This window comes from Lepisma saccharinum, chromosome 12 (assembly GCF_977018435.1).
Source record: "Lepisma saccharinum chromosome 12, izLepSacc3.1, whole genome shotgun sequence".
NCBI lineage: Eukaryota > Metazoa > Arthropoda > Insecta > Zygentoma > Lepismatidae > Lepisma > Lepisma saccharinum.
The window spans coordinates 39,471,841-39,616,019 of record NC_139240.1 but is presented as its reverse complement, the minus strand read 5'-3'; the positions used below and the strand labels follow the sequence as shown (position 1 = coordinate 39,616,019).

The 144,179-nt window shown below is 38.2% G+C and overlaps 2 protein-coding genes across 2 annotated transcripts; one reads left to right on the top strand and one right to left on the bottom strand.

Annotated features, from left to right (window-relative positions):
• The first annotated feature begins 43,847 nt into the window (after positions 1-43,847).
• LOC145996307 (transient receptor potential channel pyrexia-like) lies at positions 43,848-52,121 on the top strand. The gene is made up of 4 exons (XM_083132740.1): positions 43,848-43,883; positions 47,957-48,546; positions 48,702-49,351; positions 51,952-52,121. The coding sequence occupies exons 1-4, from the start codon at positions 43,848-43,850 to the stop codon at positions 52,119-52,121; spliced, it is 1,446 nt and encodes a 481-aa protein (XP_082988866.1).
• A 23,158-nt stretch (positions 52,122-75,279) lies between these two features.
• Positions 75,280-127,446, bottom strand: LOC145996441 (serine protease inhibitor dipetalogastin-like). Its single transcript, XM_083132924.1, has 9 exons — positions 127,342-127,446; positions 116,762-116,908; positions 105,301-105,456; positions 104,035-104,178; positions 90,627-90,785; positions 82,756-82,929; positions 79,219-79,371; positions 76,438-76,599; positions 75,280-75,510 (listed from the first exon to the last, which is right to left on the bottom strand). Exons 1-9 carry the CDS (start codon positions 127,385-127,387, stop codon positions 75,476-75,478), a joined length of 1,176 nt encoding a protein of 391 aa, XP_082989050.1. The 5' UTR covers positions 127,388-127,446; the 3' UTR covers positions 75,280-75,475.
• Positions 127,447-144,179: the final 16,733 nt, after the last annotated feature.

The following is a 144,179-nucleotide window of genomic DNA, read 5'->3' as shown; positions in this document are numbered from 1 at the left end:
TGACTCGAATTATAGTTGGCGAGTTGAATCTCTGCGAGTGAAATGTGACCAAACGCGGCTACGTAGTAGCAAAGGGGAGGAGCTATGAGCTGCCTCAGCCACTGAGCGTCATTCTCCTTCTGCTTTGCAAGAGCTGTCGACCACCCAAACGACGATTAGGTGGCAAGTACTGAAATCTCTCAGTAGTGGTATTTGTGATATTACTGGTGCAACAAATGAAGCGCTCTTATGATTAACAGACCGATTTAGCTATACTTAAAACTATGTCAAGATGCCCATATGGGTCAATTGCCCCAAGTGTGCTATGCTGTCAAATCCCAAGTACAAATGAAGAAGCCTCAACAGACCGATTTGGCTATACTTAAAACTATGTCAAGATGTCCATATGGGTCAATTGCCCCAAGTGTGCTATGCTGTCAAATCCCAAGAATCCTGAATTCTAGTGTACAAATGAAGAATTACAGTGTACAAATGAAGAAGCCTCAACAGACTGTTTTCGCCATGTATGCAAAAGCTGAATCTGTCAGTCTGTTGTCTGTAAGCCTGCAAAAGATATAGTCTTCTTGATATTGTTATGGCTACACTTAAAACTAAGCCAAAAATGCTCATAAGAGCCACCCACACTCACCCACATCCACCCATGCACACACATATTTACTTCCGGTTCACTTCCGGCCCACTTCCGGTCTACTTGACACACCTGTGGGTTTTTCTAATTTTTTCAGCACACTGCTGAACCCAACTTATATTTTGTATTAAGTATAGAATTTTGATTTGGACCACAAGAAATTTTATATAATAAACCAACAACAAAAAATACCAAAGCCAAACATATTAACACACACACACACACACACACACACACACACACACACACACACACTAAATATACAAAGCACACTGCTGAACCCAACTGATATTTTATATTAAATATAGAGTTTTGATTTGAACCCCAAGAAATTTTATATAAATAAACAATAAAAATGTCAAACTTGAAATATTGCAATCAGTGTAATAAAAATATATCTAGTTCTAATTGGACTAGGCACCGGCATAATTGTGATCCAGAAAAATGCAAAACACCCACAAAAATATGCCCAAAATGCCATAAAATATTAAGCAAAGCATATTACAATAGGCATAAGTGTACTTGTTATCTACAGCCTTCTACTTCATCACAGCCATCTACATCTGGTCTAAAAAGGAAGCTTGAAACACCTGTTAATGCTAGAGCAGCAAAGCAGCCACGCTATGCACCTATCCATAGCAGTTTTGCTGGCCAACTTAGGGATTACAGTTTTGTATCAGAGCCAAGATGTGACATTAAGAATTTTTTGAACAGTATAAATTCTGATGTGCAGGCTATTCTAAATGCACAAAATGGCTCTTATAAGCTGTCCCTCAAATTGTTTACACAATATAAGAAATCAAATGGCACAAAATTTACACAGCCCCACATAACAGAAACTGTAGCTATATATTCAAATACAAATTTAGACAATAATAAGCAGTTTGATAGAGCAATTAATTATTAAACACTCTGAATTTGCTGCAAAAGAATCAGGATGGAGTTTATGTGGAACTCCACACAAGTTATATATTAATATTTCTAAATTCAACCCATTACAAGGTTCTACATATCTGCCATTACCTGCCAATATCAAAAACAAAAAAGCCGTGGTTAACATAAAAAATAATGATGAGAAATGCTTTTTGTGGTGTATTTTAGCTGCTTTGTATCCAGTTTTAAATAATCCAGAGTTATTATAGACAACATGAACATGATTTTGATGAAGCAATGGAGGGCTTAAAATATCCAATGTCAGTTCAGAATATTAATAAATTTGAAAAAAAGGCCAGGGATATCAATGGTAGGCCATTATCTATTAATGTATTTATTTGTTCTACTGGTCGTGGCAATTGCTTGATAGAACCTCTCGGAATCAGTACACTTGATGATGATTCTGCTGTCCCGATTGATCTGCTCTTAATTGAAGAGGATGGCACACACCATTACACTCTGATACACAGTCTTGAAGCTTTAGTCAGAAAACAACAAGGCAAATCCAATACAATATTCAAGTTGTGTAGAAGATGTTTGACTTTATTTGATGGTAGAAAAATGTTGAATAGTGTTTGTGAACAGAATACAGAAATTGCTAAAAATAAGTTAGTTGAGCATCTGGAATACTGTGGCAACCATAAACCTGTTCATATGGTTATGCCTAAGCCAAATGAAAATGCCAAATTCAAAAAATTTGAAGCCTTGTTGGAACACCCAGCATATATAGTCTGTGATTTTGAATCAAACCTCAAAGCTCTTGCATTCTGCAGCCCAGATCCTGATGAATCTTCAAGTACATCATACCAGCTACATGAACCTTCTAGTTTTTATTATGTGGTTGTACAGGATGGTGTTGTTAGTAAAGAATATTTATACATGGGACCAGATGCCATCAAAGAGTTTGCACATAGAATAGAAAATGAAAGCCATTATATAGCATCTAATGTCTTATTAAAATCAAAAGCTATGTTGCCTTTAACAGAGGATCAGATTGAAGATTTCAACAATGCAGAAACATTTCCGGTATGTGATTCTGAATTTTCAGATACAAATATCAAGGTGCATCACCATTCTCATACAGATGGTAAATTCAAAATGGCCCTGTGTAATATCTGTAATATTAAGATCCAGAGACCAAAATTTGTCCCTATATTTTGCCATGGTGCATCCAATTATGATTTTCATCATCTAATCAGGTACGAGGGGTTTGACAAGCAGAATTTAAATATTTTAGCAGAAAATGATGAGAAATATATAGCTATTAGCAAGATAATTAAAGTTAATGGTGTTCCTATTCACTTAAGATTTCTTGATTCATACAGAATTCTGTCGGCTAGCTTGGCTACTCTCGCCAGTCAATTATCTGATGACCAATTCAAAATCACATGTGCTATGTTTCCAAATCAGGACCTGAAATTAATTAGGCGGAAGGGTGTATACCCATATGATTATGTTACAGATTTTTCTAAATTTGATGAGTGTGCTTTGCCATCACAACAAGAGTTCTACAGTAAACTCAGAGCATCTGGAATTACTGATGAAGATTATCACCATGCCCAGTTGATGTGGAGCAACTTAAAATGCCAGACATTTGGTGATTATCATAAGGCATATTTAAAACTTGATGTGACTCTCTTAGCCGATATACTTCAGGCATTTAGAAAATCATGGATGGAAAATTATAAGCTGGATCCAATGTATTTCTACAGTGCTCCAAGCCTAGCATGGTCTGCAATGTTTTTGAATACTAAAATGCAATTGGATCTCATTCAGGATCAGGACATGTATCTGTTTATGGAACAATGTATAAGAGGAGGCATGGTGCAATGCTGTCAGAGATATGCTAGAGCCAACAACAAATATATTCCTGATTATAATCCAGCACTGCCATCAAATTTTATACTTTATGTTGTATGTTGTATGTTTATGTTTATGTTTATGTGGATGCAAACAGCTTGTATGGTTATGCTATGATGGATAAATTGCCATATGCAGAGCTTGAGTGGGTTGAAAATTTTAGTATTGGGGATCTTCAGGATTTTGATGACATTAACTGTGGCCTGTTCTTAGAAGTTGATCTGACAATTCCTGATGATTTACACAACAAATTTTCTGATCTGCTCCCAATTCCTGAGGTTGAGTGCTCACCTGGCTCTAAACAGAAGAAGCTAATGATGACTCTAGAGCCAAAACAGGGTTATGTCATATATTACAAAAACCTCCAGTTCCTGATGCATCATGGTGTTCAAGTAACTAAGGTTGGCAAAGTCTTAAGGTTCAGGCACTCAAGATGGTTGAAGCAATACATCGATACAAACATTGAGCTTCGAACACTTGCTGTAACCCAATTTGATAAGACCTTGTTTAAATTGATGGTCAATTCAGTGTATGGCAAAACCATAGAAAATGTCAGAAAACATACTGATGTTAAATTAGTTACTGACCCCAGCCAGAGCAAAAAATTGATAGCAAAGCCTAATTTCAACTACAGAAGAATTTATGATGACAATATGGCACTCTTCAACATGAAAAAAACAAAGATTAAGTTTGATAAGTTTATTTATGTAGGGGCTGTGATATTAGAATTGGCCAAATTACACATGCTAGAGCTCTATTATGATGTGCTGAAGCCTTTTTATGGTGATTGTGTAAAACTGATGTACATGGACACAGATAGCTTTATTCTTGATATTCAGACAGAAGATGTTTATCAAGATATATCACAGCCTGTATTGCTTAAATATTTTGATACTAGTGAACATAAATTCAACCCCACAACAAAAAGGTGCCTGGCAAGTTAAAAGATGAGACACTTGGTGATGTTATTGTGGCATTTGCTGGGTTAAGGGCCAAGATGTATAGTTTTGAAACATGTAGTGGTGCTGTTGCCAAAAAAGCAAAGGGCATTGGTAGAGTAACTGTTGACAAAGAGCTCCAATTTAAAGATTATGAAGATTGTCTCAAATCACAGAGTTTAATCAGAACATCAGAATGCAGAATCCAGAGTGTGGATCACTTGTTGACTACAAATGTTGTAAGAAAAGTGGCTCTGGACCCACATGATGATAAGAGATGTATTTTGTCATGTGGCATACATACTCTACCATGGGGGCATTGTGATTTGATAAGTGGCAATCAATGCCTAATCACAGAACATGATTTGAAATAAATAAAGATGCCGATGAACTTATTTGGGTTCAAAAAACAGGCTATTATGGACCTGCCAACACCAGCACCCTCTCCTGATATACAATCTATAATATCTAAACTAAGTGCTTTGTTAATTATTCATCTGAATAGCATACTTACTGATGTTGATGATAAAACAGGTAAAACATTATACATATTTAACAATAATTTAAATCATTACCAATTACCTGTAGATGGTCAATTACAATTTATTACAACCCTCGAGGGTAATGTCAAGGTTTCAGTAGGCAAAAATATTTACAGGATTAAGCACTCAAACATGGTTCCTGGCACTGTATATACTGTTTCTGCTGGTGGCTGCTTATATATTGAGGTCCCGGGATACTATGACAAGCTTATACCTTTTTTTATAGAATTAAGAATTAGATATTTTATAACAAATAACCACTAAATCAAAAACAAAAATGCCTAATGATATATTTGGCCATACAAGGCATGAAGATCACAGTGATGAGATTCTGATGCTTGATGTCAGAGTTAAAAAATTAAGAAGTGATTTTCAAGCTTTACAAACCACACTCAATGCCAGTCTTCAACTAGAAATTACAAATTTACAATCACAATGCATGGACCCTCTTCTTAAAATTGATTCAGAACTCAAATTATTGCTTCAAAAATATACTGACTTGGCTACATTGGATAATTTTCAAAGTTTAGAGAAAGCTGTAGCAGCTCTTCAATCCAAATTTAAGACTCAGGCTACCAACTCTGAGCAATTGAAACAACAATTAGAAGAGCAGATTAATAATGTCCAGACACAGCTCCAAACAATTGTCAAAAGCATAAAGTCACAAGAAGATTTTGATCTAGTAATTTCCACTCTAAAAGAACAGATTCAATCACTACAGATACCTAATCTAGACCCCTTGAACAATGCCATAGCCGAGGTTAAAGAAAAAATTGGGACACTTGAAACTTTTATGAACAACCTACCATCTTCTGATGCTCTGAGTGCTATAACTCGTTGTGTTGCCGAACAACGCTTCCCGTTCCCGCCAGCCGCGTGGCTCGACCCAGCACTGCCTCTTGAGTAGTGTATATTGGCCGTTTCTACGCAATACTTTGTAGGTATGCATTTGTAGCCTCTTTTTTTTATCAATTGAATATCAGTTTTTGATATATTTTGACAATTTTTTGTCGCTGTTTTAGCGTTTAGCGATGTTTTAGTAAAATTTCTCCTTTTTTCCCACTCATACTTGGTAGGTATGCATTTGTAGCCTTTTTTATCAATTGAATATCAGTTTTTGACATATTTTGACAATTTTTTGTCGATGTTTTAGCGTTTAGCGATGTTTTAGTAAAATTTCCCTTTTTTCCCACTTGCATTTGTAGGTATACCACGATCTTACGTGATATAACTTAACCTATTTATTTTTTTTCGTGCTAAACTACACGAGAGCCTCTACGTGCTTTGACCTACTTTAGAGTAGACCCAAATAGACAGTTGAACGTCATCAAGTGAGGTTCACCAAAACCTCAAAAACTCACTTTCTCTCCACGTTCCGCGCCTCATTTATTGCGCTGACGATGTTTCGCAGCGAAGAAAACAGCACCAAAACATCAAAAACTCACTTTCTCTCCACGTTCCGCCTCGAAGTGAGGCTCGGTGAGGCTCGCCTTAATGGTTTTACGTGATAGAACTTAACCTATCTTACGATTTTTTTTACGATCTTCAGTGATATAACTTAACCTATTATTTTTTTTTTATTTGCGCACCGAACTAACTTACATTATATTTGGCAAAAACTGTGTTGATTTTTTTTAGTATGTGACATTTTTTTTACGATTTTTTTTTAAAAAAACTGTTCCGTCACCCTCTCGTTCGTCACGTCGTACGCGAAAGATTTCTCTGCGATCAGGATGACGCTGCACACGGTATCCTCGGGCAATGGACTGTGGAACTCGCAGACGACCTTGATGTTGGTGCGATCGTTGACCACGACCTGCTTTTTTTTTGTGAAGTTGATGACGAACATCGGCCTGTGGGTTTTGAATTCGCTGGGCGCGTAGTACACGTCCACGCTTCCCTCGGTCACGCGCTTGTAAGCCGTGTAAGCTTTGTAAAGTTTGAGGTAATCGTCTTTGGTCATGTCGAGGTTGTAATTCTCGCGCGGGAACACTTCGTTCCTACCATTCTTGAGATAAACGTTCTTGATCTTGCAGTCGTCGAATTCGCAAACAGATTTTTCCTAAGTCTTACCGTTTCCAAGATAACCCAACTTCCGGTCGCTATTTTGGATTTCAGAGCGTAGGTTCTATTGATATTTTACTTACATATAGGAGTACGTGATGAATCCGCAAACAGATTTCTCCTAAGTCTTACCGTTTCCAAGATAACCCCACTTCCGGTCGCCATTTTGGATTTCCGAGCATAGGTTCTATTCATACTTTACTTACATATAGGCGTACGTGATGAATCCGCAAACAGATTTTTCCTAAGTCTTACCGTTTCCAAGATAACCCCACTTCCGGTCGCCATTTTGGATTTCCGATCATAGCTTCTATTCATACTTTTTCTCACATATAGGTGTACATGATGAATCACCAAACAGATTTTTCCTAAGTCTTACCGTTTCCAAGATTACCCAACTTCCGGTCGCTATTTTGGATTTCCGAACATAGGTTCTATTCACATTTTACTCACGTGATGAATCCGCAAACAGATTTTTCCTAAGTCATGAATTGGAGGGTTCTATGGCAACCTATATTAATTCTCGTAAGAGAACAGAAAACACACACACAAAAAAACAATACTGTGGTTACTACAACAAATAGTCTTCTTCAACCCCTATCCAACAAACCAAAAAAATCATCATCCTAACTAGAACCATGTAACTAACATTGTGATGACTCATATTAAGCACCCCTTAATTGTATTACTTATAAGGGTATACTATTGCACAACGTTTTTGCAACAAGTTATTACGTAACATTGTGATGACTCATATCTAATGCTCTTCGTTGTATTAACTATAAGGGAGTAAACTATTACACAACATGTTGCAACAAGTTATGACGTAATGTGATGAGTCATATCTAACGTGGCGTCTTCAGATTGGTTAATTATTACAGGTGTTTTCAATACGGTCCGCGCTTTTATTATATAAGACGGCATACACTGCAGATCAGTCAGTCTCGTGAGAGCAGCCGAAGAGTACGGACGTCCTGTTGCAGCGCTCCTCGTTTTTGTAAAAAAAATAGGTGTTTAACTTTCTTTGAAGCTACATACCATCTATTATTTCAAGTTCAAAGGTGTTTCACGTGGTTTTTCATAGTAATTTCGACCAGATTGAATTTTGACGTGATCGTGTATTTTCTATTTCACCTTAAGAAATTCTATATAAATAACATACCTGAAAATTGTATCGCTATTATATACTAGACTTTTTGATTTCTGTGATTTTGGAGAAAGCATAATGGCATCCACCACCAGTTTCAATCGTAAAAATGATAAAACTGAATGTGTTACTTGTGGGAAGCTAATCTCAAGGAACAATTTATCGTTACACAGGGCACGATGTAGCGAAACAGGTTCGAGAATTAATCGTTCGTTACCTTCTAAGCCTTGTGCTCGATGCGGAAAAATGATCAGCTTTGCAAATTTAAGTAAACACCTCAAAATTTGCAAACCATCGACCGGACAAGCATCGAAAAGGAAAATCGATAATTCAGAAACGGAAGCTTCCACTTCCAAGCAAATTAAATTATCTAATAAACGCAAACTAATTAGATCTGCATTCAACGACCAACTCCAGGATTTTTCAATTAAGTCAGAACCAGGCCGTGACATCCTTAGTTTCTTGGATGAAACGAAAATATCTGTACTAAATATTTTAAAAGATAAACTTGAAAACAACTCTATAAAAGTATATGTTGTTCTGTTTTCTGAATACGAGAAAGTTGATGGGACAGCGAGTATTTTTTATCATGGTACAAAAAACCAGACACTTTATTTTGCGGACGTCGAAAATTTGGACAACTTCTATTATAAAGTTTCCAACGAGCTGGTTAAGAAACATGACGATTTCGAGGCTAAAGGGTCGGGATGGTCTCTATGTGGAAGTCCTCACACGTTAACTGTTTACGTGAACCAATTCTCGCCTCTTCGTGCATCCAGCTACGTTCCTCTTCCACCGAACATTCAACAAAAGATGGCTGTGTTAAATATACAGAACAGCGATAAAAAGTGTTTCCTTTGGTGTATATTGGCTGCACTGCATCCTGTTCATTGGTCAAATCATCCAGAACAGGTTTCTAATTACAAACAATACGAGACCGACTTTCAAAGTGTAATGTCTGACATTGAATACCCGGTGACATTGTCGGATATAACAAAGTTCGAAAATCGTGCAGGAAAACGCATCGCTATTAATGTATATTCCTTCACGTCAGATAAATATCTCGTGCATCCCGTCAGGATAAGCGATATCGACGATGACGATGCTTGTGTAATAAATCTCCTTCTCATTTCCAACGAGGATGTCTATCATTACACGCTAATTCGTTCAATGTCTCGATTACTAGGAAGCCAAACAACCAAGCATGAACATTGCATCGAAGTTTGCCCGAGATGCCTAACCACGTTCGACGATCGAAAACAACTCAATTATCGAAATTACACTGAACGTCAAATTGCTATCGAGAAACTTGCCGAACATAAAATTTATTGCGGTGACAACAGACCGGCTAGAATGTTGATGCCCGAAACGAACGAAGTCGAAGAATTCAAAATGCACAAGGCATTGTTAGAACATCCCGCAATCATCGTCGCAGATTTCGAGTCTTTCCTGAAACCACTCTCCTACTGCGAACCGGATCCTGAAATTTCCTCCACAACGCCGTACCAGCTTCATCAACCTAATAGTTTCGGCTATGTTGTTGTGCGACGTGATAAAATAAATGAAGCATATATATACCGCGGGCCAAATGTAATCGAACACTTCCTGGAAAAAATGGTTGAGGAGGTTGAGGTAATTGGTAGCGTACTGCTTACATCAAAACCGATGGCACCTTTAACTGAAAATGAACTTCAAAATTACAATTCCACTGAGGTGTGTCCGGTATGTGATCAAAGTTTCACTGATGAGAACAAAAAAATATTCCACCACGATCATTTCAGCGGAAACTACATAGGTGGAATTTGCAACACGTGCAATCTTAAAATCCAGAAACCTAAATTCATCCCCATATTCTTTCACAACGGAAGCGGATATGATTTTCACCACCTGGTGAGACATCTTGGCTACGATCCGAAACGTATAGGTGTCTTGGCCGAGAATGAAGAACGCTACATTAGTCTCAGCAAGCAAGTGTCGATTCCGGGAACGAAAAATACAATCGAGATGCGCTCCCTGGATTCGTATAGATTTCTCTCTGCAAGTCTGGATGTTTTAGCGAACAAACTCACCGACGATCAATTTAAAATAACTAGAGCTAGTTTTCCCAACGTAGACATAGAACTCGTTAGACGTAAAGGGGTTTATCCTTACGAATATGTTAGTGATGGTTCTAAATTTAACGACGACGCTCTTCCACTTCCAAGAGAATTTTACAGCAGACTCAGAGAGAAAGGAATCACGGACGAAGAATACCAACACGCGCAACTCATGTGGGAGAAATTAGAATGTAGGACACTCGGAGACTACCACGACGCATACTTAAAATTAGACGTGACGATACTCGCGGATGTTTTTCAAGCGTTCAGGAAAACGGCAACGAATATTTATAAATTAGATCCAGCGTATTTCTACAGTCTACCGGGATTAGCGTGGTCGGCAATGTTATTCCAGACAAAGGTCAAGCTGGAACTGATATCGTACGTTGACATGTTGCTATTTATCGAAAGAGGGATACGAGGTGGAATGGTGCAATGCGTACAGAGACATGCAAAAGCTAATAACGTACACATGAAAGAAGATTACGATTCAAATCGAGCATCGAATTACATCTTCTACGCCGACGTTAATAATCTCTACGGACATGCCATGGATCAGAAACTTCCTTACGGGGGATTCGAATGGTTAGATCCCACTTCGATAGACATTATTCATTTCGACGATAGCGAGTGTGGTTTCTTCGCAGAGGTAGATCTCCAATTCTCCGACCACCTGCACGACACGTTTTTGGATTTGCCTCCGACTCCCGAAATCAAATGTCCACCCGACTCGGTTCAAGACAAGCTTTTGTTAACATTGGACCCTAAACAGAGATACGTCGTCCACTACAAGAATCTCCGGTTTTTGATTGGGAAGGGTGTTCAGATAGTAAATGTTAGAAGAATACTAAAGTTTAAACATTCCACGTGGTTAAGAACTTACATAGAAACTAACACACAACATAGAACAGCTGCCACTTCCGATTTAGACAAGGACTTCTTTAAATTAATGAACAATGCGGTGTACGGAAAGACCATGGAGAATGTTAGAAAGCACGTAGACGTGAAATTAATTTCCGATAAGAATAAATGTCGGAAGTGGATAGCCGATCCTAGATTCAAGTCGAGAAAAATTTACAACGAGAATTTGGCACTTTTCAATCTAGATATAAAATTGATGAAATTCAGAAAACCAATTTACGTTGGCGCAACGGTTCTCGACTTGTCGAAATTTTACATGTTCGAATTTCATTATGACGTGATGAAACCCTTCTACAATGATAAAATATCACTTTTGTACACGGACACCGACAGCTTTATTTACAGCATACAAACACCTAACCTATACGAAGCCATAAAAAATCCTTCCATGCTTGAGTATTTCGATACTTCTGCGTATATTCAACCCTAAAGATTTGGAATTCCATCTCGTAACAAAAAAGTCATAGGTAAACTGAAAGATGAATGTAACGGTGATATTATTGTCGAGTTCGCGGGTTTGCGTTCGAAGATGTATGCCTTGAGAACAGAGAGTAGCGTCACGAAGAAAGCAAAAGGTGTGGGCAAGAATACGGTGGAGAACAAACTCACCTTCCACGATTACATCGATTGCCTTTACTCACAATCGACGATACTAAGTATAGAACAAAGAATCCAAAGTGTAGACCATGTGATTACAACAAACGAAGTTAGGAAAGTAGCATTAGATCCGCATGACGATAAAAGATGTATTTTGTCTTGTGGAATCCACACGTTGCCTTGGGGACACTATCGTTTAGAAAATAGTAAAAATTGTAGGCAATGCAAATGAAAAAAATAAACAAATAACTATAACTAAAATAAAAAAAACTTTAACTGTCTCAAATTATCACATACACAATAAATAACTAGCAAGGACAATGAATCTCTTTGGTTTCCGAAAGCAAACAATGGAGACTGTACACCGCACGGCAGATCATGAATTTTTACCTTCCATGTTATCTAAACTCAACGGCCTGTTGATCAATCAATTTTCGGAACGCTGCTCTTCTTGCTGGAACAGTGACGATTTCGGATTCGCGACGATCGACATGACGAGGAAACCCAACGACGGAAAATACAGAAACAAAATTAACGACTTTCTAAACGTTACAACGTTGTGAGAAACATTTCAGTTTTATCATTTTTACGATTGAAACTGGTGGTGGATGCCATTATGCTTTCTCCAAAATCACAGAAATCAAAAAGTCTAGTATATAATAGCGATACAATTTTCAGGTATGTTATTTATATAGAATTTCTTAAGGTGAAATAGAAAATACACGATCACGTCAAAATTCAATCTGGTCGAAATTACTATGAAAAACCACGTGAAACACCTTTGAACTTGAAATAATAGATGGTATGTAGCTTCAAAGAAAGTTAAATACCTATTTTTTTACAAAAACGAGGAGCGCTGCAACAGGACGTCCGTACTCTTCGGCTGCTCTCACGAGACTGACTGATCTGCAGTGTATGCCGTCTTATATAATAAAAGCGCGGACCGTATTGAAAACACCTGTAATAATTAACCAATCTGAAGACGCCACGTTAGATATGACTCATCACATTACGTCATAACTTGTTGCAACATGTTGTGTAATAGTTTACTCCCTTATAGTTAATACAACGAAGAGCATTAGATATGAGTCATCACAATGTTACGTAATAACTTGTTGCAAAAACGTTGTGCAATAGTATACCCTTATAAGTAATACAATTAAGGGGTGCTTAATATGAGTCATCACAATGTTAGTTACATGGTTCTAGTTAGGATGATGATTTTTTTGGTTTGTTGGATAGGGGTTGAAGAAGACTATTTGTTGTAGTGACCACAGTATTGTTTTTTTGTGTGTGTGTTTTCTGTTCTCTTACGAGAATTAATATAGGTTGCCATAGAACCCTCCAATTCATGACTTAGGAAAAATCTGTTTGCGGATTCATCACGTGAGTAAAATGTGAATAGAACCTATGTTCGGAAATCCAAAATGGCGACCGGAAGTGGGATTATCTTGGAAACGGTAAGACTTAGGAAAAATATGTTTGCTGATTCATCACGTACGTCTATATGTAAGTAAAATATGAATAGAACCTATGTTCGGAAATTCAAAATGGCGACCGGAAGTGGGGTTATCTTAGAAACGGTAAGACTTAGGAAAAATCTGTTTGGTGATTCATCATGTGCACCTATATGTGAGAAAAAGTATGAATAGAAGCTATGATCGGAAATCCAAAATGGCGACCGGAAGTGGGGTTATCTTGGAAACGGTAAGACTTAGGAAAAATCTGTTTGGTGATTCATCATGTACACCTATATGTGAGAAAAAGTATGAATAGAAGCTATGATCGGAAATCCAAAATGGCGACCGGAAGTGGGGTTATCTTGGAAACGGTAAGACTTAGGGAAAATCTGTTTGCGGATTCATCACGTACGCCTATATGTAAGTAAAATATGAATAGAACCTATGCTCGGAAATCCAAAATGGCAACCGGAGGTGGGGTTATCTTGGAAACGGTAAGACTTAGGAGAAATCTGTTTGCGGATTCATCACGTACTCCTATATGTAAGTAAAATATCAATAGAACCTATGCTCGGAAATCCAAAATAGCGACCGGAAGTGGGGTTATCTTGGAAACGGTAAGACTTAGGAAAAATCTGTTTGCGAATTCGACGACTGCAAGATCAAGAACGTTTATCTCATGAATGGTAGGAACGAAGTGTTCCCGCGCGAGAATTATAACCTCGACATGACCAAAGACGATTACCTCAAACTTTACGAAGCTTACACGGCTTACAAGCGCGTGACCGAGGGAAGCGTGGACGTGTACTACGCGCCCAGCGAATTCAAAACCCACAGGCCGATGTTCGTCATCAACACCACAAAAAAAAGCAGGTCGTGGTCAACGATCGCACCAACATCAAGGTCGTCTGCGAGTTCCACAGTCCATTGCCCGAGGATACCGTGTGCAGCGTCATCCTGATCGCAGAGAAATCTTTCGCGTACGACGTGACGAACGAGAGGGTGACGGAACAGTTTTTTTAAAAAAAATCGTAAAAAAAATGTCACATACTAAAAAAAATCAACACAGTTTTTGCCAAATATAATGTAAGTTAGTTCGGTGCGCAAATAAAAAAAAAATAATAGGTTAAGTTATATCACTGAAGATCGTAAAAAAAATCGTAAGATAGGTTAAGTTCTATCACGTAAAACCATTAAGGCGAGCCTCACCGAGCCTCACTTCGAGGCGGAACGTGGAGAGAAAGTGAGTTTTTGATGTTTTGGTGCTGTTTTCTTCGCTGCGAAACATCGTCAGCGCAATAAATGAGGCGCGGAACGTGGAGAGAAAGTGAGTTTTTGAGGTTTTGGTGAACCTCACTTGATGACGTTCAACTGTCTATTTGGGTCTACTCTAAAGTAGGTCAAAGCACGTAGAGGCTCTCGTGTAGTTTAGCACGAAAAAAAAAATAGGTTAAGTTATATCACGTAAGATCGTGGTATACCTACAAATGCAAGTGGGAAAAAAAGGGAAATTTTACTAAAACATCGCTAAACGCTAAAACATCGACAAAAAATTGTCAAAATATATCAAAAACTGATATTCAATTGATAAAAAAAAGGCTACAAATGCATACCTACCAAGTATGAGTGGGAAAAAAGGAGAAATTTTACTAAAACATCGCTAAACGCTAAAACATCGACAAAAAATTGTCAAAATATATCAAAAACTGATATTCAATTGATAAAAAAAAGAGGCTACAAATGCATACCTACAAAGTATTGCGTAGAAACGGCCAATATACACTACTCTCTTGGTTGCGGCGTTCTCCCTCCTGCTGGCAGGCGACATTCATGTGAACCCTGGTCCCCAGGCGGTTTTCCGTGAACAATGTGGTTTCCGTATATACTACCAAAATGTGCAAAGTCTAACCAAAAAGTTATCGACTCTGGAAATGTTCTATAGTGAATTTCACGAATACGACGTGATTGGTTTCAGTGAAGTGTGGTTTAATGAAACGATCGGCGATAGTGAAATACCCCTGAAGGACTTTCAGGTATTCCGCAACGATAGAGGTTCACGTGGTGGCGGAGTAATGTTACTGCTAAACAACAAGTGGCCCTGCATCAGACGTCTGGATCTGGAAACGTCATGCGAATTAATATGGACTCCGGTAAATATAGGCTCACAAAAACTTTTAATCGGCTGTTTTTATAGACCCCCAAAATCTGGCACTGCAACCTTGTCAGCATTATTAGATTCTGTGCTGAATGCTATGAACGAAACTGACATTATTCTTATGGGCGATTTCAACCTTCACATAAAATGGTCATCGTCGAACTCTGGCCTATGCACAGACAATGATGACAGGTGGTTTTTTGATCATTATATCAAAGCGATTGGACTTCATCAGTTTGTAGACTTCCCCACAAGACGCACAGAAACTCTCGACCTGTTGATGTCTTCGTTCACAAAGGTCAAGGCCAAGCCTGGTGAGCAATTCATCGCCTCCGACCACACCCCCGTCCATGCCGAAATCCGAGTCCCTGGAAAAGCCCCCAGGTCCTCCCCCCCTCCAGACCAGTCTACAACTGGAAAAGAGTCAACTGGGAGCAGCTTTCTCTTGTCACCAGCCTTGTACCGTGGACAATGATGGACCCCCTCCCAGCGGAAGAAGGAGTGGATTTTCTCGTGGACTGTGTACAAGCTATAATTAAAGATCACGTGCCCCGAAGGAAAACAAAAACATCCCGATTCCCATCGTGGTATAGTGAAGAGACGAAACTTACGCTAAAGAACAAAAAGAATGCGTGGATCCTGTGGAAACAAGTCCCAAACGTTCATACACGGAACACTTTTATTCAATTAAGAAAACATAGCAAAAACTTAATGCAAAGAGACTATAATAATTACATTCGAACTGTGACGGAAAGTGCTGCTAAAAACCCCAAAATGTTCTGGACGCTAATTAACTCACGCCGACAACACGACCGTATTCCCGCTCAAGTCTCCTGGAACGGTAAGTATGCTACAAAGAAGGAGCGCACATCACTTTTTAACTCGTATTTTCACAGCAACTTTACAAACAATACTGCTACCGCACTGCCTGAAGTCAAGCCCATCACTCCTTACAAACTCTCTCAAATCTCAACTAACTGCAATGAAGTCCACGAATTATTAAAATCTCTTTCATGTTCTAAAGCTAACGCTCCTAATGATATCCCTGGCATATTTCTACAACGGTTAGCCCATATTTTATCCAAACCAATCTGCATAATCTTTAACAAATGTTTTTCCGAGGGTGTATTTCCTCTTGCATGGAAGCAAATATAGTTCCTATACTCAAACACGGAAACAAAACTCACGTTACTTCTTATCGTCCGATTTCCTTACTTCCTGCACTTGCACTACTAGCCGAAAAAATAATTTCCAATCGTATCCTTGCGCATGCTACTCCGTTCCTCTCTCCCACTCAACACGGTTTTCTTCCTCATGCTTCATGTGACACAAACCTTGCTTGTTTGCTCACCAACGCGGTTAACTGCGTGAGTGCCAAGCAAGACATGGATGTCGTTTACTTAGATTTTTCTAAAGTCTTTGACTCTGTCCCTCATACACAACTCATCCATAAACTTTCAAACAGATTCAACATTCACGGTCCTCTTCTTAAATTACTCTCATCTTACTTGCACAATAGAAAGCAAAAGGTTATCATATCTGGTTGCTCTTCGTCATGGCTCCCTGTAGTTTCCGGTGTGCCTCAAGGAAGTTCTCTAGGGCCCCTGTGTTTCACTCTTTTCATGGACGATATTCATGAATATATTTCTCCAGAATGCTCGATTTTATTGTATGCTGATGACTGTAAGTTATTAAGAAACATCGCTTCAGTTGAAGACACTTGTTCCATGCAAGACTATCTCACACACATTGAACGCTGGTGCCAAGACTGGAATCTGAAAATAAATCCCGAGAAATCTGTTTTTATGAGGTTTACCCTCAAATCCAATTTTACAGCACCATCCTATAGATTATGCAACAAAATCATCCCGTTCTTACAACAGCACAAAGATCTTGGAGTCATTTTCGACAGCAAACTCACTTTCAGCCACCACATAGATTACATAACTTCGAGAGCCATGAAAACCCTTGGGCTAATTTACAGATTTACAGATATCACACATGTTTCTGCCCTCAAAACCTACTTTACATCGTGCGTAGTACCTATTCTTGAATATGGTTCCTGTATTTGGTCTATGGCCTGTGATAGCAATATAAAGAGAACAAACAAAGTGGTAAATTTCTTTATCAGAATAGTCAAACATAGATGCCCAGCCCTTGTAAACTTTTCCAAACATGAAATTCTGTCCACTCTTCAAATTCACGATCCTTCCCTTCGCCGTCAAGTTTCAGATCTAACATTTCTTTTCAAAATCATGAATGGACAACTTTTCACTAACGAACTCTTGCCACATCTTCACATCCGGATCCCACGTACTAACAGCAAATGCAACAACTTCTTTTACACAAAAGCCTCAAGGCTATCCCTAGAACAAAGGTCATTTCTCTATAGGCTACAAACAAGGTACAATACACTAATTGATCCTCCAGGCTTCCATCTATCTAAGCAGGCTTTCAGAAATGCGTGAATCAAGCAGCTGAAGAGTAATTAATATTTGTTATACCCTTGTTATTGTTTTATTATTATTGTTTAATTTTTATTATTTTTATTGTATTATTGTTGTTACATATGTGTGCGTGCTTCTCATTTGTTAATTTCTATTTCTCTCGCTGTTGATATCCTGATATAAAATGGATCCTCTCTGTATTAAGGATTTCTCAAATAAATAAATAAATAAAACATCAAGCTGCAACTTGAAACATATGAAGATTTTGGAAAAAATCAGAGTACCATAACCCATCTTGAGGGTACCATAGCAGCAGTACAAAGTGATCTGACAAATGTACAAGAAACTCTAGAATCCCGCTTGCCTGGTATTGTAGACACCCTTGTCAGTGTCCAGCAACATATCACCAAACTTGAAAACCTCAACACTGAATCTGAGCTATCTCATTTTCATCACTTGATCGATGATATCCAAACAAAACTTGAAATTTTACAACAATCAACACCTACTCAGGCAGACATAACCCTGTTCCAAGATGCTATGCGTAGTGTGGCTGATGCTTCTGAATTAAATGATGTGAAATTGGCACTTGAATCTTTGCAGAATACTGTATCAAATCTGCCTACATCACAGGAACTTAAAAATATTAAGAGAGCTGTGAATCGCATATTAAAATCAGAAGATATCAAGAATATCCAGACAGAGATCAAACAACTTACTCAGACAGTGGCCACTCTACCAACTAATCAACATATTAATGAACTTTATGCTTTGTTTGAGGATATCAGAAGACAAGTTCATGATCTTACAGCTCAAAATTCAAAATTGGCAGTTGTTGAAAATTTACAGCAAATTGTAGCCAACATCAAGCAACAGCTAGGGACCATGGAATCCAACCAAGCAAATGCTCTGTCTGTTTTTGCCACACAGCTTCAAGAGATTGTCCAACAATACAAGAAACTTGCTGTGGACATAAGAATCAAACCAGGCCACGATGAGATTGTTAGAACTATCAATGAGCACCTTGAATCTGTAATGAGTAGATTGCTTACAGCAGAAGAAGAAATAACTGGCCTAATCGAGAATCCTAAACATACAGTAATTCTTGAATTGTACAGTATACCCAACAAAGAATATGATTCACCATTTACACCAGGTGGCAAAATATATATGCTGTCCCCTGCACAATTTTATTACCAGTTTTTTGTTGGGGGCACACTCAGACCAATCAAGATCAAATATTGGCTACAACCACAGGCACACCACTACCCTACCTTATCAATAACCAATGCTGACAACAAACCAAAGGTCACCAGTGTAGAGTTAGAGGATTTTACAGACCCCAATACATTAGAAACATCTTATGCTGAAGATGATGGTTCTTTGGAATTTAATATACAAATAGGAGACAAATTATATTTAGAAAATCCTGTAGTATCAGCTGCTGAACATCCCATAGATGCAATATTCTTGTTTACATACTATGTCTAGACAAATTATTGTTGATGAATTACACAAACCAACCAGACATAATTATAAGAAACTGCCAGTAGTCACAAAAGGCATAGATGATTTATGGCAGTGTGACTTGGTTGAGATGGCAAGTGGACAGCTGAAAAACTTAGACAAAATCAACAAGGGCTACAAGTATCTAGTCACTGTCATATTCACATTTTCAAAATATGCCTGGGCTGTGCCACTCAAATCCAAGACTGGATCATGTGTTACAGAAGCCTTCAGGACAATCATCAATCAGAGTGGAAGATCACCGCGCTATCTACAAACAGATAATGGCAAAGAATTCTATAATTTGGTGTTCCAACAATTTATTAAAAGCCAGTCAATACAACACTACTCGAGTTACAGTGATATCAAGGCCTCTATTGTGGAAAGATTCAACAAAACCCTAAAAAATCATATGTATAAACAATTTACCCTTCAAGGTAATTATAAATGGCTCAGTATCCTACCAGAACTTCTAGATAGATATAACAACTCGGTCCATTCCACAATCAACATGAAACCCTCTGAGGTAACTTCATCTGATGAGCAAAAATTGATCAGTACTGTTTATTATCCTAGATACCAGCCAACAACAAGAAAAGCCAAATACAAGGTAGGTGATCAAGTAAGAATCAGCAAATATAAGCACATATTCAAAAGAGGCTTTACCAGAAACTGGAGCACTGAATTATTTACAGTGGTTCAAGTTAAACCTGGGACCCGTAACACATATATAATAAAATACCATCGAGGAGAAATTCTCAAAGGCAGGTTCTATTAAGAAGAACTCAACAAAACTAAACAGCCTGACACATATCTCATAGAAAAAATCATCCGCAGAAAAGGCAAAAAGATACTGGTGAAATGGCTAGGTCTCCCAGAACACAGCTGGATCGAAGCAGACAAAGTGATACTATGAACACCTGGGATGTTATAAAGAGACTACCAGAGCCTGAACAGCAGAATAAGAGAAATGGAAAGCTGCTGCCTGATAATATTAGATGTCTTATTGTTGGGCCATCGGCTTGTGGTAAAACTACACTAATGATTGATAATATTTTATTGGCACCCAACTGGTTAGACTGGAAAAACAGGCACTTGTATGTTTTCTCTAAGAGCTTGGAACAATTAAAATATCGGCAGCTGATGAAGCTATATGATGGACTGGATATAGCCACTTTTGAATCAGATGTTAAGCCACTCCATGATTGTCTTGATAACTCTGTTGTTGTGTTTGATGACATTATACTGGATAATCAAAACAAGGTTAGAATTTTTTTTAAAACAGGGCCGACACAAAAATATAGATTGCTTCTACCTGACACAAACTTTTTCAAAAATACCGAAACAGCTGATAAGAGACAACAGCAATTTTATATGTGTGTTTCATCAAGATCATACCAACCTCAAACACATACATGATGAATATGTAGGTGGGGACTTGAGCTACAATGATTTTTCTAAGTTTTGCAGTAGGTGCTGGAACCAGGACAGCTATGGGTTTGTGACAATTGATATGACAAGGAAACCCAATAGTGGTAAATACAGAAATAAAATCAACAATTTTCTAGACATTGAAACATATATAAATAACCATGAAAAGGCCAATCATTGATGATCTTAAATTAAGAGACTATCTTGTAAAAAGATTTAAGGGATGGAAATCAGAGAACCGAGGAATCTATGAACAACACAAGCAAACACAACAGCCTATTATTGATGCCATTAGTGAACTGGGTAAAAATATCAAAACTGTTACAGAGCAGAATCAAAATTTGATCACAGAGCTTGTACCTGTAGCTGCTAGGAACATATTAGATTATCCAATCACCCCAGTTTCTAGTATTCATACACCTAGTCCTGTTCCTCCTCGAAGAATTGAAGCTACTCAGGATCCTATTGAATTGGGTCTTCTTGCTCAAAAATATTTAAGCACACCTAAAGACAACAAAGATGAGCTTTTTGGTTTATGTGCTGACACAGAGGTTGATGGTAGCATCATACATAGAATTGGCAATTTCAGAGTAACATTTATGGGAGATGATCTGATAGTATATTCAGAATCTCATCTTGGAGAAAGAGGTGGTTTTGTTAAATATCCTGGCACACCTGGATTGTGGGAACTGATGACTAGGAAGAGACATGGCAACTATACAGATCAAGACTATGAGCACTACAAAGAAATATTAATAAAATCAGATGCTCTATACCAGAACAATGATCCCACACAAAAAAGAGTCAAGTCTAGCAGTGGAGCAAAATACAACAACTTAATCAAGCCCATATGGTCACAGATCAAGACAGGTAGTGGAATCAAACAGTACAACACTCTGCCTAAAGAATTTGTCTGGGTTGATGATGTCAGGAAACTTGTAGATAGGTTATTGGTGATAGCTGGGGAAGAAAATGCCGGTAACCACAATTTTTACAATGAAAAGGTTGGAATTATGGACATGATAAGCACCAAATTGTCTAATTTTATAGTGAATGACACTAAGGGCATTGGATATCTTATAAAAATTATTAATACTCTACCCCCCAAATTTTGGAATATTTCTGAGGGTCGGGGGCTGGTTAATGACATCATAAACAAGCTGCCATTTGAACTACACATACCAGGCTATCAGTATTGTGGTCCAGGCACTAAACTAGATCATAGACTAAACAGAGGTGACCCTGGTGTTAATCCTCTAGATGCTGCTTGTAGAGACCATGACATAGCATACAACACACATACTGATCTTGACAAGCGACATGTGGCAGACAGAAAATTAGAAGAGGCTGCATTTGGTAGATTTGTAAGCAAAGATGCATCTTTGGGTGAAAGAATAGCAGCATTGGGGACCACCATAGCTATGAACACCAAACAAAAACTGGGGTGGGGGTGGTAATAGATTAAATAAATTAGCTGCAATTTAATTGAGATAGTTAATCCCAGAATATGTATATAATAAACCAAGAATGAAGGCCAAAGGTGTTATGTATCAGATACCTTATGCAGGTCTTAAATCTCTTAAAACTATTGATAATCTTTTAACCAAAAAGCAGCGCAAGAAAAAAAATTCTTGTCTTGCCAAGGGCCATGGTATGAAATTATTACTTAGTACCCCTCAATTAAAAAAGTTACAGCAATCTAGAAAAAAATCACATGTAGGTGGCTTTATATTTAGTATCCCGGCCATCTTAGCAGCTTTGGGGGCTGTGGGGAGCTTGGCTGGGGGATCAGCTGCTATAGCAAAAACAGTAAAAGATGCCAAGAAGAATAAGGCAGAATTAGATGAGCTGAAGCGCCATAATCTGGCCTTAGAGAAACAAGGCAAAGGTCTTAAGAGAGCCATGAATAAGTTTAAAAAAACAAGAGCCGCTTACAAACCAAGATATTGAAGCTTTAATCAAGCCACTGGGCATCAAAAATTTTAGAGGTGTGTACATGTCTGATTCTTTACCAGAACAACCACTCAACAAAGAGTGTGGCATAGTTAATTTGGATAAGAACAAAAATCAGGGCACTCACTGGATCTGTTATCTTAAATATTTAAAAAATGAGGCATTTGTGTTTGATTCATTTGGAGGTGTTCCACCTGAGAATTTAGTAAAATATCTAAAATCAACTAATATTTATTACAATAATGCACGTGTTCAAAATTTCAAAGATGTTAATTGTGGACATCTGTGTTTATCTGTTCTTAGATATCTGTCTCAAATAAATAAACCATCAATTGAAAATTTTCAAAAAGCCTTGTGGTATCTGAAGCATCATGGGAGTATCCCATCTCACCAGCCAAAATTCAATATTGAAACTGAGATTACATGATGATATAGTATATCCCAAAACAATAGCTCTAAGAGCATTCTTTGGCATGTACTTAATCCCCAATATTACACACCATAACAACAAGATTGCAGTTGGTGACCAAAACATTGTCATCACTCCAGGGCAGTATAATCTGTCTACTTTAAGTGCTCAGTTAACTCAAAATTCTGTCACTCACAGAGTAGAGATTGTGTCTGCTACAGAGACAGTAGATCTGGGTACTATAGGAGAGCTGTTAGGCTTCCAGAACAACACAAAACTTGAACCAGCCATTAAACACACTGCTATTAATATACCCAAATTCTTAGCCATAGAAACTCTAAATATTCACTGTAATGTGGCTGAGGGTATGATCACCAAATCAGATGGCATAGGCACTCACAAACAAACTGGTATCATTGCAACATTCAAACCTAACTCTGAATTTATGGAGCCAATCATCTACACTCCATCACCAACATTATATTTTCCTGTGTGCCATAATAGAATAGATTATATTGAGTTGATGGTCACTAATGAAAAAGAAGAATTAGTTGATTTTGCTGGAGCCACAACAACTGCTATCATAGAAATTAATATTTAAATAAAAATGCATACAAAAAAATGGAAAATATTGAGAGTTATGAGCTACAATCATTCCCCCCAAACAGGAGGACTTTTGCAAATTTAAATCAACCCAACACAGAGATTGAGGTTGATCTTGATGTAGGAGATGGTTTTATACACCCTCACAGAGCAGACCTATACATCAAATTTGATGTTGTCAAGCTCGATGGTACAGATTATCCAGCTAACTCAAATATAAGATTGGTAGACAATTTTGTGCCACATCTGTTCTCTGAAATTGAGATCAGAAAACATGGTGTTGTTATAAACAGAGTAGATTACCCTGGTATTACTTCTACAGCTTTGGCCACACTAAAATTATCCAAAACCGAGGCCTCTTACTACAAAATAGGTGGATTTGAGGCTGGTGATAAAATAATATGTAAGAGCCACACTGTGCTGTTTCCTATGCGCCTGTTGCCAGGATTCTTCTCAGATTACAAAGATATTATGTGGAACGGTGGTTTAAGAATTACATTTAGAAGAGCTGCCAATGATAATAATGCTTTGATGAGGTACAGTACATTAAATTCTACTGGGGCAGCTCTGCCTAATACTCTACCTGATGAAGGCAAATGCCTTATTCAGACTATGGAGCTAAGAATCCCGGTTGTTGAATATGAGGCCAGCTATGCTCTTAAATACAAAGCAGATATACTAAAAAATCCACAGGTGCCTTTACAATTTTATACACATCAATGTGTGCAGAAGCCTGCCACTGGTATCTATTATGAATTTGATGCTACAAACTCATTCTCTAGTATACAATATGACATGCCAGATTTTGTGGTGGTACTGTTTCAAACTGGAAGACACAATAATCAGGAAAAATAATCAAGTAAATTTGATAGCTGCAACATCAATAAGATATATCTTAAAAGTGGCAGAAATGAGGTGTTCCATAGAGAAAATTATAATTTAAACATGTCCAAGGATGATTTCCTCAAATTATACGAGGCATATACAGCATACAAAAGAGTTACAACCGGGAATACAGACATGTATTACTCACCAGATGAATTCAAAGCACAGAGACCCATGTTGGTCATCAACACCTCAAAAAGGAAACAGGTTGTGGTTAATGACAGGACAAACATTAAAATTATCTGTGAATTCCATGATACACTTCCTGATGACACCATATGTAGTGTTATTCTTATAGGTGAAAAATCATATGTTTATGATGTAAGAAATGAGAGAGTCACAGAGCAATTCTAGAAAGTCTCTGCATATTGCATTGTCTTAGTACTAGATATACAAGTTGAGCCTGGTGCCCAAATAAAATATTCAGGTTAACATATGAATTCTCTGAACTGAAACCGGAAGTGGGCCGGAAGTAGACCGGAAGTGAACCGGAAGTAAATATGTGTGTGCATGGGTGGATGTGGGTGAGTGTGGGTGGCTCTTATGAGCATTTTTGGCTTAGTTTTAAGTGTAGCCATAACAATATCAAGAAGACTATATCTTTTGCAGGCTTACAGACAACAGACTGACAGATTCAGCTTTTGCATACATGGCGAAAACAGTCTGTTGAGGCTTCTTCATTTGTACACTGTAATTCTTCATTTGTACACTAGAATTCAGGATTCTTGGGATTTGACAGCATAGCACACTTGGGGCAATTGACCCATATGGGCATCTTGACATAGTTTTAAGTATAGCCAAATCGGTCTGTTAATCATAAGAGCGCTTCATTTGTTGCACCAGTAATATCACAAATACCACTACTTCTCTGTCTTTGCACACGGAGTAGCCAAGCTCACCCGCACAAATACAACTCGTCAACTCTATGAACGGTTTGAGCGGATCGGGGAAGGCGGACCGAGAGATTCTCGGTTTCGTGAACGTTCCGTCTCGTGAACCGTGGGCGTGTCTCTCCTTCCCGGTGGAGCGTCTTCTCGCCCGCGAAGAGGTATCTGGGCGTTTGGCGATACTTCCGTTTCGCCTTGGTGCTGGACATCTTCGAAGGGTCGACGTGTATCTCGTGGTTTGCCAAAAAGCTTTTAACGTGTCCTTGGATTATCCACGCCTGTCGTTTTATAACCGAGTAATCATGACTGTTCTTCCTGGATTGAGTTCTCGGGCAGGTATTCCTAACCACACACTACTCGGCTAGCTACACTTGCAGTCAAGGTTGCTAAAGATCCAGGAAATCTAAATAAATTCAATTCCGGTCTAGGAGAGAAAATGAGCAAGCGTAAATGGGTTCTGGACCGTAAAGAACCTTTATCTGTAAAGTATTTCAATTCGGTCCAGGGACCTATTTTTCGGATCAATTTAAATACGGTCCAGGAACCTTTAAACAATGCGCAACTTGAGCCGAATTTAAATTGTGCGAGAGAAAAGATTCCGGTCCTGTAACGGAACCCAATAAAACCCATTAGAATGTATGGGTTCTTTGACCTTTAGTACCTTGCAGTACCTGCGTACTATTTAACGTCATATCATGGGCGTCCCCAGAAATGTTTGTAGGTGATAAGGTCGGCACATTGATAGAACTTAATACAAACAATAATTATAATTATTACCACGGTTATAATTGTTATTTTAAAATAATAACTATTATAAACTAACTATCTGATTACCCGGAGTTGCCCGGGTATTTATTTATCCCGATCTTCTATTGGACAGGAAAATAATGAATTCTGACTATAGTGTAAAATGAACTTAGAGTTGAACGGCATTGGGAGTGTCACAATTCATCTTAGCGAACACGTAAACTATGGATCCCACACTAATATCGGTCGTTTTCGCAACACAAAGTCATATCAACCTGAATGTTAGACAACCCGAGAAACACTATCGTTGTGCGGGATTGCATAGAATCACGGATGTCTGTTTGTGCGGATTTCAATATCGGTCGTTTTGGATTAGTTTTACATATCACCTCTTCCCACCTCAACCCTAGGGATGCCAGGGGTGTCTTACCCCCCAAAATATTATATCCAGATAGCAAGTGATACATGTACCAGGTTTGGTTGAAATTGCTCCAGTCGTTCGAGAGTTATTGCGGAACAAACAAACATACACACACACCCACACACATACATCAATTTTTATATAGAGAGAGATAAAATAAACCCATTTTATTAAAATATATTATTATTATTATTATTATTATAAAATGAAGACACTTTGCTATGCCATCCAAAAGATGAGTGAATATCCAGCCAGCTGATTTCCATTATTTTTACAGTTCATGAAGATAGTGTATGAAATCCATACTTATTGTATTTTGTTATAAAACTTTTACACAGCTCGTTCAAGAAAAGGATTTAACAGGTGTGGAGAAATTCTACTCATGAAGTTTATGTTGTGACTTCTCACATAACTATATATATATATTTTTTAATTCTTGAAACTATGGAATCATTTATTCTTTGTATTAAATGAAGAATATGAAAATAATAACGTAGTTTCTGGATTTTACACTAAATATTTTCAATGTAATGTAGTTTTTACTTTGGTTATTCTGTTCGAATCCTAACTAAATTAACATTATCTCTACTATTACGACTGAAAATGACATGCTAGCTTTTTTTTAACTTGAAATGAACGGTGCCAATTTTTCGGAGGGGGAAGTTTCATGGACCCGTTCTATCTCCCCTCCAGAAGTCCATGGGTGATACCACTGCTACAAGTGGCAACAGTGGCACCTCTGGAAATTTCAATCACTTTTCGAGCATTTACCTCTATGTCGTAAAGTAGGTCTGCTCCTGTTTTAAAAAACACGAGGGCTGTTCGAAAAGTTCTAAGAATCGGATATAAAGAAACACGATATCAGAGTGATTGAAGTTTTATGTTTCAACATAATCTCGTAACCTCGTTGTTCAATCTGTAATGCGTATGGAATTTAAAGCAAATAAACAAAAATAATACGTTCATTGTACAGTTGTTAAAAGTGCTGGACCATGAACATTAAATTTGTACCCTGGTTTGTCACACTAAATTTTATCCTCATTGTAGCGATTGACCTATAAAGAGGTCGAAAGACTAGATAAAATAACAGCTATTTATCATCTCCAATATGGTAAAATTAATGTTTTCTGTTATCTATTAGAGGTGCAATCCTCGGTTCCACGTAGGACATCCTGGACTGCATTCTTGCAGGCTAACGAGGCTTTAGTGTCGTCTGGACTCATAGCCTGTGTTGTGGCTTGTCCCTGTGCATGTGCGTTTGTCCTTTCATCAACTTGACAGATTCGCTTGCAAATCCGAATGCTTCCTCACTGCTTTCAAGCAATTTCCAATCGAACACATGCGATGGACCTTATCACCACTCATCTTCATCTTTGCGATTAGCTCAAAATGGTAGAAAAGCGAATCGAAAAACAACCAATCAATCAACAATTCATTATATTTTAGTCAGATTAAAAGTTGATTGATTGATTTGGTTTATTTTTCTTCGTTTCTCTTCCACTGTTGAGTAATCTCAAAGATAGGGGTGAGTGATGATAATGATGAAACTGATGAAGGGCACTCACAAAAAGAACATTCATGCACAGGCCTGGATTTGAGCCCAGGACTTCTGGCGTCGTAGCGCAATGTGCTAATATCTCCGCCACGAAAAAAGAAAGTTGTTTGAATAATCCAACTTTTAATCTTCAATCTTGTTCATGTAACTTGAATGGAGACAGTGCCGGATCTACAAATCTAAGCCCCCCGCAAAATATTACCAAAGGCTCCCTTCTAACTTCCTACCTTTATATATACACACACACACACACATGATTTCATGTAGACAAAGTCACATTCAAGGGGCTACAAGACGATTCAAAAGTTCCTTCAGACACCTGTAAAAATTAGGCTGGGTAAAATTTTTAAATAGGAAGGGGGTGATTGATGTGATGCCACTGTTTTCTCACACCTGGAAAATGATACATTTGCTACAATCCTGCAGTCGTAACTTTTTCCTGATTACAGATAGGTTGAAGAAACCTTCACCACTGCATTTCTTGTGAAATTCTAGTCTGACTGCCACGCTGGAAACCCGAGGTGAGTCATCTAAGGTCGGATTTTTTTCTGCTTTTTCCCCGCCTAAATCGGCTCCAGGAGCTACCAGCCTCAAATCAAATAGTACAAAGTTGGTGGTAAAGGCGGCGGGAGCGTGGTGCTGATCACATCACCTCCAACATGACAGACATCGAAAATATGTGGAGCCCTACCCCCACATACCCTAAATGTGCCTTCATGGCACGGTGCTGTATGAACGGGGAACTTTGACTTTACTCTTACCTACAGAGCATTCCCTGATTCGCTTCGAGACTCGGCGGCAAGCGGCCCGGCATCAGAGCTTGTCTTTCCCGGTGAACGGGTCCGCGACAGTCACTTATATTAAACCTCGTAAAAACGTTTAGAGTAACAGGGTCAGATCTGAATAAAAGTGGAAAGAAAAAGGGGAAATATAGTATACAAAGACAATCTGCACACCATCTGTGAGTTAAAAGAGAGTATTGTACGAAAAATCGGGAGAATTACAGTAGACGAACTTGCACGTGTAAATGCCAATTTCCTTCGGAGAAGCCAGGAATGTGTTGCAGCAGAGGGACATAATTTTCAACACCTTCTGTAGTCAAGGTTAGTACACAATATGAAAACTAATTTTAATAGCCGACTCTAGCGACTGTCGCTGACCCGATCAACGGGAAAGACAAGCGCTGATGCCGGGTAGCTTGCCGCTGAGTCTCGTAGCGAATGTCAAGGAATGCTCTGTGTATATATATTGTATTCGTTTCTGTACCCTTGAGTAACTACGTTATTTTTTTACATACGCGTACCCTCTACTATGTCAATGGCTGAGGGCCCTGCGGGGTTTTGCGGCTTGTAGGTCCGGCACTGAATGGAGTAATTCATTGTGTTGACTGCTCCTTTTAAATTTTTCTTGAATCGTGCACAGACACTTACCAAAAGCTAAGCTATCATAAGATGCAAGAAGACAACATAATTATACCTAACTCTTCCAATAGATGGTATCGTTACGAAATAGCTTTGATCCCTTATTACCTCTCGACTTTGAGTATCATCTCCTTGAAGATCATTGCAATTACTGAAGCAGTACAGAACTGCGCACGCGAACTCTGGCATAAAAGCAAACTCCACTGAAGAGTAGACGCTATCATTGCAGAGATCTGCACCGGGCAATTTCAGCCGTTTTCAAGCTGACAAAGTTTCACCTCGAGCACTACGAAGAATAATAGGCTTGCAATTAAGAGCGCAGCGAAGAAATTATTAGCAATAAACGTCTACTTAGTGCAATTTAAATGTCTCAATTAAGGCTTGCTCGGAGAGTTACACTTTTAACACCAGAAAAAAAATATATTTATTGCTTTTTTCCCGGGGTGTAAAACTTGCTTATTATAACAGCTCATCCACGTCAGAGCAACATTTATTCTTACGTCAAAACAGGCACGGGGTACAGTATATACACTTCAAGATAAGCCAATCAATTAGTCTCGGTAAGAGATAGCAATTTCCAGTGCTGACGCCTGGCGTTATGTTTGAAAAGGCAAGCAGCGTAAACTTTAGCTTGTTAAATCCACGAGTTGAGCAGCTTTATACGGTAATGGATTGCCTTCACACCAATGCACTCACACGATGCACTTATTTGTCGTGAAATAAATCGTACATAATTCATGTCTTCTGAGTTAGCTCGCACCTTTTCAAAAAGGCGTGAAAATGACATATCGCACCGTATCGATTGCAATGATAATTTCAGAAACTAACGTGCCTCTTCTTTCGTACACAAATAAGACAATGCACTTGCAGTATGTTCATGTCATGAGGCTACTTACGATGTACATTTCATTCGTTTCCTAGTGATGCAATTACACTCACTAGGATGTATTCAATTAGTGTTGCCAATCGCTTGCAATACATTATAGTACGTACAATGTGTGACGTGGTCGCGGCATTCAAACAAAGTGCTATAATTTTGGAAGAAAGAAAAAAAAAGGTTTTCTTAAACCATTAAGTCCACGACCACTTCACATCAGCATTGGCCGAACTTAGAGCAAAAGAAAAAGGTTTAATGTCAAAGCTAGACCTGTAAGAAAATACACAAACCAGCAACCCCTTTCTCTTTTTACTCAAAACCACCATTTATTACCTCTGTGGCAAAATCATCATTCATCCGAAATGTAATATCCAGTTATAACCACAGAGATATCAAGTTTTGGCCCCCTTATGCTGACTCACAAAATATCGTGGATTTCGAGCACCCGATTCCAAGCATACAGTATCCTTCCCCTTTTCTTTAGCAGTCGCGATTTGCTATCAGTTTCCGTATTCGCGGTCGTCTAGCCGCGAAAACGGATCCAATCTCAACATGCACAAACAAGATGGTTTTATAGTTACGATTTTATCTTAATCCAATACGTAACGTAGCACTTTTCCCTCATTATTACTTCAGTAAGATATATGTCAAAAAACAATAGATAGATGGAATGATTGATCAACAAATAGGAACAGTTAGAAAACGTCGAAACTTCAATCTTGTGGCAATTTATTATAACAATCTAATCCCTTTACAATTCGTAACTTTCCCCAAACAACTGACAAATACGTCTTCACAAATATAACTGTACGTAGAAAATAGTAAAACACACATGCTTATAGGAATTTAGTCTCGATGCACGAAAATGAATAATTCAAATTATTACAGAAAATCATAATAAACTAAAACAGACCGGTCATTAACACGAACCAAAATGAATTATATAAATATACTTAATTATTCCATGTCGAAACCAGCAGTCAAAACGGCACAGTCAAATCCATGTGTAGACCAGGATCCGATCACCTTCGCCGGTGTGTGAACAAGGAGAAGAGAGCTCCTTTCGTATGTATGCCACAAATGCCACTTATTTTCTCTCGGAAGAAAACCTCGTCCGCAGCTGTGGCTTTCTCCGTTGGGTTACAATGTTCTCCCGCTAGGGGAAGCAGCGTTGCCAGTTTTACCTGGCCGACGTCGAGACCCAAGGGTCTGGTACACTCTGATGCAAAAATCCTCGTGAATTCAACGAGGAGAATGTGGTGGAGCTTTTAAAATGATAATTGCTATAAGCAAACACCACAACTTGCAGCGAAAACCAGAAAGAAGAGACCTTTTCACAAATCCGAATGCTTACCCATTGCTTTCAAGCAATTTCCAAATGATCAAATACGATGGACTTCTCGTTCGTACATTTCGCATTCACTACAGCACACTTCTTGTAACCTTAAACTGTACAAGGGAATGATACTTCACTGTAGAACCAAACTAAACCAGACGTAACGCAGCAGATCTTCGGAAAGCAATATAAACTGTGAAAGACAACGGTGACCTAGATTTGAAAGACCCCGGCCCTAGGAATGTTGCCGCCCAGTGCAATTTTACTTCTTGCTGCCTCCACCCCAAAATACGTACAAAGAAAACGTAATGTAAGAACAACTAAGCTTGTTATCCGTGGCAATTTTACATGGTATAACGAATTTTTAACATTATAAAATGAAAGAATACATAATGTGAGAAGATAAGTTATTCATAAATTAAAAAATCTAATAAAATATCTGTTGCATTTACTCACCATAGTTTCTGCCGACGTGCAGAACTCTCAGTTCTCCTCTTTTGTTTCACTATTTCTTCATGACTATTTATACTGTACACAATTATGTACATTTTCCAGAACGTTTTACATGAAGCAACATATCTTTACTTCATCACTATTTACAATAAACTATGCATGCACAATTATGTACGCCTCGTAAACCACGATTTCTTCATGGTTACACTATTCACTTTGTACCTTTCCCCCCCTTAAATTGGAAAGCTTACAAATTAACTTTTCTAGCTTTTCTATTTGCAAAGTCTAATTTTTGACCAACTTCATGTTCAATTGAGATCATGGCAAGTCCTTCTAACCGCGATTCGCCCATTGTGGAACGTAAATAATTTTTAATACGCTCCAGTTTCGAAAAACTACGTTCACCACTTGCAACTGTTACCGACAGAGTAAAAAAAAATCTCAAAGCTACGGCCACATTTGGAGCGAAACAATTGTCGATAATGTAGCGCAACAAAGCAAATTATTTTGAATCTCTTACGACGACTTGACAAACCAATTGTTTTAATGACAGCACAAATACACAAGTCTCTCAATACATTGTCCCACTCAAACGTGCGCGCTTTCTCACACACGACATACACTAACTGTACTATCGTTACACCGTCAAGATCGTAAATGAGGTGCAACCAGCAACGACAAAAACAGCGGATATTCGTACTTACTATTGCGTCTTGCGCGATTCGGCAATACCTACCATTACCACTTTTCGTGATCAACACGTCAAAGAACAATGCAGCTAGCTCTATTTCCGACTACCGGATGCGACACGTCAGTTGAACTCAAACCTCGACAATAGGGGGCGGGGGCGGAGGACTGGCGCGCGATCAAAGAATAGAGCGTTGTAACTTGGCACCGCACACGCACAGTATACATTGCTTACCATTTTCACAAACAAAACAATAATAGCTGCTTTTGCATTTTTGCTTTTCTTATCCGTTTCTGCTTTATATTGCATATGCAAATGGATTTAATTTGAATTTTCTACGCCCCAAAAGACCAAACTACCTCAAATAATTCAGCTTCCATTTTTTTATACATTTTGTCGCCCCCCTTGCAAATGCACGTGTGGCTCGTACAGTAGAGCCGGCCCTGAAAATGCCTACCAATAACAGGGCAGCAAATGTACGTCTCTTTCTGATCCGAGACGTATTTTGAACAATATGGTGTAAAAGTATTTGCGTTCGTAATGTGTTCTTATGCACAAGGACAAGAATCTTTCATCTAACAACTACATAATCTTCAAAAATACCTCTGAAATGACATACACACAATGTATGTAGGTAGGAAGTTCAATTCGATGTACAGAACAAAACGTCAGCCTTAAGATAGTAGCTAATCTACGAAACAAAACTTGAAGTACGTATACAACAAATAAAAAGAACAAAATACTAAACATACATACCAAAATGATGTTGATTTATTCTAGAATATGGCCATGTAAATCGGCATCTCACAATTGTCCCAAAACAATGAAAAATCAAGAAAATCTCAAGAACAATGGATACATGCAGTTTTCAAGTAGGAAGACTCTCCATAAACTACGCATGCGCGTTCCTCTCGATGCCGCAATGCGGATATTTTCAAACAGTTCAAGTTGGGTAGATATAAGGCGAGTCAATTAATGAAAGTGAAAAGCTAGTGGTTTACTTGATAAGACATTAGGTGAACTTCTATTAGTTTCACAAAGATATTTAGCTGCACAACATATCATACTATTTTCATGAAATTTGTCACGACGTATATATGCGTAAAGATGAACGTATTTAAGCTGGAAAACTTGCTGAATTTCTATCCATTAACATCAGTGGCCGCGGTGACATATTTCGTTGGGGAAGCAGATCCCGAAAAATTAAGAAATCCAAGAATTCATTGCTTCTACATGGTACGTTATAATGAAAAAAATAGCACTCTACCTGATACTGTTTCAATAACATCTAAGGGAAAGATGAATGTCCTGGTGCAGTTGTTCATTTTTTCGAATTTCAGTTGGTCTGTTGTCAAACGTATTTAATGCAACAGACGATCGCGGATGATTGAAACAATTTTCAAGATATTCACACATTGCAATATTCACATATTCACTTTGGCACTACGCAGTTCTTTCCGTAATAAATAGTAAACAATGTCAACACTAAAGTTTTTCAAGCAAACAAATAGAAATTCACCCGTCCGAAAAACAGTAACTTTTCACCTCGCAAAGCGCTTGAAAAAGTGTGACCGCGGCCAGCGAGTTTTACCAACTCTATTTGGCGGATGTGCCCATGGACATGTCAGCTGTCTTAATAGACCGAACGCTCAGAAACGTTTGTCTTCGCATAGAATATATCATCCGTATGTCAGCAATCTATTTTTGTGTTTCTCCTGTGTTTTGAAACTTTATAATTTATTTATGAATATAAATTTAACTAGCTTGGTGGATATGCTACATCGCTGACAGTATACAGCGCACTTGGACACTTGTCGTGAAGTTCGCAACACAGAGGCCATCAACCGAGTGAAACGATGTCACTCTGACTTTCGTTCAGCGCTTGCGCATTGGGAAACCAAATTTTCCCCTACATAGCTTAAAGTCCCATTGGATCCGTCAAGGTCGCCTGTTGGTTCCTAGGGACCTTGATGGCGTTGGCGGCCTACAGGCTGGCGAGGGTGATGTTACGCACATGTTTTGTCAAAGCGCCGCGAGAGGGTGTTGATGGTCCCATATCCGAAAAAGACGAACCTTGGAGGCTTGCAGATTGAGGCAACCTGGAAGAAATAAGAAAAAAAGTTAAAGAATTAATTTGTAACAGTTATGCTGTGTGTCACCACTGCTGGCCTTGCTGTATCGGAGTGCACGCGCATGGTTTATCTTCACAAAGAATATATCGTCCGTATGTCAGCAATCATATTTTTGTGTTTCTCTTGTGTTTTAAAAACTTTATAGTTTATTTATGAATATACATTTTAACTAGCTTGGTGGATATGCTACATCGCTGACAGTATACAGTACCCTTGGACACTTAATCGTGAAGTTCGCCACACTGAAGACATCAGCAGGCTGACCGATAGCACTCTCTGCTTTCTTCCAGCCATTAGGGGTTGGAAAACATGCTTTGTCTCCACACAACGTCCCCTCCCATTGGATCCTTGAAGGTCGCCGGGGTATTTTTCAGGTTTCTGATTGCATTGCCAGGGTGGTGATACTACGCAGATGTCTTGTAAACAGGTGTTGACGGCCCATATCAAAATAGGACAAACCTTGTACGCTTGCAGGTTGATATTCTGTTGAGGCAACCCGGAAGAAATAATGAGAAACCAAAAGTTAAAACAATAATTTGTAACAGTTATGCTGTGTGCCATCACTGCTAGCCTTGCTGTACCGGAATGCACGCTCATGATTAACATACATAATATTGGGCGTTCCATTTACAACACAACCCGGAGTTGTGGATAGTACAACATTTGAACCGGAAGTGGTACACATATACCAAATTGAAGCCTTGTTCATGCATATATTTTTAAATCGGGGAATAATGATTAGATTTCATTAGTGTCAACGCAGTGTTCCCAGATGCAACTGGAAGTGTAAATAAAATTTTTTACAAAGCATGAAAAATGGCACATAATACACATGTACGGATATGCCGACGGTAATTTTCAGTTTGGTTTTGGTGGATTAGCTCGGCATCTATGGCAGTGAAAAAATAAATATTCATTTCTACCGATAGCCAATCGGATGAGGAGTCTTTAAGGGGGAACTAGGAAAATCGTTGTTTTTAGAAATTAAGACTGTGCATTGGCAACGCTGCTTGTGTTTCAGTGCCACAAAAGGTGTGTTTCGAAACTGTATGTAGATCCACCAAGCTTTCTGAAACCTCGGAAAATATGCGAACTACAGACTTCCCCGTAACTTTAACTAGCGACACTAACGACACTGCTTCCACGGCATATCCGTACATGTGTATTATGTCCCATTTTTCATGCTTTGAAAAAACTTTCATTTACACTTCCCGTTACATCTGGCAACACTGCGTGGACACTAATGAAATCCAATCATTGTTCCCCGATTTAAAAATATATGCATGAACAAGGCTTCAACTTGGTATAAGGATTATATGTGTACCACTTCCGGTTCAAAAGTTGTAGTATCCCCAACTCCGGGTTGCGTTGTAAATGGAACACCCGATAGAATAAGGCGAGAAGTTAACCGAATGTTTAGAATTTAAAAAAAAGAGATTACTTGAAAAGCAAAGTAACGAAATTGAAACATACAGCAAAAATAACAATATCAGAGATTTATACGAGATGTCTATATATTGAATTTAGAAAGGGGTGGCAACCTAAAGTAAAGTTGATAAACGATAAAAACTGTGAATTTTTGACTAATCCAAGCGATAATTTAAATAGATGGAAATATAAATAATAAATTATATTGTGAATCTTCGTCTGAAGAAGACCCTGGTAGAGGGTGGAAACGTTACGTGTTTAGTGTATATTTTTATATACAATAAATTTTGCCTTGGTCAGCATTATAATGTTTTATTCATATTTATTATTTTCAATAGTGATCAGCAAAGATATAAAGTGTCAAATCTTGGACAATTTGAATATCACTTACCCAAAAGAGTGGTTAGTATATTTACACAATATATTGAAATAAATTTGGAACATTATGTAGAAGCACAATTTATTCTTGGCATTGTCTAATCTTGTGTATTATTCAGTTGATATCAAAAACATTCATGTTAAAAGTATAGAAATACAATTTTAATAAACTATTATGACATATTGAAATATTATCATTTACAATATAGACCACTACAGTCATATTTTATAACCAATTTTACAGGTTATCTACTTATGCTGGATTATTTTTACTGGTATTATTCATGGTCATAATGTCAAAATAAGACCAATTGCTATGAGAGTAACTAACTTTTAGGATATTTATTAATTTAATTGTAATAAAATCTTTGCATGTTCGTTGTCTGATATCAGGGCACAATTCACTTTTTGATGTTCTGTTCGCGTTGTGACGATAACTAAGGCCTGAGAGCGATATTTACTACTGCGCGCCACGGTCTCTGCAAAACGTCATTTTTTTAAAGGAAGATTGGATTTCAGGTATTGGTGTTGTAGCTGGCTTTGGAAATGATAGCGTTTTGAACTTAAACTTTTTGCAGAGTTCGAAGCAACCTTGTTGGGAATCGTTAAAGAAAATTATGAGACTCAATCTCAGCTTATTCTTCTCGCAACTTTAGAGGTAATAGATTAAACTTATTGAGATTTCATGTAATTTTGTGATTTCTGAATATTGAGTTAAAATGGAGAAGGAACAATCAGATGTCACACTGGACATGATCATGTCTTTCATGAAAGAATTTAAACCTGAAATTTCGTTGTCACGAAATTTGGGAGAAGAAAATAGACCAGAACCGCCAAGAATTTATAAACATGTGTTCATGAAATAAGTTAGAGATAATAGAACAACTGAAGGTTAAGATAGAATAAGTTTTTCTCGCCAACAAACAAGCATCGGATGAACTGAAAGGTGAATTGAATAATCTAAGAGATTAATCACAGTTTAAGTTTGAGGAATTCGGGAATGACATAAGGGAAACTTCTGAAATTTTGCATACTGAAAAGAAAGAATGCGTTACCAGATCAGAAAGTATGGACAAGAATCATTATGTGCAGATTTCTCGTCTGGAGGCAGAAGTTAAAGAATTGTACATTCGTTTAGATATTAAAGAATCTCAGTCTCAGGCTCAAATAGATGCATGTACTAAGGAAATACTAGCATTGAAAGATAAGTTGAGAGGCAAATAATGCAATTGTCACCCGGGAATGATATTGGAGAAATCTGATGATGAAAGTCGTGGGATGAAGATTGAAAATCAAAGATTAAAGCTAAGTAATGAAAATAGTAAGGTAAATAGGATGGATCTTAAGGCAAGAAGAAGTGAAAAGGAAGAAAGTGGTTCGGAAATAGAAATATTACGCAGAAACATGGAACAATTAAGCAGTGATAAAGACTCGAATGAAGAACAAGAATTTTCCCACCATTCGAGGTATGCATTTGAAGTTTTAGGAAGATCAGTAAAGGATCTTAATTAATATTTCTCTTTCGAAATGGGATAGGCAGTTTTCAGACCGTAAGGAGAAGCCATACAGAACATCGACAGACGTTCCTTTAGTCAAAGAAAGTCAATATGAAAATTCGATTTTGAGGAATTCGATGTTGAAGAAGTACTCTAATTCGGAAGAGTTAGATTCAGAAATATGATATAGTAATTCAAATAATAGGATCGCTAATAGAATGAAGAGGAAGAAAGCCTTCGAAACCTCAGATCCTGAAGAGGAATTGAATCAATCTAAACATAATACTTCTGGAACAAAGAAAAAGCTTCATTAGGAAATAGAAATTCTCACAGAATAAAACCTGAACGAACATCTGAAAAACAAGGAAATGATAAGTTTCGTAGAAGTTCCATGATTGCAAACATTCCTTTCATTTAACCGCAGGAATTAATGAAATTTCCTAAATTCAGTGGTCTTAAAACTGAGTGTACACCAACAGGATTCCTTGAGAAAGCCGGAGAATTGCTACAATTGTATGTCGTAAAGGCAGACGGTAAATGGAATATGGAATATATTCCAAAATTATTAACGGATAGTGCAAAGTTATGGTTCCTTGAGAGAAACATTTTGGGACAGACCTCTATCAAGAATTTCGAAAAAACCTTGTATCTCACTATGAGAATTCAAGATGGCGAAGTGCCTGCGTAACTAAAATTCTTAACACGCCACAAAGCAAAAATGATAATGAAACTGTGTTGCAATTCTTCTCTAAAACTTTTAAGAAATTGAAATCTATTCAACCATCTGCAGAAGAATCTCATTTGGTGGCATAGTTGTCTACACTGTTACCATTTAAGTTAAGGGAACATTTTGATATGATGAAGATTGCTTCATTCAATGAAGCCATTAGTGCTATTGAAAGCTTTGAATCACTGAAAGAAGCATCAATTAAGAAATACTTAGGTTCGGTGTCAAAAACGGAAAATGGAAGAGGTGTTTTAAGAGCTGTCTCTGTTGCTGCATCAGGAAAGGAAACCTCTGCAGTTGATTCTTCCAGAATTCGTAAGAGTGATACTGACATATCACAGAATTACCATCACAAAAAGCAATGGAGGAATAAATCCTCAGCTAATAAAAGTAATCTTCAGGGAAATGAAACGATACCCACCCAATAGAAGGCAACGTGAGTCCTGTAGAATTGAATACTCCCGACTATAGTTTATCCGGCAATGCTTTTGAAGTTAATCATACGTCCTTGGATCAGACAACAATAAACCGACCTACAGGGGATGGACAAAAATATGGAAACACCTGCAGAAATGCACATTACCTTTATTAATATCGAGTAAGACCACCTTTGGCACGCAGAACGGCCTGCAGTCGACGTGGAATGGACAAATACAGGTCGAGTATGTTTGTCAAAGGGATGTTGTACCATTCTTCCTCCAAAGCAGCTGCAAGTTGTGGTAGAGACGATGGTGGTGGGTAGCGGGCTCGCACCTTGGTCTCCAAAACCGACCACAGGGGCTCAATAATATTGAGGTCTGGAAATTGTGTAGGCCATGGCAGATATGACACTTCATCTTCGTGCTCATCAAATCAGTCCTGGACGATGTGAGCTGTATGAACAGGGGCTCTGTCATCTTGAAACAAGGCATCACAATCTGGGAACAAAGTTTGCACCATGGGATGCAGCTGGACACTCAAAATGGTTACGTAGTCCCTGGCAGTGACATGTCCATGCAGGGTCATGATGGGTCCGGCAGAATACCAGGAAATGGCTACATAAATCATCACTGAACCACAGCCATGCTTCACTCTCGGTAACAGACAGTCTGTATCGTACGCTTGTGCTGGCGTTCTCCACACGTACACTCGGCCAGCAGTTGGAAACAATGTAAAGGATGACTCATCCGACAAGATAACAGTCTTCCACTGCTCCCTTGTCCATTTTGTATGGCGTTGCACCACTGTATAAGTCTAGCAGCATGGTCAACAGTCACGAGTGGTTTGGGAATCTCAGATCTGCCATGAATACCCTGCTTGTGGAGTTCTCTTCTGACTGATTTGACGCTAACAGGGTTTGTAAGCACTGTATTCAGCTCAGCAGTGACTTTTGGAGCTTGGTCACAATCCTACCCAATGTGCGTCTGTCTCTGTCACACAACACACACTTGCATCCACGCTGGTGCTTCGCTGATGCGGTTTTTCCGGAAGTCTCGTAGGCAGTCATGATCTTTGAGACTGTGCCTCTTGATACACCAAACATTTACGCTACTTTCGTCACGGAAGCTCCCACCATACGCACACCCACAATTTGCCCTCTTTGAAACTCTGTCAGCTCAGACATGATTCACGATAACCTGCACGGACCGGTGGCTGAACTGTAACTGACCCATTTGTCAGGTTGGCCAGGGTGTATACTTCGCAGGAAGTGCCAGTGACCACAGCGCCACCTACCATTCAGACGCAAATCGTGTTTGAAATGGCTACCTGTTTTATACCAGGTGTTTCCATATTTTTGTCCATCCCCTGTATGTTAGATGATAATCAAATGCTAGGAGACAATTCAGCTTTAGTGTTTTTCGCACAAGAAAGTTGAATTTCCATCTCTGAAGGTAAGTGCCGAGTATATTTATGTGTTAGTGGACAAACTGCTGCAAAATTGGTGGATATAATTTAAATTATGCCAAAATTGAAATATTTTATAATTTGTTTGATAACTCTCGTGGTTATCCAATGCTTTTGAGGTTGGTCTGTAATTGGTAGTATATCTAGTACTCTAAATGATTATAATGTTTTTAGTTTGATAACTCTCGTGGTTATCTAGTGCTTGAAGTTTGCTCTCAAGTGATAGTACCTCATACATCAGAAAGACAAAGTTTACTCAACATTTGTCATTTTTATATATGACTTTTGAAGAGTTCAGGGATTAACTTGTCTGACGTCACATGGGATTCTAAGATATTGGTGGCTAATCTACGAAGCTTCAAATTAAGGAACAAGCTGAATGATTTGAAAAAAATGATCTGAAGTACTTTTAGGAGACGTAGTATTTCTTAGGAATCATGCTTCAGGCAGATTGTTGGATAAGATTATTAAAAATATTGCGAATTATTTATAGGTCCATATGTTTGCATTGCAAACATGTATGATCAACTTTAAAATTGATGGACTGGGTCTCTGGGGAGTTAGTAGACAATCATTCTATAGAACATGTTAAACTTTCGAAATATTCAAAGGAAAGATTTATGGTTACAAAAACTTGAAAGTATTGTACATAATTGGAAATCATATGTACAGTGTAATATTGAACATAAAGAATAATCAGAATGAATCTTGATAAAATAAATTTTTGAAAGGCATAATCGATAAGAGTAATATATTTATAATATCTTACCGAAATTCAATATCAATTTTTTATAATGGATTGATTAACATAAAGTTTCATAGACGTGTGTATATATCTGATAAAATGAGTAAATTGTTGTAAGCATAAACCTATTGATATGTATGTTCTACAATAATTATTTTTGTATTGAGGAGATCCTACATTATTTTACTAATGTTTGATTTTCTTTCAGGCTCTCGAATACGAAGTGTCTTACAAGTCGATGACCATTTGCCCAGTGGATTTCATCGTCAAGTAGAACGAACAATGGGCAAGAAGAAGCAAACAGCTCAACCGAAATATTTTGGAATGAATCATTCCACCACTATATATTCAGTAGTCTGTGAAATCGACAAGCAAGATAGGATATCGCCGAATCACTCAGAATGCAGTATGATCCATGGATTTGAGAAGGTGCCTATAATTCAGCACACTCTAGATCTCATGAAAGCCACCAGGAAGAGTGAGAGGCAAGAAATGGAATATTTTCTAGCTAATGGAGCATTGGTGAACGCACACTGCGGGACGTATGGCGTCACCCCGTTGCACGTTGCGGCATTCTTCGGTTCATTGCTGGAAGTGGACGTTTTGCTACGTCACGGCGCAAAGGTGAACGCGAGAGACATTATCGGCAGGACGACTCTCTTTCAAGCAGCTGCGGCCGAAAACGTTTGTACTTTGAAGCTCCTTCTGGTTTCGGGCGCCAGTATGAACGCTGAAGTGCACGAAGAGGAATCCCTGGAAGTAGTAATGTTTGAAGACTTGGAGGAGGAACTTGTGTTCGAACATCCTGACCTTATGAGACAAATGAGGCTCACAATTACTACAATCACGTAAGTATAGTGTTTCAATAAACCATAGCAGGAAGTACTCTTTTGTCGATTGAGTCCTTTAATTTCTTATTTACTCGCCTTTCGATTTTGTAATTCGGGGTGGGCACTCAAGTATTTCTTCTTTTCCCTCTAGATGTAAAACATCCTCCCCTTGTTTTCCTGGGGAACATCCTCTATAAGTAGAGTGGGATGAATAAGTATTACCCAGAAAAGCGAAGAAAAATAAACCAGCCGACCTCCGTGGTGGAGTGGTTAGCATAGCGCGCAACGACGTCAGGTGTTTAGGGCTCAAATCCCGGTCTGAGTGTTCTTTGTGATTGTTCCTTCAACTTCATCATAGCATCACTCATCCTCATCTTCGCGATTAGCTAAAAGTGGCAGAAATGCGAAGCAAAGAAAGTCAATCAACCAATACCATCAATAAAATATACCAAGTCAATTAATCAAGCGAGCATAACTATTACCAAGCAAATTGACCACAACAATGTTTAGTTTAACGCAGTGAGCTTCAGAATTCAAACAATACACAAACAGCTGACAACTCCTGCACCACCATAAGTAAAAATAACATTGAAAATAGTTACGAACAATTTACCGAGCAATACGTGTGTATTCCACTGTACATTTTCCCCTTTGTGTGGCTACACAATAGACTTTGGTAAGGATTAATTGATAAAATCTCTACCGCATGTAGAAATTCGATCAATTCTAATTCAATTCTAATTACGGTTTTACAATTTTAAAAACAACTTAGTTTAGCTATATTGCGGTATACACTCTCTTAAGACATTTTTTGCAAAACTGTATGTGTAACGCAATGTGAAATGTGAACGCAATTAAGATTTAATCATACTTTTGAACTCGTCTCCGTGTAATGTTGAATGGACATGTACTGCAATATTTGGTTGTCATAATCAAAACTTTATAACTTTTGAATAAAGAAAAATTGATGATCAAATCATTAAGGTCTGTTCTCAGGGCGTAACTTGCTTCTCAAATGATCTTTCTCTGACCTCATATGTCTTTCAACAAACTCAAACATCTTTTTTTTCTAAGAATACGATATTGTACTGAACTCTTGCAAACTAAAATGTCAATACGTGTTTCTCTGCTTGCAGTTGTTACTCAAACCAGTTATTGGAGATACGGCCTTGCACATTGCGGCGGAACAGATTCACTTGGATTCCGTGGGGCCGTTGGTGAATGAAGGAGCAAATATCAAAGACGGAACGGCCTTGCTTCGTGCAGGATGGATAGCTCTGGAGAGTGCAGCGGAAATGGAACGGTGAGTAGCACATTTAACTCCGTTTACCGATAGATCTAGATTTTCTGCTAGAACATCTTTCTAGAAGTACTAAGTGCTAGCTCCAACTGTTCCGCTACTTACTTCTAAACTAAAATATGCTTGACAGCCATGTTTACGTTGCTGCCCCAAGCGTACGAATTGATGGTCTGTTATTCCGTTGTTTTTTTTAATTGTGCACAAGGTACTTTAGCAATCCCCACACTTTGGAACAATGGGAGGCACGGCTTCGGGATGTTCAGAAGGAAGACCGTGGATTACACCCCGTTCGTTGGAGGAAGCTGGTGGATGCATGGATTTCTGAGTTGGCACATATGTAATCCTATTGCACATGTACAGAAAATTTCATTGAGATTGCTTAAATATGGCTAATTTGTAAAGGGTTTGACCATTCGTCCTGGAGACCGAAGTCCCCAGTTAGAGGTGCCAAACAACTCTACCGCTGGTCCGTAGGTTCAGGGTTCCGCGGCCGCCCGATTGGACGGTCGTCGGTCCTTGGTTCGCGTCTTCGGTTAAGGAAACACGAATCCTACCACCAGCTAACGGTTTAATTCCAGGTTCGTGTCACCGGGTCGGTTATTTACACCTCCGGCGGTAAGCCACGTCGTGCATAAAGTGGTGCTGTTATTCATTTATAGCAATAATAATAATAATAATTGTAATAATAGAAAACTATAACCCTTCTGGTCAATGGAGACAAGCTATACAGCTTCAAACTCAGGACTAAAACCAAAAATATCGACCATACGAGGATATACATCTATACCTATATATAAATAAATGAATCAAGAACACCTGTAGGATAACGAATATATATACGTGTATTCGGTAAAAATAAACACAACAATGATAATATAACACATTACTTATACATATCCCCTCGCTCTCATTCCATCATGCACTCACACACACACGCTGCAGGGGTGAACACAATATACCATTACATGATAAAATATCTAACTGCCTCTTTGATTTATTTCCCGTGTACCTTCGAATATTTGAGATTTCTATTAGCCCCTTAGGCTTGCTTTCAATGTAAATACGCGCGGCCAGCACTCTGTCACATATGAGACGCGATTAGCTAGGCGTCATAGTTACCAAAAGTAAATAATAATTGACATTACACTTGTTGAGGCACTACTATGCAAAAGAATAAGCATACACTAAATGAATGACAAGAGGAAATTAACTTGATTACAAGTACACGAGTGCTGATAATACAAACGACTGTAATATAAACTAGGATATATTAAAAATGATTAAGTCGGTTATACTAATTAGTACCTAGTTTTCTAATACCTATATATATCAAAGAGCACGGTAAAAGTCAAATAATTAATTATATAAATACTCGGCGCGAGGATAGGAAAAACAATAACAAATAGTAGGTCTTTTACATTTATAGAATTTCGAAGGGTGAGCGAAATAGGTTCTTAATTTTTGAAGATTTATAGTACTTTTGATTTGATTGGCCAAAATAATTAGTAATTGCAGGCAACATTGTTCGATTTCATCTCGCTTTGTGTTATGACGAACCAGTGGCGACGTAGGTGGACAAATGTTCACTCTCACACATAAAGAAATAACTGGAGGATACTATACCGACTCAATGGCGGCGTGGTCCTCGCTGATGTCAACGGTCCTCGTTGCGGCGTCCAGACGATACTCGTGGCTATGCCAGTCTGTCCTCCTGGCGGGCGAAAACTGTCTCTTCGACTTAGACGTAACATTCTTTTTTCTTCCCTTTTTCCATCGCGGCGACGAAGATGGGCGGAAAAAGCACCTCGCTTCCATCTGTCTGCTCGGGGCGTTGCATCCGATCATGGCTTCAATGGCCGTTCGGGGATACGCAGGGCGTCGGGTCGTCTAAGGGCGGACGTCGTTTCATCTCTCTCTCTTTTCTCTATCTCTTCTCCTTTTCTCGGCGTAACATCCGTCTCAGTGTTGTACTGTCGTCTCCCACCTGGGTTGGCAATGCGAGTTGTCGCTGCGGCGTGGCTTTCATCTCAGACGCCGTTATGCAAGCGTCGTGGTGCGGTTCTCTTGACTTAAGGCGTCGTATACTTAAGCAGGCGTCGTGGCTTCTTCTCTTGGCTTCATGGCAGCAGTAATCGGAAACCCGAAGGTCCCGCCCCTCTTAGTTTTCAGCCGCCCATATTGATTCAATGTCCCTCCTTACAAAAAAGGGGAAAAACACGGCTGGAGCACGTGAAACACGTAATTAACACGGCCTCAATTCCTGGCACTGTCACTGCGATCACACACTCACGGCAATTAACACGACGCGGTCGAAAAGTTAAAACAAAGCAAAGTTCCGTATCTCGCGCAAAGTGACGCGGAGATGGTGTTCGGTCTGAATATGGCGCTATACTGTCGGTCCTCTGGAGTCCAGGGGTATTTAAGGAAATCTTGAAACTTCAAAAATCAACCGCCTCGCAGTTCGTTAGCTTAGAAAAAATGCTGGACGGTGGTCTTTCTTCCAGGCTCGTTGTCCACTTGGGAGGTTTGGGGGTGAAGAAAAAAAACAGAGCAGTCCTCACACGTGTTGCGACAGAACTCCCCCTCGGTCGGCAGCTTGGACGTTGTTCCTATTGCTGGACAAGTAAAAGTCACCCTTAGTGTCAAAAATTCCACAAATCGGTATTGTTTTCCTACCCTCGCCGTCTAGAACCGAAAATCCAAGAAAAGCCAAAAAGCACAACTGGCTACAGAAAGTTGTTAAAGAGTATTTACGAAATTCTAAAATACACTCACATAAAGTACAAAAAAGACTGGTGACAAAAGTAATTGTCACAAATTGCTTCTCACCAGAGGCGATTGCTCCATGTAGGAAGTGAGGAACTTCCTACAATTCATTTATACTTGCTTCCAGTTCTCTACTTTTTAGGAGTTTAACGCGCATTATAAAATTATGAGCGAAATGTACAAACAATTGGCTAGGTTAGCTACTGTCAAGAGTTGACTGCTCTCGCTCGCTCCAGCAGCAGCCCAAAGACGATGGTCAAAGGTTTGCTGCCGCTCGCTGAGGAACTTCGGCGGTCATCCTTCAGACAGATGGGTGAGAAGTGGAAGGGGCAATGAAGGGAGGGGGAGAAGTATGCGAAGATCGGCGAGGGCCGAGGAACCAGCAAGAGTTTCCTCATCAGCAATGATAACCCCAGCAAAATGGTACTAAACCAAGTACAGTTTGATCTTGCTTTTGGCATAATCATAAAAATCTAGCATAATCTGCAAACGCCAGTCCTTGGGAGAGTGAAATCGAATTCAAACGAATATGTTTTCAGGAAATAAAAATACAATTATATCCAAATCTAATTTCTACTTCACCAGGGAGGATGCCGATCCAGCGGAAAGCTTTTTTTACAACCATGCCACGATTCATCCTCTTATCTATTCCTCATCCTGCCCGATTTAGTTCGTAAGGAGATTTTATGGTAGAAAATCGGTAGAAAGTTAGGGGTAAACAATTTTCTCAAATATAAGTTCTACTATGTTGAACCCATGTCGTTTGTTGCACCATTTTAAACAATTTGGGGGGGGGAATTTACACTATTACGTAACTGTTAAAAATAAGTAACGCAAGTTCCAAACTCTGGGAAAGTAGATGCAGAATTACAGTTATCCGAAAATATTTACCATAATTCCAGTTTAAGCAGCACTTTTATTGTCGTCATTCCACAAGACGTCAGGGAGGGGAAAGAAAATCGAAATTCTTGCAAAATCTGAAATATCGTCAATGTTATTTTCGTCGGTTTTTATAGGTTCACATTTAACTATTTCATAGTTCAAAGTGAGGAGCAAGTGTCCCTTGACAAACCTTGAGCATGGGTCTGCAGCTAACATTCTAAATGCAATGGATAGTATAAGCAATACGTGTGAATGTAATTGAAAGCATTTTTCAAACCTTTCTCGGTTTACCATAACTTCTTCCTACACTCCGAAAAAAAACACGAGTCGGCACTGCTTCTCAAGTACCCTGTATATTTCTTTCTTTTCAGATATACAGATATTGTTGATTTCTTGATTGAACATGGTTCCAATGTCAACATTTCCAGTCGTCAAAGCGACTTTCTCCAAGGTTGAGGAATGGGTCTCTGAGGACCACAATCTCTCTGCTCGATGCCGGTGCGAATCCAAAAGCCAAGGGACCGTATGGAAGAACCTTGCTGCACGAAGCTGCAAGCCAGGAATTTCCGATCATGGTGCGACGCTTGCTGCAGTACCGCGAGTTTCTGGACTTAGTCAACACGCCCGACGACAACTCTAAGACACCCTTGCACACGGCCGCCGAGAATTTGAACTGGAACACCCTGAAGATGTTGATCCTCGCTGGCGGTGATCTCTCTCTAAGAACTGCCAACGGTACGGACACCGTTGACCTGATTTACGAGTGCTATTCATATCCAAACAGGTATCTTAAGGAAGTGTTCGATGCAGGCAAGCAGCCGGGTTATCGACGTGAAGGTGAAGACATCAGAAATTTGTACGTCGCTCTGAATTTCGATGTGCTTGCGCCTTCAGGTCAGCATAACCAGATGGCCGTGTTGCAGTCCATTCTGAGATGCCGAGGTGAAGAAGAGGAAATGAACGTCTTCGGGCATCCTCTGGTGAGTGCGTTCGTGCATCTCAAGTGGAAGCGACTCAGGTACTTATTTATATTATCCTTATTAATATACACAATCTACCTACTGTGCTTTACGACGTTCCTCCATTACCAGTTCAAATACGACAGGATCACCACGACCGGACGCGGGAGATAATGATGGAAAAGCATCAGTCACTGAAGAACTTTGCGTACAGATGTAAAGTCATCGTCGTGTTCGGCTGCATCTGTATAATCGCGTACTTCATCTTGCTTCTCGCCGTCTTCTTCAACATCGTCGTGAGGCAAATTGAATCTTGGATGTGTCTAGCCTGCGCGGTGCTGTCCATCGCCGCCATCAACCAGGACTTCATAAACGACACGAAGGGTTGGGCAGCCCATATGTCGGGTTGCGCGATCTTCCTAGCCTGGCTCGAGATGTTCCTTCTCTTAGGCCGCTTCCCCTGTCAAGGGTACTTCGGCTTCGTAATCACCGCCATGCTCAGAAGAGTCTCCATCCTGTTCCCAACCTACATCATCCTCACCGTGTCGTTTGCCATTGGTTTTGCCCTCCTCTTCAGGAACGAGTATGACTTCAGCGACCCCTATTACTCCTATTTGAAGAGCGTGGTAATGTCCATGGGCGAGTTTGAGTACCTGATCCTCTTCATGAACAAGGAGCACTATCTCCGGTTCTCCACTCGGATAATCTTCATTATATACATGATACTTGCCTTCATGGCACTCGTGCACCTGATGATACACTTTGCGGTGATTGACGCGAAGACGATCAAACTGATGGTGAAAGTGGGCATGCTCATCAAGCAGACTGTTTACATGTCGCATCTTCAAATTATGATCACCCACCGTAGGATCCAGAGCTTCCCGTTACGTCTTCGACATGTTATCGAGTGGAGCATAAACATTCCTCTTAACCTAGTGACATATCCTGTGGTTGTAAATAACATGCGACAGGCGGCTGCCTGCAGAATGGAACGAGGACCTAATGCATGCTGTCTTCAGCGCGAAACTGGATGCACAAGAAAGCGAACTTATCCAAGAAAGCGACGAACAAGTTGATGAAGGAAGTGTCCCGACCCAGCGCCACTCGGAAGCAACCAAAGACAAGACGCTGGAACTTGACCCTTTCCTTGAGAGCCTTGGTCTCGACTGGACGGTATAAAAGAAAAGTTGCATTCGCGAAAATCTGGCGCAGACAACACAAATGTCAGCCTCCATTCCTGGAAAAAAGACTGCAGGCAAATTGAGGCAAAACTTTCTCAAGCCATCGTATTTCTGAGAAAAGCTCTACGACGAGCAAAGTACATCAAGTAAAAAGATCACGTAGATATTAATTAATGTACATATTCAAAAATTAAAATTGTATACTAAATCATCAAATAAATGGTGTACCTGGTATTACATGACTTATTTCGCACATCGTATTACTTGCACAGAATATCTTCCTTTTAAAATATAAGATATAAACAGGATAACCAAAAAAGAATTTTTAAAAAAGTGTTTCAGATTCAGCATGAAGTGTGCTAATCGTTGTTCACTAGATACATTACACAAGTAACAATATATCAACAATATATCACTACAACACTACTACAACAATATATCAACATCACAATATATATTACATTTTGGCACACAAAGGAGTACACTCAATAAATTTAGTATTTGGACCTGGTATTTCGATATAGATAGTTAAAACGGACTAAAAAGATTGTCAACTGTAGAAATGAATACACAGAGAAACTGGAATTCATATAATTGCAAAATGATAGTGATGAAGTTCTTGGTAACGACAAACCAAAACCAAAATTACTAAATTTGGAACTTCTAAACAAATAGCTTCTACTTTGTACAACATCTGTACTAGTAACAATCATTTGTTTGTAGCATAATTAGAGAAAATGTGTGGCCCCCAACGCATTTTTTTCCTATTCCAAATATCTATTTTTATGCCCATTAAAGATCATCCACGTAAACATTGTTCTAGAACATGTAGTCCATGGGGCAGCCCAGATATCGGTACCACCCAAGGTGGGCAAAACTTCAATGGTACTTAAGTATCTGTTGCACCAATATAAGTAAATTAATATGTGATAACCTTTCCACATGAGTAGCTTTTACATTCTTCTTAGATTTAACATGTATTTGGCCTATACTTGGAAAACAGCAGTCCAGTTCCAGTGATCCACCGCTTGATAAAGAGTCGAGAAATCAGCTCTACAATATCCATGTGGTTCCTGGACTTGTGATGCAGAGTGAATCTTTTGACAGAAAAGTATAGCAAGTGACAGAACACAAGGAAAGTTTTAATCCAGTTTCAGGAATTGCGTGCTGGTGAGAAGATAAGGAGTGCAGTTTCTCGTAAATGGGAAGCTGAGCCTATCATCCTTCCGAATGTCCTACTTAGACATGACGGGAGATCTTGCTAGCCCTGATCCGAGCATTTAGAGATGGAGATAGGGTGCTACATTTATCATCCATTCGAGCAATGATACCATGGTGCTTTGTATGTGACCTACCGGATTATGCACGCTGACTACTATACTAATGTGCAGAGATGTGCAGTGGCGTCATGTGCGGTTCGCATACGAGTGTTCACAATAATGTTTTTGTACTGAATGGAGATTTACTCCTCTTCCTTGCAACTTCATCTTCAATTGCAAAAGTGAGAATAACAGTTCAATTTATTTTCAACAATTTTTCCCCAAATTTACGCTATATTTGAAGTAATACAAGAAGGATGCAGCGGAAATTGTTCCTCTCTCCCTTAAAATCCGCCAGGTTTAGCGACTATGTAAACTAAGTTTGCAACTATGTAGCACAGACCTTTTCCAGTCCCCCTAGACTTGCCTTGTATATCCTGCACTCTGGTGCCGAATGTAAAAAGTACTGCAGCTTGCTTCAGTGTTCGCACAGCGAAGTTAACATCTTCGGGGTATAGTGGTCAACAGCCCCTTAGCTGTCAGCTCTATGCAACACGTACAGAAATTATGTTCAACGCCCTCCGTGGAACACCATGGGAGTCAGTGTTACCAACTATCTATGCGTATAAGTTATCAGACTTGAAAGAAGTCGTGTCAGATTAAATTGTGTGTATATACTCGTACATCTAACATAGTATTTTTTTCGAATAAATATAGCTACGTATGTGTGTGTGCATTTAATATGTAGGTAATTTAAGACATATACATGAGTGTTCATGTGCTCATGCGAACATTATCAGGCGACGCGCCTGCAGATGTGTCAGCTAGCCACTACACACCCAGATGATGTGCACTATGAATTAATGTGAGGCTTTTCAGTTCAACTCAGCTCCACCAAAAACTTTTGGCTGAATCCCAGTTGACCAAACGATTGAAGATAGTATGGACAAAGATACCTATACAGCAGGAGAGACATAGGGGTTAAGTTTGAAGGAAGGTGCAGTGACCAAGTACTACCTTCCAGCTGAGTACAAGAGCATGTATCTCAAGCAGCTGAGTTACATGATAGGTGAAGACAGGTTCAAATTGTCTCATCAAGATCCAGAAAGTCAAAGGATCAGGAAAGGCGAAGCAGCTGTGAAGTCCCTCATTGATCTCATGGAGCCCAGCTGGCTGAATCCCGTGTCTCCGTAACTTGGTTAATCTGTCCACTGGCAGCATGACTCCACTAGATGTGGCCATGGATCATCTGGAACTCTTAAGGTCAGAGAGTAAGCTTACAAGACATTTAAGCGAACGCTGTTCGGTGAAGATCCACCTTCAGTAAAATTTTATGATGAGATGGCCAAAGAGAACGTGAAGACCTTCCCCAGTGTCTGCACAAAGACAACCCAAATATAAAAAGCAGACTTTTAGTCACAGATTGCTAGTAACTGAACATGAAAGAGGCCATCTATGACCCACTGGGCTTATTACGATGGGCTCTGGAAAATGTTAATGGTTCACACAGAAAGACAAACAAGGCCACATTTACAAGAGAGCTCGAAGAGAATGTTGCCTTAGTTAAATCTATTCCAGGACTCCAACCCCCATCACTGATGGAATGATCCTTGTGCAAAAAAATTAAAGGAAGCAACTAAACCATCGCACAGCTGGTATTGTTGGCTTTGAACAGGGCTTCTATGACGGAGTACAGGTGTCTACCGCCAATCAAAGTGCTGAAAGATTAAAGAGTGGTTCAGCCACGATGCGCAAGTATAGTATACTTCTTAGTTAGTATAGTTCTCTCATAAAGATCAGCCTTATTAGGTTCCTAGTAGAAGAGTGGAAATCCCTGTGATGCAGAAAGATACTGAATGACGTGACCTGCGAGGAAACCTGCTACAAGATAATGGAGGGTGAGTGGGAGATTTACGGTCCACACAAGAAGAGCTGACAGTAGCCTGTTCCTGCATGCCTTGCATGCTGCAAATTCTGGGTCATAGACAATCATGATTGCAGCTGAGGATACCGATGTCATGGTCCTCTGTCGGGGGTTCCAAAAGAAGATTCACTGCACCATTTACTACGTGTGTGGGACTCTGAATCAAACACAATTTCTTGTCATCAAGCTAGCAAATTAAATCGGAGAAAACATGTGTGATAGTCTAATTAGCTTAAATGCCTTTAAAGAGTGTGACACTGTAAATGCCTTTGATGTTTGTGGGAAGCTCATAGCTCTGAAGATGGTTAAGAAGGACCGCTCCTACTAGGAAATCTTTAGTCAGCTTGGCCAGTCATGGGAGGTCAGTGATTAAGTCTTTCAGAAGAATGAGCACTTTACCTCCTGCATGTATATTGCCATTTCAAACACTGGTGAGGTAAATGAACTGTGCTATCAGCTATTCTGTACCAAAAGGGGAGAGGATTAATCCAGCAACCTGGAACCATGCAGAGACGGCCATTTCATGGATGTTCTTTGAGCCAACTACCAGGCAGTAATATGGAAATGTGGTCTGCCTATCATGATGCCAACCCCCACAGAATATGAATGGACGAATGGTTAAGATGAAAGTCTTATCATTCAGTAGATGCGTTCTCCACCTGACCTGCACCTGATGTGTTTTTGGAACTGTTAGCATGCAGTTGTGTGCGTTCCTGTAAACTGCACTTGCCTGCGCAGTGGATTCAAGTGAACATAAAAAGGCAAGTTACAAACCTGCAATAACCTACTCGAGGACTCGGGCAATGATATATGAGAGCAGTATGATGATTGATCCCTATAACGTTTTATTGCAGTTATTCCCCTAATTTGTTTTATAATAATAATGTTCTGAACTTACAATACTGTCGACGTTAACAATGAATAATGAAATGTTTTGTAGCTTTCATCTTAATCATTATTTACTTACTGAACAGGCGAACTCCAACCTGTTTAATATAGTCCACTGAGCCTAAAACTAATGATTGTGTTAGATTAGTTGCTACTATTGCATTCCACATTACAATGTGCAATCATCTTTTGCTAAACGAAGGTGATGTAGAATAATTTTGTAGCTTATTTTGCTTTGAATTAAGTACTTTCTAAAAAGTAGCTGTTTTTCTCAGTCTGAAAAGCCTTTCATGGGATGGGGAAAGAAATGGTTATAGCTCCCATTAAGCTACCACTCTCCTGAGGTTATTATATCAGAAAATTTCCCTCACACATGGAGCATTACAAAAATCATTCCTAGAACTTACCACCTCGGGTGGTACCAATAAGTGAAAATTTGAATCCAGGCCCATGGACTAATGCAACGAATTACAGCACTCGGATGCAATCTTAAAATCGGTAACATGCGAAAATTTCATTGCAGTAGAAATAAAAAGCAATTTCCTGTTCAGAAGCTAATTAAACATAACTAGGCATGTTTCTCCTATGCCCTCACTCTGGTTACAGGCCTCATTGCCCTTGCACACAAAGCACAAAAGCTTAGCATTTTACTGCTGCGTCCGCTTTCAAAACTCACCGCAATTTTCCTATTGCTTTGCCGACACAATCGCGGTTTTGCAAAGTAACGATCCTTTTCTTCGCACGGTGTCTGAAGATCTCATTAGATTTGCAAACCACTGCATAATTTAGGTTTTAATTCATTTACTGTATTTTAACTAGATGTAAAATAAGAAAATGGATATTATGAACACGATTTAACTCCTGTAAGAAATTGCTTTGTTCCACGCGTAATTAAAAGATAATTCTTTTTCCACCACGTCCTGTACCTAGCTTGCTCTGAGCTTTTAATTGCTCGCACTCACCGACAGTTGGAGCCACCGTAGCAATGAGCGGAGGACATTCAGGCGCACCTAATAATTTGTCGTGTTATTATTATTATTATTATTATTATTACTATATTTGTTATTGTTATATATTTGCCTATTGAAATTAGTAAATAACATTTAAATTGCGATTATGGGAGAGATAATTTTATTAATGTTTTTCAAAAGTTGTGCCCCTGGCTGCTTTCTAGTGCGCGGCATAGACAATAAAACATTCAACTCTCAAAAATAGCAACTGGGGGTAATTTTATGGGGCTAGCTTTTACCACACTGGTTTTTCCTGAGTTTTTAATGCTTTTATTTGAAAATTCTGATTTTTCAAAATTTCGGAGGGGGCTCCTTTAGCCCCCTTCTCTGCTATGACAATGATAACAGCCCTTGAGAGTCAAGACCTACCTACCTACTGCTAGCTTCATCTTTTGAATCCTCAGTTGTAGGTTGTAGATTTCCGTGACCGGGAATAAATAATATTTTTTTAAACATTTAAGTACAATCTCCTTTTATGTTTCAATATGAATTTAGTAATTGATACAACACTAAATAAATTATTACGACATTTTGTTTACAAGCAATCGTTAATCGTAAGCTTGTCGAACTGCCTAGTTGAACCGATACAGTAACAAATGCTACCCTTCTGGGGGGCGAGAAAGCTGTTTTCACCATATGAATATTTTTCATTGGCCAAAATAAGCCGAAACTTTTCAAAAACATAGGACGGATCCAACTCTATGAATTACACCTTCATCAATATTAACAGTCATTAAGTTCACATAAAACAACGTGTAGATTCGTGTACATGTATGTGTCAACTTGACAGGCTATCTATGTGTATTGTCAACATATGTAGCCAGCGGGCGAACAATAAAATCAAAGTTACTGTTTCTCCTTCTTTTTTCCAGAGCAATCCACAATATATTGGAAAAATCCAGGCAAATCCAGTACCTCTGCAAAGAAAAGGATGAAAAATACGAGATCCATTTACAAGAAGACATTAACAAATTACCTGTCTTCGTCTATTCATGCTGTATGTTCTACAATTTCACAGAAGGGGCATAAAGTCTGAAATTTAGGTAAAAATGGCAAAGAAAAAATAGCAACGGACAAAAAATGACTTACTTGACTTGACTTAATTCCTTTTGCTCCATCAGGAGCATAGGGCTTCAGTGAAACGCCTCCATTTGGCTCTGTGACGTGCCAACTGCTTGATCTTTCTCCATGTTTTTCCTTTCTCGGCTGCTTCTTCTTCTACTGTTCTCTTCCATGTCTTCTTCGGATATCCTATTTTCCGGGCTCCTTGGGGGTTCCATCTAAGGCTGCTCTCTATTGCTCCAGTTGGTTTTCGTAAGGTGTGCCCTAACCAACTCCATTTTCTTCTTTTTATTTGGGTTGTAATTGGCTGTTGTTTAGTTTCTCTCCATAATTCTTCATTTGATATTATTTCTGGCCATTTTATATTGAGGATACGCCTGAGACAGCGATTAATAAAGGTTTGTATCCTTTTCGTGTTAGGTTGTGTGGTTTTCCATGTTTCGCAAGCAGACAGTAAAACTGATTTTACATTTGTATTGAAAATCCTTATTTTTGTCTTTCTAGAAACATTGCAGGTTTTCCAAATGGGATACAGTTGTATAAATGCCACATTGGCTTTCTTGATTCTATTTTGTATGTCTTCATCTGAACCTCCTTCTTTTGTTATGACACTTCCTAAGTATGTAAATGACTCCACTTGTTCAACCAGCTCATGACAAACATTCAATTTTTCTTTTCCTCTTGTATTGACTCTCATTTCTTTAGTCTTGTTCACATTAATAGTGAGTCCTGCTATCTTTATTTCCTCCTGTAGTCTTTTTAGTTTCTCCTTCATGTCGCCAAGTCATCTGCAAAATCTAGATCTTCTAGTCTATCTTTGAGTCCCCATTGTATTCCTCTTTTCCTGCAAACCCATCGTTTTCTTCATAACTGCATCTAGTACTAGCAGAAATATTGTCGGAGATAGAATGCAGCCCTGTCTCACTCCATTTGTAACATCTATATATTCTGTAAGCTGTCCTTCATGTAGGATTTTGCACCTGAAACCTTCGTACATATCTTTCATTAGGTTTAATTTCTTCGTTGGAATACCATATTCGACTAGTGTCTGCCACATACCTCTTCTATTTAGTGAGTCAAAAACCTTTTCAATGAATGTAAGATATAAGGTACCTTGCCATTCATTGTTTTGTTCCAGAATTATTTTTAGAGTATTTATTTAATCGACACAACTACGTTGTCTGCGGAAACCAGCTTGTTCTTTCCTCAATCTTGATTCTACAACATCCTTCACTCTATTTAAGATTATTCTTGTATCTTGCTTGGTATACTTAGCAAAGTAATTCCCCTCCAGTTTTTACAATTAGTTGTATCTCCCTTTTTTTTGGCAGCTTTACTATTAAACCTTCTCTCCATTCTAATGGAACTTTTTCTTCATTCCATATTTTCTCTAAAATCGGTTGTAATAGATCAATGGAAGTTTCCACATTAGCTTTAATTAGTTCCGGATTTATGTTATCTATTCCAGGAGCCTTGCCATTCTTAATTTGCTTTATTGCTAGTCTAACTTCTGCTCTAGTTGGGGGCCCTAATTTAATTTTGGTATCTTTTCTATTTCCTTCTGTTCTTGTTTCATTACAGGTTTCTTCTTCTCTTTTCCCATCTCTATTCAATATGTCTGAAAAATATTATCTCCATCTTTCCATTTGTTGTTCTTGGGTTAGCAATAGATTACCATTTCTATCTCTCACCGGTTTACTCTTCCTGAATGTTTTTCTGGATAATTTCTTAGTTATGTCATATAACTGTTTTAAGTCACCTCTGTTTTCTGCCTCTTTTGCATTTTGTGCTAAATCCTCTACCCATTTCCTCTTATCTCTCCTCACACATTTCTTCACCTTTGTATCTATTTCCGAGTACTCTGTTTGGGCTGCTGCTTTCTGTAATCTTGTTCTGCTTTGGTTTATTTTTTGTCTTGCTTGTTTCCTATTTCTTATTACTTACCAAGTGTCTTCAGACATCCAGTCTTTTTGTAGTTGATTTCTAATTCCAAGTACCTTCTCTCCAGTTTCTAAGTAGATTCTCTTCACATTTTCCCAATTTGTTTCAATATCTGGTTCATGCTGTGTACTTTCCGAGAGAGCTTGGAATCTATTATTTATTTCTAATTTAAATTCCTTTTGTTTTTCTTTCTCTGTCAAATCTTTGAACATTCATTTTCTTTTTTCTTCCTTCAAACTTCTTGGATGTTGACATCATTTTTAGCTTAAATTTGGCCACCACAAGATGATGGTCGCTGGCTACATCTGCTCCTCTTTTATTTCTTACATCCATTAGCGATCTCCTAAACTTCCTGCTTATTGTTATATGGTCTATTTGGTTTTCTGTAATACTATCTGGTGAAACCCAAGTTACTTTGTGACAGTTTTTATGAGGGAAGATGGTTCCTCCAATGACCAATTCGTGATATGCACATAGGTTTACCAATCTTTCTCCATTATCATTTATGTCTCCCAAACCATGTTTCCCCATTATATGTTCCAATCCTTCATTTTGCGAACCTACCTTGGCATTCATGTCACCCATGAGAATCAAAATATCTCTCTTCTTCACATTTTGTATTGTGCCATTTAGTTGTTGGTAAAACTCATCTTTCCTCTCAATTTCTGTCGTCTCTGTGGGAGCATAACATTGTATTATAGTTATATTTCTAAAGCGGGTTCTAAACCTAGCTGTAATATTTCTATCGGAGATAGGTTTCCATTCTATTAGGCTCTTCTTTGCCAGTCTGTTTAGGAGTATCCCTACGCCATTCCTGTGTTCTGCATTATCTCCTATTTGTCCTGAGTACAAAATTGTATTTCCTTCTTGTGTTGTTATTTTACCAAAGTCTATCCATCTCACCTCACTCAACCCAAGAATTTCTAGTTTGTATTTTTTCATTTCTCTTTCCACTTGTTTTAGTTTTGAACTTTCTTTCAAAGTTCTGATATTCCAACATCCTATATTCGTTTTCCTTTTAACATCAAAGGTTGTCGTCAAAGCATCCGTCCGGTTTCGTTTCACTTTAGTTTCTTTAATAAAGTAATTTAAGGTGTGCAGGTTATTAGCCTACAGCAGGGCTACCACCTGAAGCATCCAAGCATGCTGTTTTCTGTCAGGGTTGTCTCCCTTAGCCTTCGAAGATCCCTCTTCACCACAAGGCCGTGGTTCCCTTTTTATTCAACCCCAGAAGGGAGGGTTGCCTCTTTCGCCTTCTGCGCCGTACCAAAGTACTCCTTCTCCGCCGCATCAGCCGTTGAGGTCTTCGCCGTAACCCTGGCAAGGGGCCCTTACAAGGTGCTACCATCCGGAGCCAGATGGACCAAGGGTTTTTTCTTTTTTAAAGAGGTATTACTCCTCTTGGTTTTCCGCCTCCTCCGCCGTTTGTTTTCTATTATAAAATATCAAATACTATAAAATTATTAATATTTAATAATTTATTATAATTATAGTAGTTAATAATTATGAATAGAAAATAAATTGATATAAATGTTATAAATAGAATAATTCAGTTTAATGGATATATTTGTGGGGAAAAAAAGTATCCATAAGGATAATTTAGGTTTGACACTCCTATGTAATGTGTTAACTAACTTTTTCATTAAAAGTAGTTGTTATATTACTATTTTGTGGTTTAAGAGACCATTACTTACTTTTCAGTCATCTAATGATTCTTGTATAATTTTTATTAATCAATTAATAAAAGATTTATGAGTTGTAGTTTCAATAATAATTGGTATAAATCTATGATTTTGCCCAAAAAACAGACCAATCCGCTAATATTTACTCCTGCTTGATTAAGCCGTCCTGGAGTAGCATCTATTTTAATTCCTATGGATGGTTTGGCTCATGAATGTAATACATCTGCAGATGTAGTTAGGACTCGGATATCTATATTGATCGGTAATACTGTTCGGTTGTCTACATCTAATAATCGAAATGAACTTATTATTATTTCATTTGTCGGGGTTATATATGAGTCAAATTCTGCTTTTATAAAATCGGAGTATTCATAGCTTCAATATCATTGATGCCCAATAGTTTTTAGGGTTAGTGAGGGTTGATTAATTTTGTCTAATAAGTATAATAATCGTAATAATGGTAGTGCAATAAAAACTAGAGTAATTGCTGGTATAATTGTTCATATTATTTCTAACACTTGTCCTTCTAAAAGCATTCGGTTGGTTAATTTGTTATTAAATAATGATATTATTAGATATCCTACTAATACTGTAATTATAATTAAAATTAATAGTGTGTGGTAATGGAAGAATATTATTTGTTCTATTAGTGGGGAGGATCTATCTTGTAGTCCTATTTGATTTCAGGTTGCCACTTTTAAGGAAGGGTAATCCTTATATTTGAAGCTTAAATTCAATGCACTACTCTGCCACCTTAAAAATTAGTTGTTAATAAGTAGTATTGGAAGTTCTGAATATGTATGTTCGGAAGGAGGTGATATTTGATATCATTCAATTGATGGCGCTTGTTGTAGGTTGAATAGTGTTGGTCGAGCACTTGTTATACCCTCTCAGGTAATAAAGATTATAATAACTACTGCTGTAAATGATAAGATTGATCCTAATCTTGAGACAATATTTCATATTGTATATGCATCTGGATAATCTGAGTATCGTCGTGGTATTCCTCTTAATCCTAGAAAATGTTGTGGAAAGAATGTTAAGTTGACTCCAATAAATATGGAGATAAATTGAATTTTTAATCAATCCGGATTTATTAATACTCCTGTGAATAGTGGAAATCAATGTACTAGTCCTGCTATAATAGCAAATACTGCCCCTATAGATAATACATAATGAAAATGTGCTACAACATAATATGTATCGTGTAGTACAATGTCTAATGATGAATTTGCTAATACTACTCCTGTCAGTCCTCCTATTGTAAATAAGAAAATAAATCCTAATGCCCATAATATTGATGGGGAATAGTTAATCTGTGTTCCGTGGAGTGTGGCAATTCATCTAAATACTTTAATTCCTGTTGGTACAGCAATGATTATTGTGGCTGCAGTAAAATATGCTCGTGTATCAAGATCTATTCCTACAGTAAATATATGATGTGCCCATACAATAAATCCTAAAAATCCAATTGCTATTATTGCATAAATTATTCCAAGAACTCCAAATGTTTCTTTTTTCCCTCTTTCTTGGGTCACAATATGTGAAATTATTCCAAATCCTGGTAAAATTAGGATATAAACTTCTGGATGTCCAAAGAATCAGAATAAATGTTGATATAAGATAGGGTCTCCCCCACCAGATGGATCAAAAAATGAGGTATTTAAATTTCGATCTGTTAATAGTATAGTGATTGCTCCTGCAAGAACTGGTAGTGATAATAATAGGAGAACTGCAGTAATTACTACTGATCATACAAATAATGGCACTCGTTCTATGGATATCCCTATAGTTCGTATATTAATTACTGTTGTAATAAAATTTACTGCCCCTAGAATAGAGGAGACTCCCGCTAAATGTAATGAAAAAATTGATAGGTCGACAGAGGCTCCGGCATGTGCAATTCCTGAGGATAGGGGAAAATACACTGTTCAACCAGTTCCTGCACCACTTTCTACAATTCTTCCTGATAATAGTAGAGTTAATGATGGGGGTAGTAGTCAGAATCTTATATTATTTAATCGTGAGAAGGCTAGATCGGGGGCCCCAATTATTAGAGGTACTAATCAATTTCTAAATCCTCCAATTATAATAGGTATTACTCTAAAGAAGATTATAATAAATGCGTGTGCAGTTACAATTACATTGTAGATTTGATCATCTCCAATCAAACTTCCTGGCTGACCTAATTCTATACGGATTAAGATACTTAATGATGTTCCAACTATTCCTGATCATACTCCGAAAATTAAATATATTGTACCAATTTCTTTGTGGTTAGTAGAAAATAATCATCGTTGCAAGGATGAGATGACTGAAATCATAGGTGGTAAACTGTAAATTTATTTTGGCTTTATAGTTAAGAATATAATTTTGAACTGCAATTTCAAGGTGTGTATTAATAGAAGCCTGCATAGTCTGCCTTTTACCTACCCACTGCCCGCTTGCCCGCGAGGACAGGTATACCTGCTCGCCTGCCCACGGCAACGAGTCGACTTGCGTCTTTACCCGGGTTCTTGGTCTTCAAGGCGCTCTGCGCTTACAAGGTAACTGGGCATTCAACAAGACCCGGGCGCCTGCAAAACCTGCTAGAAGGAAACAGCCCTCCGGCAGCGTATCGCTCCAGGTGTTTCATCACCACGTGGACGGCTGCAGCCAGTGTTGCCTACTTACGTAGCTCCTAAATCCTACGAAGTCCTAGGAGGAGCTCTCTCCTCCAAGGAGAATTTATATACTTAGCGATTTCAGTTCATTGTAAGCAGTTTTTATCTTATTGCCAGGAAATGCACGCAATATTACAGCTTCATTTATCTAAATGAATGATCGAGCAAACAAAAATCTCCTCACTGAAAACTAATTGCTTTTCATTGCATTGGTGCCTTAACCAGGCACGCAGTTGCGCAACCAGAGGGGGCAGGGTGCATTGCTCACAACCTTGGACAGAAATTAAGTCTAGCGGAGGGGTCAGGGTGGGGGTCAAACATTAAAGTACAAGAAAAAACAGGCTAGCAGAATTTAAGAGTAGCAGGGCTAAAGGGTACTCTAGATGGAATTAATTTACATATTTTTCTTGCATTTTCATTCCAGACGGCCAAGGGCACCTGCAGAGGGGGAATGGAGGGGTAATTGCAACCCCTTGATTTCAAATTTTATGAAAGTAGAAATATATTATAAAATATTATACAGTCTCATCAAGTTCAATGCCGTAGCAAAGGGGTAGCGGGAGTCGGCCCTGAGCGCCGAACGATCTAAGTGAGAAATTTTTAAAACAGAGAATGCTATGGCTGCCCGTGATATTATTTGCTATTAATGTTGGTTTGTTACGAGTTGGATGAATTGATTATGGAATACGTCGCTCCATGTGAAAAGAAAATATTGTAGATCGAAATTTTATCATGCACTTTCTTTCTTTCAAAAACAGTTTGCGTGCTTGTTTTCCATTATTAGCTAATGTGAAATTGACGTGTTGAAAAAAAAATATTTCTAATCCTCTGTTTCAACACAAATGCGTGAGAACCGACTTCTACCCCCTTTTTGCGAGATTTATGAGAATTATAATGCCTTTCATGCTACTTCATTACTATTATTGTGATTGTTGTTGTTGGCACGTTTATCCAAGTACTTGCCCCCCCCCCCCCCAAGGAGGGTAACGGCAATGCCCCTGGCTGGCTACTGCCCTGGTGTTCGCAGTAGAACAGTGTGTTGTTCGACTCGCGACCTCAGCGTCGAACGTGACATGTTTCAGTCCTGCCCTATATCACTATATATACGTATATTGGTTGTTTACGACATGTACTTATGGATCCTGTGCCACGGAAAACCTATTTCAATGTGTGTGTGTGGGGGGGGGGGTAGCAACATTCGTAAATCTCATTTCATTGGTGATGTGGCTTACGAAGCTTTGAGTTCGCTTTTTTTAAGTAGTGAAAATCTATTGCAGTTGGCAACACTGCAGAACGGTGTGGGCCCGGTGCCGTTTCTACTCGAAGCAACAACGTCATGCAGAGGGAGGGGCCTGCAGTTGATGGAAAGAACGAACTGAGACCTACTAGGTATCGTAAGACTGCGGGTACGCGGCGGGTCTACAATGCCTGCCAGGAACCATCTGGGCAGGTGGGCATACAAGCTGCTCAAGCGAGGGTGTTGCGCAGGTTGCATGGCATTTCAGGAGCGATGTCTCGCGAGCGGGTGTGCTCCAGGTCTTGTGCAGGCCTCTGTGTATTAAGGCCTAAAAGAGTGCCCTTTATTTATGACTTTGAAGTTCATTAATTTAAAATTAACTTAAGACCTTATAAGGATATATAAATTGGTTGAACTAGAGGCATTCCACAAATTGATATAAAAATTGTAATTACTGATAGTGCTTGTTCTTTTAAACTTAATGGTTTGTTATTAATGATATTTCATATATTAGTTTTATAATTTATTAAAATTGATGTGAGGGAAGTTCGCAAGTAATAATATAAGGTTAATAATGATATACTTATTAGAATCATAACTATAATTAATTGTTTAAAATTGGTTATTTGGATAATAACTATTCATTTTGGTAAAACTCCTAGTAGTGGTGGAAGACCCCCAAGTGATAGTATTGATATAAATAGGGGCATTTTTTTTATAGAAGGAAGTTTTATTATGAACAGTTGATGCTTATTGAAAATAGCATAATAGCGGAGGAGGTTATAAGGATGTATAATAGTAAATATATTAATCAGGTATTATCTTCCGATGTTATTCTTAGGATGATTCATGATATGTGATTAATTGATGAAAAGGCTATAATTTTTCGTAATGAAGTTTGATTTGATCCTCCAATTGCTCCAATAATTGCTGACATTCTAATTGTAACAATTAAAATTATATTTAAATTGTCAATTACGTATCTAAGTAACGTTGATGGGGCAACTTTTTGAATAGTTGTTATTACTAGACAATTAATTCATGTTATTCCTTCCATAACTTCGGGTATTCAGATGTGAAATGGAGCTGGTCCTATTTTTATTAATAAAGCTAGGGTTAGAACCTGGGCTTGTATGTTGACATTTATTTAATTAATTATAATTAGTGCTGCTGTCAGAATTATTGATGATGCTAGCGCTTGAATTAAGAAGTCCTTAAGTGATGCTTCTGTATTTCGTTGGTTGTTTGGTGTGGAAATTAACTGAATAAAATATATTAAATTAATTTCTAAGCCCATTCAGGCTCCGTATCATGAGGTGGAAGAAATAGAAAGGAGGGTTCCTATTGTGAGGGGCAATAGGAATATTATTTTTTTTAGGGGTTGTGAGCATTAAAAAGGGAAGGATTAATTATGAACCTTCATATGTGGGGTATGAGCCCTCTAGCTTAATTAGTTTACCTTTTTATTATATTTTAGTGTATGATGCACTATGGGGTTTGATACCATTGGTGAAAGTTTAATTCTTTCAATTATAAAAATAACTATATTATGAATAATAAGAACATGTTCAATTTCATGTATACTTTACTCTATCATGGTAATCCTTTTTCAGACATCTTATTTATATGTTAATTATAGTAGTGGGTTAAGAAAAGTATTTATTAGACTTTTATTTTTATGATTAATAAGTAGAATCTATTTATTAAATAAAATAAAATACTTCAGAATTGTTTATAATTTTATTTAATTTTTGGAAGTATTTGTATCTAACTTAAAGTAATTGACTTAATTAATATGTCGTTTTGATACTTATCGAATCTATAGAAAAAAGTTAATATATCTATATAGAACACAATTTCGAGGGAAAAAAATTGTGTTCTATATAGTATGGGAAAGTGAGTATAATTAAAATGGGGGGAATTTTTCGTGAAATAATTCCTAATTACAGTTTAATTTAATATAATACATATTATATAATAATAAGAACCTCTCTTTATAGCTTAAATTAAAGTTTTATTCAAGCTTAAATCTCCTTAATTAAATTTCACATATGTATTTGTTAAAGACAGGTAAAATTTCCGCCAATTTTTTATGGGTTGAGTTTGATGGTTCGCAGTGCGTGGGTTTGTTTAATTTTAATATAAGTTAGATTACAGGATTTTAATTTTTAATATTTATTTGTCCGGCTAAATTCGTGTCAGCTGCCGCGGTTAGACGTGGGGACATAAGTGGAGAGTTGTTGGCTTAATTGTAGTAATAATTAATTTTTGGTTGTTTATATTTTATTTATTAGGTGAAATTTTTAATATAATTTGTTCTTTATTTTTATTAATTCTATAAAGGTGGTATATTAAACTAGGATTAGATACCCTATTATTATCATTGTAAATTTAGTCTGAGTAGTATTAGTTATGATCTTGAAACTCAACGAATTTGGCGGTGTTTTATTCTATTTAGAGGAACCTGTTCCGTAATCGATATTCCACGTTTTATTTGACCTGTTATTGTAAGATATCAGTTTGCATACCGCCGTAATTTGAGGATTTATATATATATATTCTTTTTTTTCTCTTGTAATATATTTCAGGTCAAGGTGCAGCTTATTAATGGGTGGAGATGGGTTACATTATATTGATTTGGATGGTATGTTGAAAATATATTTGAAATTGGATTTAATTGTAATTTTGTTTTAGAATTGCATTTTGGTTTATTAGCTCTAGGGTATGTATACATCGCCCGTCGCTCTCATTTATATAGGTGAGATAAGTCGTAACATAATAGGCTTACCGGAAGGTGTGCCTGGTTTGATTAATATCAAAATATTCCTATTAGGTAGAATATTCATTTACATTGAATAGTTAGTCGTGCGATTCGACATATTTTGATAGGGATTTTATTACTATCTAATTTTGTTTATAAATTGATTATATATGAAAAGGAGTTTTGTGGGGATTGGTTATATATTTAGTATATATAAATTAGTTTAATCTAATCTAAAAACTAAAGTTTTTAAGGGGACGATAAGACCCTATAGATCTTTATATTATTTTAATAATATTTTGGTTAGTCTTATAACTATATATGTTATTAAGTAATATTTTGTTGGGGTGATGGGAAGATAATAATTAACTCTTTTTTATTTAATATTCAATAATTTTTGTTATTTGGATCCATTTTTAGTGAAAGAATAAGTTACCTTAGGGATAACAGCGTAATCTTTCTTGAGAGATCATATCGACAGGAGGGGTTGCGACCTCGATGTTGGATTAAGATGTCATTTGGGTGTAGCGTTTCAAAGTTGATGGTCTGTTCGACCTTTAATTTCTTACATGATCTGAGTTCAAACCGGCGTGAGCCAGGTTGGTTTCTATCTCTTAATATTTAAAGGACCAAATATTTATATTATATATAATATATATATTGCTTAATAATAATTACTATTGTGGCAGAGAAGTGCACTGAATTTAGAATTAAAAAATGAAGATAATTTATTTTTATAGTAGATGGTATTAGATTTATTTATTGGAGTTATTTCTTTTATTATTTTGGTTGTATGTATTTTAATTAGAGTTGCTTTTTTTACTTTGTTTGAACTTAGGGTTTTAGGTTATATCCAAATTCGTAGGGGACCCAATAGGGTTGGAATTTGTGGTATTTTTCAACCTTTTGCTGATGCAGTTAGGTTATTTACTAAAGAGCAAACACTACCTGTTATGGGAAATTATTATCCTTATTATACAGGGTGACTGGTAATTAGATGTATTCCCTGAAAGGGGTTAAAGTAGAGACAATTTGCAATAAATTTGACCATATGATACCCCGTCCGAAAATTAGTAGTTTTCGAGATAATCGAGTTTCTATTGTTTTTTCTAAAAATGACAATTTTCCACATAAAAAGATGAATTGAGAAAAACTGATAATTGTAGGGAACTTATTTAAGCGTTTTCTGATAGCTAATAAACAAGTGGTTCGTTTAAAAAAAAGTTTTTTCCAAATAACAATCACATGTAAGTACCGGGTGGGTCTAAACTTACAAGTGATGATAAAAAAATGCACTCTTAGTTTACTTGGCAACGTATTAATAACAAAAATGGTATGACACGAACCGTACAAATTACTTAAATTACTTCCTTGAATCATCAGCTATCCAACAAGGTACAAATGTTGCTAACATTTACATTTGTGTACAAGAAATAACACTTCATTCATCTTCATGTGTATGGAATCAATGAACAATACAATTAAAGAACATTACACGTCTTGCTCAAAGTGGGCACCTCCGTTACGAATGCAGGCACGCAGGTTTTTACGGGTCATTTGGTCTCTTAACTCGTGATGTGATGGTGACCTTGACGTGTTGACCAGCTGTTAAGATCCTCTCCCTGAGCTCTTCTTGCGAGTTTACCGGTGCCTTGTCATGTGGCTCCAAATGTAAAAGTCGCAAGGCGTCAAATCGATCGGGGGATCGAGCTTAGCAGTCATCATGCTGATAAATCATGTCACGTCTTGTAGCTAGAGGCACATCCTCCAACAACATTGCCATCCCGTTCCGCAAAAAATGTTCATAAGTGATGCCCTTTAAGATTTGGGGCAAGAAAAATGGCTCGATCAAATTATTGTTGATTACGCCCATCCATACTTACTTCTACCTGGGCGTGCGACTGTGGCTGGATGAAAATTACCCAAAGAAATGGATTGGCCGAGGCGGCTCGATTCCCTGGCCGGCTCGATCCCCCGATTTGAAGCCTTGCGACTTTTACATTTGGAGCCACATGACAAGACACCGGTAAACTCGCAAGAAGAGCTCAGGGAGAGGATCTTAACAGCTGGTCAACACGTCAAGGCCACCATCACATCACGAGTTAAGAGACCAAATGACCCGTAAAAACCTGCGTGCCTGCATTCGTAACGGAGGTGCCCACTTTGAGCAAGACGTGTAATGTTCTTTAATTGTATTGTTCATTGATTCCATACACATGAAGATGAATGAAGTATTATTTCTTGTACACAAATGTAAATGTTAGCAACATTTGTACCTTGTTGGATAGCTGATGACTCAAGGAAGTAATTTAAGTAATTTGTACGGTTCGTGTCATACCATTTTTGTTATTAATACGTTGCCAAGTAAACTAAGAGTGCATTTTTTTATCATCACTTGTAAGTTTAGACCCACCCGGTACTTACATGTGATTGTTATTTGGAAAAAACTTTTTTTTAAACGAACCACTTGTTTGTTAGCTATCAGAAAACGCTTTACTAAGTTCCCTACAATTATCAGTTTTTTCTCAATTCATCTTTTTATGTGGAAAATTGTCATTTTTAGAAAAAACAATAGAAACTCGATTATCTCGAAAACTACTAATTTTCGGACGGGGTATCATATGGTCAAATTTATTGCAAATTGTCTCTACTTTAACCCCTTTCAGGGAATACATCTAATTACCAGTAACCCTGTATATCTCCAGTTTTTAGTTTATTTTTATCTTTATTTGTCTGAGTTGTCTTCCCCTATCATACTTTATTATTTAATTTTTATTTGAGGGTCTTTTTCTTTTTATGTTGTATAAGAATAGGGGTATACACAGTAATATCTGCTGGATGATCATCTAATTCTAATTATACATTGCTTGGTGGTCTTCGAGCAGTTGCTCAAACTATTTCATATGAGATTAGATTGGTTTTAATCTTATTATCTTTTATTTTTTTAATTGGTGGTTATAATTTACTTTTATTTAATATCTTTCAGCATTATTTGTGGTATATTTTTATTGCTTTCCCATTGGCTTTAACTTGATTAAGTTCTTGTTTAGCTGAGACTAATCGAACCCCCTTTGATTTTGCTGAGAGGGAGTCTGAACTTGTTTCTGGGTTTACGTTGAATATAGTGCTGGTGGATTTGCTCTAATCTTTATGTCTGAATATGCTAGTATTTTATTTATAAGTGTCTTATTTAGAATTTTATTGTTGGGGGTATGATTTTTCTTATTTTTTTTATTTAAGGATGATTTTTTTAGGATTTATTTATATTTGAATTCGAGGACATTACCACGATTTCGTTATGATAAGCTTATATATTTGGCTTGGAGGAGTTTTTTTCCAGTTTCTTTGAATTATTATTTTTTGTTGGTTTTAGGGGGGTTAATTATATCAATTTATATTTAATTGCATAATAGTTAGAATGTATAGGCCTCTAGAATATTTACATTCTATTTTATGTTTTCAAGACATACACTTAAAGTTTCAGTCAAGAAGCCGTTTTTTTAAAATTTTATCTCATAATAGTAGTGTAGTAGGAGATGTAATGAAGTATATAAAGTATATAACTGTTAATACCTGTCCAGTAGTAATATATGGGATTTCTACTGGTCGGGCCCCAATTCAAGTTAATAGAATAAAGGTTGCAAATATTAATCAAAATAATACTTGATTTAAGGGGTAAAATTGTAAGCCACGAAAATTTCTTTTATGATGTATTGGTATAATAAATAAGATTATGATGGATAATACTAGTGCTACTACTCCTCCTAGCTTATTTGGAATTGATCGTAGAATGGCGTATGCAAATAGAAAGTATCATTCTGCTTGAATATGTACTGGAGTTACTAGTGGGTTTGCTGAGGTAAAGTTTTCTGGGTCTCCCAGGGTCGTAGGAAATATTAATGAGAGTTGTATTTCTATTAAGATTATAAATATAAAACCTAATATGTCTTTTATGGAGAAGTATGGATGGAATGGAATTTTGTCCATATTGCTGTTAATAGAAAGTGGATTATTAGATCCGGTTTGATGTAAAAAAAAGTAGGTGAATTATGGATATTGCTATTAAGATAAATGGTAGTAGAAAATGAAAGGCGAAGAATCGGGTTAGTGTAGCACTATCTACTGCGAAACCACCCCAAATTCATTGAACTAATATAGTTCCTAAATATGGGATTGCTGAGAGTAAATTGGTAATTACTGTGGCACCTCAGAATGATATTTGACCTCATGGTAGTACATATCCAACAAATGCTGTTGCTATTGCTGTTAGTATAATTATAACTCCAATAGATCATGTATGAATATACAAATAGGATCCATAATATATTCCTCGGCCAACATGTATATATATACAAATAAAGAATATGGAGGCCCCGTTGGCATGAATAGTTCGTAATATCATTCCATAGTTTACATCTCGACAGATGTGTACGAGGGTCACTATTTATATTTTGAGCCTAACAATGAAAAAACAGGAATTTGGCATTGAAAACTGCTTTATTGTTTTTCGAAGTATTCTCCTTTATTGTGAATACACTTTTGCATTCGTTCGAACCATTTGTCAAAGCAGTTTTTCCAATCTTCTTGAGACACCTCTATAATATGGTTTTTGAACGCATCAACGGCGTCTTCCGCCGACGAAAATCGTTGTCCACGCAATTTATTCTTGACATTCTGGAACAAGAAGAAGTCATTGGGTGCCAAATCAGGACTCTACGGCGGATGACCCATCAATTCGATCTTTTGACTGTTCATAAAGTCGGTTGTTAGACGAGATGTGTGACAGCTGGCATTGTCTTGGTGAAGAATGATCCGACGGCGTTTGTTTGTTTTCCGTATTTGACCGAAGACCCCTGGCAAACAAATTGTTGTGTACCATTCAGAGTTGACCGTTCTACGTTCCTCTAAAGGCACAGTTGCCACATGACCAGTTTTCCCGAAAAAACAGGCGACCATTTGTTTCGATGTGCTTCGAGCGCGAGCAACTTTTGTTGGATTTGGTTCATCTTGAAACACCCATACAGTCGACTGCTGTTTACGTTCCGGCTCATATGCATATATCCATGATTCGTCACCTGTTACAATATTATATACGTCTTTTGAAGCACCACGATTGTATTTATTCAGCATTTGTTTGCATCAATTGACGCGAGCGTCTTTTTGAGTTTTTGTCAAATTGTGTGGGATCCAACGAGAACATACCTTTCGCACAGCTAAATGATCATGTAATATTTTATATATGCTGGTGGAACTAATGCCAATGGTTGCCCCAATCTCACAGTACGTCACATGACGATCTTGCAGTATTAGGTTTTGCACAGCATCAACGTTTTCTTGAACAACAACTGATTTTGGACGACCTTCGCGAATCTCGTCGGTGAGCGAATGGCGGCCACGATTAAATTCGTTACACCAGCGTTTCACAGTGGCAAAGGATGGGGCTTCATCGCCAAATGTGGAAGTAAGTTGATCGAAGCACTCTTGTCTTGATAATCCACGTCGAAAATCGTAAAAAATCATCGCACGAAAATGTTCATTAGTTAATTCCATTTTATTGTTGTCGCGCAATCTCCAAGGCAACATGAACAACACAAATGAAGCTATTGACAAAACATTTGAAGTACGTTATGGTCAATAATGCCAGACGATTCCGTGCAAACGTCAAATCGCGCCTAACTTCAGGTTGCCAAGGCTCAAAATATAAATAGTGACCCTCGTATTACTCTAGAAAAGGCTAAATCTGTTCTTGAAATATAATGTATTGCTAAAAAAAGATCTGCTAAGATTTCAATTGAAAGGCATATACCTATAAGTGAGCCAAAATTTCATCAGTAGGAAATATTTAGTGGGGCTGGTACGTCTACTAGTGCATTATTTGCTAGTTTAAGTATGGGGTGATAAGTTCCTGCTGGCTTGGTCATTTGTAATTATTTAATTATTTTTAGTGGTCCATGTGAAAGGCTAGTAATTTTTACAATTGCATTTAATGTAATAAATAGATAGGCTACTGTTATAGTAGTTATTATTATGATGGATTCATTATATAACTTTATTACTGGTAATGGGGCTATATTTCTTTAGGTTGTATATGTATCTATATTTTATAGTGTTGAGGGTGCTAATAATGGGTATATTATTATTATTAATATAAATAAACATTAAGGCTACACCTATAATTATTATTTTTGTTCTTATTTTGAATATTTCATTTGGTATAAGTCTTGTATAAATGAATAGAACCAATATTCCTCCTAAAAATACAAGAAAAAATACATAAGAAAGCCATGTGGATTTTAAAAATGTTGATATTGTTAGAGATGCAGTAATAGTTTGTATAATTAGTATAATTCCTATAGATAGTGGATGTTTTATTTGTAATATTATTAGTGCTATTAGTAGTATAATAATAATTAGCATTAATTGGATTTTAATATCAAGGGGTAGTTTAACAAAATATTGGCTTTGGGAGCTTTTGATGATATAATTATATACTCCTTGATGTTTTTAGAATTATTAATTCATTTATGATTTACAAGACCATTGTTTTCATTAAACTATGAAAACTTATGTTAAGAGTGTTATTTATATTAAATATTTTATTTATTAGATTTTTCTGCTTTATTTCTCAACGGAGGCATCTATTAAGACTTGAATTTTTTGTATTATCTTTATATTTATATATAGCTTATTGTTTTGTTAATAATCAAGAAGAATTTTATTTTTGCCTATTATTTATTTCATTTTGTGTATGTGAGGGGGCCCTTGGCTTGTCTGTTATAGTATCAGTTACGCGCACTCATGGTAATGATTATTTTAATTCTTTTGTATTATTGAAGTGTTAAAATATATACATTTTTTTAGATTTTTAATCCTTTTGAAATTTAATAGTTCTTTATGGATAGTGGTTCAAGTTTCTATTATTTTTGGTTGTTTTTTTTTGTTTTTATTAATAGTGTGTCTTGGTATTGGGGTATGGGGAGCTGGTTATTTTATTGGGTTGGATGTAATATCTTACTCTTTAGTTTTACTTAGTATTACCTGTCTTCGTCTATTCATGCTGTATGTTCTATAATTTCACAGAAGGGGCATAAAGTCTGGAATTTAGGTAAAAATGGCAACGGAAAAATGGCAACGGTGGTTTGGTTTTGGTTTGAGCTGGTGTTTTAAGTCCACTTTATGCACAGTAAGGCTAATCGGGACTGGACCTACAGTTTAAAGTGGGATCCGAACCAGTTGTGCCTCCACCGGGTATCGAACCCGGGACCCCTTGATTACAAGGCAATGACGCTACCACTGCGCCATGGGGTAGGCGTATGGCAACGGTGGAAATGGCAAGAATAAAAATGGCAAATACAATATACCTATTACGATTTTACATGAAAATTGAAAATTATGTGTCTTGCATTTCACAGTTTGAAATTAAAAATTAATATAATTTTGGTGTCTTTTAACATTAATTTGTCTTTGAATGGATACATTTTATTTGATGTTTCCAAAAATAATGCCGTTTATTTCTTTATTTCTTTTGGCAGGAGTTACTTCCGCTATAGAATCACATGCTAATAAAAGTTAACCTTTGTAAATAATTGCAAACATGTGTGATTGATGAAACTTAAGGGAGGTGCAGCATAGAATGGGTTTTCATCTTGACTGAAAACAAGTTTACGCTTTGCGCGCACCAGTCACACATGTTTGTTACTAGTAGGACTTCAAGTCAGCCCTTATCTAACCCCCTCGCACTAAGAGGGACGAACTTGTTTACTTTTTTAAAATATAAATTGTGAAATCTGGTGAGCTGGAGATAAGCTCTTCTTTCTATAACAGTTTGATCTGAAGAATGTTATAAGGTGGAGGAACAATTTCAAGTGTCAAGGAATTCTAAAAACAAAAGTATTGAAACAAAATCCTGTGTGTTCCTATGACCATAATCATTCACCTGATTATGATGCTGTGAAGATTGCCAAGTGTCCTAATTTTGGACGGTATAAGAGAACATTGCATACAATATACTTGAAGGTAGAAACAATAAAACAATAAGTTTTTCCATTTGGTTGGCAGGACTAAAGCCTAGGGAATTGTGCAGAACGTTGTTTAAGAAATTCAAAATATTAACCCTCCCTTCACTATACATATATGAAATGTTATCATATGCGAGAAAAAATATTGCGCTACGAAGTTCAATAGAACATACATATATCATTCGAAATAATCAGCTTCTAAAACCATACTTCACCAGGTTAACATTTGAACATATGGCAATTAAAATATTCAATAACCTACCAAATGATATTAAAGCAGGAAATATGACAAGTTTCAAACACAATTTTTTTTTAAAAAAAAACTATTAGTTAATAAGAAATATTATAGCGTTAGTGAACATCTAGATTGTAAATTATAGAAATTTTGTAACTGTATTTTTTATCTGAACTGTACTGAACCCTCCAAATACCAATGTATATGGTTTATATGGAGTAATGCAATTCAAATTCAAACATCCTACAGAGTAAAGTCTGTAGGCTTTATTGTGGAAGCTAATCAGGTGCATCCAGCAAGAAGATGCAGCAGTGAAAGAGATCATTCTGCACGCTGAGAGAGGACAACTGCCAAAGAAGAAAACTTGCCATTTTCAATTTGGCAATTTTTCCCGTTTGCAATTTTTACTTTTGCCATTTTTTCCGTTGCCATTTTTACCGGACACCAGTCTAGTTGAAGGGACGACCAACCTTGAAACTGTTTAGGGCCTAGTAAACCCACCCTTGGAGGGAGCACCGTTAGGTTGCCCTACCCTTCCATTGTGATAGAATATTTACCTTGACATTTGAAGGGATAGAATAGCCTATTGGCAAATCCTCTCCGTTTCCACACACCCACACACACACACACACAAACACCCCCCACCACACACATACATCCATTTTTATATATTACATTGGTTTTGGAAAGCTATGATTATCCTTGATAGGAATGGAAAAATGTTCTATTCTGAAAACTCCTCCCCAAAATCTTAAGTAGACTTTATGCACAGGCTAAACCTACTGTTTAAAGGGATCCTTACACAAGACCATTGATTTCAAAGATACATTTTTAAAAGTACTCCTCTGCAAAAACTTAATACCAAATATGTTCAGGGAATTTGGTAATGAACACACACTAGAAGCCTTAAAAAATGATACCATAATTTACTAACAATTTTTTTTATTAATTACAGTTCATCAAATCAGCAACAAATCGAATGAATGGCAAAAATTTGTGTCAAGTTTCATAAAACGTACAAACCGCCTGGGGAAAACAATAATTACAAAGTTAAAAATGTACATTAGTTTGATGCAGTTCATGTAAACATTGATAGAAACTCTTTGCAGCTGTTTGGTTATCTTCTTCTAAAAACATTTTCCGTAATGCTTTCTTTCGAGATCTGCAATAGAATAAAATACACAAAATAATAATTATAGAGACTGGAACATACACACAAACGAAAATAAATTTTAAAATGTTATTTTAATTGAGAAGCATTAGTCGTGATGCGTTCCGGAGTAGCTAACTTAACGTGCTGTGAAACTAGAGACCCTAGATTCGAATTCAGAAGGAATGCATGAATATTTTATTGCATTTTACTTCTTTCATCTACGTATTCAATCTGAGCATTATTAATCCTCGGCTTCGCGATTAACCTAGAGAGGTAGAAATGCAACCAACATAGACATGGAAATGAAAACATGCTTGAAATTCAAACTGTGCTTGGAAAATGCCTGGCAACACTTTTCTCGCTTCACTTATTAAGTACAGTGGGATGTACAAGTATTACAGGATAATTGTCCATCACTATTTTCAATCACCTCTTTCATCCTATATGTTTTTGAGAATGACATTTTATTGGTGTTGTAGAGAGGTTTGTCTCCTACGTCATGTTTTTTTTTCATTTCTTGAACCTCACATTGTGAATAACAAAGGGAATGAACTTGCTGATGAACAATTTAAGTGGTAATACTTATGCCTCACACAGTACCAACCTGCAAAAATATTAGACAACATTATTTCAAAAATTAAAACAGAAGTTATATGAAAACGTAGTTTAAAAAATTAAGGAAGTCACATGGCAATTACCATAGAGCTGAAAATTGAAAATTTTTCGTTAATTGTATGAAAAATACCCTATTCATTTCAAGACAATGTAAAATATATTGTTATGCTTACAGGATGTTTATTGATTTTCTTTTCCCCCACAAATATTCATCCTTAAAAATATATCAACTGAATCATTCTATGTAATGATATTTTATTCATTGGCTTCAGATTAGACACTATAAGAACATACTGTGCAGAAATCTTAAATGTGTTTTACCTGAATTGGATTCAGCCTGACAGGCCAAAGCGGTGGGGCTTACGTAGGTAACCCCATCACTTCCACAGACTGGTTCAGCAAATTGCCTCTGCAGTGCATTACTCTCATAAACTTTACAAGCTGTATTCTGATCTGAGCATTCGGAGTAGTCAATTATGAACACTGAAAAATAAGAAATGTAATCACAATTAATGTATTTTGAAAATTACATATTTTATCAAAGGTGGCTCACTTTAACATCTTGGTACCTAAAATAGCGAGCAAACTATGTGAACATTATTTCACTGCTATAAAAATTTCCTTTTATTCAAGTACTCAGAGGTAAAGTTTGTTTGAAATAATCCACAAGATATGAGCTAGTGGCCAAATATGCTTTTAAACAGGCTAAATGCGAGTTACGTTTCACCAGCTTCGATTAATTAGTCAACTGAATCTGGTCCATTTCTTGAACTACCAAATAATTTATCTCAAAATTACAAATTTTAGTAAAGACATCCAGAAAGATCAACTAAACATCTTTGGTTAAATCAAAGAAACCAATATTTCTGCGTAATTTGTTTATCTGTTTACATTTTTAAGAAAATGTAGAATTGGGGACAACACTTTCTCATATCTCCTATAATATTTGTTATTTTTCTTTTATAATTGATCGAACTGTGCTTCCTAAGACGAACAAAACCATTTCAAATAATAAACTATATTGTTTCACTCATGTAATATTATAGTAATTTTCATCAAAGATTTGATATGAGAGTATTCATATACACGTAATCCAGTGTAACGTGGATTCTAATTCTATATGAAATCCATGATGGATAGTAATGATAAAATAATCGTAAAGAATACATGTATTTTTCAATACGTTATATTTTTCTTGTACAAATCATGTAAACCCATGCTTTAATCTTGGTTGAGTGAAAACGAGGGCTCAACAGTCTTAACTTCTGCACATAAGAAAAATCATATTTTAGAGGGGAGATTTCTCTATGGTTTTTCTTGTATGTACGCATTGCTTGCATTATAGAATTATTTTCCTGTAGTTTACGGTTATTACAAGCAAAATTAGTTTTTCTTTGTGACGTTTCAGGAGAACACACGTTCCTTTCATCAGACATTTATTTTCATTTTGACTAAAGATACAGTTATAACAATGGTTAGTAATTTTTTAAACAAAAAGAATCCGTTATATAATGGATGTTGTCAATGTTACATTGTTGTAATATAGCAACTTAACTGTGAAAAAACCAGTCTGTTTTATTTTCATATCATCAGGTAATTCAAATTCATCATTGTTTTCACAAAGTCTCTTGATGTTTTCTGTTGCATTAAATGTTAAAGATGGTGGCTTACTCCATTTGTGAAAAGAACACTCCATACTGGATCTATGTTACTATTTTCATTATTTGATTTATTCCAGTGTTCTTCTGCAATGAACGAAGCTTCCCAGACATTCAACTCTGTGTTTCCCGTTAATCTTTTTAATGTATCTTTAGTCAAAATGAAAATAAATGTCTGATGAAAGGAGCGTGTGTTCTCCTGAAACGTCACAAAGAAAAACTGTTTTCTTATGCTTGTAATAACCGTAAACTACAGGTTGGAAGGGACTTATAATCGTAATAATACTTGGGAAAGGTCAAACACGAGCGAAATTGCAATCAAAAATCAAGGCATAAAAATGTAGTGCATTATTTTTCAATGCAGAAATTACTAACGTGGTAAATGTTTGTCAGTATATCAAACTACGTATGCTAGTAAATAGAAATAGGGAGAGAGAGAGAGAGAGGAAGAGAGAGATAGATAGAGACAATGATAGAGAGAAACAGCAAGAAAGAGGGCGAGAGGCAGAAGAAGTAAGAAAGAAAGCAATTAAATGGAGAAAAGGAGAAATAATGGGGAGAGAGATTAAAGAATGAGAGAAGAATAGAGAGAGACAGAAATAGATAGAAAATAACCTTAAAAAAGAGAGACAGAGATAGAAGGAGAGAAACAAGAAGAAAGAGAGAGATAGAAAGAGAGAAACAATAAGAAAGAGAAATAGAAAGAGAGAAACAATAAGACAGAGAGAGATAGAAAGAGAGAAACAATAAGAAAGAGAGATAGAAAGAGAAAAACTATAAGAAAGATAGATATTGAAAGAAATAAACAATAAGAAAGAGAGAGATAGAAAGAGAGAAACAATACGACAGAGAGAGAAACTATAAGAAAGGGGAAGATATAAAGAGAGAAACAATAAAAAAGGCAGAGATAGAAAGAGAAAAACAATAAGAAAGAAAGGGATAGAAAGAAATAAACTATAAGAAAGAGAGGGATAGAAAGAGAGAAACAATAAGACAGAGAGAGATAGAAAGAGAGAAGAGAGAAACAATAAAAAAGGGAGAGAAAGAAAGAGAGAAACAATAAGAAAGAGATAGAAACAATGAAAAAGGGAAAGATAGAAAGAGAGAAACAGTAAAAAGAGAGAAAGGGAAAAGAGAGAGACAGAGATGGATAGAAGGGAGGGAGATAAAGATATAAAGAAGACAGAGATAATGACAGATATTAAAACAGTAAGAAAGAGAAATAAAGTGATGGATGAAAAAGGAAGAATGGAGAGAGAGATTGAAAGAGTGGGACAGGAATAGAGAGACAATGAGAGAGAGAGAGAGACAGACAGCAATTAAGAGTGAAATAAGCAGAAAAGTAAGAATGCAAGAGATAGCAAAAATAAATAGTAGTATTGGAAAAGCTCTTAATCTTTCTCCTTGCGTTATGTACTAAATTTGAAAAAGTGATTTCACTTACATCTTCCGTCCTTGTTTTCACACATAAATTTATCCCATGACTTGTACGTGACGCGGTTCGAAGCACACATCGGTGTGTCAAAATCGCTGACGTCAGTGGAGCAGACGGAGTTTGATGAACCACTGCACAGATGATATTCTTTTTCTGCAAGTTCTGAAATTTTAGAAAAATCAATGTAAGTGTGCATTTATTAGACATGAACATAGAGAAAAAGGGGGAAACTCCCAAAATACTTTCCTCCGGGGGAGGGGGATATCAAACTTAGAAGGGGGGGGGGTGTCATAGGCGTGTTGAATAAGACTCGTCTATAAATAAAATATTAGTGATGATACTCGTAGGTGCTGTTCCTTAGTTTTTGAACGAAGTGTATTTTTTTACCATCCTCAAATCATGCTGAACAAAGTGTTGAACGCGAGATTAAGTACCATCAAAAATGGGAGTTTAAGTAAAGTTCAAGTCCTGATTCGAAAGCCACTTTACTTCAAAGAAAGTTCCGAAAGATTAGTCTCCTTCTGCTAACTATATGTCAGGCCACGTGGAGCCAAGTAAATCGTCCCTTGGAAACCATTCCCACCAATAGCGTCCTTTTTAGGAATTGACATTACTTGTCCAGGTGAAGTAAATTAAATATTGTTTCTTTAGAGAGGCTGCGGTTATCTTTGGTAGGTTGTTATTGTGTTGTGCTATTTTTTATGCAATATGGAGACGTTTGGAGCGTAACGTCGTCGCAGTTAAACACTGCAGGTAAAAGTGGCAACAGCGCTTCTTAGAGAAACAAGTGCTGGCTCGAAACCAGATACGCGTCCTGTCGGCTTCATCTCGTGCTCTGTCAAACATGGGCGTTCTAATCAGGACTTATACCATACAGTTGGTTGTTACTTTGACCGCAATTGGATGGAGTCTTTCTTGGAAATGGTTTGAAATGCAGTTAAAAAATGGTATTGAAGCTACACAGGTAAAACAGGCGGAGTGTTTATTTCTGTATTATACCATATATATATACAGGGTGTATATAAACATGTGTCAGAAACTTTAGGGATTTATTCGTGACATCAAAACATAACAAAAAGTTCATATGAACATGGGTCCGCAAATCCTTCGTTAGGGAGGTATGAAAGGAATTCCCTGTAGTGACACCTGGTTGTGTAATGTACCTCAAATGTGCATTTGTACTCACTTTCTTGTGTACAGTTGGGCATGGCATTTGTTTCTTTGTGTCTGATTGTCGTTTGTTCTGTTTTACTGTGACTTCCATCACAACACATCACAACGATGTATTCAGTGTCTGAAATGACTGATATGCACTACATGTACGGCCTAGCAGATGGGAATGCGAACGCAGCACGTCAACGTTATGCGGAACGTTAACCTGGGAGGCAGTTACCTTGTGCAAGAACGTTTGTACGACTACACCAACGCTTGCGAGAGACAAGCACATTTGAGAAGAGAGTTGCAGATGGTGGGAGACCACGTGATGTACAAACGCCTGAGCTTCAAGAACGGGTTCTTCGGACTGTGGATGAAACTCCATCAACCAGTACAAGGAGAATTGCGAGAAGGGAAGGCGTTAATCACATGACGATCTGGAACATTCTGCATGAAAATCGTCTGTACCCGTATCACCTTCAACGTGTGCAAGGATTAAATGAGGCACACTTTCAGCCACGAATAAATTTCTGTCAATGCATGTTAGGGCAGTGTACCGTGTTTCTGCAGTTCTTATCATGTACCTTATTCACTGATGAGGCTGGCTTTTCACGTGATGGGATCTTAAATTATCATAACAATGACATCTGGGCTTATGAAAACCCTCATGCAGTGCGACAAGACAAACATCAACAGAGGTTCAGCCTCAACGTGTGGGGTGCAATCATTCATGATCATCTCATTGGCCCCTATTTCTTTCTCAGACATGAGTTGCTGCATTTACTTGATGATGTACCTCTAGACGTCATCCAACGAATGTGGATTATGCACGATGGTGCTCCACCTCATTTTACACGGATAGTTTGCCAGTATCTCGATAACAAGTTTCCGAACAGATGGATTGGTCGCGAGGGATCCAATGCATGGCCTTCCCGATCGCCAGATTTAAACCCAATGGATTTTTTCCTTTGGGGACATTTAAAATCCTTGGTGTATTCAACTCCCGTACCCAATGTCGATGTTCTGAGGGAGCGTATCCAACATGGATTTGACCAAATACGGAACACACCAGGAGTTTTCCACAACGTCCGGCGAAATATGGAACGCAGGCTCAGGGGATGCATGGAAGCAGGAGGTGGTCACTTCGAGCAATTTTTGTAAATGTCAATGTGTTTGGTAAATGTACCATTTTTGTGCCATGAATATTAAAACCTTTCATACATGTAAATGTGTTTGGTGAATGTCTCATTTTTGTGCCATGAATATTATTTCCTTTCATACCTCCCTAACGAAGGATTTTCGGACCCATGTTCATATGAACTTTTTGTTATGTTTTGATGTCAAGAATAAATCCCTAAAGTTTCTGACACATGTTTGTATACACCCTGTATATATATATATATATATATATATATATATATATATATATATATATATACTGGGCGAGTCTTTTAAAAGAGGACCCGTGGAAATTGCGCTCCTTGGATGTAGGCAACCTTGGTACACCGAAGAGAAGAGCGGGTTAGAGAACAGTCCAGGATATCGGAGCCAAGCATATTCGACAACATGACATGACATGACATATTCTGGACTGTTCTCTGCCCAGTATATATATATATATATATATATATATATATATATATATATATATATATATACACACACACACACACACACACACACACACACACACCTCATTCTTAAAATCATAGTTAAGTAATCCAAATTACACTTCATTTAATTTAAGTACACAAAGTGGCGCCAACTATTGAAAATCATTAGCTGGGCTGAACTCGGAGATTTGTTTTATAATTTTATGCAATAATATATTCAGGCCATTCCTAAGAGGGAATACATGATTTTTTTTTGCCTATTTTAGTTATAAGTGGTGGATTAATGTTTCTGCTGAGCTGCTGCTCATAGCATTGTACATTAATTTATGTATTTTATTAAATTTAGGAACCTTGTACAGGATAATCTCCCTCTCTGCCCTCTAATCTTATAGCTTGAATTGTGAACATTTTAATGGATTAATGTAGTAATTATATTTTACTTAATGAGCCGCTACGACTCCAGGGATTCCGGGTTCGAATCCCGGTTAGGACATGGATGTTTGTGTTTGTCGGGGGATATTACCGCATAGGGGTATTCCTTTTTAAAAAACTCTTTACGGCGACTGGCTACCATGCGAGAGACTCGGGTTCGATCCCCGAAGGGGGAGAAATGGGATATTTTGTACCTGTTCAAGCTGTTCTGGCGCCCACCCAGCGTCTACTTTACTTTTTAATGAGAACTATAGCTTTGAAAATTTACAATTGATAACATGATTTCTCAACAAATGACCAACCTATTGTAAAGTGCAGTACTAGATATATAATAAGTTTGAAATACCTGGGTCATTAGAAGCCTTGCATGCGAAGTCGTAGATATTAATGTAGTTCGCACCATCAGCGCAAATTGAATCGCCCATGATGGAATTTTGAGCCAGGTAGCACAGTTGGTCTTCCGGGATTAATCTTTTCACATCTTCAAGCGTGCACTGGCCTTCGTGAAGGATCTCTATGTCTAAAATAATAAAACAAGAACTATTAGGCAACATCCTACATCTCGCTAATTGGGTTGTAAACGCCCTCCCTTGCCCGGGAAAACAAAAACTACCACTACCTAGATAGAGGCGGCAAAATCTCCCTCGGACAAGTGAAAGTGCTTAACGGTCCAGGTTGAGTTCGTGTATAGGGACGGTGACCAACATTGCATAGCGATTAGCCATATATAAAAAAAACACATATACTTGCAATTTCCAGACTTTTACCTGTAGCCGGGAAGCGGCTAGCTGCATACCTGAAAATCACGGGTAGCGACATACGTAGGAAATGATATTGCCTAAATTAACATAAAAAATAAAAAGTATATTCTATTAATAACAAAAAAATCAATTCAGTACAGGTCCCCCTCTTGCATTCACACATTCACTCACAGATCCAGCCTACGGGGCGCATCAACAAAAATAATACATAAAATGCACAGGTTTTTGACGACGAGCCCTAATTATTGCATTCGCATTTACTTTTACATTGACTTTTGTTTAATCAGGTCATTTGTTAATTTGCTCCAGTGCTACTTCAAATCACTAGCCAGCGCTTACTTAAGTTTACCTTTGAAAAATAGGTCGGTGCGGTGACAATACATTATTTGTCCAGAATAAACAAAGCATCTCAACAGCAATTACGCTCACGTGGGCGGAAGTTTTTCCTTTTACTTGACCTCACGCGGTCCTTATAATAATCCGTCGCGCAACAGCCCATGAAGGGCCTAGGCATACCTACCGACTGCCTGTCTCCCTCCCACGCTTTCCTTCGTCACCTCTAAGCGTGGAGATCTTCAACCAGTATTGGAATAGTCGGGGGGTCAGCCCGACTTATCCCGAGCCGTTATAGTAGGTCTCACTCGGAGCTCCCCAATTTCCTCACGATGGTGGGTTGCCACCGGCCCTATACGGAGGCCGAATAAATTCCGACCAGAGCCGGATTCGAACCTACGTCGTCCCGCAGCGAACGATCTCAAGACGAGTGAACGCCTTAACCCGCTCGGCTACGGAGGAGGACTCACGTGGTCCTAAACATAACAATAACCTCCGTTGTGTGATTCAAACATATACTCTCCAGCGGGCGGGACTTCAACACTTCGCCGCGACGAGCAATTAATATTACCAGGCAAATACTTTAACCATAATCACATACGCGACCTCACGTAGCTAGCAACGACACAGCGCTGACACATACTAAAATGAACAAACCTCAAATAGATAAAACAATTAAGCAGGCGGCGCTTTACTCTAGCAGTACGCACTTCAATCAATACAAAAGGAGCACAAACAACGGTGAATTTAAGAACATTAAAAGTCACAAGAAATGAGTAAAATTGACCTGAGACAATTAAATACAAATATTAAGCGCAACGGGAATCTGATACGAAGTTTCGAGTTGTGGGCGTTTTCAAAACATCGACGAATTTCTAAGGCATTCTCTAAATATCAATCGAGCCGGTACGTGTTGACATTCATACACTTGAATACGTTACCATCTCTCTGGTCCACGGCGCATCCTGCTGTCTTCGCGGGCGATTGAAATCACTTAGTATGCACGCGAAAGGTTTTCCTATTCTTCCTCGATCGCGACGACGAGAAGGTGAAATGCGTTCATGAATCTGGTTCCTCGGCGGATCAGTGACGATGGGTCGTCGGCGTCGCTCGGGGAACGTCAAGGGCCTCGGCGTCTCTTCCTCTCGGGGTCGGTGAGCATCTCCGTGGTCAGTCGTGATTCGGCCGTCGCATCTGGGCGGTGGGCTGTCGTTCATGGGTCGTCGGCGTCTTCTCCAGCACCGTCGGACGATCTCAAGCGTCGGGACGTCGATATGGCAGCGTTCGACATCTCTCTCCCTCTCTGTGGCGGCTGGTAGGCATCAGGCGGTGTAGCTCGGGGTTTCAGCATGATGTAGGCATTCGTCGTAGTGTCTCGTCTGGCATCGGGGCGGACCGAGGGTGACCCCCCTCCTCTCTTCTACAGTCAACCGGCCAACCTTATGCGCGTTTCACTCCACAAAAAGGACAAAATCTCGCTTACAGGCACTTCTTACAATCTCGCTCGGACGACTACAGTAGGCGGGCGCACTTCCGCTCGTCCTCATACCAAAAATGTAACAACACACGACGAGTCGGCACAATGGTAGTCTCAACGTTCGGAGCGCGTGGATGTGTTCTCCTTAGAACTCGCGGTAAAACTGTGTGTCGAAAATGGCAGGTCCTTTCGTTTTATGCGGATTTCTAAAAAGAACGCTTGACGGTCGTTGAAGGTACGCTTCCCAAGAGGTCATTCCTCTTCGCTCCATTGTCTCCCAGCCTGGATAGAGCGTGCTTCTGGTATGGTACGTTAGGATTAAGTGGCGGTCAGCCAGGCACCGACAGCTCAACTGCAATCTGTGTTCATAAACTGATCGATTATAACCAATTCGATCTGGCGTCCGTAATTGTTGCTTGATTGCGACGAATCTCCACACATCCGTCCTTGCATACATGTTGCTGCGCTGGTAAAAGTTGAGTCCGGCTGCTGGAACCCGAGATATTTGAATGGTTGTCGTTAAGGTCGAATTTCCTAAGTTTGAGACGCAAAACGTGACCTTTCTGGTGCAGGCCCGTCAGACTCGCGACTTCCTCCATTATTCCCGTTGGCTTGGCAAATCAAATATATTTACATACAAATAAAAAAAACTCAACACCTTGATTAAACACATTTTTCACGGCTAAGGATTAGAATAATAATGAGGCAGGTCGACGATAAATCTGACTGTGACAGGGTGGGGTCTTATATTCCGATAGAATTCTATCAAAATTTCGAACCTACATGCGAAAAAAGATACTTACTTATCCCTAGTTATTTGGTTACTCTAAAAAGGGAATAGCATCATTTACCCATGGACAGTATCTTTACAATATATCACTCTGACACACACAATAACACACACAACATACACAGACACAGGGTTGTCCGAAAAAGGGTATACATAACTGTCTAGTCTTAGGTGTAAAGTCGGATGAACGTGGAGGCCAGTGAATGCTGCCACGTCAGCTGACCCGACTCTGTGAGAAGAGGTCAATAGATGACGATAAACTGGCATTATCAGATTAGTACTCTGTAACTACATCTGACCAATCTTGTGTGGGGAAGGGGGGAGAGATATTTTCTCATAAAATTTGTGTCTATATGTCAAAATTATGTTGAATTTAGTCTGGTAAATACTGAAGTTGTCCGTATTTTAATTTATCAAAGTATGGCAACACTATATAAGGACCAGGGACGTCGTTTAGGGGGGGCACGCTGGGACACTGGCCCCGGCAAACGTCCACGTGGCCCCGGAAACTGTTCTGTATTTGCTGGAAATTTTACTTTGATGACTAATATTGCAAAATCATTCTTCAGTAAATTTTGCTTGCAGTTTCAAACACTTCTTCAATTTTAAGTAGCACGAACCCAAGCAAGGCATTTCTTTCTTATTTCCCTGTTTCTTACTTATTGAACACAAACAGATGTAATGGGAGGTGATGCAGTTAATGGTTTTGTGGGCCGCCCCGGTCAGGGAAGTCTGAGACCTATTGAAAATGCACTTTTCCTCCCTGCTGCACAGCAGATCCAGGATCCCCCCAAACCCGCACTTTCTCTTCATCTGGCCCTGCACTGGCTCCATGGGAGCCGAAAGGACGGCTTCAACTTTCTGCGTTAATTATTTTATGGTTCAGAAGAGATATTCCCATGCGTTTCAGATTCCAAGAACAGAATTCTATTGCTTGTCCCTTTTTCGGCGCGGGAATGAATGACATAGCGGTTCTTGTCACATGCACTCAACCCTCCTGCTAATGACCTGCCCTGGAAGGAGGGAAAGGCCACTTTCTGAAAATTCGGAGAAATATCTGAGCGGTCGGTTCATCTGTTGATTTGGTGGACAGTTGATATCTGTCAGTTTAAAGTAGGAATTGTTGTCCGAGCGGTGGTAAACTTCTGTAAACGCAAGAAGTTAGCATCACGAAGTGTTTGTGATCTCGTTTTCCTACATCGCGAGTGAAATGTCGAATGAGAAGCTGCCAGATTGTCTTCCACTGGAAACAATGGATCAGGATCGACTGATCGACCAAATATTCAACATATTGGCATTCTAAAAGAGAGTCTGACTACCACACAAGATCTTGGGTTCGACTCCCAGGGTGGTTTGATCTCATGTATAATGAAAAATAAACCACGTTTCAATTAAGGAAGGAAACTAGGTATGTAGCAATTGTTTTTACAGCCGTCTGCATGCTCTATAAGTATTATGTTACAAAATTTGTATATATTTCTGACTTTCTTTCATTTTTCTTCATTTAGCCTCCACCTGCAAATGCGGAAGCTGCTGCTGCTTAGGTGGCTAGGTTGGCTAGATATACAAATATAATTAATCCCTAGTCATACAGCGAATAATACTTATAATATAATCATGAGTAGAGCCCGGAAGTTTGGCAAAATGCCTGTTTTTATTTACTGCATATATTGATAATTTTTTTCTGTATATACGTTTCTTATGTTGTTTCGAATGTTTTGGAAGCCTTTTCATTTTGCCTATTTTGCCTATTTCAGACCCCACTGCCTATTTTTAATTATAATGCCTTTTTTTGCCTTTTTTAATGAAATATGACAATTTTTTTAAAAGAAATGTGTATAAAAATTATTTTTCTCCCAAAAAACGTTGTTGGCATTTATTTTTCTTCCGTTTATTATGTGAATAATTTTCGCCTTATTTGAGTAATATTGAACTCACGCATGTTTCAACATTGCTGAAGGAGAAAAGTGTGAGAAAAAAGTATTTCATGCTGAGTTAGGATATTGCCTTTCGGTTAACATTTCTTGTACATGATTGACTGCTGAAGTGGACAAGTTGATTTCGAACACAAAGAAGATATTTCTGAAATCTCCCTCTCAAACCCGAAAATTTCAGGAAGTTGCGATTGAGCTTAGTTTACCTCCACAACCAGTTTTGACGAGATGGGCAGCTATATATTATGCTAACAACCTTCAAAAAATCAGTGAGGTGATCGATGCTCTTCCAGAAAATGAAGCGGCTTCAATTCGTGAAAGATCATTTTCTATTATGAAAAACATTCTCTCTGACAGACGACTAGCAATGAATGTTGAGAACTTATTAAAAAGCACCTTGTAGTTATGTGCAATCAAGACGGAAAAAATTGAAATGCTCTTCCCAATTTAGATTTTAACATTTTGCCAGAAATTATGGATAAAAGAAAGCGACTTCCAAATGTGCCTTTTTTCGGTTTATTTTGCCTTTTTTTCATTTTTAGTGCCTATTTTCTACATTATAAATGCCTATGTTAACGAAAATAAATGCCTGAACTTCCGTGCTCTAATCATGAGTTATGGAGAAGCAAATACCTTATCAAGCATTTTCTGTTTCTATTTGTTGTGCAGTAGTTAACAAGGTGCATTATGATGCCAGGGGTCCTGGATTCGAATCCCGGACTGGGCGTATGTGTTCTTTATGATGGTCCTCTCATCAATTTCACATCACTCATTGTCATCTTCACGATTAGCCAAAAAGGGTCAGAAATGCGAAGTAAAATAAACCAAATCAATCATTTATATATTTCTATATTACGCCGCTTTTCTACCTCTTGGGTTAAATGCTACGATGAGGATGAATGATGAGCCGTAGGAATGTCGAAGGGACAGACATGATTCAACCATACCTGTCCAATGTCCGAACCTTGGACCTCTGGTTTCGTAGCGTGTTATACTCAGTGGAATTCTTAGGAAGAAAAACTGTAAAAGTAGGGTGAAAAGAAGCAAAGTTGTACGATGCATAAAAAGCCATGTTTAGTTCTTCTAAAACCTTCCAATTATCGAGTTCGTGTTTTAAGTCCACTGTATGCACAGTAAGGCTAATCGGGGATCCGAACCACTATGTGCCTCCACCGGGTATCGAACCCGGGACCCCTTGATTGCAAGGCGCCGACGCTACCACTGCGTCATCGAGGAGGCAGAGAAAAACTTACAATTAGTCAATAAAATTAATATTGAGGGACAAGACCTGCGAAGAGTTCTTTCATTCGGTTGCGCGTGGTCATCACATCGAGTCCCATTGTTTCGAGAGCAGAATTTGCTTCCATATCGCTTTCAAGTACTTCCCAAATTGTCCTCACGATGTTGGAACAGCACAGAAATTTTGGAACTAGTACAAGCAGGCACATACCCAGGGAAGGGGGTCGGGGGCTTCAGTCCTTTCCCGAAATCCTACAAATATCTGATTTTAATAATGTGTAATAGTAATTAAATTTACTTCATTAACAGGATTAAACATCTTGTATATGGAAAGTTGCAATATACCAAGAAATTCATCTTCAGCGCATTTACTCCTCCCCCCAACCTTTTCGTCTTTAGATGGCGGCTGCCGATAAGGGATAAACCCCTTCCGAAATCAAATTCTGGCTACCTGCCTGACCACCAGGGATCGAACCTTGAACCTGTCAATTGATTCAATAATTGAACTGGTGTTTTAAGTCCACTTTATGCACAGTAAGGCTAATCGGGACTGGACCTACAGTTTAAAGTGAGATCCGAACAACTATGTGCCTCCATCGGGAATCGAACCCGGGCAGGTTGTTGAACCTGCCGAACCAAAGACGAGAGCGTAATTATTTGAGCGTGTGGGAACTTTGTTTTATGCAGTGCCATCACATATTCAGTTTTCCACAAACAAATAAGATTAATTTTAAGAAATTAGACGTGTGCATATAATTTCTTATCGTCATCATTTCCCAAGTGAACAATCAGATGCCATAGAAGACTCGGGCCCGCCCTTGAACTAAGATATACCGGATTCGATTCCGGTATGAACTGTATACATGATATGGCTAGCTTGAACTCATTACGCACACATTACATATTTACACTGTTGCCAATACTTGTAAACCTGGTTCCAGCACTTTATATCTAAAACCACGGAAAAGGGTTTTATCTACTTCTCAATTTTTTTCCAGCAAATTTACAAATCTAAAGACTAATGACATTGTTATTGGTGTATAAGCCAATAAGCTAATGAGTTCATTCTGCATTTAGTTTCCCGAATAATGGCTGTGTATTTCGCGAGAGTATATCCGTAGACTGTTGGGGGCTACAGAAGAAAATGATGTTCCTTTCCAATTTATTGATTAATTGAGTTGGTGTTTTAAGTCCACTTTATACACAGTAAGGCTAATCGGGACTGGTTCTACAGTGTAAAGTGGGATCCGAACCACTATGAGCATCCACCGGGTATCGAATCCGGATCCCCTTGATTACAAGGCGACGATGCTACCATGCACCACCGAGGATGCTCTTGATCCTTTGTTTTCCAAGACTATACATATATACATATATATATATATATATATATATATATATATATATATACACACACACACATACATATATAATGTATGTATACAGCATAGGCCTATATGGTGTATAAATAGTTTGTTAATATATAATAGTTTGATAGAAAAAATCTTACGTTTGGGCCCCCCCAAACTTATCAACCTAGCTACGTCCCTGATAAGGACCTTGAGAATGTGGATTGCTGTGTTTAACTACTTCACATTTTACCCACAGTTTTATGATTTTCACCGAATCACTGGAAAGAATTCGCATTTAATCACATCTATGCTTAGAAACAATGGTTCTCACCTCTTCCATACTTCCTGAGGCACCTAACAGTCTCAGAAGATCCGTATGAGAAACCGTTGGAAGCACATACAGGGTGGTCTCTTTGGTAACGCCAGTACTCGGCAATGCAATCTTCACGTCCCATATCGTAGCAGAACTCGTTTTCTTTTAGCTCTGCTTCTACAAGGAAAAAAACAAGAAAAAATATGCTAAATTTTATTGTAACTAAATTGCCCGTTTAAGCTGTTCGTTATTGTTATTACTTTATTTTTTCTAACACTGAATCTAAGAAAATTCTTTGGATCAATTGACTACTTCGGTATTATTTCGTAAGATAAGAAAGAGTGTTCTTTAATAAGTTGTTGTTGATTTGTTGTTTTAAGTCCACTGTATGCACAGTAAGGCTAATTGGGACTGGACCTAGAGTTTAAAGTGGAATCCGAATCACTTGTGCCTCCACCGGGTATCGAACCCGGGACCCCTTGATTACAAGGCGACGACGCTACCACTGCGCCATCGGGGAGGCCCTGTTCTTTAATAAGTTTTGCTTTATAATAATGTACAAATGTATTGATATTTCTCGCATATACTGTTGAATAAGTAATTATTGTATTGTGGAGGAATATTATAAAATGATGCATGGTGTCCATTCTTGCATTTAGCCCCCTTCTATTGCTGCTTTTCTTCGTGTTTTGTGCCATTTTGGCTACCTAGCTCCAGAAAACTGAGTCCTGTTACAAGGGAGAATCAAATTTTGAATTTGAATTTGATTTTAAAATTTTGGGTGCGTCAGCACTTAGGATATTTTGCAGTGGCGGCTGGAAAGAAACTAATATGGTCATGCTCATCAATTAGCAGAACGCAGTCCTCAGAACGCTTGAATTTCGTAATAGCCTTGAAGCAGACACATAAATTATATTATATTCGAACGCCATAACAAACCACTACTTGGACCTCGGCAGAGGAACCGCAGCTGACCCAAATCGCTTGCACGCATGCACTTTTCAAACCATTGTGGTGACGCATGTGTCAGCGTAGATGCTGTCAAAGTCTCGATCAATCAGAGAAAAGTACTGCCTAAGGGGAATGGCATGACTTCCCACGTAACGTGAAGCGACGGGAGCTTCTGCAGCAGACGACGTCCCATTGCAAAAGTACTGCTTCGAACGAGGAGCATGACTGTGCCGCAGGGAGTCGTAACGTAACGAAATGGAACGGTATTTTCAATTACGGTTTCCGTTACGTTACAACCAGAAACTGAATAACTTTTTTCGTGAACAGAAACGTTACCTCAGGTATATGAACATTACGTTACAGGTGTGCATAACGGTACCGAACCATAACTGATCTGTAAATCAGTAGGTCGTTAGGTGACGCTTTAACGTTCCATCCATTGCCGGCAACCAGTAACGTTACAGGGTAAGAAACAAGTTCGTCACGATTGACTAGTAACTTTAGTGTGTGTGGAAAGTGATAGTAACGTTACAATTAACCAGTAACTTAATTGAGGTCACGACTGTAAAAACGTTACACTCTTTGCTTCAAAGCAACAACGTTATTTATAGCTGGTATCATACAGACGTTCCGATGTGCAATAACGTGTCCGATGCCGTGTTCCGGAGAGAATAACATAGGTCTCTCGTATAATTGTGCTCGTTACTTTTGTAACGTTACAGTTCTTTCCCTTCACAAAAGTCTGTTTCAAAAAAGTGATACACATATCCGTTACGAATAGTAAATACCGTTATCGAAGGCGTTTTCGAAGAAGCCTCACAATTATGATCGGCAGCATACTAACATTACAGCATTTGACATTTTGAAAGTCATTAAATTATAATACGTATTTTCGTTTTGGATGTCAGTGAAAAAATGAAATTGTAAAACAAAACGTTTGAAAACATCCGTAAACAAGATTCAGCGTGACAGAAGTTCTGGTTATTGGAATTTACTGATTAACTATGTATTTATCACAAATATATTTATTTTCTGCATACTAAATCACTTTACGTGGATTTGTTCTAATTTGATTATGTATGCAAGATGAATTTTAACATGTGCGTTCACTTTATACGATAGAAAACAAACGTTTGTTGTAAGAAAACGTTTATGTATATCTTTCTCTCTCTCTCTCTCTCTCTCTCTCTCTCTCTCTCTCTGTCTCTCTCTTTCAGTTTACATGTGTTACATCAATTAAAAAATACAGTATGTTTGGCGATGAGAATGATTCATGCTTAGATTAAATTGCTGAAGGACGAAACATAAAGGACCAACCAAGGAATCATCTGTGCTACGCGTTCATCCACGTAAGCGAGAGGCAAGCTTTTTCCTATCGGAAGACGAAAAATAATTATTTGCTGCACGACCTTGATAAGACGAACTGAACCACAAGGAAAGAAACCTGTGCAGACCCGCAACTCCTGTGCACTGTACTACCACGTGGAGGGGAGGGGGAGAGTTGACCGTTCTTCCTTATGGGCCGAGCTGAAGAGTAGAAGAGCTGTGCGCGGACTTTTCGTCCAAGGTTTTTTCACTTGTGTTCGCTCGTAGCAGCAGCAGCACCACGCAAAATCGGAAAATGTGAATCCTCAAACTTTGTACACGTGACCTTCGGTCACGAAGCAGCCGAGTAGACAACGCCCTGGGGCGATATGAAAGGCACTTTTAGCAAGTAGAAACTACGTAGAAACGAAACGTTAGATGGAATTGTTGTACGAAACAAACGAAACCGCGTTTGTGCAACTGGTTTGTGGCTAGACAGGGCCATTGGACTCTCAAGAAGGCAAGAATTGTATGGGAAGTGATTCTCAAAACTAAGCGAATAAAAGGACAGTATATTTTATCATTTACAAGGGCCCTCATCCGCTTACAATTTTGAAAATTACTTTCAGTAATTCTTGTCTTCTTGGACAGGAGGTTCATTAAACTTTTTTGGTGTAGAAACAGACAGAGCGCCCACCTACCACGTTTGAAAGAAGAGCATAGGCAGACATGAAAGTAATTTTCAAGTACGTAAGGACGACAGTCGACGTGAACATTGAGCAACGTGTGACTGAGAAATACAATCGTAACAAAGGACAGGATTCTTCAAGAAACAGTAATTTCATAAAACTTCCTATCATTAACTCAGTTCATCCTTTTATCCTCTTTTGTTTGTTATACTTTTGTATTATTCTTGTTTTATATCTCTTTTCTGCCACTTGTAGATAATCGCGACGATGAAGATGAATGATGATCATATTAAATCTATGAAGGGATGCTTACAAAAAAAAAACAGCCATGCCCAGGTGTCTACTCGAACTTGGAATGTTTGGTACCGAGTGTATGAGTGGACCACTCAACGACTTCGGTCTTCGAGGCTACGGTTTCAGTTGCAACATGCAGTATAATTAAGTTTCTACTACTACTACTTATAAAGCCCCCTTGACACATGAGATACTACAAATAATTTCAGGCATACCCTCGAATTTTGATTGCCTGGCACTTTTTTAAACTAAGTAATGAAGTCACGTTTATATTCATATTAGGCCTACGACTAGCTCGAACTAAAAACGCTTGTGAAATACTGTGTATATGTTATCCATCTGAAGTGAGAAACTTCATATTCTGCTAAGAAAATATGCATGAAAAATTATATTTGTAGCTACTACTTGAAGAATTCAAATTATTATGATGGAATTTCAACTTACGTATACTCTGCATATAATGTGTTATCGCGTAGCGTTCCTCTGAGGAGTTTTTGTCTCGCAGTCAATTTATTTTTAGTTGAGGAACTCGAGAGTAAGTTGGAAATATTTAATGACCCACGTTGTGGTGTGCTGTTCGATTAATCAGAATTGGAGTGAGAGAAATCTGTAGTTAAGGTCATTCAACACGTCAATTTGTAACTGTGAATGCAAGTTTTCTTTGATTTAGCGGGAAATCAGTTTGCTATTGTTGTAAGTAATAAATTGAAACATATATATTTTCTGCTCGAGTAGGAATCCACAGCCCTTATCCAATCAATCACTTTCTGTGTTTGAAACTTCTGTCTAGGAAAGCTACACACAATTTGCTTTTAATAACAGAAGCTTCAAAATAACCTATCCATTCTTGTCTTGCAAGTAATGTTTGATTTGATTTGTTATATTTAACTTTGGTTTTCTGCCACTTTTGGCTAATCGCGAAGACGAGGATGGGTGATGCAATGACAAAATTGATGAAAGGACATCACGAAGAAAATAATGAAAACAATACACAGGCTGGGATCTGAACTCGGGACCTGTGGTGTCGCATTGTTCATGAAATAAAAACATAACATGTATAGTGGCTCAAATTAGTAATCGAATATGTAGCATTTTGCTGCATTTCTTCACAATATTTCGAAATTAACAACATGTACATAAATATAAACGATAGTGAAATATTTATAGGCATTTATTAAAGCTATATTCCCTGTTACATTTTTTTCTTTTTTAATTTTGGGTGCGTCAGCACTTAGGCTATTTTGCAACCGCCACGTTATACGGGGTCCAGCCCCTTACCATAACAAATAACGTAACTGTAATATCGAATAACTGAAATATTAAAATATTCTGACTTAGGTAAAAAGCTGAGGCTCTAAAGGGGCACTCAGCACACATGACAAAAAACAGAACACACAGAATTATACTGGCCATAGGGTCAGTCGCCAGAGCCTCGTTAGTCTGCAAAGAGCAGTCCAGGGTGTACTACGTGGAATGAAGTTGACGATTGGGTGTAATACGTGGAAGGTCACCCCTTACACCCCTGTTACGTTTTCAAATCTGAGAATAGTTATTTATGTTTTGGTGTGAAAGAAGAGATCACTTTAATATTCAGACAAATCGTGAAAGCCTTCTGTTTCTGTTAAGCTACGTTTCCATTCAGACAAGTTCCAGACTCATGACGTGCAACATGTGCCGGCGCATGTTGCGCGTCATTTAGTGTACTCGTACTGCTTCCAATTCAAAACTACTTCTTCAAAATACGTCCGCAACAACACTGGAGTGCAGGATCGCAGTGTAGCGTTGTGCAGTGCTTTAGAGTAGTCAGTGTTCCTTCTCTTGTATTGTAATAATTTGGTGGTGATTTAACTTGGGTAAAGATGAACAATAAAGCTATGGCGGGTTTTGTGGTTATGGCAGGCGCGTATCATGAATTTCTAAAAAAAGAGGCGAAAACAACCTAGATGGTGGATTAGAAGTTTTCTAGCAAAAAATTAACTCGTTGATGAGAGACTTACGTCTTCAAAGTGGATACGAAAACTTTGTAAGAATGACTGCAAGTGATTTTGCATTGTTATTAAATTTTGTTGGACCACAGATTGTAGTCGCGTCGTCTGTTCCTACTCTAGTTCGTATGCCCCAGGAACTTGCTGCAGGCTGTTTCCATTGTCCGCCGCGCACGTTGTGCGTCTTAATCGTTTGGGGCAATTTTGTCCCCGGCACTTGCGCCGCGGCATGTTGCAGACAGTTTCCATTTCAACAAATGCTTGGCACATGCAGCGTCGCATGCCGCGTGTCATGTTGCGCGGTAAAATTTGTGGTAATAGAAACGAGACTTTACATAGTTCTTTTATCGGTCAACTACAGTGCGGGGAAGAAACAATTCATGCTATTTCCTAACTACGTCTGTTACCAGTAGCTCCATTGCCCCTGACTGAAGTACGAGAAAAATGGGTAACAAAAACAAAAATACAACATTTGACGAACTGCAGCTATTTATTTTTACCTAACCAAAGGGTGCAGGTACAGGGAAATTAAAAATGTTAAGTACATGTAAGAGTACCGTGGGTGACGCAATAAAACAAAATGAAAAGGAAAATGAGGTAGATTCCGTATCTCAGAAAATTCAACCAAGAGAAATAGGAGAACGAAATGAACGAGCTTCAGTATGAAAAATAAAGACCCTTTCCTCACCCCCATCCCCTTCCAAAACCAAGGGCTCCGAAAGCAGCTGTGCAACTTGGAGCAGGCACTGGGACTGCTGTACGTTCAGTAGCGTTTGGTCCGAAAGCGAAATTCCTAGAAAAATGCCACAGTTCGTCCGCGACGGTTTAATGAGTTGCATTTCGCCCGAGCCTGGCTGATGATGAGTCATACCTTGACTAACCGGTGGCACGGTGGAATTAGTGACTAGGATACCTCAGTTAACAACTTTTAAAACTACATTGCATAGACAGCGGAGTGTAGCGCAGGAGTGCAGACTCAGTCAAATCGTCGAGAGAGGGGTCCCGGGTTCGATACCCGGTGGAGGCACAAGTGGTTCGGATCCCACTTTAAATTGTAGGTCCAGTCCCGATTAGCCTTACTGTGCATAAAGGGGACTTAAAACAACAAATAAAATCGTTGAGAGGAAGTGAACTTGGATCCAGAAATTTTAGTCATGGCAGTCAACACTACTACTTCTAAGCAGCTCCCATAAGTGACTGAGGTTAGAATGAAAGTTTGTCTTGTTTTAAGTTCACTTGTATGCACAGATAGGCTAATTGGGAGTGGGCCTACAGTTTAAAGTGGAATTCGAATCACAGGAATCGAACCCGGCTAGAATGCAAGTGTTTTCTCATACTCACATGGGAAGTTGTTTATGTTATTGTTTCACATAATTTGTAGGTAGTCACACGTGGTCTGAGAAACAGAAAAGTCACACATAGCCTACGCATAATTCTCTCGAGGCAGTTTGTTGCAAGAACTTTGCTTGCAGGCCACGGACAATAACTTTCATGGGTAAAAAAGTGTCCCATCATAAGGTAGAGAGCATCCTGCTTAGAGCAATGTATGCGCTCCAAACGTTGGACGATGACGCCGATATAACCTGGCTCGCAAGCCGAGAACACTGTTCGAATCTCCACAGGCATATAACAAAAATGCATCATACCCAATGACACATCTGGCGTAATACCTAACGTGCCAAATTTTGGAAAATAGGGGCTGATAGCGTGTGTGAGAACCAGAGCGACTTAACTCTAATTTATCAAATTAATAGGAGAGGAAATAATGTATTCTTAGGAATATGACTCTTAAACGTGACTCCGCCTTACAGATAAGAATTAGAAGTGGAAAATGTCGATTTTCTCCAAATACTCTTCAGAGGATTTTTTTTTTAACGAAACTGAAGACAGAATTTTTGTAGTTACGTTCCTCTGATTCCCGTAGGACGATAGGTGAAATACATTTCATGAGCGATGTTTCAAAGAAGTTGTGTTAAGATGTCAAACATGTAGCCGACAGCCATGTTGTATGAAGAGAGCATATAGGATAAGCTCCAATCACACTTAATCTAGGCTCACAACAAAGATAGCGGCTGAGTGACCTAGCGTAATGAAAGGCAAAGAAAACAGTCAATCATTGGAAAAAACAATTAGTTTCATGTTTAAGATCATTCTATCAATTAATGCAGTTGCTTATAAAAATAAAAAATGGTCCAAAATGCTTCAAAGTAATTGAAAATATGAGGCATTGCGGATACGAAGGGCGAACTCAACAAAGTGCATTGTGATGGAAATGCGTTTCAAGTTGCCAGGCACAGTGCAAACTCCATAAAATCTTTGAAAATCACGCATGAAACATTCCGATCTACAGTTACCAAGTTTTTGTGGAGCTCGAATTGTGCCTGACAACTTGAAACGCATTTCCCTCACAATGCACTTTGTTGAGTTCGCCCTTCGTATCCGCAGTGCTTCATATCGTCTCTAGGAAAAACCCAGAAAATTAATACGCCCATTCAAATTTAAAACCTTTATTTGCATACTAAATAGAAAGAATTTTCACCAGATACTTGAAATTAGTTTGAGAAAATCTAAAATAAGAGGAATTCCTATCCCTGTTCTCGTGTTGATATTTCCTGGCAAATACTCTGTAAGAGGCTGTCGCGGTATATTGCCGCTCTATACATTGAAGAATCAATGCTTTATACTCCGAAGTCGATACTAAAGGTTCATGAACGTCTGCAGGATTTTTTCCAAAGAGGCGCAAGCAAGGTAGTTTTTCCGGGGGGAGGGAGGCAAACAAGGTGCATAACAGTGTTGTCTCCTCAAAAAACATTGCTTTAATTTGAAGTTATCATATTCATCTTATTTGAAAATAAGATCCTTAGGAAAATATTTGGACCTAAAAGGGATGAGGAGATAATTAGAATAATTAAATCAAGAAGACTTAGGTGGGTAGGCCATGTGGCACGAATGGGAGAGGAAAGAGGAGTTTATAGGATTCTTGTTGGGAAACCTGATGGTAAGAGACCTTTAGGAAGGTTAAGACGAAGATGGAGGGACAACGTTGAGATAGACCTAAAGGAAATCGGTAGGGATGGAAAAGAGTATATAGATCTTGCTCAGGATAGGGACAGATGGAAGGCCTGTGTTCTGCAGCCATGAACCTTCGGGTTTAGGAAGGCTAGAGAGTTAGTTAGTTAGCTAGTTATGTTCATGCAATAATTAACATATATTATTGCAGCTGAAATGGAATTGTGTGAGATATATATATAATTTTTGGTTGACTTTCATTTTCCAGGTGGGTCGTGCACCCCCCCCCCCTTGCCTCTCCTTCGGACTTCCATGCAAAGGTTCTATTTTTATTTCGCGTCTACCACTTTCGGTTAATCGCGATGATAAAGGATGTGATAGGTGATGAAAGTGGTATAAAGACAATGACCCAACCCATCCATATTTTCTAGTCCAGGCTCTAATCCGACATCTCCCGGGTTCGAATCCCGGTCGGGCTTGGTTGTTTGTGAATGTCCATTCATCAATTTCATCATTTCATCACTCATCCCCATCTTCGCAAATTAGCCTAGAGGCACAAAACGCGAAGTAAAATAAACTAAATCAATCAATCTAATCCGACATTAGACTTCGCAGTTTATTACGCTAACCAATTTGCCACGGGATCGGCTTCTTCGTGTTTGTCTGCTTATGAAATGATTAATTAGTTATTCAAACTATATAGGTAGGAAAGCTATATAAAATAACGAAACAGAAAAATAAATCCACTTGACGTCTTGTAGTACTATCATTAACCTACAATTTCATGCTCACAAATCCACACAGAAAACTTCTTGTGGCATTAGTTTTACAGAATGGCCTTGGGGAATAAACATCGCCCATTTCCTGGTTCAGCTCGAAACAATTCAGGTGCCTTATCGAAGCTGCTCTTGAGCACGCAGGGTTTCTAACCTACTTCGCCGTAATTCAGTTGTTGTATCTTGATTAATATGCTGTATTGTAGAGTCAACCGCAGATTAAATAGGAGAAAAAAGATTTTCCCGACGGAAAATAAGTTGGTAATGCTGCAAACACCGAGGCATTCTTGATAAGACGCTTGAGGAGCGTCGAGCAAACTTTCCTGAAAAAGCACAACCCCAGTATCGAAGGTCATGCCACACGTGGATTGGCAACTTTCGGGAGCATGCTGTCTGTCTACACAATTCTACCCAAATACCTGTTTGAAAATGAATCTTCTGTCCGCATTTTATTTTTCAAACGTACTTCTGACATTGTAATCATTTTGCAATTATTTTTATTTGTTCTTATTTTGCTTCGCTTTTATGTGACTTTTATAATTAATCGAAACTATGAAGATGGATGATAATTAGATTAAATTAATGAAGAGACACCTAAAAAAGATATTTACAGACCAGGACTCGAACCCGGAACCTAAAGCGGATAGGTTGTGGGGAAAACCGTCAATAACTCCCGCCACGAACTTACTTATAATTTTTGTAATTTCTCACGAGTATATTTTGTTCTGTCCATGCATAATACCTGCTTTCGGAAACTTAATTTATAAGTGACACACTTATAGGGACAAGCCACGTATTGTTTGAATGGAGGGACACATCTCGTTCATATACTACTAGATACAATCATGGACTATACTTGAAATGGCCTCCCCGATGGCGCAAGGTAGCGTCATCGCCTTGTAATGAAGGGGTCCCGGGTTCGATACCCGGTGGAGGCACAAGTGATTGGGATTTCACTTTAAACTGTAGGTCCAGTCCTGATTAGCCTAACTGTGCATAAAGTGGACTCAAATCAATCAATCATATATGATGGAAGTTAAGAAAAAGATAAAAATTTTAGAAGAGATACTGTGAACAAGTCGAATTGGAGAGAGATTGTATTTTGTCTTTTGTCTTTGTTAAATGTATTTCATGTAGTTTATATAACATGAAGTTATAAGTTAAATAAATGTTGTTTTGTTCGTTAACGTTTGGCCTAATTGAAGATTATTACAATATACTTGAAATGTGACGTGCTAAACACTACTTTCGGAGATCAGTTGGACATGGCAATTTTGATATACAAGTTGCATTTTCTCTACTTAGATTCATTATGTCCAAATTTTATCCTAATAGATAATCTCCCAACAACGCAAAATGTTTTAATTGACTCGAATTCACAATGACTCATATACAGTGTGTTTATAAATGAACGGTGGGGTTTCAAAAATTAATAATACATCTATTTATTACCTTACACGGGCAAAACGTACACCGTAAGCAGCAGCAACTGTCCAAGTTTATATAACTTTATTTATATTTGTATAAAGATAGAAATCAAGAGGGGGCAATTGCCCCTCTGTGCCTCCTTGCAGGTGCTCTTGACCGTCTGGAAGAAATAGTGCACGACAGACGTGAAAACTAAATCCATCTTCAGTATCCCTTTGTCTTGCTACTCTTAGATTCTGCAACCTTTCTTTCTATAGTCCAATGTTTGCCTTCCTTACTTCCTAGAATTGATTTCCGTACAAGTTTGAGGGCTAATCTCCCCTGCCCCCTGTGGTTGCGCCACTGCACCTTCTTCCGCCGTTGTTGCTTTGTGAACTTTCATCGGCTTCGTAATACTTCATTTTCTTCAAGAGCATAATATCGTTTAATCCGGCGATAAGATTCCTCAAGAGTAGTCTATGACTACTCATTTCTACACTAGTTGGAAGCTTTATTCAATTTCGAGCCAAAAATGTAATTTTCAAATCAGGATTGTTAAACGTCCACGAACCCATAAATTCTAATGGGTTCTATTGGGTTCCGCAACAATACCGGAACCTGTTCTATCACAGTGTAAATTCGGTCCAAGTTGCGTATTGTTTCATTTCAAATATGGAACTTAGACCGTCTTTAAATTGATCCGGAACGAAGGACCCTGTGCCGTATTTCAATTGATCCAGAAAAAAGGTTCCTGGAACTTATTTAAATACCTTAAACATAAAAAGGCTCTTTACGGTCCAGATCCATTTATGCTTGCTAATATTCCCTGCTGAACCTGAATTGAATTGATTTAAAATTCCTGATCCTTTAACAACCCTGGTGGAAATTCATTAATTTACAAACAACCATATTTTTAACGAAACATTAATCCCACACAATATACTGAGTTATTTTTCGCAATGTTCCAATGAATGGCAAGAGATTTGGGCTATTCCTTTTTCTTCCTTGATGTTTAATAGATTATATTTGTCACGCACCTATAACGTTACTAGCTAACATTTGTGAATTGTTCTTTCCTTGTAACGTTAACATCTACCATACTGAATTTATTTACGTTCCTTATGCAGATGGTATGTACCCAACTGCATTTTGTTCCGTTCCGCTACAGTGGTTTACATTTTGTTACATTCCTATGTAACGTTAATTAACCATATTGCCTTTCACTTCGTTCCGTTACGGAGGATTGCATTCATTACGTTCCTATGTACCGTTATTTACTACCATGTTGCATTTCGTTACGTTTTTTTGTAACGCTAGTATATACCACAATGCATTTCGTTACTACGTTCCTTGTATCCTTGTAACGGTAGTATATACCATATTGCATATTACGTTATGTTCCAATGTGCTCATTTCGTTCCGTTCCTTTATAACGTTAATATCTACCATAATACATTTTGTTACGTTCCTTGTAACGTCACTCTATAAGATATTGCATTTCGTTACGTTACATGGGTACCAGCAGTTGAACCATACTCTTCCTCCTACAAAATGGAACGTACCGTGTAACGCAAATTGGGTACGTTACGACTCCCTGCTGTGCCGTGCGCCTGAGAAGAACGAAGAATTCGAATGAAAAATAAGGCAAAAAAGGATGTCACAGTATGGATTTCATATTTTCATGTTAATAAGCACAAATACGTTTTATTTTGCTGTAAAATAGATCATGCCAAGCATGACCGTCAGAGCCGCTACTGCTATTTTGCACCCGTCACTTTATACGGGGTCCAGCCCCTTACCGTTAGAAATAACAACTCTAACGTTGCATAACTAAAATCTTAAAATATTCTGACTTCCGTTAAAAGCTGAGGCTGTAAAAAGGCTTTTCCACCAATCTGCCTACGAACTGAGGCCATTGTCGAACTTTCCCCCTCCATTAGTAAACTTGCTGGTGCGGTAAGCACGCATAGAGATATTGAATTTTCATTTGCCGAGAAATTTCTGTAAGTTTTAGGCTGACAGAGGGCAAGAAACCACTCCTTTTCACTGGTGCATCTTTTGAATAACAAAAATGTCGTTGTGAAGCTCGCTTGGTTAGTGTTGCAGCATTGAGGTCGTTTTGTGAATAACAGTTTATACCTCATGTAAATTTGAGCTGTATTCAGGCTGCCCTACAATTTTTATTGGCCTTGTAAAGTTTTCATCTGGCTCTTGTAATATATTGATGTTTATCGTACTGTCGAATAAACAATCACCAAATTGCGCAAGTATTGTATTGTGGATGAATATTCTAAAATGATGCAGGCTGTGCATTCTTGTATTTAGTGCCTTCTATCGAGGACTTTCTTCGTATTTTAGTACCATTTTGGCTTTGTAGTTTATTGTGTCTAGGAAACTAAGCCATATTAGTTCATCAATTGGCATTATAATAGGTCCTGTGCTATTATTGTAAATGTATCAAGTAGTTCTTTTTTTTTAGTTGTTATGGACACACACAAAGCTACATGCATCAAACGTATTTGATGCGCCAGAAACGGATATATGTATTATTTGGTCTTTACCAAGAATCAGATTTACAGTTTGATGCATTCTTGTATATCGTTTGTATTGCAAAGGTTTCATGATGCATCTTCTTGCTCCTTTCTCGACGATGCACTTAAACATTTGGCCTGAGCCACAGATTTTATGCATTTTTGTTTCTTTCAACTGATGCGTTTTTGTTTCAGCTGATGCATTTACTTTTCTGTGTAGGAAGCGCGTTCCCTTAGTAACATTGAAACTTATATTACACACATGCACACACACAAGCAGGCGTTTGTTTGTGTAATAAAATTTGCTATAATACACACTATATTATCCCACAATAACTCAAATGATGTGTATGGATATAAGTTCAAATTAGCAGGAACAAAAAATACGACCATGATGAATAATTTGAATTTTCAGTAGTAAATCATGCAATGTTGATGAGAAACATAACATTTCACATCGGCCACGCAATCCTACTTACTCTCATATGGATGTTGAATGTTGTAGCACTCCACAGCCTCCTTGTTCGGAAACGATCTTCCAAGCGATGTGCACACAGGTTCGTAGCGTACCGAGCTGCTAGCACAAGTCACGTTGCACGCCCCTTCTCCAACGATATTGATTTCTGAAACACATTAGACAAAAGAATAGGAACTTTAATGATTTGCATTTTACTTAGTAATGCTTTAATTGTATTTCGGGGTTCAACTTAGTAGCCCAAAAATAGTACAAATTTAACAATTATAATTTCATTGTGACTATTTATTTATTATCAATAAATACTTTTGAAATACAAAAGTGGATTCCATTAATTATATTATCATAATATTATTTTTACAGTTAATTGTGGTATTTTAAAATTCTTACTTTTGTGTGTGTGTCAAAAAAAAGAGAGAGAAATGAAAATATAACTTCCATAGCCTTTTCAACCTTTGTAATTTTCTGACCAATTTTGGAGCTATTGTTTACTTGATTATACAATCAGTGCACAATGTTTACTAAGTCAATGGGAGGAGTTCGAACCTTTTAATCTCTCCCCTTATATACGACCATGTGTGTGTGTAGTTTAGCATGTATAAACTTCGGTGTCGCCAGGCCAGTAGCCAGGATTTTATTTCGGGGGGGCTCATCCCTTGTCAGCACGGGAGTCGCCAGAAATATTTGTAGAGGGGGGGATAAGGCCACTGATAAAACTTGATTAGTACAAATAATGATGACAATAATAATTATTGCTATTTTGCAATAATATCTATTATAAGTTATTTAAAATATACCAATTTCAATCCAAATTTGTTGCTATTACATATATAGAGATACTTTGCTGCTCAATACACCGTATCAGTGAATATCTGACACAATTTGTGTCCATTATTTTTCTTATTTTTTGTACAGTTAGTGTACTGAAAATCATAGTTATTGTATTTTGTTCTTAACTTTTATACAATCTTTCAAGAAAAGGCACAGTTAGTGGTAAATTTTACTCATAAAGTTTATATTCTGTGACCTCTCACAAAAAAAAAAACTGTAAGTTTTGGAAGCTCTAGATCCATTTATTCTTTGGATTAATATGTAATGCAGTTTTTACTGTGGTTATAACTTTATTTCTGTTATTAACAATAAAAATAAAATTTACATTAGATATTTGTAGGATTTAGTGGGCCTTCAGTCCCCTTAGCCCTCCCCCATGGCTACGTGCCTGGGTGTCGCAATATATACACAATAAGGTTCACTAAAAATAACAACTTACCCACGCCATTCTGATTTGCTACACACTTGGCGTGCCACTTATTGTTGTATGTTCCATTGTCACTGCCACAAAATTCGCCGTAATAAGCGTCCTTCAGTAGGCAGGGATCGAAGTCTGGATTTCCTTCACAAGCACCCTCTGTTATGTTCTTCTCATCTGAAAGAGAAGGATCAAATTAACACTTATTCATAATATTAGTACACATAGGGTTTTCCCTTGCTGATTTGAACCCGTGGCGAAAATGTGTCAGCCAACTTTAATTGATTTTCTTTATCATCGTATTAGTCCTTTGTTGGACTATATACCTATTATCAATGCTTTTTTTTTCAACCTACATATATTATATGCGTTATACATATGGGGCTGTAGTCGAGGCTATATGGCGGTATACGACGTACATCCTCTGGTTAACCTTATTCGTTAGTTTGTACTTCCTGCTACAATGCTTATACTTTGTCCTTTTGTTTCGTTTATTAGGGCTGAGCCGATACCACTTTGAACCGATGCCGATACTCTTGCCGATTCCCACCAATACCAATACCGATACTTGAAAATTGGAATAATTAAAATGTGTTCAAAATATTGATCAATATTGGTGTGTCAATATTCTTCTGCAATTATATGCATCAATTTACCAAAAAATTTGCTTTAGAATATTCAAGAGTTTGTAACGGTATAGTTTGTGCTTTTAAGCCGATTCTCAGCAACATACACAATATACACAACCATACATTTTTGAATCCTTGTCCCTAGGTTCAAAACTTGCAGTACCTGAAGTTCTGTGGATGCTAGTTTAGGCAATAGACACGTACTTCTTCAAATTACAACTTAACGTCCATTTCCTTTTAGATATATATATATATATATATATATATATATATATATATATATATATATATATAGGTTTATTCATATTATATTTACAGAAATTAATTCTTGGCCGTTATTCGCAAAATCTACATTTCGGTGTACCCTGTCCCCCTTCCCGAAGAGAGTGTGTAGACTCGCGTAGTCACTGGCTCCACGAGTAAAAAAATATATAACCCTCAGTACCAAAAAAGGTGGCTGAAGGTATGTGTGTTGTTTACCCGGTTTCCCACATGAAATAAACTATTGTAATAATGTGAAAACAGCAAGTGTGTGTATTAAAAGAAAGCAAGTTAACTTCCCCGCCGTCGGTTCACATAAGAAGTAGTGATGGGTCGTTCGTGAACGAGTCGTTCAAAAGTAACGACTCTCTCTTGTGAGCGGTGAACGACTCGTTCACCAGAATTGAACGACACGTTCAAAGAGTCGTATGTGTGCCACGACTCCTCCGCCCGCCAAGCAATTATTATTCCATTATTCCCTCTCCTTTCCACGAATTTTGCGAGGAAGGCGCATGCGCAAGTGTATACTCGCCTGGCGGCCGGAATTTTTTAAAGAAAGGAAGTCGATTCTGCGGGCAGCAAATTAGTGATGGGTTCAAGCCGTTCGTTTGTGCGAGTCGACTCATGAGCGCTCGCTCACTGAGAAGAGTCGTTCAAATGAGTCGTTCAAAAGAGTCGCCAAGCTTCTTTTTCTCGAAACACATGCCTGAAGAGGGGGAAGGGGGTAGGTGGTGTTGAAGCAGATGATTGTATTTAAGTAAACGAACACAACGTACGTCCTTCATGATTAATAAATTGTATTGCATTTTTGTGTATGTGTGTGTGCGTGTAGCCGACTAGATGGCCAAGTTTCTGAAGTAATCGACATTTGATCTTGCCACAGAAGTTCCCGGGATCTAGTCCCGGTCTGGGCAAGGATATTCTTTACGAGTGTCCCTTCATCTATATCATCACGCATCATCCTCATCGTCGCGATTACTTAAAATTTGAAGAAAAGCGGCATAAAATAAGAAAAATACATATACGATTCTGTGTGGATATACATATATGTGTAAACAGTAAACACACACACACACAAACAAAATTTATACTTTTTTTTATACACATACTTGTTTTCATTACTCTGCCTCATGAGTAAGATTTTCTATATTTGTATCTTGTTTCAGTTTGCATTTCATGCTGCGGATAATGCAAATTATGCAGTACGATAGCATACACAGAAATGCTATATAATTATATCAACCTTTTATTAGTAATAACGTGCATTTACATATTCTTCCTTTTTTGCATTCGATCACTGGTTTTAATATCGCAACAAAATGCACTCCAGATCTGCGCTGCGACACATGCTTGCATTTCCACGAGCATCGCTCGTTCACGACTCTTGAAACAGCACGAAGAGTCACAGCACAGTCCCACGACTCTTTCCCCATCATTCGTTCACGACTCGCGAGTCGGCACGAAGAGTCATTAAGCACCTTAGCGACTCTTCTCCTCCCTCATCGTTCACGACTCGCGAGTCGGCACGAAGAGTCATTAAGCACCTTAACGACTCGCTCGCCTTAGCGACTCTTCTCCTCACTCATCGTTCGCTCGCGAGTCGCGATTTCTACACAAGGCGCGGCGGCGGCAGTCTCGCCAGCAGACTGGATCTACAGTTTAAAGTAGGATCCACCCGCTCGCTCTCCGCGGATGGCTAACAGCTGTGTTTAAGAAATATATATCGCTCTTGAACATTATCCATGTCCATCCCATATCCATGTTTTTGTTGTTCTACAGTCATTCAATATAAGTTTCTGCCAATATCATAATGTATGATCGAATTTCTATAAAGCGGGCCAAATTATACGTATGTATTTTTTTTAATGTTGCTTTCTACTAGTAAAATACCTTAACACGTAGGCTCACCGCAGATGGCCAACAGCTGTTTATATCACTCGTGAACATGACCCATGTCCATCTTACGTAGTTGTTCCTAATTCTGCAGTCATTCAATAAAAGCTTTTTTGCAGTATCATGTACGATGAGATTTATGATTAAACTTCTATATTTATTCTTTAATGCTGTTTTCATTAGTAAAATATTTACACGTTAATGTTAATGAAATATTTCACGTCATATGAAAACGATTTTGTCAGACAATGTTTAAAGTTCACTTTATGCTCGGGATTGAAGCTACATTTTAAACTGGGGGTCTAAATCACTGGGCAAGGTGCCTCCACCGAGGATCGAATCCGAGACAGGAAGCGATTTCCTTACCAGGATTTAACAAGGAATGAAAGGATGGCTGAATAACATAAATAAAACATACTCCATGGTGCATGTTCTTTGTTTCTTGGTTTCTATGTTGGCCAGCTTGAAATAATCTTGGAGTGACAGATAAGTGGTGTCGCCCTCCTCAAAGTAAGCCTATTGACACCGAAAGTTCCTGGTTCGAACCCCAGCCCAGAGATGAGTGGTAATCTGTATTTAACCTCTTGTCAATTACTCTAATCACCATCCATCCTCCGTCGTTGCCTTGTAACGATACCTGCTGGATCCCACTTTAAACTGTAGATCCAGTCCCGATTAGCTTATCTGTACGTAAAATTCATTCATCCTCGCTGTCAATACTAAGTAATTAGGTATAAAAGATGCATAAAATACAACAAAGCGTGTTAGGCAGTTAAAATATTAAAACTGAATTAATAAATTATAAAATATAATTACTGCATGCTAATTTATAAGAAATTATAGCATTTTAAAATTTGTTTGTTCCTTAATGGGAAAATAACTAGTAACTTATTTCTTCTGTTCATTCTCATGTTAACAGATTTGTTTTCTTGGATAAATAAAATTGAACGTGTAAATTAAAAGGTTTACATGTGCACGAAGCGGAAGAGCAACTCGATCGAGTATCGTGGTGAGACAAGATGACTTAACACATCGTTTCAACTCGTGAATTAGAATGCATATCTTGGTCGTGATTTGATTTCAAGTTAAAAACACCTGTCAGGTCTTGTTCGCTTATCGATTTCAAAGCATAAATCGGTATCGTTACTCCAATGAGACGAGATTCTCGGACAGTACATTTTACACAGAGTGTCTCTCATCATCTCACCAACTTTGGAAGGGTTGGCCCTGTTTTCATTTCGATTTTGTAATGCCCTGCTACTTGTGAAACTGATTCACTTCCAACAATTTCAGTCGCCTCTGTGGAGGAGTGGTTAGAACAGTGCGCTAAGAGGAATCTCGGAATTGAGTGTCACTTCATCAATTTCATTATATCATCACTGATTTTCATGTTCGCGATTAGCCAAAGTGGCAGAAGAGCAAAGTCTGGGCAAAAGTGGTATCCCGAGCCGCTATGTGTTTCCACCGAATATCGGCCTCAGGATTCCCTGCCCTCGTGCCGCGATGTGCTAACCACTCCGCCACGGGGGCCGGCCCTCCCCATCACATCTCTGTTTTATACTAAAGGCTATGATTGAATATGAATTTAAAATTTTGTGTGCGTCACTTAGGCTATTTTGCACCCTTCACTTTATACGGGATCCAGCCCCTTACCAGAACTAAAATAACATAACTGTAATGTCCTGTAGTAACTAAAATATTAAAATAATCTGACCGGTTAAAAGCTGAGGCTGTAAAGGCACTCTGCACACATAAGGACAAAACACAGGACAACACACACACACATTCCTACGAAAATTATACTGGCCGTAGGTATAGACGCCAGAGCCTCGTTAGTCTGCAAAATGCAGTCCAGGGTGTACTACGTGGAAGCGAGGCTGACAATTGGGTGTACTACGTGGAAGGATCATCCCTTACATCCCTTAAACTATATTTCTCGAGACCCTTGATGTGCTAACCACGCCGGCATACATTATAGAATACTTGAGTTAGTTTTGTCAATATTAATTTTATTGATTGCATTTTTGTTTTGCAATGATTTTGCGCACTGAATTTTCATATTTATCTTTGCTTTTCATTTGTGTTTTACTTTTATTTTGTATATAATGCTGTGTTTCTATTGGTGTAAATTTGTGATTCGTCTCTAATAACGTTATCATTTCAATGTGATTTAAATTTTAATCTTCTAATCTCACGTGTATAATATATAAGTATATGTATGTACACATGCATACAGAGAGAAAGAGAGGGAAATTGTATGATATGATCGTTAGAGGGGAAATCCCCACCGTTCCCCGCATAATTTCAAATTTGTTCCTTGTATTACACAAAATATATTAAATTAATGTTATAACAAATTGAATATCTATTATAGATCGGATTATAAGAAATTATGTATAACTGCGTGTGTGAGCGTGTGTTTGTCTCTCAGGTTCTTTATTAAATAATCAGAAAACAGAACATAATGTAGTATTCAAATATAAAAAGACCTTCATTTCACGAGTCCACTTATAATTAATTCATTATCATGTGGTTTGTTCTATTAGGTAATTCTTAACTGAATATAAAAAATTGTAAGTTATATTTTTTGTTTTAATACATGTTTGTTATTTTCACTAAAGGTTTATCATTTGAACTTGTGCTTGCTGCTTGTATTACGTCATTTTTGGATTTGGAGTAACAGAAAACAAAAGGTGTTTATTGTCTTTGATCTTGCTTTAGAAAATAATGATTGGTTGATTGATTTGGTTTATTTTACTTCGCCTTTCTGTCACTTTTTTTGGGTAATCGCGAAGATCAGGATGAGTAATGAGGTGTACTAACCACTCCACCATGGAGGCCGGCGCTTTAGAAAATAATTAAAAGTAACAATCGCTTTCCACACTAAGTATTTTGTGTTGCAAATTATAAATTACTGCCTCCCTTTTCTGATTCACTTTAATAGCATAGTGGTTAACGCTGTCATGTATTAAAATGGTTTGCTTGGTAAAAATTGTTATAAGTCCACTTTTATGCTCCAATAGGCTAATCGGGTCTCCCCGATGGCGTAGTTATAACGTCGCCGGTAATCAAGGGGTACCGTGTTCAATACAAAGTGGAGGTTCGGATCCCACTTTAAACTGTAGGTCCAGTCCCGACTATCCTATCTGCACATAAAGTGGACTTAAACAATAACAACTCAAAATAGGCTAATCGGAATATTGTAATCAAGAGGTCTGTGCCTAACACCTTCCCAAAATCTTTACAAGACTCCCCTAATATTTTTTACTAACATTTAATTTCTTGTAATTTTAGCGCTAATGGTTTGGCCGAACTTGAAACTACACGACAAATTTGTTGGCTGTTCTTCGCTGCCCGTCATGGGCTGAGGTTGCGCGCTCTCTCTCTCTGCAAACAACACTCGCGAGTCGACTCTTTCCTTCGTTCAAAGAGTCGCTAAAGTGTGCCACGACTCTTTGAACGAAGGAAAGAGTCGACTCGCGAGCATGCTCCTTCCCCTCTCATCGTACACGGCACGTTTCAGCCAGCTTTACTCAACTAGGGGTAGGGAAAAAGGAACAGAGAGGACCCCCCCTCCCTCTCCTCTCCAGTCCCCATTTGCTGCCCGCAGAATCGACTTGCTTTCTTTAAAAAATTCCGGCCGCCAGGCGAGTATACACTTGCGCATGCGCCTTCCTCGCAAAATTCGTGGAAAGGAGAGGGAATAATGGAATAATAGTTGCTTGGCGGGCGGAGGAGTCGTGGCACACATACGACTCTTTGAACGTGTCGTTCAATTCTGGTGAACGAGTCGTTCACCGCTCACAAGAGAGAGTCGTTACTTTTGAACGACTCGTTCACGAACGACCCATCACTACAGCAAATGGGGACTGGAGAGGAGAGGGAGGGGGGTCCTCTCTGTTCCTTTTCCTACCCCTAGTTAAGTAAAGCTGGCTGAAACGTGCCGTGTACGATGAGAGGGGAAGGAGCATGCTCGCGAGTCGACTCTTTCCTTCGTTCAAAGAGTCGTGGCACACTTTAGCGACTCTTTGAACGAAGGAAAGAGTCGACTCGCGACTCGCGAGTGTTGTTTGCAGAGAGACGAGAGAGAGCGCGCAACCTCAGCCCATGACGGGCAGCGAAGAACAGCCAACAAATTTGTCCTGTAGTTCCAAGTTCGGCCAAACCATTAGCGCTAAAATTACAAGAAATTAAATGTTAGTAAAAAATATTAGGGGAGTCTTGTAAAGATTTTGGGAAGGTGTTAGGCACAGACCTCTTGATTACAATATTCCGATTAGCCTATTTTGAGTTGTTATTGTTTAAGTCCACTTTATGTGCAGATAGGATAGTCGGGACTGGACCTACAGTTTAAAGTGGGATCCGAACCTCCACTTTGTATTGAACACGGTACCCCTTGATTACCGGCGACGTTATAACTACGCCATCGGGGAGACCCGATTATCCTATTGGAGCATAAAAGTGGACTTATAACAATTTTTGCCAAGCAAACCATTTTAATACATGACAGCGTTAACCACTATGCTATTAAAGTGAATCAGAAAAGGGAGGCAGTAATTTATAATTTGCAACACAAAATACTTAGTGTGGAAAGCGATTGTTACTTTTAATTATTTTCTAAAGCGCCGGCCTCCATGGTGGAGTGGTTAGTACACCTCATTACTCATCCTGATCTTCGCGATTACCCAAAAAAAGTGACAGAAAGGCGAAGTAAAATAAACCTAAGTGACGCACACAAAATTTTAAATTCATATTCAATCATAGCCTTTAGTATAAAACAGAGATGTGATGGGGAGGGCCGGCCCCCGTGGCGGAGTGGTTAGCAAATCGCGGCACGAGGGCAGGGAATCCTGAGGCCGATATTCGGTGGAAACACATAGCGGCTCGGGATACCACTTTTGCCCAGGCTTTGCTCTTCTGCCACTTTGGCTAATCGCGAACATGCAAATCAGTGATGATATAATGAAATTGATGAAGTGACACTCAATTCCGAGATTCCTCTTAGCGCACTGTTCTAACCACTCCTCCACAGAGGCGACTGAAATTGTTGGAAGTGAATCAGTTTCACAAGTAGCAGGGCATTACAAAATCGCAATGAAAACAGGGCCAACCCTTCCAAAGTTGGTGAGATGATGAGAGACACTCTGTGTAAAATGTACTGTCCGAGAATCTCGTCTCATTGGAGTAACGATACCGATTTATGCTTTGAAATCGATAAGCGAACAAGACCTGACAGGTGTTTTTAACTTGAAATTAAATCACGAACAAGATATGCATTCTCATTCACGAGTTGAAACGATGTGCCAAGTCATCTTGTCTCACCACGATACTCGATCGAGTTGCTCTTCCGCTTCGTGCACATGTAAACCTTTTAATTTACACGTTCAATTTTATTTATCCAAGAAAACAAATCTGTTAACATGAGAATGAACAGAAGAAATAAGCTACTAGTTATTTTCCCATTAAGGAACAAACAAATTTTAAAATGCTATAATTTCTTATAAATTAGCATGCAGTAATTATATTTTATAATTTATTAATTCAGTTTTAATATTTTAACTGCCTAACACGCTTTGTTGCATTGTATGCATCTTTTATACCTAATTACTTAGTATTGACAGCGAGGATGAATGAATTTTACGTACAGATAAGCTAATCGGGACTGGATCTACAGTTTAAAGTGGGATCCACCAGGTATCGTTACAAGGCAACGACGGAGGATGGATGGTGATTAGAGTAATTGACAAGAGGTTAAATACAGATTACCACTCATCTCTGGGCTGGGGTTCGAACCCGGAACTTTCGGTGTCAATAGGCTTACTTTGAGGAGGGTGACACCACTTATCTGTCACTCCAAGATTATTTCAAGCTGGTGTCTCGGATTCGATCCTCTGTGGAGGCACCTTGCCCAGTGATTTAGACCCCCAGTTTAAAATGTAGCTTCAATCCCGAGCATAAAGTGAACTTTAAACATTGTCTGACAAAATCGTTTTCATATGACGTGAAATATTTCATTAACATTAACGTGTAAATATTTTACTAATGAAAACAGCATTAAAGAATAAATATAGAAGTTTAATCATAAATCTCATCGTACATGATACTGCAAAAAAGCTTTTATTGAATGACTGCAGAATTAGGAACAACTACGTAAGATGGACATGGGTCATGTTCACGAGTGATATAAACAGCTGTTGGCCATCTGCGGTGAGCCTACGTGTTAAGGTGTTTTACTAGTAGAAAGCAACATTAAAAAAAAATACATACGTATAATTTGGCCCGCTTTATAGAAATTCGATCATACATTATGATATTGGCAGAAACTTATATTGAATGACTGTAGAACAACAAAAAGCTATGGAAATGGATATGAGATGGACATGGATAATGTTCAAGAGCGATATATATTTCTTAAACACAGCTGTTAGCCATCCGCGGAGAGCGAGCGGGTGGACCCTACTTTAAACTGTAGATCCAGTCTGCTGGCGAGACTGCCGCCGCCGCGCCTTGTGTAAGAGAGCTCGCGACTCGCGAGCGAACGATGAGTGAGGAGAAGAGTCGCTAAGGCGAGCGAGTCGTTAAGGTGCTTAATGACTCTTCGTGCCGACTCGCGAGTCGTGAACGATGAGGGAGGAGAAGAGTCGCTAAGGTGCTTAATGACTCTTCGTGCCGACTCGCGAGTCGTGAACGAATGATGGGGAAAGAGTCGTGGGACTGTGCTGTGACTCTTCGTGCTGTTTCAAGAGTCGTGAACGAGCGATGCTCGTGGAAATGCAAGCATGTGTCGCAGCGCAGATCTGGAGCGCATTTTGTTGCGATATTAAAACCAGTGATCGAATGCAAAAAAGGAAGAATATGTAAATGCACGTTATTACTAATAAAAGGTTGATATAATTATATAGCATTTCTGTGTATGCTATCGTACTGCATAATTTGCATTATCCGCAGCATGAAATGTAAACTGAAACAAGATACAAATATAGAAAATCTCACTCATGAGGCAGAGTAATGAAAACAAGTATGTGTATAAAAAAAAGTATAAATTTTGTTTGTGTGTGTGTGTGTTTACTGTTTACACATATATGTATATCCACACACATACAGAATCGTATTTGTATTTTTCTTATTTTATGCCGCTTTTCTTCAAATTTTAAGTAATCGCGACGATGAGGATGATGCGTGATGATATAGATGAAGGGACACTCGTAAAGAATATCCTTGCCCAGACCGGGACTAGATCCCGGGAACTTCTGTGGCAAGATCAAATGTCGATTACTTCAGAATCTTGGCCATCTAGTCGGCTACACGCACACACACACACACAAAAATGCAATACAATTTATTAATCTTGAAGGACGTACGTTGTGTTCGTTTACTTAAATACAATCATCTGCTTCAACACCACCTACCCCCTTCCCCCTCTTCAGGCATGTGTTTCGAGAAAAAGAAGCTTGGCGACTCTTTTGAACGACTCATTTGAACGACTCTTCTCAGTGAGCGAGCGCTCATGAGTCGGCTCGCACAAATGAACGGCTTGAACCCATCACTAACGCTCCCCCCAGAGAAAAGATACCTCTTACATTGCTGTACTCCACCAAACATCTGAGGCCGACTGCTCCCCTGCCCTTCCTATTTATAGGCCCCGCTAATGACCTAAACCGTTACTGGAAACTTACCGCTCCCCCAACGGTCAAGAACCCAAACGTACAGGAATACATAGACATACACAATTTATAACATAAAAAAGGATCCAGTAATGATCGCATCATTACAAGTTGCATGAGAAAATTAAAGTAGATGTTATGTAATCACAAAATATAGTTTTTTTCGTGCAAAATTGCTGCAAGATAGAAATATTTTTTTAAAAAATTTTGCATAGCTTTCCAGGTTTTGTGGACCCTTGAAAGACCAATATGCCTGGAAAGTATCGGTAGATGAATTTCAACAAATACTTTCCGATACTGATACCACTGATATTGGCCGAGTATCGGCTCAGCCCTAGTGTATGTTTATTTATGTAATTTGGCCATCGCTTCAGTGAGTTTTACGGCCAATTTCTTATGATTTCGGCTGATGGGGAACATAGCCCAATGTTGAGAAAACACACCAGTTGATCAATATCAGTCTCGAAAAACATAACTGTAAAACTACTATGCTGCAAATAACACTTATTCAAGAGTTGGTGCAAAACATTCTAGTGACAAATGTGGTGACATTAAAACAAAACAGACACTTTGGAGTGTTTTCGAGTAGACAGGTAGAAACAGCTCTAGAAGTAGTACGGTCTTCATTTTTTTCATTTGTTCATTTTTAGTGTTATTAGCAGTATTGTTAAATTTATTAACAGCACACAAACTGACAAGTAACAAAAGCAATCCAGCAACATGCTGTACTGTAGCGTACATGATATTACTATAGCGTTTACATTTATAGACACTCATTAAAGCACGCGTTTCAAATTTTTAATTTAAAGATTCCTTCTACATAATAACATGCCTATTTTATGCCAATTATGAGCGTATCATCATTATAATTATTCTTCCATTGATGGTATTTTTTGTAGGAGTTAAATTATTTCATCCATATTTAATGGAGACATAATTCAAAGTTAATGAAGCGTGGTCTGCATTTAAGGTTTCACGAAACTTATCATATACCCTGTGAAAATATTGTGACCACAGCAGTGAATGTGTATTTACCTTCGAACATATACTTGATATAACATTCCATAGATTTCATGTTTTCGAAAGTCTTCTCGCCGTTGTAACAGACGGGATCCATCGTTGAGTCTTTCACTGCATCTGTGCAAGCTTCGTACCAATTTGCGAGGGAGAATTGGACGAATCCTTGAAAAGTAATACAATTTATGCATTATTTTAAATATCTTTCCAAACTGTCCAATTTGAAAAAAAAATCCTTCACGTGTAAACTTCATATACAGCGTGTATCAAAAAGAATCATCCGATTTCAAAAGGCAATATTTAGGAAACCAATAAACATAGGAGCTTGCGGTAAATTGTAAAATACATGTTGGCATATAAAGTTTTACTTATAATAAGTTTTACTTTGAGCACCACCCCACTGGCATCTTCTTAACAATGAGCTTCCTCAACAATGGATCGGCTGTAGGGGGACTACCGATTTGACATGACACCATTGCCAAGCGATATCGCCAGATCTCACAGTCTCCGATTTCTTGTGGGGGTTTGTGAAAGACTCCGTGTATGTGCCCCCTTCCAAGAACTGTGGACGATCTTTGAAACCGCATAACAGCAGCAGAGATTGCAGCAACACCAGACATGTTCGCTCAATGAATTTGACTATCATGTGGATGTATGCCGTGCATCCAGAGGTGGGTATATTGTAAAAATTATGTAAGTAAAACTTTATATTCTCAGAAGCACTTTACAATTTACTGCAAGGTTCTATGTTCATTGGTTTCCTAAATATAGACTTTTGAAATCCGATGATTCTTTTTGATACACCCTGTATACCCTAATCGTGTTATGAACAATTTATAGGGATTCGGTAATGCTAGGAAAGGTTATTCTGAAAAATCTGATAACTAGAGAAAGGGAACGTAGCTAACCAAGGAAGACTCAGTAAGGAAGGGAAGAGGGGAAAAGGAGGTAGACTGTCTAGAAAAGAAATGGAGAAAAAATAGAGGATAAATGTTAATGCAGGGGTTCCAAAACTTTTTCGTTTCACGCCCTTAGTGTTTCAAGATTATAAGTTAAGTCTAAGTTAGAATATAGTGCCTATCTAACACTTGCAACGCTCAGTTAGTGTGGTTAGGTAGCTTGCCTTAAGTTAAAAAATAAACACATACCCGCTTATACGTATAAGAAAAATTCATAACTTCTAAACAAACTGTCAGAATGATGTGATTGTTGTTTCATTTTAAAGAATTCAATTCAATTCAATTCAATGGTCTTTATTCTTGGGCGAGGTTCAGCAAGATTCGTCATGTGGTCACCACAAGAAAAGGTGTTTGTGTTTTAACGTTGTCTGAAGTGAAGTCTGTGACACTTGTGCAGAGACGATTTCGTGCACGTTATGGTTTGGGCGCTAAAGAAGTAGTTCCATCGCAAGGAATATAGAGATTAGGTAAAGCCATCCGAAGATTGCCGATCTTGCACGAACGCGTGACGTCACCGGAGAAGCAGTGAGCTCGGCTGAAGCAGACGGCCCCTAGCATTTATATGGGAGATTCAGAGAGCGAAAGTATATTATTACTTTTAGGAGGGGGAAAATAATAATTGTCATCCTCCAAGATGGTATCGAGGCATCTTTTTAATGATTAGTAACATAATTGAAAACGCGCTACTTTTAAAAGGGGGCAAAGTACATGTGAAAAAATGTATTTTGAAAATCTATATTCCTGAAACTTTCTGACCGATGCGCTACAAAGAAAGTTGCGTGTTCTCCTTTAGAATTTCGTCATTTTACAAATCGTAATATAATTTTAACAAAAACGTGGCATGCTAAAGAAGAATTAAAGAGTTTTAAAAAATAATTGATTAATAGACTTAGTTTATTTTACTTGGCTTATCTGTCACATATGGCTAATCGCAAAGATGAGGATGCGTGATGATATGATGAAATTGAAGAAAGGAAAGTAGACCCATGCCCGGGCGGGGATTCGAACCTGGGGGCCCTTGGCATCTTAAAGCGTTGTGCTAACCACTTCCCCACGGAGGTCAGCATTACAAGGAAATAAACAGAAAATGACAATCACATGGCATCTATGTTTTAATATGCGAGAAACATTTGCGAGGAGGCTATTGAAGTAACAAATAATTATTACAAGACGTTGTGATAAAAATTATTAATATATCTGAAATATCGAGAGTTGACCTTGCAGTCTCTAAATGTACTTTTAGGGTTACGCAAAACCTTTACTCAAAATTGATAGTGTAAAGTTATAAACTATTAAAATTTAAAACTTATTCCTGTTCGAAAAGAGAAACTGCCAAGTCAAATTAATATTTCGTAGAAATACATATATTTGTATTTCATGAGGCCAAGAGAGTATTTGGAGGGGACGGTGGCTTGGGAAGGCTATAGCCCCGGATCTCGATCTGCAAAGGGGCTTCCAGTGGGAAAACATTCATATGAAATAGTCCAGAAGAAAGGGCAAAATGATTTTTTTTAAATGGCTCTAGAATACAAAGATATAAGTGGATATTTGACAAGCTTAGTCTAAAACTTACAACTGAAGTCGTACGTGTGTGTGGGGGGGGGGGGGGTGGCTACGTGAGGTAACACAGTGGAATATGATTCACAATACTAAAATATGTGGGAACAATAGAAATCAAAATATGTTGTAGCTAGTGACAGCGCAATAGTAAAGATGGAGGGGTAAATCATATTTTCCCAGGGCAATCATTTTTATTATTCCGTTACATACGACACAAAAATGCATATTTTGGCTAAAAGAGCATTCATTCATTTATTTATTTTGTCGTTTTACTGGGGGCAGATAAGAAAGAGAGAGAGAGAGAGAGAGAGAGAGAGAGAGAGAGAGAAGTTGTCGAACGAGAATAGGGGGGCGTTCCTGCCCCCCGCCCCACCCCCTGTAGTGTGGTCATTGCCTATAGCTATGATGGAGAAGAATGCACCAATTACTACGCTATTAAATGAAACAGATACTTTTAAAACTTTTAATCAAATTATTTGTGAACTATGATTTAAATTTAGAGAGAGCACATACCTGTTTAATTTAATTTGGATGAGTTAACTTCTGAAGCCTGCCATTTCCGAGCCTTCTTCCGGTGTAACTACACTGCCCTTTGAGCCGTACCTGCTGCGTTCAGGTGGCGAAACGAGCAGAATACTAATTAAAACAAATATGTGACAAATATATATATAAAAAAACAACGTGTTGAAGCTATTGACGGCGCCAAAGAAAAGACAGAAGAGAAACGTGGAGAGTGCAGTGATATTTTACGGGAAGCAGCAGGCACGTATCCAGGAATTCCTTTCGGAGCGGCGGCTGAACACCATTTTTTAAAGGGGTATCACAATTGTATGTTTAAGGCCAGTGGTGGCAATTGGGTTCCAAAATGTGGGGGTGGGGGTGGACAAGGAGACAAGCATTAAGAGGCCATAGTGTGATAGTGTGGAGGCAAAAGAATGGGGAGCAACTATCTCCTAAATCGTCGCCACTGTTTAAGGCAGTCATTTTAATCAGAACGTGAAATCAGGACATTTTCTACCACTCAACTCCTCTGTTTCCATGCATTAATATTGTGTGCCGGAACCATCTCAGTATGTATGTTTGTCCATTTCTTCTCATCAGGCATCAAAACATCTATGTACCAGAAGTATTTTAACGAAGGTGTTACACATGTACGGAATGCACAATCCACTCGACAACGCGAGATTCAAACTGTGTGCAGGGAACTGGACGCAGACAGTTCACGAATATTTCTCTCTCATTCGAGCCTGAACACCACTAATGTGTCTTGTCCTCCCATGTTTGCAGCTCTTATAAAAGCCGAAACCCACCAAATTGTTCATATTCATGCCTAAGCACTCGCAAGTGTCCAAAATTGTCTGTTGAGTGTGTGTCGAACCCAGTAGCCTTAAACAAAAGTATTTTTTTATGCCATGAAATTCTCGGACTGCATACACAAAATTTGGTCCTGGCACAACCAAATCATCACTCAAAACTTTGATTTTCAGTTGATCTGTGCAGCTTATTTCTTTTTTAATAAATCGCTCCAATGCCCAGCCCGATACTGCCGAAATATTCACTTTAGAGAGAGAGACCTTCGATCTCTTCGTCTTTCGACCCGAACTACTCGTAGCACTACTCGACGTTCCGCTGTCGTCAATGTCTTTAGCTTTGGGACCGAACTGGAACTAGTAGTAGACTTCGTTACTTTACGGTATTTAGTCCATTTCATTTTCGAATCACTAGAACTTATAAAGCAACCAATGGACACTGACTGATCACTAATCGACTGTATGAATTGTCACACTTACCTCTGAAGTCTCCACCTATTCTGTTGTACAGATCAACCGGGAAATTGAAGCCGCTTATTAATATCCTCATTATATTCTAGAACGTTTCGCAGATATCACGATTCGTAAATATTGCCAGTAGTTCGACTCCTTTTCTTTTTCAAGAACGTTCCCTCTCGCGCTTTCCAGAGATTAAAAAATTGCAATGAATCCGAATCGCCATACCTGCGGCGCTACCTTTGTTGTGCAGCTTCCAAATGCTGACAAGTCTCTTCTACATGGTGTTCAAGTTCGCTACGAAAAGTTTACGTGCAATATTATCAACAACAGGGTTATAGAACATTCTCCGTCTTGCCTTGATAAGTATTTCTCTCCTAAAATTATCGTCACATTATTCAAGAAGACAAAACCTAATTTTATCTCGTGTAAACTGAAAAATTTCCTTGGGGAGCGGGGTGGGGGGGCCTCGAACCACCTGATCCCTACCTTGGATACGCGCTATTAACAATAACAGGCTTATAGAACATTATCCGTCTTGCCTAGATAATTATCTCTCAAATTATCACCATATTATTCAAGAAGCCAAAAACCTAATTTTATCTAGCGTAAACTGAAACTTTTCTGAAGGGGGGCTTGAGCCCCCTGATTCCCACCTTGGATACGAGCTGTTACCAATAACAGGGTTATAGAATATTCTCCGTCTTGCCTCGATAATTATTTCTCTCCTTAAATTAACGTCACATTATTTTATTTGACACCACAAGAAACAAAAAATCTCATTTTATCTAGTGTAAACCGAAAACTTTCGGGGGGGCTTGAGCCCCCTAAGCCCCCCTTGGATACGTGCCTGGGAAGCAGTCACGTTTGTTACACCTTACATTTACATACAATATTATAAAGTTCTGCTTTTAGATCTCGCACAATGCCTTTTTCACAAAAATGGGCAATCTCGCATTTTTTTATATCAATCAAGCTGTGATATTTTAGTTTTCTTCCGTTAGTTTTCTGATAATAGTTTTCACAGCTTGCCATGGCATTTAGGCATGATTTCAGTTGACAAGAACAAAATAATCTTATTTCAAAACATAGAACAAAAAGAAATCCAACGCGCTTAAGTTAAAACTCCCTTACATTGGAAGCCTGGAGAGAACAAAACAAGGGTTCCTTCGTAACACAATTTCTTGAAAACCATTTTACACATTTGAATCAACTTTGTGATAAATTGATTAGAAAGGATGAATCTTAACAGTAAAAGTTGTAACTTTTCCCTTGCTACTATATTTTAGAAGATATCCGTTGTCAAATTTCTCAATATTTGCATAAGGAACCAGCCTTTTCCGTGCCGAGTGTTTCGATGGTGACGTCATGCATCCACGGACAACTGCGCATACGATCTGCGCCGCCGAACGAGCACCCCCTGGTTCCATCGTACATTTCAATAAAGAAATGGGAAAAACAGTTACGTGAAACCGGTTCATTTCTCAAATCTCGTTAGAGACTTCCTGGACGAGCATATCAATGGACAGGAAGAGGTTCGAATTTTATTGAATGGCCCCCACGGTCACCAGACCTCACTGTGTGTGATTTTTTGTTGTGCGGGTGTGTTAATGACAAAGTTTACTGTACACCGGTTAGAGATTTGCAAGACTTGCCTGAAAGAATTGTGGTTGCAGTAAGCAACATTACCCGGCACATGATTCAAAACGTGTGGCTTGAGGCTGACAACCGGTTTGACATTTGCCGTGCCACTAACGGTCCACGTGTGGAAGTGCGCTGGTTTTCTTGATTTTTTTAAAAAAAAAATCTGAGTTGTTCCATGTTTGTACAAAAGTTTGGACAAAAAATATTGGTAAATCAAAAAGTTGTGATTTTTTTCTTTTATTATACGTATAAGCGGGACACGCTGTATTTCAAATTCAGAAAGAGTTTATATGTAAAAAGTACTAAGTAAGCATGTATCTGGAACAATCATATTCATATTCATAACAATCACTGTCATTTCAGTGAAAATATGTCGCGGCGCCCCGTAAGCTAGTAACTTTGGGAATCATTGTGTTAATGGAAAGATTCTGATTTTTTATCTTATATTATGTGCATATAAGTAAGGAGGAAGGAAGGGTTACCGGCGACTTTATGCCGGTGTCGTCCTAATTCCGAGCAGTCCCAATTGCCTCCTGCCTGAACAGGAGTAACCTCGAAGGATTTTCCTTCGTGACCGCAACCACCCCTGCAGCCAACACTTCCTGTGTCCTTGTTAACGAATGTTTTAAAGGGACTCAGTTGCACACTTGAGACTGGTCAGTGCCTTATGGGTCCCAGTTAGAGCGTAGAAAATTCGACATGACTGAAGTCATCGTCGATTTAATAATAGAAGTGTGACCTATTTTTTACACGACAATTACACAACTTCACAATTCTTAACTGAAAAGAACTTTTTCAATTAATAATATAATTAGTAACTTTTACCTGAATTTCAAATTCAAATTTCAAAACATATGACACGGCTCTTATAAATTTAGAAATATCGCTAATTTTCTTTGTACTTTTTAGAGCTCCTTGCGATCCTCTCGTCCAATTAAACATATTTCTTCTTTCGCTCTATACCTTCCAGGTTCATTTTCATTCTAAGAATCATGTCATTAGACTTTTCTGCCTCTGCCTTTAAGCTTTTTGTAAGGTCTTCCACTCTTGGATGTGGCCTACCTACCTCGCCGTTGATTTTGTGGTTCCATTCCTCCATTGCATTTTTTTTTCCCGGTGCTTTCTGTTGAAGCAGTTCCACATCTCTTTTGACACTGAAGGGTTTTCCAGAAATTAACACGAATGAAAGTCTGATTCGACAGACTGAAGGGGTGAAATATTACCTTGGAGGGATTTTACAAAGTAAGACCATGATAAGTCATCAGATTGGCTATTGTTGCTATTCAAGCCAGCTGTCTCTCTAGGCCACTACCCTTATTTGTTTTTAAAAACAGGTTTTTCCGTTCCATGTGTTCGCAATTAGGACATTCAATTATTTCTCACTTTTATGTGTTCGCAATTAGGACATGGAATTATTTCTCACTTTTATGTGTTCGCAATTAGGACATGGAATTATTTCTCACTAAGATGTGTTCGCAATTAGGACACGGAATTATTTCTCACTTTTATGTGTTCGCAATTAGGACACGGAATTATTTCTCACTTTTATGTGTTCGCAATTAGGACATGGAATTATTTCTCACTTTTATGTGTTCGCAATTAGGACACGGAATTATTTCTCACTTTTATGTGTTCGCAATTAGAACACGACCACTTTTGTCGATCACACAATACGGGGATATGCCCCTTAACTAAAACAAAAGTAAGGATTAGTGTAACAAGAAAATAAAATGCCTGTTAAAAATACATTCATAGATTCCGTCAAGAGCTAAAACTATGCTGTTTCCAAGGGTAAAATTGTCATACCCTAGTTAAAAGCTGAGGCTGTAAGGGGGAAGTCAGCACAAATAAAGACACACACAGGACAAACGACCCCCACAGAGGATTATACCACAGCTGGTCGTGGGTCCAGGTTCAAGAGCCTCGTTGTCGTGCAAGACCGGGGTGTACTACATGGAAGTGAGGTTGACTTTTTGGTGCTTTCTTAGGTTAGCCCTCACATGCCCTTGTTAACGGATAGGTAGATAGAGAGAATTTTAAGGATCAATGTACAAACATAAGAAATAAATTAGTCGATGGCTTCTGGGTAACTATAAATAATAGTTATCCGCTGTAAACATAGTAAAATCCAAGATTTGCCACAGTGAGCTGCGCAGAAACTTGTTATGTTAGTTATGCACTGTAAACAGTTTATTGGCGAATGCTGAAACGGTGATTGTAATAAAAGAGTTTGCTTTGAAGAACTCAATTCCCGCTTAGTCTAATGATTAACGTTCTTACTTTTAGTGCGAGCTGTCCTGTGTTCGATTCCTAGTTTGAAACTAACATCGTGACCACAAATAGAGAACCTTGAAAAGATCAACTAGTGGTCTCCGATCAAGGAGCTTGATAACAGAGACCCTGTTCACTCAATGAAAAATCATTTGGCAGCTCTTGACACCGAAAAGACAGCTATATCACCTAGTAGTGCTCTAATTACTAGCTGCCGCATTAAATGTAAACTATCAATTTGTATAATAGGTGCGTACTAAAGTATTGCTAGTACTCGTTCGAGTCTTCCACGCTCGAGCGTTTACAACAGAATGTCATTTTAATGTGACAATAATCGTAGACACATGCAAAATATCCGTCCTGGCGATTTCAGCCCACAATCATCTGTTTCATTTTCATTTATCACTGTATTGGTAAGATAGCCTCGTTAAAAAATATATATATATAAAAAAATCATAATAAAAAATAAATAAGAAAGTCGTTTGGGCGTCTGACTACCATGCGAGAGACCCGGGTTCGATCCCTGGCGGAGGAGAACCGGGATTTTTCCCACCTGTTTGTAATGTTCTATTTACTCTTCAGGGGACAGTAACCTGCCTTGGCTCAACCTGTTACTTGTTTTCTTTACTTCCCCAGGCAAACAAGATGCATTACACTTTCAATAACTAACAATACGGTTCAATCGAATTAAAGACATTGAATAACTACCATGTTCTTTACCATGGATATTAGGGAAAACTCTGTTCTTTTATCCTTGAATGATAGCCCAGACGTTCACTTTAGAAATATATAACAAGACTATTTATTTCGTTGATTAAATATATACACAAAATGCATAAGAAATAGCCCCCACATAAAAAAATGACATGATCCTCTTTAATTAAATCACTTAGATTCTCATCCGAAATATATATATACCGGGTGTCTCAGAAGTCTTTCCCTAATTACAAACTTTATTCATATCCGTTATATGCAATGTAGAGATGTGAAAGTGGTGCCAAAATGTTGGAAAGCTAATAAAGTTCTTTTTTTTTTCCAGGTTTCAGTATCGTGGCTGTAGTGTATCAGTGTCAGTGCCCAGGAAACCGGAAATGTTCACAAATTAGGAAAACGCTCAGCTTGTCCTCTGGTATCACGAGACCTGGTCACCAATAACAGTGCAGAGGAACTTTCAAACAACGTATGGAAAGATGCCTATGGCTTCCCCATGGCGCAGTGGTAGCGTCTTTGCCTTGTAATCAAGGGGTCCCGGGTTCGATAACCGTGGAGGCACAAGTGGTTCGGATCCCTCTTTAAACTGTAGTTCCAGTCCGGATTAGCCTTATTGTGCATAAAGTGGACTTAAAACAGCAACTCAAACCAATCAAACCAAATGGAAAGATGCCGCCCAATGTCGAGAGCATTAAGTCGTGGTATGACAAGTTCAATACCACAGAATCTGTTGCTGACTTACCGAGAAGTGGCCGACCATCAACAATAGCGATTTCAAACAACGTAAAACATCAGCCGTTTATTGTTTCGTGCATAGAAAGTGCAAATTGTACGCTTTGTTGCCTAATGATACCAGGGGACACACTGAGCTTTTTTCCTGATTTGTGAACATTTCCGGTTTTCTGGGCACTGACACTGATACACTACAGCCAAGTTTTTTTGTTGCAGGTTTGAGTAATGTGGCTGTAGTGTAGCAGTGTCAGTGCCCAGAAAACCGGACTTTTCCACCCTCGTTCTGGTTTGAAAGGACAAGATTTTAAAACTAACCCCTTCTGCAAGCTGGCTTTTACTGTCACTTAGGCCAGCCCTACAGCAGTTTACATAACTGCATAAAAAGTATTATTGTCACTAAACAAAAATTATTAAACATTCATCAAAAACTAAAAAAAAAGGACCATGTAGTGATTCTATCATTACATGTTCAAACGGCTCCGGTGCCCACCCAGCGTCGTATAAAGTGGGTATCTGGAGGAAACTCTTGGGGATAAAGGCGGCCACGGGCGTGGTGCTGATCACATCACCCCCACCTCGGTCGTGATCAAGAACGTGTGGGGCTCTGACCCCACACCCCCTATATGCCTTCATGGCATAGTGCATAGCACTTTACCTTTTACCTTTATTGGTAAGGTAGACTGATATACATTTCAACATGGAAATAATTACTATATTTACTTAACTATACATATTTGAGAGTCCGCTACCACCGACAAATTACGGTTAGAAGTGTACTACTTGGCTTCGAGCGTATACTGCTCGTTTTGCCTGTTCGAGTGATATTCACTCGAGAGCGAAGATGCTCTCGATTCCGCACGCTATCTAGCGTCGTCTTTGCGAACTATTTGGCGCACGAGCGAAATACTCTTCCAGCAGCTCTCTATCAGGTAACATATATACACTACATACTTACCAAGGAACAGAAACAGAACGCACACAGACCGCATGTTTGAGTTCATAGTTCCAACTGAGAACTTGGTGAATGATGTAACACTTTATAAATGATTTTCAGTCAAGTTGCGGATGCAATAGAGTAAGGTTATTGTAGTATTTTTTATTGTTCGCTGTGAGTGCACCGGGAGATTCGTACACAAAGCGAAGAGATAATGACTTCCGGAAAAATTGTAACATGCAGCCAGAGGAGGGCGGCAAAGATACGTGTGATATTCACGAGTTATGTGAAACGAATGCTGTATTTTTAGACACTGTCAGCATAAAACCTTCAGGATAATGTCATGTCCTTCTTTTCGTTGGCGTTTAAGTTTAACCTTAACATCACAAATCTTCAAAACATGACGGAAATTAAATTCTGCTGACGGAATTCCCATGCCGCCCGCGTCATCCACCCTCAGAATTGTGATCTCAGAACTGACCCTATATGTGCTCCTCATGTTTTTACCTATGGAAGTATGAAATTTTATCATATTTATATGAAGTGTTTTTTTTTTCTGGGAAGATAGGTTCCGGTACTCTCATGCTTGGTTTGTTATTGTGCTCGTCATAGAAAAAAAACTCACTGGCCTCTGCAGAGAGGGTCAAAATGGGTCGTTGGACCATCTTAAATGAGAAAAAGTTCCTTACGTTTCTTCCTCCCCTTTCATTTGTAACTCTTCTGTGTATTTCTTTTCCTGTATCTTCTTTCTACCTTAGCTTTCAACCAGGCCCTTACCCAGAATTTTTTTAGGAATGGACCAGACCCGCAAATGTGTTTATATAGATAGATAGATAGATAGATAGATAGATAGATAGATAGATATGTGTGTGTGAAATTAAATTTTCTTTAATTTTCTTGTGCCAGCACCATTGAACAGCCACGATAATTCTGTTTAGAAAATAAAACGTATTAGCCTTTTTTATTACAATAACGAACTCGAAATGTGAGTTAACAAAAAAAATCGACACGTTTTCATCTGGTAGCCAATAGCGCCGATTGGTTGTCAAAACTGGGGGGCAAGGACAATTTACTTTCTTCTTCTTCCTTTGGCATTACGGCCCTTGTAGTATAGCCTTAGCCACCTCAACAATGCCGGTCCATTCTTGTCTATCTTGCGCCTTTTGTCTCTATCTTCTTATCCCCAGTGTTCTGATCTCTCTCTCCACATCATCCACTTTTCGTATTCCGGGTCGCCCTCTTCTTCAGGTTTGAATGAGAATACTTTCTATACCACTCTGTCATCATTCATTCTAATGAGATGTCCTCCCCAGCTCAATCTCCTTGCCTTGATATCAGCTATAATATCAGCAAATTTATATAATTCCTTCAATTCATGATTATAAAGTATTCTCCATCCTTCACCATCATATTTTGGTCCATATATTTCTCGCAGTATTTTCCTTTCGAAAGTAGGGTCGACAGCCCTACCCCATAAAAAGCACCTTGTTCAGATATCAATAGAGCAATTTACTTTCTCTTAGTAGGAAAGTTTGAGATTTTAATTTTAGGTCCACATTTATTCACAGATAGGCTAATCGGGACTGGCCCTACAGTTTAAAGTGGGATCCGAACCACTATGTGCCCCAATAAGGTCTTGGCATTAAGAGTCCATAGCGCAGGGGCAACTGCCCCCTAATCTGCTGGTAGGCTTGCATCAATGGTTATAAATCTAAAACTACAAATATACGCAAGGGCAAAAATTGAAATTTTTACAAATTTGAAAAATCGTAGCTGTTATTTTCGTGGCTTCTTATAGGTTCGCATGTAAATATTTCATGATTCGAGGGGCGGGCATGGCCCCCATGGCCCCTCCCATGGGTACTGCTTTCGACATTTTCTCACTTTTAGTACATGTTCATTCGTGTTTTATTCCTCTCTCCTTCATCATTTCTTTCTTTTTGTGTTTTCCCTCTAATTTTCTGTCAGTTTCCTTTTTTCTATCCGTCTATCGATCTTCTGCTACCTCTTCATTCTCTCTTTCTGCTTTTGTATTATCTATCTTTCTCTCTCTCGCTTCTCTTTTTCTTTTACTCTCTCGATTTCTATTTCTCCCTGCTTTACTAGCTTCTCTATTTCTTTCTCTTTCGCATTTCTATATCTTTCTCTCTCACATTTTCCCTTCCCTATTTCTTTTCCTCTCTATTTTCTGCCCTCGCGAGCGTCCACTCATCTACAATGTAACAGTCAAAGAGGATTTAAGCTTACATATGGCAGGATACCACTGCTTTTCACTGATACAAATAGAAACGCAATCATTACAATGGCGTTTTGAAGTTCCGATCAGTGTTGCAGCGTTGAGGTCATTTTGTAAATAGAAGTTGATACCTCATTATGTTTCAGTTGAATACAGTCTGACCTATAATTTTGTCGGACCTTTAAGATTTTCATTTGATTCTCCCTTGTGAAAATCATAAAATATATATCGCCGACAGTTTTGTCGAATCTCCACTTTTCTTCGGAAGTGACTTGACGATATTATCGTGTTTCGTAGCGAAGCGAAGTATCTGGATGTCAAATGGTATGAATTATCAACATTAATGTAATGTTTGCGCAAATCGTGTAGTGTGTTGAAATCCAGGGTTGTTAAAGATCTAAGAATTTTAAATAAATTCAATTCCGGTCCAGGAGAGAAAATCAGTGAGCGTAAATGGGTTCTGGACCGGTAAAGAACCTTTTTTATCTGTAAAGTATTTCAATTCGGTCCAGGAACCTTTTTATCAGATCAATTTAAATCCGGTCCAGAAACATTTTTTTCAGACTGATTTTAAATTCGGTCCAGGAACCTTTCTCAATGAAACAATACGCAAATTGGATGGCATTTATATTGTGCGAGAAAAAAGGTTCTCGTCCTGTTATGGAACAAAATAGAACCCATTAGAATGTATGGATTTCTGGATCCTTAATAACCTCAGGGTTCTTAATTTCTAGGAATTGTAAATAAATTCAATTCCCGTACGGAAGAGAAAATCAGCAAGTGTAAATGGTTTCTAGGCCGTAAAGAACCTTACTATGTATAGCGTATTTCAATTCGATCCAGAAACCTTTCTTTGCGGATCAATTTAAATTTGAATTGTTCGAGAAAATAGGTTCCGGTTCTGCAGAATAGAACCAATTAGAATTTATGGGTTCTTGGACCTTCAACAACCCTTATAACCGATTGTTGTAAGACTCTTCCTCCGGAAAGAATGAGGAGAAAGAACACTACACTCCCCTCTTAAGTAATAGACTGTTCTGGATTTTTGGCACAAAGAGTGCAGTCGGCGGTTAAAAGTTATGACGTCACGTCTTTGCGGTTCGTGTTCGCGCGCTCGTTGCTGCCAAAACTTGGAAAATTTGCAGTGACACGAGCAGTTGACATTTTTGATATTTCGTTACGTTGAAACGCGGATGATTAGTGACTTCGGTCCCCAAAAAGGAAGTTGAATGGTGAACTTGCAGCCTGGAAGAAGGGAAGAGTTGCAGCGTAACCGGATCGGATCGTCGAGAGGTGGCTTCTATTCGCGATTAAAATTACCACCTGAGCGCTAGTGTCGCTTCCAATATGGCCGCTCTAAGTAGGATAGATCTTTGTTTACATTCAGCAGTAGTATCAGGTGGTTATAATTAAAGTGACGGTGTTCAGAGTGGTACAGCACGGGCTGTAATGAGAGTAGCAGTCTGAAACTTCGTAGATATGCTAATGAAGCAATGCGCTCGCGAATTATGAAAAAAAAAAAAAAAATAGTTCCAATTCTCGCCACCAGGGTAAAAAATGGCGCTGTAAGCAGTTAAAACTTGGTATAGTTACAGGAAAAACACTATAAATCGCAGAAAACAATACTCTTTGTAATAAAATATCGCTACAATTTCACTATTCGAATTACATGAACATTACTAAAGGAAAAAGCAACAAGCGTCACCAACAACAACCAGGGAGCTCACACAATGGTTAGGCAATTTCACCGACTTTGACGTCAGAGTTATGGAAAATTCCACGTTTTGACTGCTTACAGCGCCGTTTTTTACCCTGGTGGCGAGAATTGGAACTATTCTTTTTTGGCATAATTCGCGAGCGCATTGCTTCATTAGCATATCTACGAAGTTTCAGACTGCTACTCTCATTACAGCCCGTGCTGTACCACTCTGAACACCGTCACTTTAATTATAACCACCTGGTACAAAAGAGCAGCGTGTTGTCATGACTGGTATGGTAGAAAACGTTTAAATTACGCATTATTTTTAAATATTGCGAATGCGATGTAAATTCCAGGTACTCTAACAAACGTGAAGCTGTACTGAGAACGAAGCATTTAATTATGATAGGCAAAAATAACACGGAAAATGCAGACGAAACTATGTATACGCACTGGTTGTCCAAAGCAGTGCTGTATCATCTGCACGTCATGTAACTGGGGTTCTCGGAAATTATTTGAAAATAAAGGAATTGAAATTGACCTGTACTTGAAAAGCTGGGACAGGAGAAAATTGCGAACATATCGTTGCAGTTCTTTCTCGAAAGAGAAAGGCTGGTTTAATAATAATATTCACGATTTCATGACCAGGCTATACTCACTGAAAAAGGACATCGTACTGAATGAAACAGTAACATTAGCATATCCACGTTTTTTCTGGTTACATTTGACATTAATTCATTCTCAAACTATTTTCATCTTCCCTCTTAATCGACTTGCACCTGTTCCAAATTTCACACATACGTAACACCGGTAATACATGGACGCATTGGTTAAGACGCTTCATGATTTTTCGGAAAAAAAAGCTTTATTTATAAAGTACAATTTAAAACTTTACTTTCATGGAAATATATATTTATCTCTCGATAAATAAAGTAAGCAGACTCGTGCATTCTTCGTAATTTCCTTGCCGAATTACAGTGTTATATCCCCCATACCAATCTTCTGTCAATTACGTTTTCCCTGATTTATTAACAAATTTCATTTTGTTGATTCCACGGGGTGGAAACACATGAAAACTTTTAATTTGTTCTGACCCATAAAACTATTTAGAGCAAAAAAAACAAAAAAAAACTGAACAGTAGACCTTACTTTCTCGCATATTCACCATGCTTTAAACGACTTCAACACAACGTATCCTACTACTGAAAATCCCGGCAGATGGCATATCGGTTAATTTTAATCGCGAATAGACTGAAGCGGAAAGATCAGGAAGAGCATTTCAGAAATTAGGAAGATACGTCAACAGTGGTTTTGTCAGTGATAAGTGTCTAGAGCTCTCGAAAATATGGTTTATGACTTATTAGCGTCGGTCAGTATAAGGTAACAAGTACAGCGCTGAACTACAAAAAAGCTAGCTAAAACCGTGAGTAATATTTCCAATGTGTTGCATTTTTTTATTTTGTGTTCATTTTATGCAAGGTTTATACATTGAAACTTCACCGAGACAATCAGGGCATTCTCTGTATATCCCTGTATCTGGATTTTCCGGAGTAAACCAGGTGAAGGAGAGTTAACAAGGACCTCCTTGAGATTGTTTAAGTAAAAATAGAATCTGAGTAATAAAAATATGTGAAAGGTAATTTTCATCTTTGCTTCACTCATTCAATCAGGTTTTGTAAAAAAACTGAAAAATCCTGCTTGTATCTTGAACGAAAGCAGGCAAACGCATTCCAAAACCAGAATACTCTTGTTAATGTTATACCCTGTTGAAAAGCCCATATAAATTCAACTTCAATCAGTTCTCCTGATGATATATGCAGATGGACATTCGACAGAACAGTATGCAGCCGGCGATATGGTTAAAAAAGAACCAAGTACGGTACATAAATGAAAAATAAGATAGAAATAAAAATTATAAAGTAAGCATATCATTTACGTCATAGTGCTTCAACAGCATCACCTCTGACATTGTCATTGTAAATTTTCCACAAGTGAAAAGCATGTCCTTCCTATTTTGTCAATTACACGTGTTAACCTTGCGTACTTCTATTTTTTATTTTTTTTATTTTGTAGCATCAAAATGAGGGGAAGCACCACTGACATCTATTTTTTCTTGGTCTGAACGAAGCCATTTGTAACCTTCAGCTCTGTCATAAAATAACCTTGAGATTCATATCATCAATCCATGGAATGTGAAAACTCTAAGAGGGGGAAGTGGATTTGACACGAAAATTTCCGGTGAATTCATATGTACTTGCCAACCACTGAATTAATTCAAGTTTGAGCTAAGTTTGCAGCATTACCGCGATAGATTCCATGGATCTGATCACAATCTACTTTGGATTGGATTGAATTGGATTGATTTGGTGTTTTAAGTCCACTTTATGCACAGTAAGGCTAATCCGGACTGCACCTACAGTTTAAAGTGGGATCCGAACAACTATGTGCCTCCGCCAGGAATCGAACCCGGGACCCCTTGATTAGGCGACGACGCTACCACTGCACCATCGGGGAGGCCACAACCTACTTAGTCTATAATTTATTGGTTATTGATGTTTACCGAACCGATCAGGGAAGGTAATTTAGATTATAATATAGAGGAGAGGGTCTAAATATGAGCGAAGGTTTAAATATGGGTTTTGGAGTTATCATCGATACCAGGTGCTGCAGCCTGGAGAGGCTATTGGAACTCGTTATCCGTCAAGGATAAAGGTTGCGGCGCAAATTCGCAAGAAAAAGTGATGATTAGTTTCGGCCTTGGACGCTGTTATAGAATTGCGACCTCCGAAAACTTTTTGCAGGTATGTTTTAACTCAACGTTTTCTGAATTCTCGTCTGCTTTGTATAGGTTATGATATTAGCGGCACATAAAACAAACAAATGTGGGCTTTTATAATGTCATGATTTGGTCGTGAATTATGTACCACAGAGAGCGAAAATAAATTGAAGAAGAAAAATAGCGCGATGGTCTAAATATGGGCTATGACATGAGGTCTTATGTTGAGATCACATTTTCAACAAATATTTGGATGTTTTTCATAATTTCTATTTTTCCCATTCCGCGTGACTTTCAAAGCAACAGATTATTCATAAATATGAATTTTGTAATATTTTAGCGATAAATGGCTGTTTCTTTAAATTTTAATTGCTTATTGTGATGTTGCCACTAGTAGCCCATATTTAGACAACAATTTTGAAATACATTATTTTACCATTTTTTGGAAATTGCTTTTTATAAAAAGAAATGGAGACCTATACTTTAGCATGCTATTACATTTAAATATATATTTCATAGATATGCATTTTAAAGGCAGGTGCTTGATATATTTATTTTTTCCCTCCGAAAATGACAACATAAAAAGGGGGCCCATATTTAGACCTTTTCCTCTACTAGAATTGGACATGTTTTTCAAGTATCTGAGTTATCAGCAGGTATAGATTGATTTCAGAATGAGCAGTACAAGTGATGTATTGAAAGAAAAAAGAACTATTTAATCAAAAATAATGATTACCTCCGTTCTAAATTTTGATATGGACGGTTACCTTTGTAACAGACTTTAATACAAGAGTATTTTATTTTGCATTAAAAAAAAAGTTTTCAGACATGTAGGGTGCCTTCACCTAATAAGTGTAATCGAAATATTGTACCCTGTCCCAGTTATCTCTGGAGCAATGAACACGTGAGAGGGAACGGTATTTGCGTGGGGGGGAAGCGACTGCGAGTAGCGTGTACTGCTTAGCTCTGCCCACTCGATCCCCCAACCCTCTTTTCTGCCGCTTTGCGCCGCCTTGTTCCATAGATAGTTGGGACAGGGTATAATGACTTAAAACTTTGTTACCTTTTATAGGTAATAGGGGTGAAACCCGCGCTAGCTAGAAAACAAGAAACCCACGCTAGCTAGAAAACAAGAAACCTACACAAATAAATATATGTTTAGTGCAAATTTGTATGGTATTTAGGCGTAGCCTATAGTATATGTGACTGCTCTAAAGAAAATATTCACAACCTTGCTCTGCCTACTCACTTCCCAACAAGTTATTAGTTTCCTAATACAATTAACTTCTAAATGTTAATTTCATGTGTAATTCTGTAATCAATTTTTGCATATCATCGTAAGAGTAACCTTGAATGAATGTCAGACGTGATTATATAAACGTAACCGAAAGCGCCTATACTCTGTCTCAGCTAACTGTGGAGCAGGCAAACGAAACAAGTCTCTGCGCAAGTAGTGACGCGAGACGGCTCCACCAATGAACACGTGAGAGGGAACGGGGCTACGTGGAAGGGGGGTAAGCGACTGCAGTTACCAGCATTTCAAGCAGCGTGTACTGCTTCGCTCTGGCTACTCGATTTCTACCCTTCTCTGCCGCTATGCGGGGCCTTGCTCCACAGTTAGCTAGGACACGGTATACATCTAAACATTTCTTCGTTTGGATACTAGGTAAGTGGCACTTCATCACTTGTCACACTCAGTCATCATTTTCCAGTTCTACGCTTAAGTGAAATAGTAATATATTCTCTCCTATATTTTCGAGAATGCAAGGCAGGTTTAAACAAGCATTTCTACCTCGCAATAACTTTGCTGCTGAAGATAAAGGCATGTGAGGATACATTTGCCGGTACGCATGAGAGATGACAGAGCTCCGTGGCTCAGAGGTTTGCCAGCATGCTGCGACCCCAGTGGTTAATGTTCGAATCCCTGCCTGAGCATGTGTGTTCCTTGCGAGTGTCTTTCATCAATTTCATCATATCATCACTCTTCCTAATTTTTGCAGTTAACAAAAAAGTGACTGAAAAGCGAAGTAAAATAAATGAAATAAATGAATCAATCAACCAGTATGAGAGATGAAACTTCAAAAGCTTTATATACAGTCACGAGGCTTTACACCAAAAGGGAAAAAAATAATCATATCACAGAGGTATATTTCTTTACTAGGATACATGAAACGGATAAAATTAATATACTTCCAGTAATACACAAACATTTCCAATTAATTCAAACATGATCATACAAGTGTATGTGTGTGAACACATAAGGTGTTGTCGTGAAGCGCCAATAAATTTCACAGTGCGTACAAGACATAAAGGCAAAGAACTTTTCTCGATAAAGCATTGATCTTTGAGGCCTCCTTTCAAAGCTACGCATCCTCAAAATACGTCATTTTGATCCTGCACACATACAACTATACACTGCAAAGATTCGCGTTGCCACTGAGACTTACTGTTTTCTGTTGTGAAATGACAAAAATTGCATTACCCTATACGAACACTTGTGTAAAGCTACTTGTAATAAAGTCTAGGGCTGTTTTCCTGAGTGTGAATATTTCTGGACAAACTCTTCTTCAAATGTGCAACACGTGTATTGATTGTGATTGTGATGATCAGCATTAAAGTAGGTGGATTAAATTCTGCAACTCTATTATGTTGGTGTTGCACTCTGTCTGTAGAATACTACTCCTTTAAGCCCCGTACCTAGATATTTTGGAGTCCTAAGCAGGATTGTGGTTTGGCGCCCTTCCCCCTGCACTACCAAGTACCGATATTTTATGTGAGACCTATGTGTTATTTACATCCTACAAGTTTTGAAATGAGGGAACAAAAAATCATTAAAAAATAATGTGGGTTATATTTAAAGATTCATGTTTGCATTTCTGATTTTTTTTTTTTAAAATTAGCATATTTCATAATTTTTTAGTTGTCTTAGTGTTTTTTCCCCTTTCTCTTCAACAAGAAAAACGTTATTTAGAAAAGTTATTTCTTTTGTCCGTTGAATTGTACATTGAACCGAATTTGAACCTTTGGAAACTCGTGTAGCTTCTTCCAAAACATAAACGTGTTAGTTTAATATTACATATGGCTATTATACTGTGTGAAGTTTGCAGACACGTGACTCATGTCCTATTCAGACGGTCTCTGAAGAAAAACCAGACTTTTATCAGCGCCGTCTCTAAACGAACGTAAATCCCTAGAACCGACAATCCTAACAAGAACCCAAGAGAGCCCCCGACATCTGCAAGAAGCTGAGCTTCGTCGTAGGACCAGAATTCCTCGATCACTTCCGACAACCCTGAAGACTCCCTGACAACGACCCTGGCCGGGTGCTCTCTGTTGAGCGGAGTGGAGAACTCATTCGAGAGCGACACGATGAACCTTGTAACCTGACACGGAGGCACGCAGGAGCACTTCCCAGGGTTGATATATTCGAAGGTATGGTAAGCATGTATCAGTTTCTGGTGGGAGTTGTAGTCTGTGCATTCCTTGCAGCCAGGAAGGTAAACCCAAGGTTCACAGCATCCAGCCTTCGCGATTAGGATCCTTCGGCGGCAATCTTCTGAACACTGTAAGACAGCATTGTTATGATTATTTATTTATTGAGAAAATTCAAGATACAGCACAGATTGCAACACTGAAACTGTCAACAATGAAAAAGTATAAAAATAATAATAATAATAACAAAATAGCACAAATATCAATAACAAATTCACAAAAATTAGTAAAGGATGGGACTTTTTGATATTATTTACAAGCATTTTTCCTATGGCTGAGCTGATACCGATGCCGATGAATCGGAAACCGATTTACCGATACTTTCCGACAATTTGACTCACAAATGCCGCGCAACACTTTTGCGGAGTCTAATTATCCTGGAAATTATGCAAAATTCGAAGTTTCTTTTTTATTTTGTACAATTTTTATGTGAAATAACGGAATTTTGTGATTACATAACATGTAATTGAATATTCTGATATAATCCTTGAATATTTTAAAGTATAAAATATGGTTTGGTTTGAGTTGGTGTTTTAAGTCCACTTTATGCACAGTAAGGCTAATCGGGACTGGACCTACAGTTTAAAGTGGGATCCGAACCACTTGTGCCTCCACCGGGCATCGAACCCGGGACCCCTCGATTACAAGGTAATGACGCTACCACTGCGCCATGGGGGAGGCCCCTATAAAATATGGTAAATTAATGCATATAATTAGAATAGATACTTTAATATTAATCAATATTTTGAACGACCTTTAATGATTATGATTTTCAAGAATCGATATCCGTATTGGTGGGAATCGGTGCGAATATCAGTATCGGTTCAAAGTGGTATCGCCTAACTCTTTTTTTTTCTGATGGAAAACCGAAAGGCATACTCCGAGAAAAATACATCAACACTTGATGGGAGGTCATCATATTGTGGTGGTTGGTTGGTTGATTTGGTGTTTTAAGTCCACTTTATGCACAGTAAAGGTAATCGGGACTGAGCCTACAGTTTAAAGTGGAACCCTAACCACTATGTACCTCCTCCGGGTATCGAAACCGGGACCCCTTGATTACAAGTCGACGACGCTACCACTGCGCCATCGGGAGGACCCATTAAGCAAGAGATCCTTGCTCATTCTGCTTCCCTTTGTGTGTGAACTGGAATTTAAGCCATGGCAGTGATCAACTCCAAATGCAGATCTAGAGTAAATATCCAGAATGAGATGCGCCTGCCCATTTCCAAATACATACGAGGTGTGACACAAAACAAAAAAAACGAGACTGTTCCAAAAAAGTGAGTGTACTTACAGAATCAGTTCTCCGTGATATTATCACCTTCAAAGTAGTCCCTTTCAGCATTCACACATTTCTGCATTCGGTGCTGCCATTGCTGGTAACAATGCTGGAACGAGGTTTGTGGAAGGCCTTTCAGGAGATTCTCCGTTTTAGCCTGAACCTCTTGAACTGAGGTAAAATGGGTTCCCTTTAATGAAGATTTGACTTTAGGAAATAAAAAAAGTCGCAGGGGGCCAAATCAGGTGAATAAGGTGGATGCCCCATCACAGTAATGTTTTTGCTGGTCAGAAACTGCTTTACAGATAGGGCCGTGTGAGCGGGTGCATTGTCTTGGTGCAACAGATATCCATCACTCCTCAACTGTGGCCTCTTTTTCCTAATTTTTTCACGAACTCTCGTTAGTACTTCAATGTAATAGTGTTGATTAACAGTCTGACCATTGGGAACCCACTCAATCATTATAATTCCCTTAATGTCGAAGAAGACAATTAACATTGCCTTGAATTTTGATTTTGACATGCGTGATTTCTTTGGTCTTGGGGATCCTGGAGACTTCCACTGCATCGACTGGCGCTTACTTTCAGGGTCATAGGTAAAAATCCATGTTTCATCACAAGTTACAACAGATTCCAACAAATTTGGCTCGTTTGCAATGCGTTCTAACATGTCCACACACACGTCTTTACTGCACTGTTTTTGGTCATCGGACAGAACTTTTGGAACAACCTTCGCACAAATCTTTCTCGTGTGTAATTCCTCAGTTAAAATGCGTCGAACAGATTCCCTATCCAAGTTCAACAACCCCGCCACTGCACGAACACTCAATCTTCGGTCACCCCGGATCACATCACGAACTTTGGCAATGTTTTGGTCTGTAATTGTTGACCTTGCACGCCCAGCACGTTCATCATCTTCCACACTGTCCCTTCCCTCCGAAAACCGCTTACGCCATTCAAACACACATGCACGAGACAAAGTTTCATCTCCATAAGCCTCGGTTAATATTTGAAATGTTTCCGTGGCTGATTTCTTCAGTTTCACAAGAAACTTGATGTTGACTCGCTGTTTGGTTTTTACATTAGACATTTTTTCGGCAGAAAGCAGTTGCACGTGTTCACTCACTGACGCAATACTCCCAACTGGCGTGACCGGTTGAGTCAAAACTTACCGCATGGATAGAGGAAGTGTGTGGGATGACGTCACCAAAACAGTTGTTGCCAACCCCACTCCTTTTTCAAGTTACACACTTCGTCTCGTTTTTCTTGTGTCACTCCTCGTATACGCAGATTCAATAAACTGTGGGACGGCAAACAATCTCAGACATTGCAATATGTCTGTTATTAAAATCTATTATCTAGGTTTTCTTACTGCCTGTATTTATCCTTTTTACTAATATAATCGTACACCAGATTATTATAAACATTAAAAATTATACATAATCTGCATTAATCACACATTATGTTTGTATTTTCATTACTTCTATGTGTATCAACAATATGAACACATGAACAGATTGGTCTTTCTTGGTCACATGTATTTATATTGTTATTGGGAGGAGGCGCGTGCAGATTTTGGCAGCTGAGGGAAGCCACTACAGCAAAAAGTGTGAAAACCCTTTATGTATCAAGTTGACCGCACTTAAACTTCATACCAGTAGCAAAGTTCTCAAAGAATGTTTAATGTATGTGTTGTTTTCTGCATGTTCTATGAAAGGAGCCACGATTCTACTTAGAATGCTTTTCTGCTTTCCTTTCGACCGCATTTATTCTCCACGATTGTCTGTTCTTGTTTGCCTTGTCTATGCTTGCAACCTACTCCTCGTGAAATTATGTTGTTCTTCCACATTTCGTCTGATAAGTTTACGCAGGCCTCTGACCAGTTCAAACGCGGCCAAGAAATCGCGTTCGCCTTCCACACTGTGGGTGTCTGCAAGAGTTGCAACTTATCCTCTATAGTTCATTTAGCTTACTCGCGCGTGGAATGGGTGACGGATTTCTCTCAGAAACGTTTGAAAGTCCACCAGGTGTCATGCACAGTAAGGGAAGTCTAATTTAATTTTGTCCTTCAAGTGATAAAGTGCCATACATACTAAGTTTTTGCAAATTACCATGTCGATTTTTCAATGCACTCTTTAGATATCGAACCCTGGTCGAGCCTGCATTTTTCGCTGAAAAATTTCTACGTAGTACGTACATCTCCTGTGTGTGCCTAATCTACAACGCTTTAGATATGTCTTGCATTTCATCTCTTAAGATAAACTTGGTGAGAAATAGCACTATAATCAGGGAAAGTTGTAAAATGTTCTATAGAAGATTTTTACTTGCTGCAGAAGCATAAAAAGCTGCTCTGCACAGCAGTATGTACTGAATGCTTAGGACCTTTGGATTTCTTCGAGTTGCTCGGTCAATACGACGATCAATACCTATAGCTACTCAATTACATCAATCATGCCAGCCTCCGTGGCAGAGTCGTTAACACCTCGCGCTACGACGCCAGGGGTCCCGGGTTCGAATCCTGACCTGGGCATGGATGTTTGTAAGTGTTCATTCATCAATTTCATCACAATATCACTCATCCCCATCTTCGCAAATTAGCCAAAAGTGGCACAAAAACGAAGTAAAATAAAGCAAATCAATCAATCTAATTCTATCATGCTTACTAATGAAGCCAGAAACTTGCAAATATCTATATTTGTTCAGAGTATTGTCCTCCACTGATCATGAGATTCGGAGGAGCACATAGCCTTAACTATTGGCAACTATACGTACATTAAATCATGTTTTAAGCCCGCATCATACGGAACTGGATTTCCAGTAGGTAAGCCCTAGTTGGCGCTGGACTGGCTACCAATTTGCTAGTTTTCGCCTCACCCAATACTTATCAGCGTACTTTTCGATAGGCTTTTGTTCCCATACGAGGGAAGTTGTAATGGCGGCCGCGTGAGATGTAAACAATGCATCACTTCACATTTTTAAAAGCCGATAACTATTCAACCGAGAGGAATAGCGTTTTGTATAAAACGTTATTAGGTACAAAACAATGGCGCTGCTTAAATACATACTTTACAACGTGTACTGTACACGTATGGAAGAATTGTTTCAAATGTAAACACAGTGCACTCAGCATAGATGGTGTAACTCAACGCGCCTTTCATGCTGTATACGTTATACATTGCTGGAGTAACACTCGGAAACCACAGACAAAAACGCTCCTTTGCACACTCACAGAATATCTTCACATAGCGAAACTTTGGTCTGATTGGCTGTTCCACAGAATCCAGTCGAGGAAAGCAAGTAGCAATTAGAACATGTCCTATTCCTCCAAACCAGTCAAGCAGTCAGCCATGATTGCTATCTAGAAAGTTAGTTCAGCGCCAACTAGGGCATTCCTACTAGAAATCCAGTTCCCTGTGATAGGGGCTTTAAATACAGGCTTCTAAGTTTTCTAGGTAATGTGCACTTCACTGTTATATCCTTAAGGACAACTAATAATAAAATATTTTAGGATATAGGAAAATTTGAAGAGTAAATAGAACTGAATTATATGTTGTAGCTCAGCACATTAATTTTATTTGGTCAAAAGTTTATATTACTAACCTGCTGAATGCTATAATTTGGATCTTCCACACATGGGTTTCTGTTTTGGTTGATTTTACGGTAGATCTGCTTCCTTATATCGAACTTAAGGCTCTCGCCGCCTCGTGCCTTGTACTGTATTTTCTCTACCCACTCGATATCTCTCTCTACAACAGAAATTTATATTACATTCTTCACAACTGGTGGAAGTAACTCAAATTATTATAAAATTGCCAACAACTGTTGTAATTACTGTTATTTTTTCAGTATCGGGAGCCAACCTCCGTGGCGGAGTGGTTATCACTGTGTGCTACGACAATAGGAGCCTCGTGTTCTTTGTGACTGGTCCATTCATGAATTTCATCATCCCATCACCCATCCCTATAAATATAACTTATATTATTTTTAAGTTATTCTTTATCATCTCATTTCAAAATTTGAAGGATGTAAATATCGCAAACCGTGGCATAGGAAGAAAATATAGAAGGACTCACATAAAGGGGTGGGGGGGGGGAAACAACAACCCTATCAAAATATTTTGCTACGGACTGATTATAACTCATTCATTAACCTGGACTGGACGGAGTGAAATCTACAGTAAGAATTATACTATTAAATATATAAATTAATTTACTTTATATTAAAAATTTACTAAGAATTCTGGTAATAAATATTTATATTAATTTTATCGATACTGAAAATTAACAGTAAGAATTCTACTAATAAATATTTATATTAATTTTATGGATACTGAAAATTAACTGTAAGAATTCTATTAATACATATTTATATTAATTTTCTATCTCGAAATTAACGGAATTAATTCTAATAATAAATATATATGTGAATTTTTCGGATACTGTAATAATTCTACTAATAAATATTTGTAGTACGTATTTATATTAATATTGTCGACAATGAAAATTAACAGTAAGAATTCTTTTAATAAATATTTGTGCTTATTTTCTCTCTGAAAATTAACACAAAGACTTCTACTAACATACGTATATAGGTATTATGCATCTGCATACATCTTTGATATATACAGATAAATGATCTATACATTTTCTCGATGCTGAAAATTACCAGTAAGTACTCTATCAATAAATATTTATATTAATTTTAATTTAATTTACTGGAAATTTAAATAGAAAGTCATATTACCTGTCCATCCTTCAACAGAGCTATGAAGGAAAATGAAAAACTCAGTCCTGTTGTCTGTGGATTCATAGCTTCCCAAGGCGAGTTCCAATTTGGTGCCCAAACTATAGTTTCTGGAAACAGTGACGCATCTTCCAGCAGTCAGAGAGAACGTGCTTCTTCTTCTTGTTTCTACAGGGAGAATTTGTGTTTGGTTATTTTACTTCATTTTCCTGCTTCTTTTCGTTACTCTTTACGACATAAAGGAATGAGTCTTATAAACCTAATCTTGTCCTAATTTAGAGAATAGTTACTAGGGACACAAATTTATGGTAAATAAAAACTGAGGAGAGCGGTAAATAAAATGTTAGATCAGCGGTATATACCAGCGGTGAAAAAAATATTGCACACACTTTTTCATTATGAGAGGAAACAACATTCAAAAGAGCTATAAATTGATAAACTACTTCATTTTTATATACTGTACACATACACAAATACTTAGCTGTCCAACCAAAAATAAAACATCAACACAAAATCACTTCATTTCTAAATTGCATATCTCAAGTGATTTATTCATTGTATGTTTTTAAAGGATATCCTTGCTGTCCAACAAATAAAATAATCACTACTGCACATACACAAACACATGTTAA

Coding starts and splice junctions, on each gene's coding strand:
- LOC145996307 (XM_083132740.1), top strand. CDS start 43,848: ATGGATAGCTCTGGAGAGTGCAGCGGAAATGGAACG. Junction 43,884..47,956: donor AGTGCAGCGGAAATGGAACG/GTGAGTAGCACA, acceptor CAACATTTCCAG/TCGTCAAAGCGACTTTCTCC. Junction 49,352..51,951: donor TCAAATTATGATCACCCACC/GTAGGATCCAGA, acceptor ACTACCTTCCAG/CTGAGTACAAGAGCATGTAT.
- LOC145996441 (XM_083132924.1), bottom strand. CDS start 127,387: ATGAACTCAAACATGCGGTCTGTGTGCGTTCTGTTTCTGTTCCTTG. Junction 90,786..104,034: donor CATTCAACATCCATATGAGA/GTAAGTAGGATT, acceptor TTTTCCTTGTAG/AAGCAGAGCTAAAAGAAAAC. Junction 76,600..79,218: donor TGAAAACAAGGACGGAAGAT/GTAAGTGAAATC, acceptor CTTATTTTTCAG/TGTTCATAATTGACTACTCC.